General features: G+C 40.9%; 2 protein-coding genes across 2 annotated transcripts; one reads left to right on the plus strand and one right to left on the minus strand.

Moving 5' to 3' along the window:
• The first annotated feature begins 16252 nt into the window (after positions 1 to 16252).
• Positions 16253 to 75678, plus strand: sema3fb (sema domain, immunoglobulin domain (Ig), short basic domain, secreted, (semaphorin) 3Fb). The gene is given in 21 exon segments (XM_051074520.1): positions 16253 to 16691; positions 18805 to 18984; positions 52690 to 52850; positions 53215 to 53277; positions 53794 to 53913; positions 55293 to 55382; positions 57100 to 57193; positions 59849 to 59968; positions 60224 to 60363; positions 61554 to 61668; positions 66907 to 66976; positions 67079 to 67115; positions 67117 to 67224; positions 67471 to 67693; positions 68803 to 68891; positions 69108 to 69149; positions 69849 to 70006; positions 70419 to 70486; positions 70790 to 70923; positions 72831 to 72902; positions 72904 to 75678. Coding segments are annotated over 20 exon segments (2403 nt in total). The 5' UTR covers positions 16253 to 16691; positions 18805 to 18866; the 3' UTR covers positions 73285 to 75678.
• A 6431-nt stretch (positions 75679 to 82109) lies between these two features.
• On the minus strand, positions 82110 to 121561 carry camkvb (CaM kinase-like vesicle-associated b). The gene is made up of 11 exons (XM_018679957.2): positions 121364 to 121561; positions 93186 to 93293; positions 92633 to 92764; positions 90469 to 90543; positions 89667 to 89805; positions 88403 to 88523; positions 88194 to 88269; positions 87929 to 88065; positions 87659 to 87737; positions 85344 to 85431; positions 82110 to 85155 (listed from the first exon to the last, which is right to left on the minus strand). The coding sequence occupies exons 2-11, from the start codon at positions 93278 to 93280 to the stop codon at positions 84793 to 84795; spliced, it is 1305 nt and encodes a 434-aa protein (XP_018535473.1). The 5' UTR covers positions 93281 to 93293; positions 121364 to 121561; the 3' UTR covers positions 82110 to 84792.
• Between the last annotated feature and the right edge of the window lie 9846 nt (positions 121562 to 131407).

Raw genomic sequence — 131407 nt, forward strand, 5'->3', positions numbered from 1 at the left:
ATGTAGGGGTGTTGCAACTTCTGTTAGATGAGTTCAGAAGCATAGAAAAATAAATTATGACTTCAGAGGTGAAATCATGTGAAGCAATGAAATCCTATTTTATTGACACTATTGTGTATCTGTCACACAGTATGTAACAGATGGTGAAAAAATGAAGGAAATTATTTATTTACCACAGAAAAACAAGCTGTGTAAAGCGTTTTCTTTAATTATCTGTTCATTCATTTATATATATATATATGTTCACACATCTGCTCCAGGGTTCTCTTTCTATGGAGTATTTTATCTTAACTCTATTGCAATAACCTTTTCATTTTAGTTCTCATAAATTATTCCGCCTCTTGATATTGAAAATCTTTGCAGAATCCACTGTGTCTATATGCATTATAATATGTCATATTTAAGTATCCTGCATGGTGCCTCTGCATGTTTTGAAACCTCCCTCTTGGACATGTTCGATCATGGTCAGGCTGAATGTTTGGCAGGTTGCTGAGATGACAGGGTGGTGAATAATAACCGTTTATGAGAAAGACAAATCAGCTCTTCAAGACACAAGTGGTAAATTATTATTATTAGGAGGACTATAGTGTGTTGTATAAAGTGATCCACATAATCCACAGATTATGTGTTGAGCTAAGGAGTTAGAAGTGAAGTGTATCGTTTCTTTTTGAATCTGTGATTTCACGTGAGTTACATGTACAGCGCCCTAAGTGTACAGTGTGATTTACAGAGCTGGTCTTTTGCTGTGTATCAGATCAGACATGTGCATGAGGATATTTAGCCTATAAGTACCCATAAACCTATAAATCCTACTCTGATAGCCCCTTATATTTAGAGAGAGGCACCAGCTACCAGCTGTTCTTCTCATCTGTGAAAGTTTGATTTCTCTTTTAAAGATGTATTATTTCTTTACTTCTTTACGTCTTCTCTGCATTAACACATATGTTTCAATCTGGCATTAATAATTCACATTTAGGTGCGGTCTTGTAGAAAGAGCAGCACCTGCAGAAGCCACCATTGGTTAGCTGTAGAATTTGTGAATTGCTGTAGGCTTACATGTGCAACATGCTTGGATTGCTGGTGAGTGAAATAGCTGCTCAAAATGAATAAATTATTTAAAAATCACACATCGCCGCTCCTCACACTCAACCACAAGTATTACAAAGTAAGAGGATAGGTTCCTTGCAAGGTTAATTAGCTGTAGTTTCAGTTCAAGTCAGCGGCTTACCAGTGAGGTCAATATTAGTTGTCAAATAGCAGGAAAACAGTTTCCAAATTTGGTTTTGAAAATCACAAAAAAAAGGCAGCAGATTTAGTGGCCTGCTGATTTTGGCATTGCTCTTCCCAAACAAATAAAAAGCCAGCACTGTTATTCACAATCACCGGTTGCCATGGGCACTTGACAATTAAATGGAGGCTGAGCTGAGTGCCGCTAATACTACTGAAAGTAACATTAGCATGGCTCTGATCTAGCACATGAAAGCGAGACGCGCCAGACTTGCTTCGGCTTCACCCAACTGGAGATACTTACATGGTCTAGACACACAATGCTGGCAGAGAATCCCTCCCTTTAACTATGGGGTGGTCACCATGGATACCACATACTCAACACCAATTTCTATTACTCTCCACATGGCACTGTGTGAAGGCCACACTACCTCAGAAATCCAACTCAAAGCATCAGAAATGAAAGCTTTGGCTCAGGCTCCTCATGCCTGGTGAACTATCACAGGATGGAGGTCATGATCAAACTGACTGTTATTAACTTCATCTTGCCATGCATGGGCCAGGAGTGTGGCTTTGAATAAGGTGAAAAATTGAAGGTGTAACTGGATTATGAGGGAGTTTAATATAACCAGAACAGACACATCGTCAGTGCCACAGCAGAGCTTCCATATCAGAGTCCATGTGTTACTACAACCCTGCATATGTGCATTCATTCATGAGGTCTCTGTGCATAAACACAATCCTGTGCATACACTACAACCTCAGAATGCCTCAATAATTCAGAACCGAAAGTTTCTCTGCCTGTTTCTCCTCTCTGTTTTTATCAGATATTCCTTTTGCTTGGTTGCTCTCCGGGGAGCAACAGTGCAAGGCTGGAGAATTTCAATCTGGTTTATTCATTTCCCCCTCTTCCATCTCCATGTCAGTCTGGATCAAACAGTGGCATCTCGTCTGCTCCAACTCACCTAACCTGCTGTGGCCAAGGTTTTTTTTTATTTCTCTTCTTCTTCTTTTAAGAATTTTTAAGAATTGGCTAGGTTGTTTTTGAAAAAAGCAGATATAACAAGTTACCTGAGCTTTCTGTTACAGTGTGGCATATAAAGGACAAAATGACCATTGCACCTTGTTCCCATACACTGTAAAAAAATAAATGTTTCTGGCCATTTATACACCAATGTCTGAAACTTTGTCACGTCATAGCAAAAGAAAGGGGCAAAAATTAACATCCATCAAAATTCAATCACTGTCAATCAGAGCTGGAATCAATAAATACCAGTGACTGCTGCAGAGTCATTTGATTGTTGATCCTGAAGGGAACATAAATGTACCAAACTTAAAAGTAATCCATACGATATCTCTGAGACTTTTGGTTAAAACCAAAAACATCAACCTTATGGTGGTGCAAAAGGAAAGAACATGTGATCACCAAATGTTAATGTTATGAATGACTGTACAAAATGTGAAATATTTCATTCTGAACCAAATTGGTGGGCCTACAAACCTGTATTGGAATCCCTAGAGCCACGGTACCAGGATGGTTAAAAGTAAAACTAGATGTCCTCAAGTAAATAATACAACAAATAAATATACAAACAAATACATTTGTCCGATGTGTTGAAATTGTTTTAACTCAGTAGTTTGGTAATTGTTTCTTTCATTCTGATTCTGAATAAAGTGTGGTGAAGTCTGCAACCTGGGCAGACTCTGGAAGTTTGCAGAAAACGAGGGTTCTTGCGGAATCCTGGATTTGAACAGCCCCACTGCTAGCTCAGTGAATCTGCAAGTGCAGGGAGGTATGGACATTCTGATTCAGACTACATTTCATAGCTACTTAAACTGACTGCTGCATGTTGTGCACAGAGTCTTGTCATTAGGTTGTTCATGGCTGATAAGAAGAACATCCCACTCCTGGACTAATTTTCACTTCACCTCACTTCACTTTAGTGTCTCTTCAAATGAAACTCACCTTGCAGCAGCAGTAAAAGAGACAAGAGATATGCCATATATTATGTAAAAGCCAGCAAACAAGCCAGACACCTGGAGGGAGGAGACCAGTTGCCAGCGACTCTGCAAGTAAAAGAAAAAACTGTCTTATGCCACAGTTAGCAATTGTTCCTGGAAAGACACTTCAACTGATCTCTGTGTGTTGCTGTAAATAATACACCATTTCCTTATGACAGGCACATTTCCCTGTCAATGGACCACCAGTGTCTTCCAGCTGCTTGTGATGTAAATACCCACAGCAGGAAACCCCAGGGGTGAGGTACAGGTAATGGTCAAAAGAGTGTGTGTGTGCATGTTTGTGTGCATATGCGATGGGAGGTGGTCTGTGTGGGACTGTGAGTGTGTGTTTGCATTAATGTGCATAAGAAAGAGAGCAAAAGAAACACTGAGACAAGAAGTGGGTCAAAGAGACAGAGCAAGACTTCTGTCAAGCACGAGTTGTGTCAGTCACATCAGGCTGGGTCAGAGGTCACTGAGCAGCACGCTCACTGCAACCTCTGGTGATGTTTGAAAGTGTTTGTTTGCTCAGGCTGAAAATGGGATGGATAGGTCTGTTTCTGTAGCAATTCTTCTTTACTGAGAAGTCGGTCAGGTTTTTTACGTAATAGACAACTCATAACTGGGGAATGTTTAAATGTTGTGGCATTCAGTTTGATTTATGTGAGCAACAAGCAAATCAAATGCCTACATCTGACACAACTTGTTAGCAAGATGTTTAAATCTGTGCAAATTAGCAACATTTACAATGATCAGTTCTTTAGCCAAACAAGTGGCTTAATTCAACTCAGAATTTGTTGTTTTCAATTTCAGAGCTGTTCTGCCTCGACATCTTTTGATTTGAAATGATGGGTTAAATAAATGTACTGCTGAGATATAATTGATTTCATCATTAGTTTAAGTAAGAACATGATTTGTTTATTAGTAAGCATCACGACTCTTATGCACTTAGTACACTTCCACTTTAACAAACTGAGTCAAACTCTGTCAAATAAAGAACTAATATGTGAGACTGAGCATCAGTACAACTAAACTGTTCATGATTCAATTTAATAAGTTACGTTTATTGAACTTAACTTAGCTAGTTTTACATTTTCACATCTCATGACCTGACTTTGAACTCAGTAATTAAGTTTAGCGTACTTAATAAAATGCAAATGGGGACTGTCTCATCCACTGTGCGGAGTAGTACCAGAAGGTTCCATAGAGAAGAAGGAAGAGGCTGTGCACTGCTCTTTAATGGAAACAGGGAAGTTAGACATTCCCTGTGCCACAGAAACGTGACATTTAGCACACAGCCACTTCCTAGCGCTTTTACGTGGGAACTTCCAGGTCTGTCTCCCATGCAGTGGATGACACAGTCCTGAACGGGGCTAAGCATCACAGAGCTGCTACTGTGACTGTAGGCTCTTATGTTTTCTATTATCCATTCTTACTGCTCAATGTAATACAGTATTAAACCTGGTTCATATAATTATTTTATTGTCATACACACATTCACAACAGATTGTGGTTGCTTCTCCAGGATGTGACTCAGAAATTGAAAGCTGAACATGCTGAATGACAAACTTACCATGCCCTCTAATACAAATCATGTGAGGAAAAATAAAATAAAACCATAAAGTGATGTGGTCTTGCCATAAACACACCCATCTCTCCCAGCTCTTTTGTTTTGAAATGTTATTTTTAATCCCCTCGTCGCCTATCTCTCCTCTCTCATTGCTGAGCTGTGTGTCACTATCCAGACCTCCATCAGAGAGGTGCTTACAAATACTAGAGTGTGCTGCCGGGGCTGCCTGCTGAGATAAGGGGATTATCTGATCACCTGTTCCACGCTGCATTCTCTCACTCTCTATCCGGGAGAGCTGCAGGTTTTAGTTGCAGGTGGTGTTTTCCTCCTCAGCCCTCCTTCCCTCTGTTATATAATATCTCATCACCTTTTCTCACCTGCTAAGTAGGGACGGTCTTCCAATTACTCACCATTGAGGGTCTATTGGCACCATAAATTTGCATGCATCCCTGCAGGTATTTCTCACGAGAAAATGTGTGATGGTAAGGAGCCCCTCTATGGCCAGAACTGTTACCTTAGAGCCCACTCTCTGTGGCAACAAAAGAACCTTTCATCCTTTCTTATTCGAGAGGGAGATAGTCTCTGTGCCCTGGAGATATTACCAACACGTTCCTGCAGTGGGTCATTTCCCACTGCAGTACCTCCAATAAAGAGAGACCAGTGGTATAAACACTTAAGCCAGATGGCAAACTATTACACTGTAGCTATAACAATAGCACTGTTCTCTATTTATAAGTCAAATATCTAAAAGTAATATTCTGTACATTGAGGTCTAAGCTGGAACTGATCTCTCAAAAGAACATGCAAACAGTGATCCCCCTTCAATGAGAACCAGGCCAACATACTTAGGCAATGACTCCAGTCTGTGATGTTCTGAGCTTCTCATCAATCACATAATGACTTAAATCTGGGATCAGAAAGGTCTCTCTACAGAGTGGATTTATTTTTTCCTTTTTGTTTTACCTTTTATGAAACGTTTATGAGGCATGCTTTCCCTGTCGTCAATATCGACTGGAAAGAACTAATAGCAAAGGATCCACCCTTGCAAATAAGTACTGTTTTTGAGGCCTGTTTTAATGACCTGGCACCTGTCCGACTGGGTGACATGTGTATTGTCTTCCCTTCACTCTGTGTACCATAATTAGACATACTCCTGAGGGAGTTGCACAAATATGTTTTTCCTTATGCGAAACTCACTTCGAAGTTACAAGGAAAGTTTTTTCTAGCTGTGGGTGAAAGGGTGTTTTTTTTTTTTTGTTGTCTTTTTTTTTTTTTTTTTTTTTTTTGAGTGTGAGTCATGCTAACGTGCCAAAAGTCTTAGTAAATTTCGTGCATTAGGCTAATGTTTGATGCCAGGGAGCAGATCGGTGCTGGAAAACCCTCTCGAGGTGACACTGCCAATGGGTCGTATAAGAGCACAAAAGGGTTTCAGGGAAGGCTAGAAATCCAGCCAAGCCTAGAAACCAAAACAGTTTGTGGTTCAAAAGGTTCATGCAGAGTGCTGTTTGATGAAGTCTCCTGCTCTTGTATTGAGAGTAATGAAAGCCAGTGTCATTTCAAACAGCGTGTTAAACAGACAGCGTTGCTGTTTTAATGCTAAATTGAAAACTATTAAAGGACATGACAGATGGTGTTTAGGGGAGTATGGGGGGCCTGTTTGGCACAGGCCGTCATGTAACTGACTCATATATCATCATAGCAAAGGGTGATCCTCTGTGGCAGTCATCACTATCAATAATTAGAAGTGCATAAAACCTAATGACTTTGTCACCTGGAGCCCTGGGTAAAACATCTGTAGCACATGAGCATGAGATGACATCTGATCATGATGCCTTTTCCATCTGTCTGCTGGGTCTTCCACTCACATCTGAACAAACTCTCAGTGGGTGTTCGTTATAAGAATTAAAGTTTCCCTCTGATTGAGAAAGTGCAGTTGGTTGTATATTAAGGGTTAGTTCACCCAGACAAAACAAAACTAAACAAATCTCTGCATGCAGATATTTTTTCTTTAATTTGTTCATATTCTGTAATATCAGTCTTTGAGATTTATGTTGCTACTACCATAGAGGTGAATGGAATTAAGTTTGTGGTACTCACAACCTTGAAAATTACATTTAATTTTTTTTTTTTTTTAATTTAATCTAATTTGTAAAGTGAACAGTGTAATTCTTTAGGTTAAAATGATTGTTGCAGTGACAACATTACAGAACTGTAAAATCCTGTTTAAGAGGACAACCCCCTTTATCCTGTGGTCTAGGGGTTAAGGAGCTGTCTATGAAGCACCATGTCCCCACAGTATCCTGCATCACACTGCATGGCACTCCCTATGTACAGTACAATACCAAGGTGTTGTTGCACCATGGAAGCACTAGTAATTTGGTTACTACTATGATGTTACAGAACAATGGTATGCTGTGCCATCATGATAGTGACCACATTACTATTCCTTTTCTTATGGTATTATCATGAAACTTAACCTTTTCAACTCATAGGTCTATAACTTAAAAGGGCACTTCCTGGACCGTAATCCATCATCTTATTTGAACCTCAAGCAACATTCCCACAACCAATAGATACTCATGTGCTTTTTATGCAGTTTTTGATCTGAACGCCTGGTAATTCCTCTGCACTTGCCACATCACTATTTGCTTTTAGAAGAGCAAGGAAGTGTTACTGAAGACATCCAGGGGCACGCAATGTTCAACCCAGCAGCCACTCCCATGACATCATTCATTCCCACTGGGTGTGCTTCACACCCAAACACAATTGAGGATTAATGTATTAAAAAGGATTGATCATGTTTGTGTAAAGTACGCAGAAGTCTATTGTAGTGATTAAGGATAAATCCTAACTCGAAACTTTTACAGTTTAGCGATGTTGACAGTGTTACTTGGTTCCCAAAGAAATTAATTCAATCCAGGCTTTGGCCTTTAGTGCTGCTGGCGCTGTGTAGTCTACAAACTGAGAAGCAGAGCAGCCCAGACATGCAGGGCCCACAGCCCCTGCAGCACTATGGCAGACAACACGAGTACTTCACAGAGTTTTCACAGTACTTAAAACACAATGTTACTAAGTCTCCTCCTGTCACTGTCAGAACTCCCATGCAGGTATGTATCTAAGCTGTCCTTTACACTTCAGGCAATGTGGGGTTATTGTGCTCAAGATGAAGGACATCAGAGGTATAAACATCCTGCAAGCGCTACAGTTGGAGATGGTTTTAAGATAATTTTGTAAATGGCTGTGGAAATCCTTCCTGCTTGCCACTATTTATTGGAATCCTGCTGAGATATTTATGGGTGATTGTCATGTGCCAATATGTGTGTTTTTGTTATTTCCCCAGGCTCACACCTACTGTATTTCAGTCACAGTAGCGCAGCAACAGAGAGATAACATGAGTCAGCACATGTGGATTTGGCACAGGAGAGAACAATTGGTTTCAGGATGCTATGTCGTAAGAGTTTACCCCCATCGTAAAAAGAAGTGAGTTTCCATCATCATTGGGTGGTGTGCCTGCAAGTATAGTATCATTTACTAAAGTGGGTAAGGCACACCCTTGAATATTGGAACTGTTACCATGGCAGTGGTATCCTGTGAGCTGGTAAAGAGGAAAGAGGCCAATGTCAGCAGGGAGGGGGAAACAAGGAGGTTACTTCAGCATCCTTCTTTTATGGTTTCACAGTGATAAGATAAAACGTCCTCAAAAATTCTTGTTAATAAAACACTCAAATAAAACATGTTTTTATTGAAGAGTAAAACCCATTATGGAATAATTAGCAAATGCAGCCCATCCATAATATGTGATCTGACATTAATATGTTGATTTATGTAATATGTATGTGGACAGATACTAAATACAGTAATATCACTTCAGTAAAGATGAGCCACACAGGCAGTTTAACAGCTGCGGACTCGTGTTTTTAGCCATTCCTTGGTACTTGTTGTGATTTGACCACTCTTTGTGTTACTCCGTAACTTTGCACAGTAGTCTGTGGCGTGAATCACGGACTAGTATATAGAGCACTGAGGTTGCATGACTAGCAGTTGATGTGAGTTTTGTCAGTGGTCATTCACTATGAACACAACTGGAGCCCTGAAGGAGAGACTGACACTATACCTCCTGTCTTGTGTATGGCTCGACAAAAACCTGAAATCTGGTGTTCAAATGATCAGATATTGGAATGGTTTTTAATTTTCACATGTTTAGGTTTACTAACTTTGTCTCTGTGATGAGCTGTTTATTAGTATTTATTCATATTTCTCTCTGGTATTGCATAATACATGTTTTTGTCTGATTTATGAATTTTATTATAGACAATGATGGTCTGAAGTTTAGTTGTTTTTCACTATTTTTCTTTTTTTTTTAATGTTTGAAAATATTCATGCAGAACTCTGGTTCTTGATTATATTAATTTATGGTGTATTGTAAGCCCATGCAGCCTGGGCATAGTTATATGCATGACACAGTAATGACTCCTTATTACAATAATTTAACACAAATGAAAAGTAGTAGAGACTGGTGCTAATCTTAGCAAGCTAGGCTAACTAACCAAGTGGAGGCTATTGAAAGTAAATTTAAATTTCTATTAGACTTTTGTGTAGACCCACACTGTATTACATATCCACAATTTCTATTGTTATACTGCTACATCATCATTGTCAGTCTGTAATGTACACTGTGATGAAATGTTTTTTTTGTGTCCCCACTTCACTTTAAACTGTTTTGTTTATTTCTACTTTAGTTAGAGGTTTCTACTGGCCTTTCACCAAGAGGACATGACTGACCTTTTCTTCCAGCTGGTTGTTGGCTCTTCATTTAGGCGTAGACAGCAATATTAAGAGCAAAAGAGCAAGAGGTTTCCCTCTCATTTGCAAATACAGATGACATCTACAATCAAATCATGACATGCTCAAGAGGTGCAACTGGTGCAGCAGGTTTGAACAGTTATCACAGCATGCCCCCCCCCACCCCACCCCCACCAGTACGAACAAGCCAGGAGCTGAGTCAGGTCAGTAGACTCTTAACATGGGTTTGATTGGAGGTGTTGTGACCTCCGTGTCCTATCAAAAGGCAGGAAGTGACCGAGAGCTCAGAGGAAGTATTGCACTCTTACTCACTATCCTCAGGAAGCATCCATGAAGTGAGGCAGTGCCAAGTCAACAGAGCAGCAGATAACAACCAGAGTGGGAGAGAGTGCACAGATTGCTGTTCATATCACTCGTCTCCACCTTAGTGAGGGCTCATTCACACTCCACTGGACAGCCACCGCGACCGTCATCTTTTAGGTAGGACACAGAAAAGTTTAACTTTTCAGATGAGAGCTTATGACTGCTTTTCTGTGAGCCGGACTGTCAACCTGAGGAGGAGGTACAGCACATGATCTGCTGACAGAGGCAGAAAGACAGGGTAGTTGTTATTAGTGTGGTGGTTGTGTAATGGGTTTCTGGTAAGTGTTTGAGAGTTGTAGTAGCAGCTACTGCAGCTGAGGGAACAAAGTGGGTGTCATGTGGCCTGCTTTTTAATATGATCAGCACAAGATGAGGCAGCAACTTCAGCTGCAGAGACATGGAGTAAACTGACCATGCTCTGAAATAACACAACCCACAAAAAACAAAAGATACAAATATAATATAAAACCAAGGAAAGGCTATTTATTTCAATTATTAATTTACTTATTTATGTCTATGTGGTAAATATGAGGCTGTAGTGTGTGTAAAAATTACATGTTATGGTTTAGGAGGGGTTATGTGAGGGACTATATCTTGGCTGGTCGCTGGTGCCAAGTAACCAGTGAAATCTGGTTATTGGTTATCCATCACATATTATGCCATATCCCATCAAGCTTGGAATGATGTCACTCCTGAGTTGATCATGTTCCAGTACAACATGCCAGAAGCTATTGTTGTTGCTTGATGTCACTATTATTAGAAATAATAATAAATAACAGTGTATAAGTGGTATTTCTGGCATACAAATACTGTGATAACATGTCTGCAGATAGAAATTGGACAGGATGTACGACTGATTTGATGAGACACAAATAATAGAAAAGTACTAGCAGTATATTATCACAGCTTTTACTCTGAGTTGAGAGTTTCAAATCTCACGTTCCAGTTGAAATTTCCAACTGGGAACCAAGAAATTCCAAATTCCCAGTTCAAATGTAATATACTATTAATCTAACAGGTTGCTGTTAGCAACTACATTTTTATCAATCTTCTAATTAAATACTGGTATTTCCAAAACTATTACTTTTACCCACTCTGAAATAGATAGCATCTAATCTGCTTTACAAAAGCCCTTATTAAAGCCCTTTTTCATTTTTTTCCTGCAAATTTTATGTTGATATTGTCCTGAGATGGTAGCAGGACCTCTCAGATAACTATTTTCATAGATTCTAATAATACATCATCAATGTATGTGTGAAAATGATTTCTGCTACATGTCTATCTAAACATTTCTGTGGTTCACTGATGTAATAGTTTTTACCTCTCCTAAGGGTCCAAGCTGCACAACATGAACCCTGTCCAAGTTTGGTACCTCCCAGAAAGTTAGTGTGAAGAGGAAGTATGACGCATACTAAGTATGAATCATATATGACCCACCTACAGGACTTGGTTGTGTTTCTTTTTTATAATCAGACCCAGTCTTCTACTAAATGAAATCACCATTCAAACTTTGGTAGATGGATTATTTGTTCAAATTTTGCCACTCACCTTTACAGTGACAGCCAAAAAACGACCCCAGACAGCCAGCCTCGGAGAACAGAGCTGTATTGAAAATTTCAAAGTGGGTTGGCTGTTTCTCCCTGGGCTGATGTCGCGGTTTGTGATTTTATTCAATTACTGAGTATTTACCTTTCACATAATGTCAACAGTGATGTAGAGCAGTGGTGGGTAGAAATTAACTCACCTGTTCCTCAGCACACACATTATATTGTGTCCAACACACACACACACACACACAATTTAAACGACACAGAAATACATATGCGCAAACACACACGCTGTGGCATGAGTTTGTTTATTCAGCTCGGTCAAGACCAGCGTACGGTTCTCGTTCCTTTCCCTATTTGATGTGTGAAAAGTGGAAGGAAATCAAAGCCATTTCCTTCATTCTGGCCGCTGTGGGTTGTGGTTCCCTGGGGCAGCAGGGGCGAGACTGGCAGTAAAGTATCGTTGAGCCTGGAGAGTTTGGGAAGTGTATGGGGCTCCACATACTGCCAAAAATAACAGAGGAAACTGTTGCTCAAAGGCACCAACCACAGGTAGGGGAAAAGGAAGGTGGTCCAAACACTGAATTGTAATCTCTGCCCTAAGGAGTCACATACTTTCATTCAGTGTGATCACAGAGCCTGAAATCCCCTTCTTCCCTCATCTCTTTCCTAATTTGTTCATATGCTTGTTTAACTGAGTCAATAACTCACTCACATTCAGTCACTCACTCCAGGAGATGAGAAAAGTTAGTTCTAAACACTTTTGAGTTGTTGAACAAGTTTTTTACTGTTGAATTTTCCCGTGATCTAGATATGATGCTTTTCTTTTCTCATTTAAATGCTAATAACTTTGAGGACATCATCTACAGAAAGTGCTGGGAGCAAAGCTTTTCTCCTATCTGGTCGCAGCACAAGGTGAGCACCTGCCTGCTGAATTTGAAATATTACTAAATCTGGTTGTTGGTGCACCAAGGCAGTAGGCAGTTTTAGCTTTGTTTGATTACATTGTGTATGTGTACGTGCGCTCAGATGTGTGGGTGTATTTGTGTGTGAGAGAGATTGTGTTAGCTACAGACATAATACTTTCAGGAATCTGTATTATGTTCAATTGCCTGGCAATGAGGTAGTCAAAGCCAACATGAAACAAAGAGCACATTGTGATTTAAATTCACTATTTTTAAAGTGGCCCAAAGTCTGACCCTGAAACAGCACCTCAGGTTGTGATCAAATAAGTGTTATTTAGTCACACATTAAAATATGATTACTTTCTTTAAGCAACAAGGAATAAAATTAGAAATTCAGTAGTTACGTCACAGTTACTAACCCCAGTAATTAACCATTGCATCAACAGTTTGGAGCTCGACTCGTTTTCTGCCTTAATGGGAGTTTGATGGTGGTTTTATAATGAATTCCTCTCTGTGCATTCAAACTGCTATTTTAGCCAGGTGCAGGGGTTGAAGTGTGGGGAGGTTGTTAAATCAAACAGAAAACAAAAGAAGAAAGATGTGCTTCCAGGTGAGACAAAAATCATTATTTACATGTTGTGTCTTCTTAGCTGCTGGCCACCGTATATTTGGTATGTTAGCCTTAAGTTGAAGACAGGACTTTTCTGGAAGCTACATGCAGTCAGTCACTGGGGTTAAGCTAACATTAGCTTATAATAAATACCTAAGTGTGAGCTAGCTGCTTGTTAAACCATGGTGTCATGTACTGCACAAATGCAGTTCTGAGGCATTTTATTTGAGTATTTCCATTTTATGCTACTTTATACTTGTCCTCCATTACATTCAGAGAGAAATAATTCTGCCCCATTTTACCTGATATCTGTAGTTACTGTGCTGATTTTGAGTTATGGTGAGTAATGCAAGTGAAGTAACAAGTAATGTGGTAATTAGTAGAATGCAATTACTTTTTCAATGAATACATAGTAAGTAATTGATTAAACCTTTCCAGTGACTTGCCCAAAACTGGTTCTGGCACATGTGAGTGAGATGAGAAAGAGGGATGGCCCAGAAATTGTGAAATGGGCAAACTAGAGCAGCAGAGAATTCTCATCTCTACATTTTTCCTCAGATAGAATCTGAGATCTTTCATGGTTCAGCACAAAACAAAACCACAAACCAGTGTTTACAGAGCATGCAGTGTGTCACATCTCTCCACACATTGAAAACTGGGATTGTGTTGCAGAACTTGAACTGCGTAAGAATCACAAATGCTGATACAACACCTGGCATTCATTCATGCCCTGCAGGCAGAGCCCCACAGAAAGTACTGTTCACACCTCAGGTGGAATGCAGGTTCCTCTGCAGAACATTAAAACAACTTCATACACCACTTAGATAGACGTCAACAGCAGCTTGGAGTCATCCGTTGCCAAGATTTTTATCACAAATATTACAGTTCAGGCCCACTTAGGAGCACAAAGTCCTCCTGGATAATGTACACAACTCACCTTGGATTCCCATCAAGCAAAAAAGCATACACACACATGGACTATATACAGTCAGGGATGACAGCTGATTGTCCTGCTCCTTTCAGAGAACTGAACCGAATGAGGAATGTGTAGCAATGTGGCTTTGGAGAAGCTGAAGGCACTGTTTCTCAGAAAATCTGCCGTGTCTTTACTGAATAGATAAGTTGTCCAGAAGAGGAAGAAGTCCACTTAGACTCATCAGACTGATCCTTTTCTATTTGACCTCTGCCAAGTCCCAAGTCACTTTAAAAAAGACCCTTTATGCTGGGTCAGACTGTAGCGTGAAGGCTACAGAGCCAACGTCATGGCTTCATATGGGAGAAAAGTTGAGCGGGACAGCTTCTTTTGACCCCATTGAGCAGACAGCTGAACACCTTATAAACTCTCTCTCCAACTCCCCGATGGGCTTAATCGTGAAACCAGTGCATGCAATTTAAAGCTCCAGATTGAATGAGGGGCAGATAATGCAGGTGTGAAAGGACACTGAATGGAATATGATTAAAAATGGGGAAATGTTTAATTTTCTCAATGAGCTTTAGAAAATCTTCACAGGCGGTAACTCAGTGACTTTGAAGCATCCAATCAGTGTTTGAATAGAGGAGCAAATTAAGCATTTTAATCGTCATTTTCCGTGTACCATCAAATGAATTACATTTCTCACCCTTTTCCAAATCAATGGGTACATAACCAAGATAAGACTTTTAATTTCTGATAAGTTGGAGCCAACAATCATTACATTGTCTGTGCTCTAAGTCACTAAAATTAACTTGGCAGGTCAAATATTCAATAGAATGAAATCAGTGCAATGCTGTAATAAACTTGTAGAGATGAAACTTTTACGCAGTGAATGGTAACGTTAATATAAGTAATTTCACCGTTCGTTAAAAGTATGACTAATGAAGGTAAAAGTGTGTATGTGAAAATATATATCTCAAGTCACTCACTTGTTGATTGAGAGAAGAAGAACACATGTAGGCACCATTTAAGCCAGATCCTGTCGAACATTTTCCCTCCATACCTCATGTGTGGGTGGCAGATGGTGGCTCGCTGGTTGTCACAGCGATATAAGATGAAAATACAGTTGACTGATCCAAAGCAAGCAAACACCTCCTTCGTGAAACACACTCTGCCATACTATAGCAGCTGTAGAAGGAATAGGAGACCTGACCCAGAACTGATACATGCATACATTCACACAGCAGTGTCCTTTTTAAAAAAATCAGTTTTCATTAAAGAATGAGTTGTTAATATACTGATAATTAATGTATACATAAAAACAGCCTTACTACATGCTACCTGCTACTAGCCCATAGGCTACGATGTCTGTCATCATCATCTTTTCACCATATACAGCCTCGCTATTCAGCAATTACAGCTGCTCTAATCAATATTTTCACTTTACAATTGATATTTTTCTATATCAAGGCAAGGAACTTGCACCTGCACTTTTTTTGCAGTATAAATTAGGCAAACCCAAACCATGTTTTGGATAACAGTGGATAACATTATAGCCAGAAACACAACTCCAAATGAATTCTAATGTTGGTCCATATCTTCTCAATGTATAATGAACAACACATTACAGGATTTCAAAATGTCATACAGTTTTAGAAATTAAATCACCACTCTCTTTAATCACCATGTTATTTAAACATTTATGCTTTGCAGATCAGTTATAAGATATTAGTAAGAAACAACTTTTGGGTTGCCAGGTTGTGCAAATTTTTTTGTCTGCTTAGATTATTTGATCATGGATCTCTAAAAATGATCTGCTAATGATTGCGTTTTTCTTACCATGTTTTATGGCCCTATTTCAACATTTATGTTTTTATAATTGCTTGATCTTATGGCTGACACTGAGAAACCCACGAACATCTACAATAGCATCACTAGCAGACAAAAAGCACCATAAAACACCCCAGATTTTATTCTTAGTAATGTCTCATCACTTATAGAGAAAATCAATCATTAACCACCGATAAAGAAATATAAATATACAGCTTATAAATGTATTAGTTACCTTATCAGAAACTTTGTGTAATAAAATCATATGATTGATTTTTTTATTATTATTATTATTTTTAAATATCATGGGAATAAAACTTCACTGTGTGACCATTGGTTTCCCTGTCAGCATACAGTGTCTACTGTGTATAATACGGTAGTAAATCATGCGCCCCCCCCACCCCGGCTGGCTGATGGGCGGCTCGGCTCTGCGCTGCCCGCCCTGTGGGTGTGTTTAAGGCAAATAGGCCTCTGCATCCACCTGCTAGCGCCCTGCCTCCCTACAGTCAGGAGCGCCTAACTTTCCTGAGGAGCACACGCCGCATGCCTGGACCTCTCTACACCACAGGGACTTTGTTTCCAACTGCTTTTTCCCACGAGATGTTGATCGTGGTCGCGCGACTACAACATCTCCTCGCCTCGCGGTCTCGCGCAAGATTGAACTAAGAGGGAGAAACATTTTCTCCCTTTTCAGTTTCTTATTGTAGACACTGTCAACTCCGGGGCCAATAACCGCGCAGTGTGCGCAGGTAGACAGGCTGCTCTCCTGAACAGGGACTGTCCAGAGGCAGCACCGGGATTTTCTATTGTTTGTTATTGATTTCAACTTGGAGGCGAAAGTGATCGATCTGTTGGAATTGTTTTATTAAATGACTTAAAAAGATTGGATCTGAAGTTACATTCGGAGATCTGTAACAACAAGGTAAGCCTGGTTGAATTGTTGTTTTTTCCCCCCTCATCATTTTCTATTTATTTTTTAAATTTCCTATCTTTAACCTGCTTTATTGTTACTGAAACAAATGGTTACCTGTCTGCATCTGCGCCCTTTTTTATTTTATCATTAGCAGCATGCCCCAGTATCTGCTTTATTTCCTTTCATATATATTTAAAGGAAATGTCAAACCATAGATTATATTTCTGACAGAACACAGCCTTAGTTCTTACTCGAATCATTATTGCTATTTCTTAACTGCTGTTCAGTTTACCGTGCGCTCTAATACCACACCAGACTGTTTACAGTTCTGTTATCCATGTGTAGCCAAGGCTGCCAGTCTGTTACACACAGATTTCCGTCTATGTTATGTTTCAGCAACACTGACAGTTTTTTGCATGCATTTTGTATTCTTCACCACGAAGAACAGGGCGATTAAAAAATATATACATTGATAAAAGTTTTATATTTTCCTCATTGTCAGCATTCATTCCAGAGAAAGAGGCTTTTTTTATTTGTCTCAGTTGTTGTGAAATGTAACAGATTATCATAGTGGATCTTTTATTGTCCACTGAATAGAGCAGCAGGATTCAGGAGGAGTGTGATGTTGCAACTTAACACACTGATCCCTGTGACCGACTTGTGGTTTCTGGTTTTTCTTTTTGACTATTTTACTTTTTGCAGTATATTTGTCCAACACGTGAGTTTATAACTGGCAGACAGAAGCAATAAAGAAGCTGAGAGCATAAGAGGTTGTATTATGCTCGTCTTTTTTTCCTGAAGATATAAAGCTATTTGGATCAGTGTAAGATACTCTGATGGTTATGTGTTTCCATAAATTTGAACCTATGTATTAATTTTATGACACAAAATTACTCAAGAGGGGGTCGGTACGTTTATCTTTATAGTATAATGTGAGTGTAAGTCTTTCCCAGTGTCTTGTTTGATTTCATCTGCTTGTGTGAAGGACTTGGCCTCTGTCTCAGAATAAACAGCTGGATGGTTAACAAATTGTCAGTAAACAGCCGGGGTTTAAACAGCTGCTTATGCTCATAAAACCCACTCCAGCCGAGCAGTCTGAGAACTCTTTGGCTCCGCCGACATCTCGGAAAGGTGTGTATGAGATGGAGACCCGGTCCAAATGCCCAGTGTTTGCAGTAGAAACATTGGAGATGGCAAGATTTGTAGAAAGATCCCAGCATCTTTCTACAAATCGTTGAGGTCTTGAAATAGAGTGTGGTGAAAAAAAAAGAAAAGAAAAAAGTTTCATCAGACTGCACAGGGTCTGTCTGTGGAAGTGGCAGCATGGTAGAGATAATTAAGTGGACCAAGAGTGGATTTGATGGAGAGTGGCCAAGGGCAGGAGGTGACCTGTTGGACAAGTGTCTCTGATGATCAGTGATGTCTGGGTGGATCACTGTGGTTGCTCCCTGGTGTCTATTATTCATTAACTCTAAGTCTTAATTGATGGTCACCACTGCATTGTTTGGGAGACTTGTTAAATGGTCCCCGTTAGCATTTGTCATCACCTCTAACCCACTTTCAGCAAGAAGTTAATATTTTACGGTCGATGACACCTATCGTAATTCTTTCTGTAGTGAGCGTGAGGACGTGGTATGACCTGGCATTAGGTGAAGCCATAATTACAGAGCAGCACACACAAGTGTGGTGTCACGAAGTAGGAATGTGTTTTGGGTGTGTGGAGGGGTGCAGAAGAAAAAAGCTCCTCTCACTGGAGTCAGCGTGATGTTTCCATCAGTTTGCCACACTCTGAAAAACAAACCTAATTTTTACCAAATGGGTAGTGTGCATACAACTCTAAAACCTTGGCTCCTCCGCATCGGGACTCATCACTTTTGTGAAGCTTCCAGAGATATGTGTGTGTGAGTGTGTGTGTGTGTGTGTGTGTGTAATCTCCACCCTTCAGTGCTGCGTCACCAAAACTCAAGGTGATGGGGCCCTTGGGAGCTATTCATCTGACATGTCTCATAAATGAATAAATAAAAACACACATATTGTGCTGATTCTTTTTTCTTTCTTTTTTTTTTAAAGCTGTGTTAAGTTGAGAAAGCATCCTCTCATGAGTTTCTTTTTGTTCCTGCAGAGATTTAAAAAAAAAAAAACAGAAGTCCGTCTTTGTGTGCTACTGGAGGTTGGTCGACCATCATGCAGCTGGACGGTCTGTGGACGGTCCACACCCTCCTGGCGCTGTCCAGCTTCACCCTCGGGAACCCAGTGAGCAACGACCCCTTGGCCGCACCTCGTGTCTTCATCTCCTTCAAAGGTAGGAAGCCTGAACCTCATCCTTCTTTCTATGTATTCCCACCTGCCTCTGACTTCTGGTTTCTCAACTTGTGTTGTCATATTTCCAACTCTTCATATTCTGTGCTCTTGTCTTAAAAAAAAAAAAAAAAAAAACTCTCCCGTACATTTGCTGGTTGAATGACTGATGATGTGACATGTGTATAATTGGAGCGATTGTGGCTTTGATAACTATTGAAGGTTTTTACAGAGGAAGAACTTACAGCATCACCAGACTCTCGTGTTACACCGCAGAGCAGACCACAAACAAATCATGTAGTTCTCATTTGCTGGCCCCCCTCCCCACCGCCCTCCTCAGACCTCAAGGCATTGTAATAACCACCAGATGCTTGCACTGGCCTATATTGTACAAACAATTAAAAACACAAACAGTGAGACTGAGCTGGAGATGTATGTCTTGTTCATACGCATTTTGGAACAATATACATGATTATTGTTTTAGTTAATCAAATGCAGCGTCTTTATCCTCAATCATCTTTATTATGGAATCCCTAAATTGGCTCCACAAAGATATGGGATAATAAGGACCATGTAATAACTCTATGGCCATTATGTGATTATTCCCTGGTGAGGCAGACGTGTACTTCAGGGGGCTGTGTTTGTACATTTCAGATTAGGTGAGATGGGTTGCCGGGGTTCTGAGGGGTGCACACAGAGAACACAGAGAGAGAGAGAGAGAGAGAGAGAGAGGGAGGGAGAGAGAGAGAGGGGGTATTATCAAGAGCAAATTGCCAGGATCAGCCAAGCAGAGCGACGTCCCTGAGGCCTGTCCTGCTCGGAGATCAAGCCTTTGATTAGCATCCAGAGAAAAGCCGAGGCAGCGAGCGGCAGTGGCAGCGGCAGCAGCAGCGCCCCTGTTTGCTTTGCTTTCCATTTCCCAGCGCTCCCTCGTACAAGTTGACTTAATTAAGTGGACTGGCACAGTTCATTGTTGAAGGCGTTTTCCTGCTTTAATCAAGTAGGATTTAACACATCAGTGAGCGCACATACAGCGCTCAGCAGTTTTTTCATTTTCCAAATATCATTTTTAGTCCATTCTTAACACAAAGGCTGTGTTGTTTTTAGAGAACTGTGTAAATTGTGAGTGTTTTTTTTTCCTCTTCTAAAGGTTTTACGCAGACAGGGTTTTGTATTGGTGCATCTTTGGATGGCTGAACTCAACCGAAATATATTTGAAAGCAGCAGACTACAGGCACTATTCTTCGGCTGACAAGCATGGTGGAAAAAGCTCGGCTCTCCTGCTTACCTGTGTGTGTTTGCCTCTCCAGTCAATATGAATTTCACAGTCTACTGCTGCTGCCTCTCTCCAAGGAATGCACCCCCCTCTCCATTCAATATTATGACTCTCTCTCCCTTAATTGCTTTTTGAGAGGCCCATGTAGTCCTTACCTTGGCAAGCTGGCGGCACTTCCCCTGATGCATCTTGATGTGTTAAGTTTTTGCTCGAGCTGTTTGGGGAAGGCAGTAAGCCTCTCAGCAGCAACTTTAATGGAACGCAACACCACGACAAGTGTGGACAATATCCAGGTTTTCAGTGTGAGACTGAAGGAAAGAATGTGTTAATTATCAGTTCCTGCTTTATAATTATTGATCATTATGGCATCGTGTCACACTGTGAAGAAAAACTCAAATTGCAGCTATAAAGCTGAACATCTCGCTCAGCGTTGAACTAAACACATGTTTCAAACTGATTAACTCAGTAGCCGAGGAGCGAGGTTAAGAACCATGACCTCCATTTGGGAGGCCCTCACTTCCCTATTAAAGCAGGCAGAGTAAATCATAGGACCTAATTGCTTTGCTTTGGCTTCATGTAGTGTGCACAGCATTTATGACAGGAACAACATCTTATGTGATATTGAAAATAAGAAGGCAACACACTCTCTGCACACAGAGTATGAGCTGTATCCTCTTACACACATTTCACTAAGATTAGAGTTTGTAAAGTCTGGGGGATAAACCTTGGAAGTAGACTTTGTTCAGGCTTATCACGTCTTCTGTGCTAGTAAGCGGAGGAGAAAGGGCAGAGTTAGCAAGAAGAAAGAAGTCTGACTCTGAGTTTAGACAGTAAATAGGTGTAATCAGTGTCAGATGAGCAAAGTGAGTGTTTTGTCGAACGAGGAGAGGGAGTGAAGCAAATCTTCTGTAGATAATCAGCTGATATTTTAAGGTTTTGAGAAAGGACTGCTGTCGCCAAGACAGAAATCATATCAAGTGCTCTTCCAGGAAATGCTGAGAATGTGCAAGTTTAACACACACTCTTCTATTGTGACTGCTGGCATGTGGCATAAGAATACTGTCCACTAATAATGAAGTCAAGAGATTTGATTATACAGTAGTTCACTGTTAGTGGACAGAATAATGAATCAATCATGTTTTTCTTTAAGGTTTTTCAAGTGTTTTTTTAATACATAATTTTGTAATTAAGTATCTGTAAGTGTGTATTAATAACAAAAAAAGCTAAATGTGACAACGTACAATTGGAACAAACTTATGGACCGTGTGACTTTAATATCTACTGAAGCCTCCACTGGAGAAAACAGATCTGTGTGGAGCAATAAGTAGACTGTAACCCTCCACAAATAACTACATGACACAAGCAAGTGCCATATTTTGATCCATCATTTGACATTTTACCTTTGCTTTTTTTAATATCATTTTCTTCTGCAGTGGTTTAATGGCACTAAAATTAGCATCACCAGCTGTTTATCTCAATGTGCTAAACTCCTGTTATTCGTCGTAACGGTAGTGGATAAAAACTCACATTAATTAGCTTTATCTTAACTCAGATAAAAACCAGGCTATTGTAATAATCATGATTTGTTAGCTTTTAAAATTTATTCATTACTGTAAATTCTCAGACTCCTGTAGGTGTGTAATTCAGTGACTATCACTGTTTTTTATTTATGGAAGTACAGCTGTAGTGTAGTGAAGCCATCATTCAAGACTTATTTGAAAGTAGCACGGTCAAATCGGCCCATTTTGTAAAGCTGTCCATCACTGAATTAACATGTGAAAGGATTGTGTGAGAGCGTCGCCTCTCCGTGACACTCCTAAGTCATGCAAGTGCTTTTGTACCGTAAATCCATTAAGTGGTCAACTGATTTATATGTGCAGTTTTTTAGATCACGAGGTGCAGAAAACATCCCATTTTCTGAATGGACAAAGCACTCCAGGGAAAGTTATGCCATGCTGTGTTTTGTAAAGAGTGTAACATTACTTCTGTTGGCCCACATTCCCACTGTGACATATTTGAGTTCATGCATTAAGTAGATCCAAATCTAAATCCATGCTTATGGCTCCGCTATTTCAGGCCTTACACCACACATGAGCCTCATCTAAGCTGCCACGACTTCATTCACTTAAATCAATCACAAAGCATCATTTTGCTATAGTTAATGCAAAATCCAAGCAAGTCACTGTCTGTGATTTTTATGCAGTTGTTTATGTGTGGCTAAGAGCTAGAGAAAGTGGTGACTAAGAGCTATCAGTGATATCCTAGAGATCCTTATAAACAAGAGCATTTCTCAGTCAGCATAGATAAACAGACAACAGGTAAACACTCGTCCAGAATGGACAGAGGCACGAGGTCAAGAATCTCTGTGCTTGTAAATATTCACTTTGAAAAGCCACTCAGACGTCATCTGCAGCTGTGGGTGGAGCCACGGCTTGTGCCACAAGAAGCGTGTGAGAACTAACAGTGCAGCTCACACCTTCTCTCAGCTGGTGTTACTGAAATTTGAAATGGCTGCTCTGGCAACTACAGCCATGGAATTATGTTCAGAGAGTACAAAGGAAAAGTCCTTTAAATGCCATAACATCATAAGGATTACAGCACACCCCCACCTCCCAGAGTACACACAAGGCCAAATCCACCAGGACGAGACCAGAATGTGGGTCAACTTTGCCACAATACACACACTGCACTCACCACTGGCAGTACAGGTGGCAGTAAAACGAAGCCGCTCTGGCTCATCGTTATTCCAAATATTTCTCATCTGCACGCCCTCCTGTGAACGGCTAACAGCAGGCTCCTATTTTTACTCCTCAGCGAAAGTCTTTAGTCTATATCGGGTGTGAGTGTGTGTGTGGCTGAGTGTGTTTGTGTGGGTGGGTGGCAGCGTAGAAGGTTAGAAACTCCCTTATGGGGTTAATTCTGGTATGTGCCAGCCTTTGTTATGCAGTAGTTATGTTTCTGAAGTGTGTTTTGTTTGGCTTTTAATGTCAGGGAATAACAACAGATGAGGATTAAATCTGAAAATATCAAATGTAAAAAGCAGTTTAGGAGTGTATCCATACAGTGAAGTATTTGTTTAGATAAATCAACAGTTTGCTATCATTTCATCTCTGGGCTTGCCCCTTTACAGCACCTTGTCACTAGTAAATGTTTAAGCTGTTATTACTGCTGTTCACACAATACATTCCACTGGTCACTTTCTTCTTTCTGCTCCAGAGGTATACATGAGTGCTCAGAATTATCTTATGCCCTTATCGCTGACCTGATTAACTATGACAGCATGCATTTTGGAGGCCAGAGCCGAGCAGTTTAATCAATATTGACTGTTTGAATCATCAACTATGATGTGGTTTCTTTGGCAAATTTGCACCCAGGCCCCTTTTGGTGCACTATGAAGTAAACGCAATGTGATGTTATCATCACTGATAACTTCCTGCTGGTTGCTGGTTGCTGTTTGCTGATGTAATTTAAAGGAAACCTCAAGTGCACTGGCACACCTTCGACCTGACTGTAATATTGCAGTACTGTTGAACCACACGTAGAAGCCACAAAACCACTACCCCAGTGGTCTGGCACTGCTGCTGATGTTTGTGTGTGATCTCTAATTACTGTTGTGATGGCTGAGTCCATGTATATCCCCACGGCAGCAAAATAATGACTGACAAAGCATTGAAAACCACTATTACTTTGGCCATGTCCCAGACCTCAGCTTGTCTCCACAGCAGCAAAGCCAGGTTATATTTAGTGTAAAACTCTCTTCTCCCTCAGCAGGCACACAGCAGTCATTTGTAGCACTGTGGTTAACCATTGAACACAGTCGGCAGGGTGGTGATGGTGGTTTAAGTGCAAACGCAGCTTGGTCCGGCACAACTTGCACTCTGCTGTGATCTAGCTGTCAAGAGCGTCACTTAATTGTTAGGTCCTGGAAGGCAAAAAGCCATCCTGAACTGTGAAAAACATTTGGAATTTGATTGAGTGGGTGTAGAGAAGACAGCGCATGTTGAAGCAAAATGAGGCTGTGGTGTGAGGTCTAGTCTGAGCCCAGTGTTCCAGAAACAGTATTAATCCTGTGCCACACATGAGTCAAGAGCTGGAGAGTCCCTTTTAGCTAATGTGCAGAGGTGTGTGTGTGTGTTTGTATCTGGGATGTAACCCAACAGCGGCTCCACAAGCAAAAGGAATTTGTGTCACATTTCATCCATACATCACTGTGGAACAATATAAAATTCATGACTTCACGTATTTATTCATTTAATTGACCAGAAAATGTACACCTCCCAATTGTCCATGCAGCTCAATCAAAATAATGCTGCAGCAGTGCTAAAATGAAATGTAATTGCTGGCTGGCCAACACTCAAACCAGAGACATGGATTATTATCTAGTCAGAAGTAATAGCAACACTGTATATGAGTAAAGTAGCCTCAGATTGACAGGTCAGGAATCCGGGATCGATTAGCTGCTAGTCTGTGACCTCAACTCTGCCTCCTGTTTGGCTAGATGACTGATGGAACCATGATTGCATCTTATTTCTGGACCAGTTGCTAAATTGTTTTCATTGGAATGCAACGAAGGTGATATTGACAGCTGGGGGGGTGGTAGGGGGGGAGTAAGTGCATGGTGAATGGGGTATGGTCTAAAGCACAACACTGGTGGGACTCAGTAAATCTGTGTGGATGGTGTCTCAGTGTTTAATATAATTCTGACACAAATTTTGCCTGTATTCCTTTTAAAGCAAAGCTCTGCTCTCTGCTTGATGGTATAAAAATTGATCTATATTTAAGAATTACACCAGGGCTGCAATTAATGACTATTTTCACCGTTGATTAACAGTGACGATTATTTGCTTGTTGGGTCTATGAAACATTTAAAAAAGTGGAAAATAGGGTTAATCATAACACTAACCCCAACCTAACCCATCCATCAGATGTCTTGCTTTGTCTGAACAACTGACTAATACCCAAGGATATCCAATTTACTACAGTGTTAGAGGAGGAAAAGTGGTTAATCCTCATTATTTAGAAGCTGCAACTGTTACATTTTTGGTATTTCTCCTTTACAAATACAGTAACTTCAATGGTTAAATTACTATCAAAATAGGCGCTGAATAATTTTCTGCGAACCAACTAATTGACTACTTGCTGCAGCTCTGTTGTACACACATCAGTAATAAAAAGTAATGTTGCGTGTCAGTTGCATGATTGCACTTAAGTGTGGCCAAATTCATCTCCATAAAGCTTTGCAGTTAACCTAAGCTATTAAATCATCCATGTGTGGCGGTATTACAGAAAACAGCACAGCTCCCATTCTCTTTCTCCTTGTCAGGTATATGTGTGGGATGGACGTGTGATATTCCTCAAAAGGATGAATATGTTGGCACCTTTCAGCACATTGCCCCTGAATCCAACAGTAATCTCATGTGTGTCTCTGACGGTGCCAGTTTCCCTCGTCAAATAAAATCACGGTCACAGTGTCATCTCATAGCTGTGTCAGCCAACCATTAGTACTGTCTGCGCCTCCCACCCGGCGCTGATGCTGCGGCTCCTTGAATATCTTTTATCCTTTCCTTCCCATGGCTGTTAAATGCACACAAGCCATTCTTTATGATGGCCCATGAATCGAGTCATTGTATTTGAGTGTTATAGAATATAGCCACTTGGCACCTTGCTCTACTTGATTCTCATGCCATATGGCTGTGAGGTTGTAAAGTGTATCGCAGGCTACTTGGGTGGTCCTAATGTTTGATTAAAGAGGAAACAGTATCAGCAGTTGGATTCTCTTTCTCCAACATCTGGCCAATAGTTGCTGAATATATGTACTGTGTGTGCAGGTGCACAAGTGTTAGCAGGTAACAAGGCTCTTATACATCTCTAGGGGATTCTTGTGGAGGGGAAACTGAAGGTGACAGAGTGGCGTCTAAATATAGTCGAACTTATCATTGAATGCCTGGTCTCTTGCTACAGTTCTGTCTGTCTTCCCTCTCCTACTCATTTCTCTTCCCCTGGCATGGGAACAGCAGTAAATGTGCAGGGACCAGGGTGTTTGGGATTCCTGGCATGGCAGCACCACTCTCTTTTAGCATCCGCAGAGAAAGGGGTATGTTGTGTTGCGAGCATGGTGTTCCCTCTTAGGTTGGAGTTTCACCTGTGGAGCAGCGTCCTGAGTCGGGTTACGAGCTCTGTCATTGCCTCGCCTCCAGTGAAACCAAGATCGTCTCTCGAAAAGACTGAGGACCCAGTGTTGTCTGTCCGTCTTGTCTTTCATGGGCATGTTGTTGCATCTGTTGCCCCGCCCCCCCCTCCCCGGAATCCCTCCTCACCAGACTGGAAAATACTAGCCAAATTGTCCATATACTGTGAATCACTTTCTCCCCACCGGTGCAGCATCTCCTTCCATGTGTTTTTATTTATGGAACTACAGTTGTTCTTCTTTTCCAGCTTTACATGAAATGGCCAGAACTACAGAATTTGAACAACCATTACGAACAGAGCTGAGCTGATGCAATTATGCCTTTTATGTCAATGCAGAACATGGGTAAACATGTTGAGGCTGTAAATGATTCCACATGTTAAAGCCAAGTAATAAGACAGTGCTTGGTTATTTCCTGTAATCACAAAAGCTGCTGGGGTAAGGTTGTTCTGTCAGTATGGTAGCTGGAGACCATGTCAGTCACATCGTGGGAGCCCTTTCAGGTGTGATTAAACTTTTCAGTGAGACTTTTCAGTGATGTGGAGAAAAATGTCAGTCACCATCTTTTGTTATTGTACTTCCCCTTTGTTAAGGGAACTGATAACAGATAATGATGTAGTGTTCTCAGGCTTGACATATTGTTTGAACCTCGCAGGCAACCAGATTCATCTACGCCTGTGATTGGGTATCTAGCACACCTGCCAAGCGTCAAGGTTGGTCCTTTTTCTAGGTGGCATAATTAAGACTTCCTGTGGGATTTAGTGTCTTTTCTCACCTGTGAAAACAGGGCATTAGTGGAGACTGGATAAACAGGTTGAGGACTTAGACTGGCTTTTGTCTCTCCATCGCCGCTGGGACTGAACTCTGTATATTCTTAGTGCTAGTGTTTCTCTTGTGGCAGATTAAGGTGTCAGGTAGAATAATGGTCCAGACGGATTAAACATGTTCATGGATCCAGCTCAAAGCTGCGCCCAAGTTTCATAAAGGGTTCATGTTTTAGAATGTGATAATAACAATACCTTTCTGAAAGTGCTATGCAAGAGAAACAGAATGAATTAAGACGCAAAGTTGATTTGACCCCAATCATCATTTGGTTAATCACAGACAAAATGTGTAATTGTAGCTCTGAAGACAAGGAATTGCTTTTCATATTAGGCGCATGAAAATGTAGATGACACAGAAGTTTTGGCGTCAGCGGTGCCCTTGTTGTGGGCCCTGTCAAAATTCTCCCTTTAGCTTCTGTACTAGTCACCCTGAACATTGCAAACCGCCTCGTCTTAAACCTCCACAAATTCTCCTGTATCACCTCTCTCTCCTCCACTCCCTCCGCTGGCTGTCTATAGCTGCTCATATCAAATTCAAAGCCCAGCACTGGCATACCACGCTTGGAAGAGATCTGCACCGCTGTGCATCCAGGCCTGTGTCTCCAGCCATGCACACCACACCGTTCCCTCCCTGCTCTGCGTTAAGGTGCAAGAACACTCTCGGCTTGGCTCGCACTTTGCTACAAAAAGCCAAGTCATCACTTGTTTGCTCTTGTTCCTTCCTTCTGGCCTTTTTTGTGGTTGTAGGCTTGAAAGTCATCTTTTCAAGCAGTACCTCGTATCACCCTGAAATCTCTGAATCACATCCGCTCTCATCCCTCTTGCTCAAACTAGTTGCTCTGTCGGTATCCACAAGCACTCAAGTCTGTGGCTACTACATAGACACTGCCTAAGGATGTTGTGCCTCTTAGCCAAAAATGCCAGTAAAGGTTTGCTTAAAGTGTGTCCCCATGCTTGTGTAGCTCCCTGAAGACGTTAAGTGTATGGATGTTTCTCAGAGAGGTCAAGTGGGAGGGCGTGACCCTGACTGGAGAGGTCAAGGCCACCGCCCCCGCCTCTGATCTACAACCTCAACATAATTTCTCACCCTCTGTCAGTGGGGGATCGAGTTTCAGATGCGTCTCGCCGCCTACACTTCTCAAATTTGTAACCAGTGATGTGACCTCTTCTCTTTGAGGCCTACAGGAAATACACCATGGCTGAGACACCGCACTGAACTGTAACTTCAGACATAGGCAGAAAATAATTGTGTGTCATTTACAGATTACGCCCAGTTGATGCATTTTATACTGCAAGTACAACTGAAATGTTGTGTAGAACAATCCCTTTGTTTGTAGCTAAAGCAGAAATATTGCATATATTAATGGCTTATGCATTAGGCCTTGCAAATAAAAAATGCTTTCACATTTTCATCACTTAAAAATTTACTATGACTAATATCTTGGTCAGTGAATTCTGTATTATATAATTTGTAAATTCCATCAGGAGAAGCTGGAGGGCATAAAATGAAAGAAACATAGGTTTTTAGGGAACCAAAGACACGCACCAGATAAACAGAGCTTGTAAATAAATTGTTTGCAATTCACTGCCACTTAATCTTTGTTTCATGACAATCTTGATAGAGCTTGTAAAACTACTGATTACAAAAGTCACGTAAACATTATGTCATGCCAGTGATGGTGAAGTAATTTGCTGACACGGGGATTAAGTAAGTATTAAAACAGCTGAGTGTGTTCAAAACACACAGCTACAAATGCCGAGTGTGCAAGAATGAAAGCCATGCATAAGCTAGATAAATTGTTCAACTGCAACTCATTCTCCATGTCTGATACGTCTGGTTGCCGTCAATCAGCACAGTTTGCTGCATCGATTCGGGTGGATCACATATCAGATCAGGAGGTGAAACAGAGACTGATCGGAGCCAGATCTGATGTAATTTGGCTTTGTATTGCGGTTTCAGAAAATACTAACCTACATGTTAAAATACAGATATAGTGCAGCTCCTCTCCTATTCTATGAGACATATCAACATTCTGAGCCTCTGTGCTCAATATCAACCCATACTCATGTGGTTTTGTTAGTAAGTCAGAGGGAAAGTAATTTGCACAAACCATTCTGATTGTTGTTGTAGAGTTCACTCACGCATGTTAAAAGTAAATTGCAGTCAGCGTTTGACCCAACCCTCCCAATCCTCTCAGCGTGTTTGCTCCCCTCTTCCCGCCTCCTCATCTGGTCGGTGATGAGGTCATTCACTATTCCACTTCGGTGAGGGGAAATGAGGCTGTTTGGAAGACACACTGAAGAGTTTAGTCCACAAGAGCACTCAGGCATTAAACAATGTGTGCACTTTGATGCCTTTGTTGTGGTGTGGTTTTGAAATGCTGATTTGGAGATTTCCCTATTGCTGCCTCCCGCCTGTTGGTGGAGTAGGTGTTAATTGCAATGCGTGGGGATGGACTCTCGTCCGCGTCCATTGAGGTCTGGGCCAGGGCCAGCGGCGACCCCCCGACAGGCTGTTTTTTGTCAACGACCTATCTTTTCAGGCCCCCTCCTGCGGCGGTGCCTCCTCTTGATTGGTGAAGGAGTGTAAAAAGAGGAACCCTGGCATGCAAGTCCCCTTGTTGATGTTGTTGTTTGGCGTCGCCCACATACTCTTACGCCTGTGAAGGTCCTATAGCTGCTGAGGCGTTTGTGTAGGTTTGCTTCTTATTCACAGAAGTTCATTCACATTCTGGGAGACCTGGGGGTGGGCGTCAAACTGGCATCAGGCCTTTTTTGTCAATGAATGCGGCGCGCAGCATCCCGCAGGCCTTTCTCTGCGCTGCCTATAGATTCCTCAGTCCAGGTCCAAGGAGCACCACTGTGGAGTTGCAAAGGGAGGACAGTCGGTTTAGAATGGAGGTGAAAAATGAGGTCCCCGCATGGAGGGAAAATGAAAGTCAAGAGGAGCAGAGGGGACTGTTTATATCCTCCTCTCCTGCCTGGCACTTTGCCAAACCAATAGTGGGCGATGTGTTGCAATATGAAAGCACAGGGGATTATGAGTATCAGGGGAGATGTTTGTGAAACTATTTAGTAATACCCTAATGTTGCTCACTTTGTTCAATCACTCACTCCCCTTCTTTGATTCTCTGATCTCCCTGCTTGTCTGAGCGGGACGTACATGCGCCTGAGCTCTTCGAGTCCTCTCATTGTTTTGTAAATCTTCAGATGAGAGGGGGTGGTGTTACTGTGTGTGCTAAGTCCCTGTTTGACTTCTTAACTCAGTTGCTTGTTTTCCTGCTTAGCTCTTCAGTGGAGGGTTAATGAATACTTTATTACCACTTTAATGTGTGGATCTTAGTGGTCGTATTTAATTTCCCCCCCAGGGACGTCCTGTGGCGTTTCCCAGAGTTTTGGAGCAGCCTACTTTGCATTTCCTTTCTGTGAGAAGACAAACGGGCCTGGAGTCCAAGATGAAGCTCTCTGACAGAGGGAGGGTGAGACAGAGAAAAGAGGACAGAGAGGAGGAAGAGAGGCAGGCAGAGTGTAGGCTAGGATTTCACTCCTACTTCTTTCCCTCTGAGTTCTGAATCAGTCCAAAATCTTTCTCGTGGGCTACAGTGTGGATCAGGTTTTACCCCTACTTGTCTTCTCCCACCTTCCCAGTTTTGACATGCTTATGTTTTATCTTCCAGGGTGGAAATAAAAGACAGACAGCCAGGGTGCACAGTGAGGAGAGGAATGGAGTTGCAGAGAAGTGTGGAGGGAGTTTGTTGGATGAGCTTTCCAGGGCAGAAAGTTGCACACACAGAAAGTCAGTAACTGTAGACTGTTGGACACGTCCATATTCTGTCACTTAGCTTGGAGTTCAGCTCCACTGGTGTGTAATCAGGCAGCCATCCATACATTTGTCACCATTGTGGTTGTGTTTCTGCTGCCTTCACTGCTTTAACAAACTTCCCAACTCCACCTCAGGTGGCTAATGACTGATATCATCACCCACCTTTGCAGTGTTTCTCCTCTTCTGCTCATAACTCTGTCAGACAGAGCTCAGTAATGTCACTCAACTGTAACAAGTGTTTGCTATTTTAAAGCCTGTAATTAAGTCAGTTATACTCCCTTTTTCCAGCATAGTGCATGACCGGAGAGAAGTTCCTGGGGGTCCCCATATCCCCCCTCTGTCACGCGCTGGACCCCGCAGTGAGCGATGGCTTTTTAATAGAGGCCTTCCAGCGGGGAAAAAAAAGAAAAAAAGAAAAAACAAAGCTAATGGAACCAACCCAAGGGAGTATTTAAAAGACCAGCAAAAAGAGCAGTAATGAATAAGCAGCCCTTCCTGTTTTCTTAAACGTGGAAGCATCATTGAGTAAAGGTAATTGATCGGAACTAATTAGCGGTGGAGAGATAAACGATGCTTAGGTGAGATGCGGCACTTTTAATGACACACAGAGGGGATAAAATGCACTGTGGAATTAACTCTTCAGCGGCTGTGCTGTGGCTGCAAGCCCACTCTAATGCTCCGTCACATGTTTGTGTTTGTGGGTTAATCTCCAAGACACCTTAGGACTCAATGGCTGCTGTGGGTGGAAATTGTTAGTAAATTAAGTACATGTTCCGACATCACTCTTAAGTTGTTTTTGAGCCACAGGTTAGCCTTTCATAAAATGAAGTATTGCATTGAAAAATAAGGCTGTTTTTCTTGGGCTTTTGGAAGGACGTGGCAGGTGCTTTCTGTGTGTTAAATCACACACTTGTTGCATGTGACAGATTGTGTGGTCATCAGCTTTGACACAGACACAATGATAGTGTGATGCCCTATGTGTCCATGGCGTCTCACCAGCAAGAGCACACATTTTGTTTTGTTTCATGAGAGAAATGAATACATTGTCTGCATCAAAAACTTACTGTAACTCATAGGTAATTATGTGATGACGCCATTTATTATGATTTGCATGGCTGAAGCAAAGACAGGAGTGTCTTCTGGCTACAGCTAAAGCAACAGTACAAAAAAGCCCAGTGAAATTAAATCAACAAGGGAGTATAAACCATGGGATTCTTAAATTATACACTGTTTGAGTTGCATAATATTGGCTTGCTGTTTCCACCGTGTCAAAACATGGCAGGAAGAACAACGCCTTACAGAATAGAAAAGATCCAAGCTGTGTCAAGTTCTAAAATAGTTTTAACACGCAGACAGCGGAACTGCTGATAGATGCAGCGATGAGTCTTTTCACAGCTGGGGCCGACCTCTGCCTCTTCACCATACTTACTTTAACATGTCCCCAGTTCTCTCTCTTAGCAACGTGCCTCGGCTGCTTGGCAATGGTTGCCACTTGAGATGTCAAGAAATTTCACTTTCATGCATTAATCAGAGGGTAAGTCTGAAGCAGCACTGAAAAGAGCTGTCATGACCGCGGACAATCACCGACACACCTGATAGTTTACCTGTCAAACAGTTTCCTCTCCTTTTTAATTCTCCTTTATAATTATGAGTTTATTGTGATGGATGCTTTCAGGTGATATTAAATGTGTGCTGATACACCTGTGGACATTATCATTCCTTTTGTCTCAATGGTCTGTGTCTCACACGAGGCCTAGAGTGAGTATTCACTTACAGAGTAATAGAACTTAATTGAATGCTATTTGCACAAAATATAAAACTGTGCCAGAATACCTTTATATTCTTCCTCTCTTTAATCTGGCAGCCAATTGATTTCAACAGAAGTAAGGAGTGACATGAGATGAATGTTATGAAGTGAAGAGCAACTGTTAAATGCTGCATTTCAGTGGAACTTGAAGCTGCAGCCTTGATTCCAACTTCATCCCTCACTTGCTTGTTAGGAACAAAAAGGTCTTGAGGTTGATTGTGATAAATATCGTCTGGAAAAAAGGGTCCTTGCCGGCAATACATCATTGTTAACCTCACCGGGCTGTGCAGTGAGTGGGATATTTATGACTTATCTCTCCTCATGTCAGGAAAGCCACTTGGAGAAACTGCTGTTATAAAAGCTATGTATTACCTTATCTTGAGAATATATAGTGAATACATTATAATGTGCACATGTAGAAATGTCTTTTAACTCATTCTTTGCATCATAGTATGACAGTGAGTGTTCCTAGAGCTTTTGCTTTTAACCGCAAACCACTTGTGGTTTACACAAATGGTGACTTGGATAATATACCAAGTCTTTAAGGGATTTTTCCAATATTAATACATGTCCTGCTTCCTTAACTACAAACTGCAAACACTGTGCTGCAGACCATATCCCAAACAATGATGCCATTTTTCAGATTTTACAATGTATCTGTCATGCTGTACCTCACAATCCCCTCAACATCATTGTGGTGTGAAAATCTACTTTGAGAGGCTTGAAAGTTGTTCGAGATCACGACCACTTTAATGTTTGTCAAAATTATTGTGGTATGTAAATGCAGTTGAGAGTTATAAATAAAGGGACGGTCAAATTCACATCTCAGAGTCTGTGTTTCCACGCAGTTTGTCTTGAAGTTGGAGGTTTAGTAAAAATAAACTGAGCCTGATGTTTACTGGAACTGTTTCAACAAGTTTTAAGCCAGTGCAGTTAAATTTTCATTCAGAAAAGAGGAGACGAAAACCTGCTCGGAAGTAGACAAGAAGCATAAAAAACCCGTTCCTGTTGTGTGGTTTGGAAAAATGTTGGCAGTAATTTAACACATGCATGGTTAGTACTAAATGGACTAAAATATGCAAAGGCTCTGGCATGACCCTTTAATGGTGATGCACACCAATTAATCTCCCACTGTTCCCAGTGGTGATACACTGCAGTTAATCACACTTTGTTCCCAAATATTTTCTTTGCATTGAACTCTCTGGCTGAGATACAAGCCATACATCTCTGATGAATACTCCACATTCTCAAGATAAACTTGCCCGGGGAAGCAGATTACTCTCTCCTCACACAGAGGCTCCAGAAGAGCTCTGTTTTGACTTGTCTCGCTTAATTGCTGTGTCAATTAAAATGTTTTTCAGACCTATCATGCGGGCGGGGCAGGGGCCGGGAGACTGGCGAGAGGCTCCGTCTGTTCACAGCTGTGCATTGCCTGCAGTGCTGATGCGCAGAGAGAAAGAGAGAGAGAGAGAAAGAGAGAGAGAGAGAGGGAAGTGAGGTTGGAGAGCTAAAATAGGTGTGTGTTCCTGTCCAGATTAGATTAACATTTTACTCTGAGACAGCAGAAACGGAGACACACCTTTACCTAGATGGAAATGCAAATAAATGATTTAATCAACTGATAATAAAATGAACGGGTGATGTCACTTAAACAGGAAAGGAAAGCCTGTGGCAGTTTTCCTTTTTAATCTAACTTTGAGCATATTTTTTTCTAAATGACGTGGAATAATTTGAACGTTATCTCTGTTGATTCTGTGTATTTACTGTGCCTCAGTGGGGCCAATGATAACATGCCATATGACACGTTGGAGCTGAGTTTTGTTCTGCTTGGCGAAGTGTAACCAATCTATGAATGTGGTCTCCTTTGGGATGAGAAGGACAGACCAAATTTACGGTTAATTGCTGGGTGTTGTAGGGCCACGAAAGAGTGTGAGAACGAGGCAGTTCCCTCCACAGTCGCGTTTGCTTGTTCTCTCGTGCTTAATAGTGACTAACACCAGATCTAAATTTGTTTGTAAAGGGGTTAGCTACAGAGGCATCGCACATAACTACACCACAGGCTTATGTGCCCCTCTTCCAAAATTTAAAAACATATCGGAGATAAAGTGGCGATGTGACACCATGTGCAAGAACTTTGATTGTTTTTTTAGGCTGGTAGAGGAAGACAGCATGAAGAAAGTTTTAAAAAGGCATTTCTCATCCTTTTCAGTGAACATACATTCCTGGCATATTCATTACCTCATGCGAGAACTGAGGAGGATGAAATTAATGTCACCTGATTCTTCTTAATAAACCACTGTCTAGTGTTTTTGCGACTGATAAGCCTTCTAACTCATGGATCACCAATACTGAACTTCTAAAGATCATATTTAACCTTTCTGTGCCTGTAGCAGCATGCCTCCAAATGCAGACCCCTGTGTTTTTTAACACCATGTTATTTTTGGTCTGAACACCCACTAAGGTCTTCGCTCCAAACAAAGGCCCTCAAGGTCCTTCAAAGCCGAATATTGCCTCAAACTGGGATAAAGCTGAGCTAACTGCAATTATCTCAGTTACAGGAGGGCCCCAAAGTGCTTTCCTTCTCTTGTACGTTTTTTTTTTTTTTTCATTTTCCTCTTTTGGCCCTTATTTATCTGTTGTTTGTGTCTCCAAGTAAAGTAATTTTCCAAAAGGTCAGTCTCAGACTTTATGACAGTAAGTGAGTGAGTGCCTTCTCACTGACAAGCATTCTGGGCCTGGGATGTTTCCTCCCCACTGGTTTCTTGTACTTGCCATCTAGGAATTCACTCAGAACAAAAGCGTGTGTTTTAGCCACTTTGCAATCTATACTTCCGACCTCTCCCGTGGCTCATTACCTACTGCCAGAACTGCTCAGGAGGAGAGCTGCAGGGTCACAGAGTAGGATATCCTGCCTGTCAGTCAAATGTCAGGGCTGACAGGTGAGTCTTGCTGTGGCGGATTTAGATCCAAGTGGAGAAAGACTGGCTGGTCATTAAAATCGTGCAGGGAGGCCGAGTTTTGATTTTTTGCCGGAGTTCGGTATATTTCCATAGCTGTCAAGCTGCTCTGTGTGTCTGCTGCCATGTGCGGATGTCACCTCAGGCACGACTGAGTCGAGAGTGACAGGTTTCCTGTGGGTTAATGAGGAAGAGGGATGACGATGTGGGGGGGAGAAGAGATGAGGAGGGGTGGGCGAGACGTGATCAGTTCTTCTTTTGTAGGAGTGTTTTCTTTTTAGTAGACTCTCTCAGGCTTGTGTCCCAGTGCTGACCCAGGGTCATGTGGGATTAATATTGTGACCAGTGGATGGATGCAGAGGAATTTGATTAAATGAACAATTTCCCCCCTCAGAGTAGATTCACCACAGGATTTAGAGTGGTTTTAAAGGAAATGCATGCTGGGGCTACGACACCCTTCCTCTCAGCCCAATGACCCTGAAAGAATATGGTATGGATTTCTCCTCCTACCTTCCCACCTGTAACCTCATTGGCACTGGCCCTCATTGGCACTGGGACATATATTGCAGTACACTGAACTTGTTCACTCCATTCAGACTTTTCATTTGCTCTTCCCCTCCCATAAGCACTCTCCTCCCTCCCCTCTTACTCCCTGCTGCGTCCTGCTGTCATGCCAGCCCCAAAAGTTATAAATGACTGTGGATTTGAGAGCCTTTCATGGGTTTGTGTAGGGGAGTCCTTTTGTAAGCTTCAAATGTTGGGGGTCAAAGCAAGGCTATCATGCACCCAGAAGAATTATGGATCTGTGAAGTGCGAGTTTGTTATTGAAATGATAAAAGGAAGTCCTAGAGGGATAGTATATCACACCACTCCAAAAAAACAACCAAACGGTTGTTAGAGGGAGTGTGGACCTGTCAAATAACACGGGAGAGTGTTCACAAAGATACATGAACTTTTTTTTCCTCCACCTGGTTGTAGTGTAATTCTACTGGAGGGCAACAGCGCTGACCTCTAAGTGCACTCAGTCTCTCTGAGAGATTGCAGTTTGTGACAGACCACGATGCCGCCCCATTAGCTGAGATAAGGCGGGCAGGGATTGAGAAGCACAGATCAATGAGTCATTATGGGGAGTGCAGAGCTCTGGCCGCAAACGCTGCCAGAGTGCGATGCTTATAGTTGTGGCTTAGTGGCAACACTGCCTGGGCAATCCCTCAGCTGCTTCCCACCAACCTGCAGTGAGGCCGTCCTGGTAGAAAAACCCTGCAGGATTTTCTCTGGATTAACGGTTGATTCCATGTCAAATATGCTATCCAGGAATAATGAGAAAGGGCATCAACCTTTTCACCTGACACTTTCAGATTGCCCAAGCCAGCCAGTAGGTTTATTACCTTGATGGGGTTTACTTTAATTCCCATTTATGGATTCTGCTTTTCTGTGGAATGCAGTGGTCACACTTAAAGATTGACTCTCCTCTTTGCACCATGGTTTCGGGTGTTCTTTCATATGAAAGGAGGATTTAGCTTCTACTGAAAAGAAAACTCACTGGTAAAAGATACTTAACGGGTGTTTTCACCACTGTTAAAAGGTTTTGAAAGATTTATCAGAACTTATTTTCATAGTTTTGGCCATGAATCCTGTAAGTCATGATAACATTTTGCCCAAGTAAGTGCTGAAATCTGGGAAATAGATGATTTTTGCTACATCAACATCTGACAGGGCAACAAACTAATGGTCAAACCACTTTATATACTTGACTTATATACTACAAATGTACAGTTTGGGGATAGTTTTACCCCGTGTTTTTTCTCACAAAGAAGAGTAGTTGTAATAAATCAGACTTTAACACTGCAGGGTCATTGTTGGCCTCTTGTGATGGCTCTTAACTGTTTAAAGCTCTTAATGAAAAAAGAAAATTTGATATGTGCTCTAAACAGCGACGTCACCGTATGAAAGATGATGGCCACTTGTTTGTTTACTGTGCGACCAACAACATTATGCTGTCATGCTGGTCTTTTGTGAACCTATGTTGGCAGATGACAGCGAGATAGATGCAGCAATCTCTTAGCATCAACAGTGTCTTTATTCTAGAAATATGTTGGTGCAGTTTGGTGTGTTGTGTATTGAGACCCCTCCCTATTGCCATTCCCTTGCACAGGCTGCCTATTTAAAATGTCCTATCTTCCCTTAGGCTCAATGCTTTCCCTTAATAGCCACTCCTCTGTGCTCCTCTGTGGCTACATTTTGGCTGATATTGATCAAACTTGAAAGGGGAGCCCTTAAGTGAATGTGTAAAAAGTTCTGGTAATCAATGATTGACAGTTGGTATTTCCTTCATCAAGGTCACTTTGCCAATTTCAGTGTATAGGAGAGCTGCAGGGCAATCAAATGAGGAGTGAGAAAGAGAGTTTGTTTTGTCTCTTCAGATTTGGCTTCACCAGAGGGTGGTCGAGCTGAGAGAATGACTTTCAATCACAGCGGTACTTCAGCTCCAAGAGCAGGACAGAGCGCGGCTGAAAGAAGAAACAGGGAAAATCGATCTTTGTGCCACTAGCATATCTGTGTCTGCTATAATGCTGCTGTGGCAAGCTGTTTCAGTCTGCCATTACAACTCACACAGTTCAACTGGGACACATTTGTCGTGCTGTTTTTGTGTAGTTAAATTCAGTCAGAATGAGTAAATCACACTTTTGAGTGTGTTGTCTTAGGCATTTGATTCTTGTAATATATACACATTGATGAAAAGAAGATGTATAGCCCTGTAGTTAGAGCTAAGCCAAGACAACCTGTAGAATTGAATTTCACCTCTAGAAGTTACTACATCCCAGTGTTTAACCTGGTTGCACCCAAAGTTACTAAATACATTTTGACAAGCACATTTCCTTCTAACGTGTTTAAAAGCTGTTTGCTAAATGAGGTCCTGCTGGGCTGTCAGCAAAAGGTAAGACCCATCAAGTTAACCACTTAGCTCTGCATTTGAGATCGCATGTCTGTGTTATTCCCAGTGTAGACAAGCAGCAGTTTAGTTTTTAAAAGGTCCCACCTCCTCAGATTAATTCTGTTTGGCTGGGAATGTGAGAAAAAAAGGAGAAGCCTCCCCTGATTTATAGAGCACATTGCCTGAGTTCAGGAAGAAATTGAGTGTTTAAGGTGGGTAAGAAGAGGCCATACTGAAGGGTTATAGAGGGAATAAAATGAGGATGCCTTGGCCGGGTGTCCCCCTTTTCTCTGCGAGGGCTGAGGTTTTGGTCAGCAATGCCAAACCAAACACCTCCATATTCCACCTCGTAGGAAACAATATGAACCTTTCACATCGCTTCTTGCTTTCTCTCAATCTGTACCTTCCATCTGGAGTTACCTCATTTTTGCTTAGTGTGCTTGCTGGTTTTACATTTGTAGGAACTGCAGTAGGAATACACTTTTTCGGTCTGTATCCATTACAGACTTGCTGCAGTTCCCGATTCCATTGTGTTTGAATTTCTCCAGCTGCTGCATGTCTAAACCATCACCAGTCACACTTGTTGTGTGCGACGTACTTAACTTGCGTGAGTAAATGTGCCTGCTATGCATATTATCTCTACATGTGTGAGAGAGACAGAGGGATGGAGTCCAAGAAGGCATGCACACACACACATTCATCTCTCTCTGTAACCCACTCTGCCTCCTTCTCTCTCTGTCCATCTCCTCCGGTTATCAGGCTGATTTTATCACCCTGTTAGCTGCAGGGAGATTACCAGTGACAAACTGGGATGGCTAAATCGGCTTGGTAAACTCGCTGACCCTGCAAACCCCCACACCCGCCACCCCCCTGAGCCACTATCTCCTTAACACCACCTTACATGGGCATAGAGCATGGTCTGCCAAAATAACAGTCTTAACACAGATAAAGCTCTAAGGATCCATCGAGGTAAAAACTATATTTAAACGATGAATTTACAAAAAAAACCTGAATCAGGCCGTGGCACACATACACTAACCCAGTGCAAATGCTGAATAGAGGAGAAGAAACAGACTTTGTTGCTGCTGAAATTGCTGCTCCTAAACACAGGTACAGATTAGGGTTAGGGTCATGAGAACATGTAGATATTAATGTGAACTTTAAAGCAAGGTTTTTACATCTACTGAAACAGAAGTTCTGAAAAGACCAAGAAACATAAATTGGTCAGTTGGGGACAACCTCTCCCACCAGATAGATTCCTCACGTCTTAAGGGAACCTATTATCTCGTTCTGACTCAGAAAGAGGATAAGAGTGCAGAGCCTTAGAAGGCCCTTTAAAACTACCATGGTTTATGAAAGGCAGGCTTATAGCATCAGAGAGCACAGTGGAATCAGTGACTTTTGGTCTTTGCTGTCTTGTAACCTTTCGATGGGTCTCCCTTAGTGACTGCCCTAAATATGCTGGTTCAGAAGAGGGTTAGGGTCAAGTTATGCTTAAAAAGAACAGAACTAGTTTGTACAATGTGTCAGGTACCTGCCGTCATAGAGTCAAGAATAAAAAATGAGAGCTGGAGAGAGACGTATGAACCCTCCTTTCTCACCTCAACACATCTGGCCAGTTATAGCATAGCATGAGGTGGGCAGTAATGTCGGCTGGTTTTGGAATGTTACCAAAATGGTCAGGAACAGACCCCCGCAATCTGACAATTGAAAGGTGTAGGGAGAAGGAGGTTTCTGGAATTAGACCATATTTGACCATTTAACATATTGGCAGCTTTAGCCCTGTCACCCTCCATTCCCATGGGAGCACGTGTTAGGGGTGCAGTCCATTTGGGGCTTACCCTGGCTGACGGGCTCAGTGAGGCAGCGGCAGCCGAAAACACAAAGCTGTTTATAAAAGCCTAATCACCTTCATTTCAGATGAGCGCCCTTTAAAAAGAGAAAGGAAGTGATGAAGCAAAACGAAATGACGCCGCTGATGTACACGTGGAAAGATGGGATTTGGCTTCTAATCCCTCTTCCTGTGCCCAAGGCCTGGGAATCAGGGGCACATCGGAACTCAAATGATCACCTGCCTCTTTTCAAAGTGGGTATGGACAAGAGGGATGTCCCATAAGCCTCCTGCTTCCATCAACATCATCTGCCTCGTGTCAAGTATGACTGATAATAGGCCAACAAAGCTTATTGTGGCGAATAAAATGGCAAAGGCTTTCCAACCCACAACTTCTCCTCAACTCTCCTGCTGCCCCCCAAGAGACAGGAAGAGAAGTGCTGAGGTGGCATGCACTTACCCACGGTGCAAGAGCAGTGGGAGTCTGGTGGGAGGAAGAGACCTGGAGGAGAGCCACAATGGCTGCTGTCACAATCTGTCCTGCCTTCCTGTCATTCTGAGGAAGGGGATAGAACAACTGGCCTCCCACACTGTGACCCCACACTGGCTTAACAAATAAGGCATTCATAGCCACAGGGCATGATAGTGGGCCACTGGTGTCACATACATGAGGGTGCCTTATCCTGTGTCTGTTCAATTGTAAATCTTCCACCGGCCTGTCAGGATGTACCTGAGAGACACAGAGATGTATTGTCGCATTGAGACATTTCTCAGTGCTGCCTGAAATAGTTCTCTCAGTGGTGGGTTCTGATTGCCAAGAAAGCATTTTCCTTTTAATTCAGTGCTTTCTGGGAGATGGTGCTCCATTGATACAAATAAAACTATGACTTACTTTCCCTCCTTGGATGGAAACTACTTGGAAATTCTCAATGGTAAGACTGCAGAGGATGCAGACTTACTTTTCCAGAGCACAGTGTGGAAAACAGTTGGCAAGGAGTCGATAGCAAAAAAGAGAAAATTGAAAACCTCAGCTTGAAGTCAGCCCATGGCAGCTTAAACTTGACTTTTTGATGTAATTTGTTGTTCTCTGTCATACCAGAAATATCACACAAAGATCATCATTTAATAATATTTATGAGATGCAGTGTCATTCATGATGAAAAGCAAACATTTTTTAATGGCAACCCCTGAGCAGATTCTTCCAAATATGACAGATCCACTGTAGTGCAGCCATTAAAAATCACTTTGTAGCTGACATTTGACAGCAGCTTTCAGTAAGTTTGAACACAACTGAACTCAGCGGCTGACTGTGTGGTATTAAATGCCAAGAGACAGTGGATTAATTCAGATTTAATGGGTTACTGCCCGTTAACAATCTTTCAATCTACCTCACATTCCTATATCTGTCCTAGTTCTGTTCCTGGTTAAGCACAGCAAGGTTTCAGTATATTTTTCAACATTCCCATTGAGCCTGTGTTTAAGACTTCTCCATTTTCACAAGCTTTAACATTTAACAAAGAGAGGGAGAGAGACACTGAGAGAGATCCATCTTCATAACAACAAGGCTATTCTGGTCTCATAGCTGACTGTTCCTCCCAGATGCACACATCCTCTGGAACCAGACAGCAGAACCAGAGACGGCCAGAGTGTGTCTCTACCTCTGAGTGTGTCCAGTTATGTGGGGATTATGGTCTGACACGAAGCTGAGGCATGCCAGGTTAAGATAAGGGAGGCTAAAGGTAACAGGGCTCTTTCAGTCAGAGCTTTATGTTTAGTCTTTGTTGCTGCTGCTCCTCAAAGTTCTTCTGCTAATTCTTCAGCGCTTCGTCTTTCTTCCTCTCATATGAACACTTGAGTGCATGCTTGCCTGCCACCTCCTCTGGCTTCTGTACTAAATCAGCATTAAAATGAATTTACCATGCTAAATGCACTCAGGAAACCAGAGGTATGCACATAACTGTGGCTAGACAGATACCATATACCCGTGATTCATTGGTTCACAGGGTGTAGTAATTTACAATGGTAGTGCATGTGGATCTCCACTGAGCTAGAACTCAGGGCTAGGAAGTGTTAAAGCAATGGCTGAGAGGTTACAACCATGAGACAGTCAATCATGTTCGACATACACTCTCCCTCTCTCTTTCCCCTGTTGATCACAGACTCATTGCGATTCTGGACAGGCCATCCAGTAATGCCACTTTACCTCAGGCAATCCCTGTTTCCTGATTCCACTCAGGCTGAGGAGAGATAACCCTGACCCTGAGCTAATCCCAGATTAAACCAGAACATAAAGAGCTGCCACTGCTGCCCGGCGACCTCTGACCTCCTCGTGTCTCCTGGCTCAAGCTGCAGCAGCCCTGCTGACCAGTACTCACCAGCAAAAGCAGGTTTTAATCAAGCGAAGACCAGTGCAGTTTAGGACATTTATAAAATTTAGAATAATCCAATGAGCTCAGGAGGATGGAAGCAGAAACCAGTAACTTCTTTACTAGAATCTCTTGTGGCTAAAAAAAAAAAAAAAGAGAGAGAAACTGATTCACAACTGCAGTTGGTATGTATGCAGGAGTTGACATGTGGGATGGGAATGAAGCAAGATGTGTCACTGTCGAGCTGGAGACTGTTAATAAAACATATGTCCGTTAAAACTGAGCCATGTTTGTGCAGATGTGTGCGATTAGATCAAGACTCTCTTGGGAGGATCTCCTTCCCTACTAGTTCTCCACATTTCATATCCTCCTCAGCTGGACCTCCACTTTTATATGTTTCTACTGGATTGAGAGAGAAAGGTGTTCACTTGTTTGGAAGGAGGATACAATGCTGGACCAGCAGTACACACTACTGATTTAAAATGTATTTGGGATCCTACTTTGAGGTCTAAACAGCACCTCTTGAAAATGTTGTTGTTCATCCGATTCTGTACCAGAGCACATCTGTCTGCTGTTACAAGAGTTTACATGAAAATGGAGACAAATGTGGACCTCCTCCCCACCTCCTTACCCCCTCTGCCTGTCCATCAGCATGCTGGGCTTGGCAGGCAACAGGAGAGGGGCTTAGGTGATGGGAGCCAGAGGCCCTCTGATAAGGCCATCTCTCTGCATGAGAGCTCATCAGATCTGACAGTGAATACAAATTGGTGCCATTAGCAAGTGGGGAGGTGGATGGAGGAGGGGGCGTGGCACTCGAGCGGCTACTAATTATAGAGCGCTTGAGCCCCCCCCCACCAGGGTCGGCAGGGGTGTGGTGGGGGCACAGGAGGAGATACAGTGGTAACGAGGTGGTGATGGCGATAAACAGTAAGGTGTCACATCTCACATTGACACACAGCATCATGGCGCAACTTCTGGATACCATGAGGTCAGGAACGGTGATTAATGATGTGTGATACAGGAGCCTTTTTAGCGTGTATCCATTATGATGGATCACATTCAACATATGTTGAGACAAGAGAGGGTCACACCTTTTCCCCAGTGAGGGTGCTCACAGCAACAGAATACAAACAACTTGCCACGAATAGCCAAGTAGATTCACTTGACTGTTTTAACGGCCGGTAAAGTCTGCTTTCCCTCTCCAAAACCAACATTCTGAAATTGTGACCTCACACACGCAATTGGCCGGGAATGCGGAGGTAAAAAACATACACAAGATTACTCTCTCAAGCTCTCTTTTATTTTTATTTTATTTTTAGTTTATTTCTTAGCGCAACAACTTGTGCTGCTTTTCATATTTTGAGTGAAATGCTGTGAATGTTTTTGAGAGAGTTGTCAAAAAGTGTGCAGCATTATCCCTATTTAAACAGGAATCACATCTTGCTCACTTCTGTGATGGCATGCTTTTCACACTGCCTTCAAATCTAGCCATTCAGAAGACCACAACACTTTTTCCTTCACATTTGGTTGGACAATATCTCATATGCACTAGTTCGCTTCAAGCATATCTACATCTTAATTGTTGTTACGTTTTCTTTAAAGCAAATATACACTGAAATAATTTTATTGTTCCTAAACTGAGATGGATAAGAATGATTTCGAGTAGTATACAAATTAAATTACAAGTGAGGATTCCAGTAAATTAAACAGTATTTTCTGTTTTGCAATAACTGCAGAGTAGGTTTGTGTCATGGCTTGTTAATTTAAAAGTTTGAAGTAAGATGATAGCGAGTAATGTCGCTTTTGTTGATGCTTTGTATGTATGAGGCAGGTGTGTGCACAGGCATGCTGTTATGTCTGTGTTTTCTCCCCTAGCAGCAAGCTGCAGAGCCTGTCTCTTCACCAAGAGGCAGACACACACAGAGGATGCAGCGAAGCTTGACTGCAGCTCAGAGAGCACATCACAAAAGATTACCTTTCCTCTGTGGGGCCGAGCTCTTTGGCATTAGCAGCGGGTCAGATCATATCTCTGGATCTTGTGCCCTCGCATATTTGTTATCTGCTGAATGACGCGTCCTATCTGATGTGGCATAGTGGCCGAGCCTCTGACCGCTTTTATTATCCTCCGCCCCACGGAGTGACTAAGCCGAGGCGAGCAGCTGCTGCAGCGTTTGCATGCTGTTATCGTTCCTTTTCATTTAGCAGCGCAGCTAACCTCATACCCACTCTACAGTAATCACACAGGCATTCTTTAACAACTGTGTCACTTCTCTACTGGCTTTGAAGCGCGCAGCTTACACAAACCCAAATAACTCATGAAAATGTTTGACATGAAGACAAGTTGTGTTGAAAGAGGCTGATGACGGAGAGTGAAGGAAGGCACTGTGGGCCCTGAGAGTCACTGATTAGAAGAGACTCTGCTTCCAAGATAGCAGTGCAGGTGCCTTGGGTTAGCCTTCCAGCGGCCACACACTTGTCCAAATGCAGGAAAGGGTTCTTTAATCTCCATCTTCATGTTTGTGAGCTCAGTGATTGCCCCTATATTAGGCACTTCCTTATCATGCAGATACAGGAAATCACTGCTAGAAAGTTGTGCTAGATTAAGATAAGAGAGAGAACTGCAGCCGCTCTCAGATATGGGCATCTGGATATAAGCCAACTCCATTCCTACTGTGTAAATTCTAAATCCTCTGACTTTTTTTTACACATCTGAAAAAGCATTGTCACATCTGATGGAATTTGCACACAAAATCTGTGTACAAGAAATACTTGTTTTTTTTTTTTTTTTTTTTTTACAGCTTTGTCTGACACTTTGTAGAAGTGCAAATCATTACACCCAACAGTTAAATACCTCACAGAAAGTCAATATTTAAACATTTAAGTTGCAACTTAGAGAGGTGATTACTGAAAAAATATTAATTTCCTGTAACTAAGTAGTAATTTTCCCAACTTATTTCAATCAGACTAAAGCATTACCCACAGACAAGCCAAGAATATTCTCTCACTGCCAACACTTGGCATGTTTATAATAAATACATAAATAAAAATCTGCTGAAGCAACATTACAGTAGGATGAAGACAGATTGGCACAGATCACACAGCAGATAGCAGCAGCAGTGCGCTTAGTCTCACCCTGCCTTTCAGGTTCATCTCCACTTTCTTGGCAAACACAATAAACAACCAGGGCAACTGTGCCCAAGAGAACAAATACACCTTGCCTGTGTATCTGTAGGTCAAAGACACTTAAGAATATTTCACTGACTAAAACATGTACAGATTAATAAAAAACTTCCATATGGTGATGCTTGTCATGTCAAGTAAATCTCTTAAACCTGTGGCGCTGTCGCCTGTGGTGTCCCAACTCATTACCGCACCTTGTTAAAAGTTGACCCAAGTGCCAACCAGACAGATTTCCCAAAGAAAAGTCTCTCAAGCTATTTTGTGCAGAGCTCCATCATTGCAGTTGAAATGAAGTGTGTCTTCTGAGAACTAATATGACTGTCTTAACTGGAGTTTTCCCCCTCTGCATTGACAGCATTCAAAATATTTGGCCAGGATTCCTGACAAGCACTGCCTTTGATGTGTGAGAGCATGCCACCTCTCCCGCCCCCTCTTAAACACCCTAATTATCACTCCTGCCACTCCAGTGTGTGTGAACTAACACACCTCTCTCTGGCGGGTTAGAAACTGCCTCGGGACACTGCTCAGGTAGCGCAGCTTATTTGTGATGTGCCAGGGGCAAACGAGGTATTTCTGTCACTTTTCTTACACTACTTTAGAAGACTGAGCCAAACCTTATTTAACACCAGTCTTTGCAATTTAGAGTCAAATAGATCTTGTGTGTTGCAGCTCGTATTGCTTCGCTCTCATCTTGCTGTGATCCTCAGATAGAAGAGCGGGTTGATACAGTGGCTGCAGTTTCTAATTATCAGCCACACGTTCAGCAGGGGAAAACCACAGACCCGTGAAGTGAGCAGGTGATTGCTACACACTTCGCTCCACATTGCTCATCGCTCCCTTCCTGTTCAGCGTCAGGGCAACAGACCGCAAACTTTTGTCTCTTCCCATCACCATCCCCCATCCTCCTCTTATACCTTCAGTAATTCTCTACAAGGAGTACTAGTGCAGGCTTCAAGCAGCAACACGCTCTGCACTGTCACTGGCCTGCACTTTTAATTTACCCAATTTGAAACCAGAGAAATATGCAATGGGGTGGAACACCCATATCAGTGTCATGTAGCGAGTGTGCGCTGCGCTGTTGAGTGCCAGGATGTGTATTTACTCTCTCTCGATTCTCTCTCTTCGATGTTTTGTTTAAACACACACTCTGCAGTTTTCCGTGATCCAATCACTTACCCGTTGCTTCTCGTGAATTTGCCAGGAAAGTTATGAGTGGGGTGGGCTGTGTACTGTTAAGTCATGCCGGATGCAGTAATTGCTCCCCTAAATGAGAGGAAGTTCTAACGTTACCGAAGCGCGCGGCAGAATAGGATACATTAACAGCTGAATATGATACATAAAATCCAGTCTCCTCTTTCCCCTGTGTCACAGAATGGTGGGAAATCATTTCATATAAGACAGCATTAGCCGGTGAGGCTTTCTTATTTCTGGAGATCTGATCTTGAGAGTGCACGGCATGCCAGTGAACTTTTCCTGTCCAAACATATTTCCAAAGTAAACTCGGCCCGTTGGCTATTAATTTAAGATGGAGAGATATGCTATAACATGCAGGCCTGCAGCCCCGGAGATCACCGTCAGCAGCCAAGTATTCTCTCAGGAGGAGGAGGGCTGGCTCCATCTGACAGTGAGGCATGTCTCTCCTCTATGTTTCTATACCTCATTTAACCAGGCAAGCTTACAAGAATACATTCTTATTTATAATGGTCTGAGCAAGGGGCTGCAATAGGATGGTGGACCACAGCCAGCACCTCCCAGTTCAACCATTATATTGTACTACAGACCACTGACCAGCTCCACTGCAGCAGCCGAGGGTTTAGCATGAAACCCACTGCAAACACCAATGTATGAAGTTAGTATGTGCACTGGAGAACAGTGCTGCATTTACCAAACTATTCTCATACACTGAATGAAGAACTCTGTCTCAAGAAATGCATCAAATAAATGCAATGAAAGATGTAGGCCAATAAATAAAATAAACCATCTGTGTACTTTTAGCTATTTGGCTCCTTGCTTTACTGTTGGCCCATTTTCAGTGCTACTGGATAGACTAGACTTCCCTGCTTAGACAATCAGTATTTTTTTCATACAAACACCATATTTTTTGTTGAGATTTTGCAGTTCTGCACACAGGTGGAGATATCCAACAACTGACCTCTCAACTTTAAACTGTGAGCATTTAAGGTGCTACAGCCAGGTAGTAATGTTGTATGTAAGACTTTTAGGCATGGTGTCTGTGAGGATTAAGAACTTTTTTTTAAGAGTTTAGGTCCATAGAGAGTCTCATAATTATTCCCTAGAAGGATCTCTACATGTATTGTATGTACATGTATGCTCAAGACTATGAAAAGACCCCCAACCTATTATCTTTTAAGTTGGTGTAGAGAATCAGTGTTTCGAAACTATAAACATTGGCCAGTGAGAGAGTTTTTTGGGCCAGTCAGTCAATTTGACATTGAATCAACTGGGATTGGCTCCAGCCCCCTAATGGCCTTGCAGGGGATATGTAGGTTAATATAATGGATGGGTATAGTGGATGGATATCATTTATCATTAATGACTAAAACTCAGTAACCACCACCATTACAAAATATGCTCATCAGTAGTACAAATGCACTTGGATCTAAACCTCAATGTTGTTGCTTGCGGCTTAATTTGGCTTTGCAAAACCCTGTAGGATTATTGATTTGTTATTGATGAATGGCTCAGCACATTAATCAGAAACATTTTTTTCTGTTCTTTGTAAAATATTGATTAATTTTTACCTCTTTAAGCCTCTGTTAATAATAAAGTAAACATCTCTTTGGGAAAACTGTTAACAACAATTTTACATCTGAAACATGACAAGGGGCCCCAGGTAGCTGATGTTTTTTTTTGCAGGTTAGTTTAAATAACTTGTACAGTACAGTGCTTATTTTACTTTCAACAACTGGTTATTTTATCTTCCCTGCACATCATGTGAGGAGCTGTGCTGGCTTTGTGTCTCACAAACGTGTGCGATCTGTAGCCCTGCACAGCATTGAGCAGTTGGCTCTGATTGCTAACATTAAACTAGAGCGTGTTCAAGACTCATCTTACTCAGCTCCCTGTCTGGCACAAACCTTTCCTGCAGCCAGTGCAGAGTGTTGAGTTGTGGGAACCAGCGGCACCTTGAGATGGTGGGAGAGAGGAGAAGATTGTCTGAGTTCAGCAGACTGAGGAGAATGGACCGTATTGCCTCTTGCTAGTGGACTTAGAGGTCTGAGCTCCAGCTCCTCTGTAATTACATTATTTTCTGCACACTATGACATGCACTAATGTGCACAAGGACAAAGATGGAAAACAAGAAAAAAAAGAGAGATCTCATACACTGACTTATTCTTATTTCCCTGCAAGTGCAGGCGTGCTAGGATAAGAAAGTAAGTGAATGAGTAAAGGGAGAGACATTGAGTGCGAGGATCAGGTTCCCTCACCGGTTTACTTTCACCTCTAATAGAGCCATTGCCATTCCACTGGGGGGGAAGCAGTGCAGTCCCGAAACAAAGCCCCCGCTGTGTGTGCGCAGACCCCCCAGAGTGAACCTAAACCGTGCACGCAGTAATGGGCTACTTTAAGAGTTTATCTGGCTCTAATAGACACACTTGTACACTGCTCCCAGCCTCTAAATCTCCAGGATAAGTCTGTGTGTGCGGAAAATGCTGTCATGCCCTAATGTGGCTGACAAAGAGCACAGTAGTTCAGCCTTTCTGAGCCTTTCCTGTTTGAAATTGTAATCTCCTACTGCGAGTATGTAGCTGTGTCTGGGAAACAGTGGATTTAGTGCACACTTCAATCGTGTCTGAGCTCAATAAAATGTGACTGGTTGAATAGCTCAGTGATGTTTTCCAAATTTAACTACCCTTTGTTTTTGGTTATTTGAAGCGTAGTGCCAGCTCTTCATATGTGTTACTGACAAAAAAACAAAGCCAAAACCTTCTTGTGCTTCCTTTTGGGAATCACCACACGTTTTAACACAACCCCAAAAAGTCCTCTTTAATCTTTTCAGCATAAACAACACAGGAGCCTCTCCTCAGCTTCATCCTTGAGCAGCTCAGTCTCTCTGCATGTCTGTCCAAGCTGATTGTGACTGGGTGTTTGCCTGGCACCAGCCTCAGTCCAGGGACCTGCTGGGCTGGTTTCCGCAGGCGGCTTGACCTCCACAGCAGTGTGGCAGCCGAGCTCAGTCTGCTTCTATTATGCGTCTTCCATCAACATTTCATACGAGCACAATGCCATGTGCCCCTGCCTGAGGCGAAGGCTGACTTTGGGACTGAGCTGAGAAAGGCTGACAGAATAGGGAATGATGTCTACTTGCTTGAACACCTTTTTTTCTCTTTTCTTAATCCACGGTGAGAAGTTTCAACACTTTCATATCAGAAGGCCCAGTGGCATTTAGACTTTGGCAGGAGCTCCAAATGTAAATCCTGTGTAGCCTTAGCCTCTACAGAGCCCTAAAAAGTCTTAAATTGTTGAAAATACTTCAGCACTGTCATAATGACAGAGCAAGGGGAGTGCTGTATGTGTGAATTCTTCAACAACACCATCATCTAACATGCATAGCTCTCTGTGATGTAGGCCACATTACAATTAGATATGGTGGATTAGCTGTGAAGACATTCCATTAGAGTTGATTACAGTGAGCCATGTTTTTACAGTGATGTAGAATTTGGACACATGGGGAGAATACTCAGACAAGACTATCTGTGTATTATCAGATGATTGTGGGATTAGATTACATGTTTTTTTCTTGATGTGCAGCTTTGTATAGGTGTGTGTTGTTGCTACGCATTGTTCGCGTTCCTTCTTCGGCTGACAGATGGTCCCATCCAGCTTCTCTCCGACAACAAACACACACTGAAGAGTCGCTGACAACCTGCTTCAGGAAGGGCTTCGACTGGCCCTCGAAATATTTGTGTGTGTGTGTACAATACGTTCTTATCCGGTCCTGTGTGTTGCCCTCTATCCACACATACACACGCACACACACACATAAACACAGTCCAGAGTGTACTGGGACTCATCATTCAACTTAAGCCTCCAACACAAATAATCACAGGGCCTGACCACATGTTGCAGCTCCTCTGCACTGGGCTCTGACAGCTGTCAATCATTCTGCTGACCTGTAAACATTCCTCTGGTGGGCACAGTTATTAAATCAAACTGTACAAATATAGCAAATCTAATGCTATTAATCTTTGCTTATTGACGTAACCCCGTGTTAAATTTAGATCTGGCTGGAAAGACTGGTAATATCAGATTCCATAGGGAGACTGTTTAAAAAGGTCTCTAGATGGTGTTTATTTTAAGGCCCAATGGTGGACATGTTGATGGCTTTGCATGCTTTAGTGTCCTGGCCTCTTCCTCAGAAAACCACCTAACAACCTCACAGGAATGTTTCTCTGTAACTTCAAACACACACTGAATATGACTGCACGCACAGAGCTCACAAAAGATTAGTGGTTATTTATCAACTGTCTGAAACATTTTCAAATCTCGAGACGATACCTATTTTTAAAAGTCTGTGGTGTTGAATTGAAGGTTTGACACCCCACGTTGACTACATTTCACACTTCCTTCCTTGAGTTATATACTGGCACAACCCCTGTTCTGATATATCAAATGTAAACAGTCAAACAAAGCTAACTGTATTTGACAGTTTATCTTCTGGTTTCTCTCTGCCACATTTTTGGCTGCTAAATCAACACAAAAGAACTCGGGGTAACCTCAAAGTGTGGTTCCCTGTTTCAGCTCTCTGTGGTCTGTTGGCTGTAGAATAAAACTAAACAGTGAAACTGGACTTTCCTGCTGTTTGAGCTGAAACCCTCGGTGTTTGTCCAACAATATGTGAATGCCACCCTCTAATGCCTCTCCCCTATAGATAGTGGGGGAGTGTGTTTGTCTATGGCGTGGCATGGGGCCTTTGCTGTCTTAGCAGTGGCCTCATTGCCCTGCCTGTACATAGCTGCTGAACCAAGAAGAACATATCAAACAAACACTCCAACACAGAGCTGGAGGAAGATTAGGTTACTCTCAACATGAGGGGACGTGTTGACTGCATTGTGCTACCAGAGGCATATACTCCTCTGACCTTCAGAGAGTTGTGTCCAAACGGGGATGGAGGAGTTTAAATCCATCTGAACTCAGTATGTGCACTTTACCGTATATATGGAATGATTTCGTAATAAACATTATATCTAACTGTCATACTGTCTGTTCATCCTGACTTCTGCACGGAAGTAACAGACAGCCGATGATGAGAGACTTTCTAGATCTTCTGATCCACTCAGGAGGTATTAAGCCATCAACACAGTGTGACAGACACTCAGTAGCACTTGTCTCTAATGTGCGGTGTTAAGTTACAGCCGTGTTGGTGGAAAACCATCAGATAACTCCACACGGGTATGCAGGAGTGGCATGAGGAATGTGTCAGTTGTGCATGCATGTGTGGGGGAAAATGTGCATGTGCACCACAGCTGTCATTAATGGATATGTTTCTGTCTCCAAACAGAGCTGAGATCAACCGGTACCGCTCATCACTTCGCCTACCTCCTCAACACGTCCGATTACCGGATCCTACGTATGGATGAAGACCATGACCGCATGTACGTTGGCAGCAAGGACCACATCCTGTCCCTGGATCTCCATGATATCAACAAGGACCCACATATCGTAAGACCATTCCCATTCTCCATCTCCCTTTAACTCTGACTCTAGCCCCTTAAATGGGCTGTTACGCTGGGATGAAGCAAGCGCTTTTACCTCAGTGCTCAAAGCAGCTGCCCCCAGGGCAATATGTTCTGTTCTACTGCCCCAGCAGCAGCCATTTTGGTTAGCTCACATTTAGTTTTTATTGGAGTGATTTTTTGGGGGGGTTATTAAAACACTGTAATTGGGTTATGACAATCCTAAAAGGACTAATATTAGCCTGGGTGGATATCCCTTTTGCAGTTTTAGCCCCAAAATCTCATAAATACCAATGATGTATGACGGGCTGGGCTGTAACCATAAAATGTCCTCTGTTCCCCCCTTGCAGATCCACTGGCCAGTGTCCGAACGAAGAAGGATGGAGTGCCTTGTGAGTGGGAAGGACGCCAATGTAAGTATGCGTGTTGACAGCATGCTCAACCTCGGCAGCGTCGTGCAGCTGCGATGATTTCCATCAACTTGATAGCTTGAAAAAATTAAATATACACATTTTCAAATGCATTGCATTCAAAGCATACAGCTACCTCCACTGTGCCTATATATACTAATTCAAGGAACCTGTTTAAATAGCACTCACCTGTGGGGTTCAGACTTGGCCCAGTAAAAACGCTGGTTCCCTTCTGTCTAGCCAAATAGACAGGAATGGATTGGAGCTGAGAAGCCCAGTCAATCTCACCATCCTCCTCACTGCCAGGCCAGGGTGGGAGCACAACACCACTGGCTGATAGTTTGATATATTGTCTGAGTATATTTAGAGGCACAGTGTTACTGGTATATTTTTAAATGAGAGTCAGTCAGGCTTAGCTTTCGGTAAATCTGTAGGAGGTGTACCAGTAAAATGAGGCTATGAATGTGCCTATTGGACGTTTATTGCAAGTTAATTTACTACAGTCTTTGTGTTTTCCAGGAGGAGTGTGCAAACTTCATCCGTCTGATCGAGCCATGGAATCGGACTCAGCTGTATATCTGTGGGACAGGAGCTTACAATCCAGTCTGCACGTTTGTCAATCGTGGACGCAAACCTCAGGTTAGGATTGAAGACTTGATAAATGCACAGGCCAAGAAGGTGATCTCTCGGCATCTTCCTCCACCTGCATCATGAATAGCAGCATAGCTCGGCCTCTCTTTTTCTTTCCCTCACCCAACCACTCACTCTCCATCCACCTTACATTAGGTTCACCTTGCAGTGGTTTTCCTCCATCATTAAGCCTGCTCATGGTACCATGTCTCTGCATCTGGCAAAGCAGCCAGCACAGCCTCACCAGCACACAGCTGTCGTCCCCAGTGAGCTGTTAAAGCTACTCTGTTCAGTCTCAGCCCTTAATGGGACCTCTTGAATTTCCTAAACCAAGCCAGGCATCACTACCTCGCCATACACCCCTTTAACACCTCACGCTTCTTTAAATATCACACTTGTTCCCTAATGATGACGAGGGGACTTTTAAAAAAGGGATAAATAAAAAGTAAATTTCCCGCCGGACTCTCCCTGGAGATCACAAAACAGCGCAGAGAACGTGCAGCAGCGAGCGTGCAGCAGCGAGCGTGCAGCAGCGAGCGTAGCTTCCATGAGCCCCTTGTTACATACGGTTCCTACATGACCCCTTTCTAACGAAGGGCTTCCATTCATCCAGTCACCTATCCATCTGCCCCCTTCATGCATCCAACCAGGCCACCCGCCAGCCTCTACCATGTGAGATGTTTGGGTAATTGGGAGTGGGAGCTCCCATTATGGGGTGCCGATGGAATGTTCCAGTTCTAGTCCATTAATGAGAGGGCTGTTATTTTCTCCGTCACACTGAACAGACAGGTCTGAGTCGTCCCCCCCATGAGCACCTTTCTCAGCTGGGCCGGGGAGTTAGCCATGATTGCAAAAACATGGAATGATACACTCTGCACAGATGCATGCACACGCATGTCCTGACTCAGGAAGCTTTTTTTTTGTCATTACTGATCCAACATTCAGATAAATTATTGCCATTTAATTAAACCACTGTAGGGTATGATCTCAGGGTAAGCTCTCTAGTGCTTCAAGTATGAGCCTTGTTTCATTTGTAAACTGTAATTGTTAAATGTTTTGCTTTGGCAGCAGCTTTGAAGGGAATATATGTAGCATACTGTGAGAGCTTTTATTGACACAACCACAGGATAGAGAACTATTATTGTTGCCTTTTCCACCATCTGGTTAAATAAAGTGACACACATTCCCTGCACAATCTTGCGCACACATACATTTTCCTCATGCACTTGCATTTTATTAATTTCTGTAGTATTGGTTTGGGGAGTTTTTCACCATGTCTTGAAGTCAAGACAGACTCAAGCAATCCTTCGAGGAGGGTTAGGAAGGTCCTTGCTCCTTCCTCACCAGTGGCGTAACATCCAGACTGTTGTTGCTGTCTCCTGTTTTAGACGTCCATGTATCTACAGATGGCCCAGGCCAGAGGAAGGGCTAGCCGCGCAGCTGAACCCAGCGCGGTGCACGAGACACTCGGACTAAAGGTGCGATGTGGGCCCTGTCTGCACCGCAGCCCTGCAATACTGCCTGGGCTCGTGGTCACCAGCAGCATGCTCCCTCTCTTTGTGTCTGAGCACATTTGTCAACACCATCATTAACTTGGCCATCGTTTGTTTATCTCCGTAACATTTAGCATGCACCTTTTCCAGTCCGTGCACAATCTTTTTTGTGTCATGTGGAAATGCATTTAATTCCATGTTATTTTCTCATGTGTTTCATTCACTTTCTTTATGTAAGCCTCATTGTCTGAGCACCCTTTCTTATCCGTTCATTGTCCTTTTTGTGCTTTGTGTTTGTGCTAAATGCCATATTTTGCATGAGAGCTGGGTTATCAAGTGGAAATGGCTTCTTAAAATTCTGTTGACTTTTGCTAGGCACAGATTTAATTAAAACGGCTCTCATTCCTGCTCAATGCATGACATATTCATTTTAATTTAGCATATATTTCAAGGAACATGAACCACAGATAGCCGAATCATCCATCCCGCTTATCTTAGACAATGCAGGATGTCCCACCCATCAGTGCTTCAACCCACCGAGCCCCTCCACCTTCTGTAGGAATGTGGTGCAGTCTCTCCCACAGAGGCGGCAGGACTAGTCAGCATCTGACCCACTCCCACAGCAGGCTCTGTTAGCCCAGAGCAAACACCAGCCATCTGTAGCCAACTAGCTGTGCAGCAAAGGAAATAAAAGAGCCGCATACTTGAACATGTCTCCACTGTTTGAGCTCTCCAAGCACTTTGAAACACAAAAAGGCACTTTTAAAGGACGTAAGGGCTTTAGGTGAAGTGGGACACTTTGAAAATGTTGCAACTTTTTTTTCTTGTCTGATTTTTTTTTTTAGATATGTTGCAACTTTTCTGAAGGGTCATGTTTTACAGCAGGGTTGTAAAAACATGTGCAGGGCACAGTTTCCCTCTGGTACACATAAATGTTTGTGACCTTTTTTTACACGTCAACATCTGGCATGGCTGGGAGTGAGCTGCCAGCACCTTCTTATTTGTGTAAGTGGTGATTTTAATCAAAGATGAGTAGGGAATTGCGCAGGGGTGCGTGTATGATCCAGTGAAGTGAGTTTGGCATAGTGCCATATTCTCTCCCCTGCTTTAGTGCTGATGGACAGTGACAGGGATGTCTCCATCTCTGTCCCCGTCGGGAGTGAAAAATGGCGATTGTACATGCTCTGGTCTGTGAGGCGGGGCTACAGGACATGTCATCGCATGCCACTGATTCATTTTCCCCTTCTCTCATACGCAAATTCCTGCCAATCACCTATCAGTGCTTGCGTGCAGTGATGCCATGAGCTGTGAGCATCAGTCATCCAGCCTCCATCCCGGGCTTGTTTTCACTGTGCTGGATTACAGGTGTCAGCAGTAGGCCTGCACAGCCATAGGCACCAAGAAGCTGAGAGATATTTGGCATGCAGCTTATTATGCTGGGAGAAGCGGCTCACGATACGCTGTTTTCCGCAGCAGAGTGGCATGGAGATGGATTAGAAATTCCTCGCTTTTCCCGCATGTATTTTTCTGTATGAACGCACGCTCATTATTCTAATACTTCAACCCCCATCAGGCCGTATAGGTCCCACAGGAGTCAGAGGGAGCACATACGCTGCCTCATTTACCCTCCACATGGGAATCACAGTGACAAGATGAAGAGTGCTGAATTTATTGCTATCTCCATATGATTTTTCCATTTCAGGAAGAAATCTTCCATTTGGAGCCGGGCAGAGTGGAATCTGGGAAGGGAAAGTGCTCCTATGACCCGAAGCTCAACAGCGTGTCAGCTTTGATCAGTGAGTATCATCTGCGTTTGGTCACTTGAGGACACAGGCATGGGCACAGTCTAGCCCAGCTCATTTAAGGTCTTCATAGCAGCGGTCATAACGGCAGTCTCATCCCTTATGAATTCTTCATCTTTTATCTCCTGATTCTTTATATGACCTTCACTCTGCTCACAATTTATGTTTTTTTTTTTGTCAAAAAAGGTCAAGCCAAGTGTCCTTTTACATTCTGCGCCCTGTTTCCCACAGTGAGCTGCTTGGTCTAATCAGCCTAATCATTAAATCTGAAGGAATTTTTCCTTGTTAGGGAGGAGATAGGCACAATAGCATGTGTCTATTAATATGTGAATCTTCCACCAGGGAATTATTGGCTTCCAATCAAAATACGTAGGACATGTTGAGAAAACTTTTTAGTGCTGATATTACTGTTTGAAAAGTAAATATGTCTTTTATTCCCACATTTACCAGGGTTCATACAGTCTTATTTCCCATAAAGCCCTTAAAGTGTTTCCATATGTTTTAATGGTGAAATAATACTCCATATACTCACAAATCATCATATTTACAGGTGGCAAATTAAAGACAAAGCCTGAGTACATGTTAGATAGAGCACTCCACCATCATCATGGTATATTCAAGGAAAGTCACTGGACCAAAAATAAATAAGGTGATTGACTGTATCTCAATTTTCATTCACTATCTATCCATCCTGCTTCAGTAAAATAAGATGTGCCATGATTCAGTGTGGGAAATTGTAACTTATCATCTGTTGTAGTACTCATGAAGGCAGTGTCCTCTGTCCCTCTGCCCAAGGTCACTTAGTCAGGTTCAGACCCCACAGTTGCCACCAGTGAAAGGCGATCTCTCTGCGGGGTGAGACAGTGGGTGTAAATCACTGGCACTGCTTTCCCACATTAGCGCAATGCCAGCTGACCAGTATGGAACCAGTGCTGTCATCCAAGATGGATTTACCCCCCACCTCCACCAGTTAGCATCATACAAGGGACACTGTTGTTAGTGTTGATAAGGATTAAGAACCCTGCACCACAACAATAGATTTACCACTGACCACAAACTGCTCAGCTCTCCACCACATTAGACATCCTATCATCCGTGGACATTTTAATGACATACCATCAATCTCCATATAGCGCTGCTTAGGACCATGACATTGAATATAATGCTGGGAGGACAGTGTTTTTTGTTTCCTTTGCTTTACCTCCTGCTGTCTCTTAACGCCATCCCTTAGAGCTCTGACAGTCACACCTGCTCTCCACTGGGGCCCTGACAGCAGCTGGAGGACCAGCACCTTGCCTTCCTGTGGCTTAACAAGGCTGTTGTGTACATTTGTCAGTCTGCACACATGGATGTGCTCATATTTTATGTTGTTGTGGAGTGCGTGTGAGGGCAGCTGGAGGAAGTTTGACCACTGGTTCTTGTGGTGATATATTTTTTATGTGTCCTGTAATGATTTCCTCCAAGGAAAGAACAATATAAGTTAAGACTACAAGTAAAATAAAGGTAGTACAGTAAATATCCGATGTATTTATTTTAGCTTTTATGGAGAGAGCCAGAAAAAGATATAGTGGTTATATAGTTGGCAGAGATTTACTGGCTATTGTTTCCACAGGAAGTTCCTTGAACGAAATGTGAAAATCTTAATGACAGGTGTAACTAATAGAGATCAGTTTTAAGCCCAGAAAATATATATTTCATTGTTGGAAACAAATTTTTTTGTTCAGTTCACCTGCTGTGCACTGACTTTATTAATCACTATTTGGCATAATTGTTTGAATGACATCTTAACAGGAACTAGTTTATTTATAATACTGTACTATAATACCAGGGCTAGCTATAGTTTCTCTACCCTGCAATAAATGTGCAATCCCTCTCCTTATTTTCATGGGTCATTACTATGTATGTTATGTACCCATCTTTAGAACTTTCGTACAGACTTCTCATTTTAAAATGAATTAGATTGAAACATTAACATGTTACCTGGACACTATTGTAATTTGGCACTATATGAATAAAAATTTACTTGACTTGGCTTCTCAACCACTTACATACTTTTGCAATTATTGTCTGTTATGCTAGTTAGCCACAGGTATTAAAATCTGCTAGTGACAGTCAACTATAAAATCCTTGTGTGTGGCATTGGAGACTAATTGTTTCAAAAATTGCATTTGGTATGATACAGATGTGGTAAATTGCCTATTTTCATTGTAAACTGCATCATGTGCCATGGTAGATTGGAAAGTCTGACAAGCACAGTAACATTACTAAGGGGGACAGGGCTTAGCAAATCAAATGAACACTGATTCCATTCTCCCTGAATTTAATAACAAAGTACAAAGTCCTTTCCAGAAACTGTCTTAACAAACTACAGTTTCACTTTATTTCTTTTCTAGGAACTTTAAGGAAACTAAATAAAGTATGAAAATGTCAATTATGAACAAGGAGATGACAATAACATCATCCTGACCACTAATGTGTAGCTGTTTTTTACGCTGAGTGTCTCTATTGTGGAATGAAGAGTCATGTGATATTCAGCTCTAAATATACTTTTTGAAACAAAAGCCTTGGTATTTTGTGCCAAGGGTGGTGCTGGAATAATGTCAGATTCAAGGAATTTCACTAAACTGAACTGTTTTCTCTCTTTCTCAGATGGTGAACTGTACGCTGGGGTCTATGTTGACTTTATGGGAACAGACTCTGCCATTTTCCGTACTTTGGGGACAAAGACTGCCATGCGAACGGATCAGTATAACTCCAGATGGTTGAATGGTAAATGTCCTATTTAGCCTGTAAATGATACGCAGGGCTTTCATCCAGTTTATACAGCTTTCTTGCATGCGTTTTTAATATACAGTCCAAACAGGGTTCCAAATATATGGCTGAAATGGAAAGATTCTGGTGTTTGCTTATGTTTAGAGTCAATCAACAAAACAGGAAGTGCTGACAGTTTCCAAATGATTTCAGTCAGATATTTTCCCATATCCACCCACCACCTAAACATCTCACCATCTCTTCACCCCGCAGATCCCACTTTCATCCGTGTGCACCTCATCCCCGACAGCGCGGAGAGAAATGACGACAAGCTGTATTTCTTCTTCCGGGAGAAGTCCTCCGAGATGGGACAGAGTCCTGTGACCCAGTCCCGTATAGGACGCATCTGTCTGGTGTGTACACAGTGCAGAGCGCGTTTGTTTTGGGGTGTAAACATAATGAAAAGAAAACCTGAATCGATATGAAAAACAGGCTGGAGTCTCCTGAGGTGTGTCACCCGCTGTGTTTGAATGTTTACGGGTGCAGGACTAGTATTTGGCCAACGCTGACGTGCTGGAATCCACATGTGTCTTTAACCTTCCTGTCTACAATGCATCCCTCTGTCTGTGAGATTGCCCTCTGAGCTCTGACCCCCTGATCTCCTGACCTCTTCTCCCTGGAAGTCCTAAAACACTTGAATCTTTAGTGTATAGAGAAGAGAAAATCTCACCGCCCTTTTTTTTTTTTTTTTTTTTTTAAAACAACTCTTAAAGTCTTTCTCAGTCAAACTAGTTTCCTCCACGAAAGCCTGCATGAAAACAAACAATAACAAATGTCTCAGAAAGCTTGTGGGGCATCTTTAGGAGCCCATAGTGTCTATATGATGTAGGTGAGGGTCTGCGTGCATGTGTGAACATTACAGCGGGTATATGAATACGGGTGTGAGTGAGAATATGTGGCGTACGTGTGCTCATCGCCTCAGCTGTTCGCTGTTGTATTTATTTGAGGGGGTCAGCCGCTGACCCGGCACACAAACACTCATCCCCCTCTCAGCGGGCTCTGCCACGGTCTCCAGAGACCCCGATCCTGTCATTCTTACTTCGCCACACATCTGGATACTCTTACTGCCATTCACTGTACCCTGTGCGACACCCAAAACACACTCAGCCCTATACTGTAATTACTCTGGAAAGTATGAAAACATTTCAACTCCCAAACTGGGATTCATCAAAAGTGCACGACCTCCCTTTAAAATGAAATATAAAATATATGTAATTTCTTATTAAAATGTGACATTCTCTAAAGATGGTAGCTCTGGAAGCACATACTGGTCTCAGCTCTTTCTTACTGGGATGGATTCTGGCCTCACTCCACCACAGATGGAAGTGTCTAAATAGGAGGAGACAGTGTTTACCATCTCACCCCCCCACACACACCCTTCTCCTTTTAGCTTCCTGGCTTTGCAAACCAGCATGTACTGTATAGCATGTGTGGGTGGGTGGATCCACATGGGTTTGTTTTCAATAAGAGGACAGAGGAGGATGTGAATGTGAATGAATGATGGAGAAACTCTTCTGTGCCTACTCTACCGTTTCAAATGCAGAATGATGACGGGGGCCACTGCTGTCTGGTCAACAAGTGGAGCACCTTCCTGAAGGCCAGGCTCATCTGCTCGGTGCCCGGGGCTGACGGCATGGAGACGCACTTCGACGAGCTCCGTTAGTACAAAGATCTTTACACCTGCCTTGTCAATCAAACATGCTCCCAATACGGTGATGTCTTTTACTGTAGGATTTTTCTGTAGGTCTTCCTGTGTTTGTCAGTTCAGCCAAGGTGGCTGTCACTGCCATATTACGTCAAACAGCTTAACTGATTGATTAACATTTTCATCTATAAAATGTCAGAAAAAGGTCCAATATGATGTCTTCCAATTTCTGGTTTTGTCTGACCAAGAGTCCAAAACCCAAAGATATATAGTTACTATCATGTATGACAAGGAAAAGCACCAATCCTCTCACTGAAGAAACTAGAACTGGAGAATAATTGGGAATTTTTTTAGAATACCATCAGATAATTGATTAATTGTTTTAGCAATTCTTAGCATCCTTCCTGTGCACAGAGATCTATTTTATGTCATGTTATGACCATTTGTTTATAACAGCAAAAACAAAAGCTTGTGTCAGTCAGTGACATGAAAGATATTTTTAAACAATGAAATAGTACTTTTTTCCCCAAAAAAGATTAGTATTACTAACACATCCTTAGCCAAGAACTTCTGTTACACCCTGTTTTTTGACAGAAACCAAATCTCTTCTTTGTGTAGTTAATCATTTTGACACTAAGTATCGAATGGCGAAGAAAAAGTACAAAAATGACATGACTGGATTTATCTCAGACATATTCATTCTCAGGTTCCTGTCATGTATGATCACATCTGAAATATTAAGTAGAGAACAGTCGACTGCAGGGTCTGTTGTTTCTACTGCAGCACCTGCCAAGAGCCAAGAGTGTACTACAAATACACACACACACACACACACACACACACATATGGCAGCCCACTCCCATCGTATGGCCCATACACTGTACTGTAATGTGATTGACACCCACACAGTTCCACCGCTGTAGTTGCCATTTTCTTTCAAGATGTCTTAAACAAAACTGTCTGTTTTTTGTGTGTGTAAGGGCCACTGGGGGGGGGCAGCCTAATGGTGGGCAGATCAGATCACCATGCAGGAATGTCTGTGACTGTGTGTGAGACTATTAGCCTCTCCAGAGGAATCTCTTTCTGTCTCACTGGTTTAAAATAGAGCCTCAGAGTGATAAGGACCTGATGCGTGAGGCTACTGTTGCTCTTGAACTAATCTCAAGAATGAAAAGTGCCATGCCTGTTCAATCCACTGATACTTGTCTCTTTATCTCACTGACACACCCCTTGCCTGTGGTTCTAAAAGCTGCTTTGTTTTGTCCAACAACAATTGTAAAAGTGATATACACACTCAAAAACTCTGTGGCCTTTTCCTGTGTGCGGCCACTTCACCTAAATGAAGAGGAAATGGTTCTGAGTGGAAATGGGCTCACTTTGCCTTTACAAATGAGGGTTCTGTCTTTACTGGTCAGGTCAGTGTTGACACAGGCATGCACTGCAGAGTGGCTCAGTAAGAGGGTTGGAGAGTCGTCATCAGTTGGCGCTGATGATGATTTTCAGGATATTGCCTGAATAAGGCTGTAAATGTGTGGAACAGACTAGTGAATGAACAAGGACGGGCATGACAACATAGACATGTCCATAGAGAAGGAAAGGCACATGCCAGTTTGCAGAGCAGCCATCCCTGCCAAGGACTCCTAGAGGGGGCAGTAAATTGGAAATGATTGAGTCTCATGCTAATGGCTTCACATTTACTGTCTAGATTGAATGTTTATAAAGCTCTTTCACTGGAGGGTTTGTCTTTACAGAGGAAATTGGAGATTTTAGGATTTCGCAAGGGCAAATGAGTCTCTAACTACTGCACATTTAATGTGGGTCATTAAATGATTTGTTTGACATTTTGGGGAAACATGCTTTTTTGATTTTTTTGCCAAGAGCAAGGTGAGAAGATTGATACCACTCTCATATCTGTCTGTTCAACATGAAGCTATAGCCAGCAGCCAGTTAGCTATTAGCAGCTAGCCTGGCTCTGTCCAAAAAATGAAGCATAAAAATAACAATGTTTGCCTGGCAACCAGCAGGGGAAGTTACTGCACCTGACTAACAAATATTCATATACATATAAAATATAAATAAATAAAATAAATAATTGTGTGTTTTATACCTGTTTCACATTTACAGATTTAACAAACAAGATATATCATGTTAACTCATTTTTTCACCAGTTCTTGTGTTAAACTAAGCTAACCAGTGATACCATGAGAATGGTATCAATCTTCTTATCTAACTTTCAGCAAGAAAACTATTTAACATGTTTCCCAAAATGTGGAACTGCCTTTAAGTTTACATACATAACTATGGCATGTACTAAGGAGGCACTGTACTGTAGATGGACTACACTGCTGTTTCAAGCCAGGACAAATTTGGAAAGTTAGACATGCTCGAGTGAGAAGATTCTTAAATGTTCCCCCTTTCTCTGAGAATGTATTAAAATAACTTTACAAGTCATTACCGAGAAGTTTGTTGAAATGTCCAGACCAGCTGTATTACTGGCAAGGTAGTGTTATGTAGAAAGACATTACGGAAAAGCATGCCTGAGACCTGGGGCATTTTTACAGTTGAAATATGTAACACTTATTGGCTCTATCAACTTGTACCTAAATGACCCATAGTGTTTTAAAAGAGTGTTCTAATGTTTTACTCGGTAATAATTACAAGAATAGAATATACTACTGCATTTTAGAGCAACTCTCTGATCAATAGCAAGGGGAACGAAAAGGCAAAGAGAGAGAAAAGAGTCAAGTAGAGACAGAGAGAGGAACAGACAGTATCTGAAACCCAAAAGCTGATCAAGCAGAAACTATTTTCTTTTTCTTTTCTTTTTTTTTTTGAGGAAATGGGATGTATGGCGACTGAGAGTTTATTGTCATACAAACAAATGAGAGATGGTTGTCGAACCTGAACCTTTTCCTAGCAGTTATGAAGACGCAAGATCCCCAGGAGCCAAGTCGTCACTGCCCTGTCAGGATAGCTTTTATTGCAAATCACATAGCTTTGTTCTGCCCATGTTTTCCTGAAGCCATGATCTGTTTTTAGCAACTATAGCTTGGTCCATGACAAATCTGTCTTGGCCTCAGCTGTATATTGTCTTCATATGCGTGCATGTGCGTGTTCTCACATGCAAATTGCACATTTCTGCTGCGCAACAGCTAAGGATAATCTGTTGTGTGACACCCATGACAGACTGTTGTGCTTGCCATGCTAGCCCATGACTGTTCCACTGCTCCGGCTGTGGCAGCTGTGGAAGATGGCATGATGGTGTGTGTGTGTGTGTGTGTGTGTGTGTGTGTGTGTGTGTGTGTGTGTGTGTATGGGTGTGACTTTGGGGAATATGGTAGCTAAGTTGGAGGAGTACGAACAGTGTGCCGGCTGCTAGCTCTCAGCTTTATCCTTTTCTCCAGGAATGAGCTTGCAGTCGTAGACAGCCTCTAGAGCCACACCAGAACCCAGCAGTTCATATTCAAAGACAATGCTCACGGCCTCCATGTATCATTCTATCTGTATAGCTGCCCGACAGCTAATTTCTCATGCTGGTCTATGGTGGATTTAGAGGGCATAAATCTAAATTTGTATGCTTGCTCTTTTTTTGCACCTGATCAATTCTTCACGCTGAATTTTTTTTTTCTTCCTCCATCTCTCGCTTCTCAACTTTCTCGATTGCGTCTTTACTCCATGGTCATTTCCCTGCACAACTAGGTTGGGAGCACATTCTCTGCTTCCCTTGAAGGCCCTTGTCCTATTGTAGGCAGTGAACATGCCTCCTGGGACTAGTATTTAGGTCAGGTACCGAACAGGAGAGAGACTTATCACCCGTCACGTGTTTAGCTCCTCTTTATTTGTTGCTGTGGACCTTTCCCTCAGTATCAACAAAATTATGATCTAAATCAGGCAGTGTCCGATGTCAGAACCCTGTAGGACAGAGCATGTGAGCATTCATGATTTACAGACCTCCAGAATTGGCTTAAGAGTATATGATGCAGTTCCCCCTTGGGAGAGAAGAGATATTTCCTTTCCCTCAAAGTGGAAGACATAAACTATGGGCGAAGGAAGAAGAGAATCCCTGCACATCATGCTCACATTTTCTTGTCTCTTCAGAAGTCTCAGGTGGTTCAGCAGTCACACTGCTCCAGTCTAGACTGTTTGAATTCACAGCCCAACTGTTAAATATCTTGGCTCTGTGTCTGCCGCTTGGATTGAATTGCTTCGTTTAGGATGGTTAGGTGAAATAGCCTCCCAAGGTTTCCATTTCAATGTGTTATCTTGTCAATAAAGCCGTCACCTTACATGTCCAACCCAAGGCCATCATTCAGTGGACTGCTGTGGTTTTACACCTACTGTTTCCATCAGCAGGATATTGAAATGGTAGGAGGTCTGTCTGGCAGGAGGACATTCCTCTTATTAATTCTATTAGACTGTTGGCTAATGTTTCTTTTCCTTTGAGATTTTTCAGCCATGATTCTAGAGAGACCTGTCAACCTGTCAATGAGTCCAGTCAATTTTTAGTGAAATGTATTCATAACTGTTGATGACTAGTCATCAAATTTAGTACACACTCTCATGTCCCCCCCCAGGATGAAAAGTAATGTTCTTTTTTTTTTTTTTTTTTTTTTTTTTTTTTTTTACATATGCTGTAAATGGCTATGACCTCCAGCTGTATGTGTTAGCATGCTAGCACACTAAACTAAGATTTAACACCTTCCTTCTGTGCACTTCCATCCTTGCTTTTATTATGTTTATCTTACACCTCCCTCTTTATAATGCTGTATATTTTTAATTAAGATGGTTAACATGGCAGACAGTATACCCTCCGGACAGCTGCATGCTAGCATTGTCATTATGAGCGTGTTAGCATGCTGACATTAGCATTCAACTCAAAGTACTAAGCTGTGCTGTGCTTGTTATGAACTATTGCAGCCCAGCTAAAGGCAATTAGTTGACCATTCACACCAACAATTAATAAGCAGCACAAAAATTCTTACATGAACCACTGACCTTTGTTCTTTTGGTGCAATCACAGATTTCAGGGACTATTACGCAAGCATAAAGCCACAACCCAAGAGCCCACTGTCCAAATCCACAAGTTGGCACCATGTGTTCTCAGCAAAGATGAAGGTTCAGCCACTTTGTTAGCACACCATACCTTCCAGGGATGTGTAGCCTAAAGGTTTTTCTGGCGAAGAGTGGTTGGATTGACTGAAAGCTGTGTAAATATTAGTAAAGAACAGCACTTTTCTTTTTTTCCTTACAGGAGATGTTTACATACAGCCAACACAGGACACAAAAAATCCCGTGATATATGGAGTCTTCTCTGTCTCTGGGTTAGTGCACTAAAACAGATACAGTATATGCGCAACAGCAGTAAAAGTGTTTTTGTTACTTGAGATATATTTTCTTGACTTTTCTCTTCTACCGCTTCACAGCTCTGTCTTCAAAGGCTCAGCAGTTTGTGTCTACTCCAATGGCAGACATCCGCATGGTCTTCAATGGACCTTTCGCCCACAAGGAGGGTCCCAATTACCAATGGGTAGCCTACACTGGGAAGATCCCCTACCCTCGCCCTGGCACTGTAAGCCTCACCCGATACTAAAACTACACATGAAAATCCCACAGAAAGCTTGCATAACAGTGATTTCTCTGACTTAGACCTCAAATAGAAACCATCTGAACAAGATGCAGGCATCAGCATAATGAAATTCAAAATACTGCTGCAAGTCAAGCTCTTAAATATGCTTTTTCATATGATTATGTCTAGGATGTTCAAGGATTTTAAATACTCAGAATGTATTCTTATGTAATTCTGTTTCTCCCTCAGTGCCCTGGAGGTACATTCACCCCCAACATGAAGTCCACTAAGGACTATCCAGATGAAGTGATTAACTTTATGAGAAATCACCCGGCCATGTACAATGCCGTGTACCCGGTGCACAAGCGCCCCCTGGTGGTCCGGACCAATGTGGACTATGAGTTCACCACCATCACTGTGGACCAGGTGACAGCTGCAGATGGCAACTACGAAGTGCTCTTCTTAGGAACTGGTTGAGTGTTTTGTAAACTTTATATTTCTCAGAAATGAGAGAAGGAGCCAAATCTCCATCATATTTTTTTAGGGTTATTTTTCAATGACTAAGATGTACATGAAGTCAGTCTGAACCTGTGAACCCTTTGATCAGAGTGAGAATGGTGAATGACAGTGTCAGCGGGAAGTTGACTTATGGAGAAAAAAAAATCCCCCCATGGAGATAAATCCCATGTAAGTGGAGGGCTTGTCTCCTTTGCAATCATTTATCATTAAGAGAAAAGCATTCTTGCCTTTTGTGCTCGAGTGGAAATTTAACCAATCAAAGAGTTTGTACCTCTCTCCTGTTCACATGACGTAAACAACAGGGGATTTGTACCTGGAGGGCAGGGGTGGATCAGCAGCAGGAGGGGGAGAAAGAAGGGGGGGGCAGGAGGTGGGTTACAGTCAGTATATCCATCACCTTAATCTTGCCTACTGGTGTAAGAGAGATTATCTGTTTGTCTGCATGTGCTTCGAACCTTTATTAAGACCCCAGCATGACAGCAGCAGCCACAGCACAGTATGCAGCCCTCACATGTTGCATATGACACGTCTTAACTGGCTTCTTTGTTCATCTGTGCATTATGGGGAGGACACTAATGGGTTTGTGTGCAATGGCGGCCACTGTGCAGGAATGTGTGTCCTTTCAGCCGCTGTCAGAGGCAGCCATTCAGCCCTGTGCCGAGGCTCAATGCAGAAGTCATAATAAATCTCAGGTGTCCTGCTCCCAGGAATGCTGAACTCTTTACAGAAATCAAACAGGCCAGAGAAGGGCCAGGGAATGTCTTATGGCATTCGAATGAATAGGTCAGGGTAAGAATGAAGCTGAGGATGACAGAGGAGGTTTGTCATGGTGGCGGCAGCGAGTACACTAAGTGGAACAGAGCCTCACGTCATTGAGGAAAGGTTAAATTGGAGAGAACCACATGACAGAGCTGAGGAGTACGGTGGAGCCTGTTGATATGAGGATTATCCCTTGTTGGAGGTTGCTGAGAGAATAAAATGGGGATCCAAGGGGCTGTTGACAGGTGGGAGGGGTGTGCGGTTGCAGGTGTGTAGTTGACAGGTGTGTGTTGTGGTCCGCAGACAAGGGGACAGTTCAGAAAGTCATTGTGCTGCCCAGAGACGATCTGCAGACCGAGGAGCTGGTCCTGGAGGAGGTCGAGGTTTTCAAGGTAAGCCTTTTTCTCTATCATTTTCTCCTCTTCTGTCATATTTCACCTTACTTCTTTGCACTCACATCTTTGTTCTCTTTGTTCTTCAACTCCCCCTCCATCATAAATTTGTTGTCCTTTCTCTTCTTCTTTTTCTATCCTGTCTCTGCATATTGCATTTTCATCCACTATAAAGATAACACACTATGCTCACAATAAATTATTTTCTCCATCAAGGTCCCTACTCCAATTACAACAATGAAGATCTCATCTAAAAGGGTAAGCCAGATTTTCTGAATCTTTGCTGACATAAAGAGAAAAGAAGCCACCTTCCAAAGATAGATAATGTATGATACAATTTGGAAAAGGTCATGAGCCCCATACGTACAGCTGTGCCTCCCTGTTGCTTCATAATTCTTATAATACACGCATGACAAGGGAAGACAATGAAAAGAGAAATATGGAAAAGACATTAAAGTTTAGTGTTGTCTTTCAAAGTGATTAAAATACTTGGCCTTTTCTCTATGTTATGACATCAGTCCACAGACAGAGAGTTAGTATTACACACAGTCCTGCCAGACTGATGAATTTCAAACAGCTGATCATAAAATTATGATGGCAACCTGATAGAGATGAGCTCAGTGATCTCCCAGATGATCCAGAGCCTGCTGCTGTTTCAGCACAGTGCAGGACTAAATTTTACACTTATCTCATTACACCCATCTGGGTTTGTCAAGTCTTTGTATGAAAGCAAATAATATCCAAGATTGGAATTTTACAAACCACTGAATACCTAATTGTGAAATTTTATCACAGACTGACTTTATAGGATGCAGATATTTTACTTTGAAAACCAGCAACCTGAATTTATGTGAAAATTGTATACATTTCAATGATGGCCACTATTTGTCTCCATATATATTCAATTTCAGTATCAAAATGTTTAACACCATTCTCCATCCTCTTTTCTCTCAACAGCAACAGCTGTATGTCTCATCTGTGGTTGGGCTGACGCAGCTGGCTCTCCACCGGTGTGACGTGTACGGCGAGGCGTGTGCTGACTGCTGCCTGGCCAGAGATCCTTATTGTGCCTGGGATGGCAAGTCCTGCTCCCGTTACTCCGCCTCGCAGAAGAGGTGAGCACCAACAGCAGTGATGGCATGAGTTACACTAACTTCGTAACTAACTGACTGACTCGACTGGTGCGTTGAATGACGCTTAAATTAAACTGCGTGGATGGCTGAATGGCTGTTTTAACGCCACTCTAATCTGTTTCGGTAATATGTTCATCATCATGGTGTGTGGGTGAACTGTGGTTAACACTACACTAATAATTATAGACTTGTGGTATTATAAGTGTAAACAGTAAATGATGTAAATTCGCATATTGTAGTGACATAACATCATAATGGGGTGGTGGTTTGTGGTCTTTCTATCTGAACTGAATACTGTAATGGCTTCATGTATTGTTGAATGGCTTTGAATGGCTTGCGGTTGCTTTATGATGTTTTCTCTCCTTATTCGGCAATACTGGTCTGACCCCTTTAGACGTAGCCGGAGGCAGGACGTCAAGTACGGGAACCCCATCCGCCAGTGCCGAGGCTTCAACTCCAATGGTAAGGCACACAATCTTCAGCCTCCTGGGTTTTCCTTTCTGCTTTTATTGCTTTTCTTTATTCATTAATGAACTCAGAGGTTTGGAAATAATGACGAGTCTCATTGTTGCTGCCCCAAACGGTTCAAGTGTCCCATTGTTATGTGCTGTAATGACTGCATTCTGGCAGCTTTATGGTAATCCATAAGAGCCATATCGCTAGAATGACTTTGATTTTACCACAACTGAGATTTTGGTCCTAAGGAGCTCATGGTAATGAGTGTTTTGGTTGCCATGGAAATCCCTGTCTCTCTCTGCCCTGCAGCCAATAAGAACACTCTGGAGATGGTGCAGTATGGGGTGGAGGGAAGCAGTACCTTCCTGGAGTGTCAGGCCCGTTCTCCACACGCTGTCATCAAATGGCATCTGCAGAGAGATAATAGCGACCGCAGGAAAGAGGTGAGCCACCATGTAGTGTGTTTCTCTTAAGTTTGTGACTATATGAGCATATTTTATTATGGGGCTAGAGTACACAAATGCAACGCATAATTCCAACTTCTTTAAGTGTTGAATGAGCTCAAACTCTCCTGACCTGGGTTAATAACAGATGAGTATTTCCACAGATGAACATTAATAATTTCTTTTGGACATATCCACCATAGTATTTCATTTCATTTTGTTACTTTGTTGTCATGGAGAGCTGGCAATGTATATGCAGTATGACATGTGAAAAATGAGCCCAGTGTAGTTCTTTTCACATTATCTGTTAACATGATTAAGTGACTCAGGCTCTGATTGATCGATGCCTGAATTTCTCACACAGACCTCCGACTGTCCTAAGGCCCAAGGGAAGGACACATGAAGGGGAGCTGTGAAAAAGCCCTCTGCTATGATATACAACCCTGAGGCACTAGTTAAAGTTTTATTGTGAAACTATGTAGTGTTACTGCCTCTCTTTTATTGACTATTCTGTTGGATGGTCTGTATTCCCACCGGCAGAGCCGACTTTGCTGTTGCCTTGCACATCTGAATTCAGAGCTAAAAAAGCTGTCATCACCTTTTCAGATTTCTGAGTGTAGAAAGAGATGAAATAATGGATTTACACCACTACTTACTGTTTGATTACATTTGAATTGTTTTTGTTTTTTTAATAAAGATGTTAATCCACCATACAGTCCAGGATAGTAGGGCTGCAAACGGATATGAATACATTATTTGGATATGGATAGATAATAGGCTCTGAATGGATACAGCATCCAGGGTTTTCCCCCTCCCTTCACTGACCTATCATCTGATTGACAATTTGCCACAGAGGCATTACACTACATCTTCATAACTCAGTCAAATAAAAAACCCAGAAATATAACCCACACTTTTTGCAGTGGGAGTAAGCTTTCGGAAGTCCATCGAGGACAGATATCCCTAAACCGGTTTAGAAGTCAGAGAAAAAGCTACTCATTATAAACGTCCTACCTAGGCGCAGAATCATCACATTCAGACTTTTTCTTCATAATCAAAGTAATCCAGTTGGCTGTTGTCTACACAGAGTTAACAGAGAGGACTTTCCATGAGATAGATTTGCCAAAATGCCAGAGGCTAGAGACACAAAGGTGTAGATAGTTTTCATGTTGCGAGGTACATCCACAGTAGCTTTTCGTCAGTTTTCAAAAACTTCATTATGTGGTGAAGGACAAAGCTTGAATGATTTAAGGTTTGCCTCAAAAGTGCAAAATGGTCAAAAGAGCCTTTCAGATATTTGTCAATAGCCTTTTAATTTTTATTTTTTCAGACACTTTTTTGATCAACTAACTTTATTTTCATCTGGACTTCCTATGGCATTGCACACCTTCTTTTAAAAACAGAAATATATTTTTATATACTGTTGCCTAATGAGATGTTATGATCTGCTATTTGTCTAGCTTTGTAGTTTCTCATCACACTTTCCATAGATACCACTTTCAGATTTTGAAGAAAAATCATGTAGTGTGGCCCAGTGCAGTTCTGACTGGCGTTCTCCCATTTTTAAAGCTTCCTGCCCTGTTTTGACCTGGACCATAAACAGTTACACAGATTTTTTTTTTCCGCTTTTATTATTTCCTTTATTTCTTAATAGATTTTTGTGGAATGTTTAAAATATTGTTGTGCAAATGTTACTTTGCATATTTTGTGGGCAGCTAAACTTGTACAGTACACACATGTATGAGGAGTATGAATGGCAGAAAATACAGAAAATGAGCATGAGTAGTATCAATGACTCCTAACTTCCAGTGGGAGCAACACGTCTGTTACAATAATGGACACATGTAGACATAGATACGTCACATCTCAGGTGTTTCATCGAGCTGTTTGTCTCTCTGTCTCTGCAGATGCGTTCCGATGGTCGGGTTTTGAAGACGGAGCAGGGTCTCCTCCTGCGGTCTCTGCAGGCCTCTGACTCCTGGCATGTACCAGTGCACAGCCACGGAGAAGAACTTCAAACACACACTGGTGAAGCTGCAGCTGGTGGTGCTGTCAAGCCGTGCCGTCAACAGCGTGCTGGTGGAGGGCGGGGGAGGGCTGGCGCCGTCTTCTCTCCACTCCAGCAGCACCCAGTGGACCCCCAGCGCAGGCCAGTACAAGGACCTGCTGACCATCCTGAGCCAGCCAGAGATGAGCCTGATCAATCAGTACTGCCAGGACTACTGGCAGTTCGGAGATCCACTGCTGGGCGCCCTCAAGGCCAAAGACCTGAAGGAGCTCAAGGACCAGAAGAAGCCCCGCAACCGCCGGCATCATGGAGAGGAGGAGGAGAAAGAGGATCAAGAGGAGGTAGAGACATGAGGAGCCCAGCTTTGTGTCTGAAACACCCTCAACCACCCTTCCCCACCCACCCTGTGAAAACTGGGAGAGACTCATTGAGAGTAGCTACATGAAAAAAATCCACAAACCGGAAAAAAAACAAACTGAGAAAAAAGAGGCTTACAAACAAATCCCACATACATCCTCTCAAACAGTAAGATATATGATACACAGTATTTATTGTAGGTTGTATATAGTATCATTCTGTGGATTTCTTTGTACTTATAGAAAAAAAACATGCTCTTTGTGTATAGGTACCTTTGGGGCAAATATTATTGTTATTATTGATGTTGTTAATTTTATTGTTGCTGTTACTGTCATTACAAAACTCATCTGTCAGCATCATATGACCTTTGGCGACTGTTTGGAATGTGTTATCAGGCATGTAAGCTGTTAGGAACGAGCTACAAGAAGCTCTGTGTGACGGGGAAATGAGTTGTTGATAAAGGGGGTGATGGGATCTCTGTTGTTTCTTGCTTGCTTTGACTCGATGCCACGGCTCTTTTATTTCTGGACACTTCAGGAACACAAGTGATGCAACCTCCTCGTGGCTGCATACAGACAGAGACTTAATATTACAAGGGGACCATCGACACATGGTCCCAATTAATGCGGTGAAACAGTACTTTCTCCATGTGAGCCCATGTTGTAATTGGGCCTTTTAATAGAAAACTGGTTCTTGCTGAGTTTTTTTTTTCTCTCTATTTCCTTCTTGAATGGAGCATTGATTGTAAAATGATGCAGCATCTATGCTACTTGTCAGCCCAGATACTAACTGATTAGGGAGAATTACATTTGCTGAATAAAAGAATGAGAAAGTGCTCATTTGAACAGTGAATAACCTGTAGCTCCTTCTGTCCATGAACTCAAGTTTAAAAATGAGACAAATGAAAGTAGCAAGCATCAGATCCATTTTTAATGAAATCTATCAGGCATTATAACACTTGGGTTCTTTTCAAATGCAAACATCCTTGGAACTGAGAGTGAGGTGAGGTGCAATAAAGGGTCATGGTTTTGCACAAAGGGCATTATTCTTTTACTTTCAAGGGACATTGGCTGGGGCCAAATGCAACAATCACACTCGGGCAAGGTATGGTTGACTTTTGTGTAAAAGCAAAATCCAGTTTAAGATGAAAGAGGTGCCCAGATCAGGCAGCAGTTATTAGCTCTGAGCACACAAGACATCTTTTGTTCTTTCTTCCTTTGACATTCATATGTGGAAAAAAAAAATAATTGCCCATATACACAACAGAGCATTGTAACAATGTTGTGACACTAACCAAAATATTGGGAAGCTGGCTTTCATTGTGTGCATGAACCTGTATTTGTACTGTAATTCTGATAAGATACTGTGTGGTCGTTTTTTTTTTTGTTTTTTTTTTCTGTTCTTCATCTCTAGGGGTGTACAGTATGGTCTGAGGGACGTTGTCAGTACAGCAAAATGGGGAAAACAAAGGCTTTAACGATGCCCTCATGTCAAATATACTCCTGTATAAAGCATGATGCATTTTTTCATTGATATAAATTTAATTCTGTCAAAGTACACAGTGAAATGATTTTTGCTTATGTGTTTGGATAACACATAATGGTATCATTTAAAAAATGCAAACAAGGAGCATATGAAGGCAGGTTGAATTTGATGAGAAGTGAGCAAAGGTTCTATTGATTAGAATTTTTGCACTCACTGCTTTATTAAAATATTAGTTTAACAGTTCCCCAACAAGTAGATTAATGGAGTTTTCATGTATAAGAATATACATACATATATAATTTTGGGGAAAAAAACAAGGAACAAGGTGAATTTTTGTAGCATTCATACATTGACTGGCTTTTAATACCTTGTCTAGCTTCTCTTTAGGCCATATCAAAGTCAGCATGAATGGCCTCTGGGAAGATGCATCCATAATTCATACAGGGGTAACCGTATCTGCTCCTCAATTTGGGATTTGTCTGCATTCCCAGAATCAATCACAGCTCCTGATCATCTCCCCCAAATGAGACCAGGGGTATTACAGCAAAAAATAAAAATAAAAAATAAAAAATGCAAAGAGAGGTTGTACAATTTGTTGGTATTTTTAAAAATGTGTCTTTAGTTTTTGAGTGTTTTTGTTTGTTTTGTATTTTTTGCATCATCAGACTTTATGAAAAAAGGAAAAAAAAAACTAAATGCACAGAGGTGATGTTATTGTAATGACTTGTGTAAATTACTTTATCTTCCCTTTCCATTGTTGTTGCTGACTAATAAATTAAAGCTCTATATTTTATAAGAATGGAATGCTCCCCCCCTTCATTGTGATTGGCTTGATACTGGATGTTTTCCATGTTCTGCCCAGAACCCTCTGGATCCTTGGAATAAAGTTGTACCTGTTAAAGAGATATGTATGCACATTTGTATAAAATATACACATTGCACTGGTATTTGTAATGAGACTAATAGAAGGTAAAACATTGCCAATGAAAGGACACAGGAGGAGATTTGTTCTCTGTCTTTACCTCGGGGTCTAATAGATATGGATTATGTAAAATCCTAATCCCCATCAGTTAATATAGTCAGATGAAGCAATTGGTTGGTACTTACAGGTCCATTAACTCAGATTTTTATTCAGTGGGTAATTAGCACATACCTGTAGGACATCAATAAATCAACACTAATTTCTCAACAAAATGTCCAAAGACATTCTACCTTTGGCAAATGTCAATAAATACTCTTTACCACTCAGTGATGAAGTATTGTCCAACAAACCACTGACAAACAATCTTATCATGTAGCATGGTGTATTCTATCTTCATTAACAGTTATTAACACAATGAACTAGTTTTACTAGTTTTATTATTTTAAAATCTTTCATCTTTATTTCTTTCCTTCACAGGCTAGCATCAGATGAGTCAGTCGATAGCAGCCAAAAGGCCTTTTTCATGCAGGAAATCTTGACATGTCATGGTAGGAAATGCAGTAAACACAGCAGGTGTAAAGAACGTAATGTTGGCCAAATTATATTTAGCTGTGTCTGTGATCCCAGGTGTACCACCCAATGAGAGAAAGGTTCCCAGGCATAATGTGCATCTTTTTTCCTGCAAAATAAATTGAAACCTTTCACTTTTACTTTTCACAAAATAACACCAACATTATGTTGTTATGTTATTTATTTATTTATTTATTTTACAGTGTGTTAGCACGAGAAAGATAGAAGCTAACATTTATGTAGGTTAAGGACTGAGCTGTTAAACTCACACTGTCTTCAACAGAGGTGGTCCTGGCTAGATTTGCGCCCCGGGCGAACCATCCCTTTGTTTTGAGTTTAGTTTTTTTTGTTTGTTTGTTTGTTTTTTTTTGTTTTTTTCACCTAGATTGCGCCCTGGGCGGTCGCCCACATTGCCTATAGCAAAAACGGGCCCTGGTCTTCAAAACATAACATAAAACAACTAATTAGAGGTGAGCATGATAACTGTACTGAAAAACAAATATCATACAACAAATGAACCTTTAATGGCATGTTAGCTGCTCAACATTTAATGAACTTTAATTGTAAATGCTAATGCTATGAAGAGACTATAACTCAAGTTTTATTTTCCCTGCAGGACTAGCACATTTAGCTGTCTCTGTTGCTTTGTTACAGATGGAATCATTTATTTCACTTCTAGTGTGTTTTATGCAAAAGTTCTGTTACTAATACTTTCTCATTCAATTAACTGTAAAAGTAAACTTATTTACTTTGGTACTTCTGAGTCACAAATGAAAGCAACACACCTCACTTCTGGGAGGTGACGCTTGAGGACTGTACTAACTTTTTTTTTTTTTTGGGCAGCCCTGTGTAACTAATTAAAACATGACAGTCAGAAATGCAGTCTAAATGTTGATGTAGAGTCTGAGACATATCTGTTGAGCGCACCTAGAATTTGACACCAAAGTCTCTTAAAGTGATTTTATGCCTTCAAGACGACATTATGGTCTACCATTGCTGTTTTGTGTTCATCTGTTATACGATATTTCATGAAGCTCTGCACTCTCAAGATCCCTTAGTCATCAGTATTGTTTCCATCCTGTAATGACTCACATGCAATGTGTAATGGGAGTTCACGCAAGGCCGCTCTGGCTCACAGCACACAAGGGGAACAGGCTGTTGTCAGGTCAGAGTAGTGTCAGTCAAGCTCATCAGAGGTTTTGCACGTCATAAAAGCCTTGATGGCAGAGCTGACCCCTAATCGGCCCAAGAGTGACTCACTTTCTCCCACAACAATCTAGGTCAGGAGTAAAGTGGCAGAGAAGAGACAAAAGAGGAGAAAATGGGCAGTTGGGGAGGAGCAAAGGAGGGAAAAGCACAGAGTACAAGAATGTTAGAGGATAACCTCATGACAGCACCATATCCTGTACTGAAGGGATCAAGACAAAAAAACATCCTAGCGTGTTGAATGACACGTTATATTTGATGGCAGTAGTTGAGCACAGTTTTTCGAGGTACTCTTCATGTAATCCCAGACTGACCATTATCACAAATTGACATCTGCTGAAGGACTGTCTATGGAAATTGCTCGTTATGACTGTGGCTGTATGTCTGGGGTTGTTGTCCTTGCTGCAGAATGAATTTGGGACCAGTCAGATGCTTTCTTGTTGGTATTGTGTGGTTGATAAGAATCAAAATAACTTAAGTTCCTAAAACTTTTACACAGTAGGCTGCAGTATATAATACATATGAATAATTTACTATTAAAATATAAGAGTATTAAAATACCTGGTGAGATTGAGAGCTCAACAAACAGTTGTAAGATCAATCCAAGAGGTCAGCAGATGTTTAACGGAATAAGAAACATGAGGATCTATGGTAAAAATAATTCTAAATAATAATTGTGGCTTTTCTCTTCTAAAACATTAAGTTTTACCTGTTCAAACCTCCAGTTGTTTGTTTGATTTGACTTTTTCTGAACAGCACACAATTCAGTGACATGGACTCTATGATGATGATTTGCAGCATAATGTTAAATGAGTAATGAATGTGCACTTTTTATTACTCAAAGAGTCAATTGTGCATTAGTTAGGGACTATTTTCAACCTCAAATTTGTTGCTGTAATGAGTATTTTTGGAAGCAGGATGTGGGACTGTTTCAAAATATACTACAGTGTGTATGTTCGTGGTAATGAAAAAACATGTCAGCCAGTACAACAGTATGGCTCAGTGATGGGTTTTTAATAGTTTTTGGAAGACAATGGTTTTGAATATACAGACAATACATGTTAGTAGGAACAATTGTTATTTTGCTCTTTTCAAGGAATTTGCTGACAGTAATAAAAATATAGAATATGACCAGGAGCGGTAGTGTTTGTGTTACTGTTGTGCTACAAACTGTATGAAGAGTTGATTAAACTGAGTGATGTGAACACAATGCCAGTGGATTGACTGATACAGGCCACCAATCCCATGAAGGTTTCAGGTGACTTTGGCCATTTATCAAAACAAATGTTGGCTAATGATTAATTAATACTAAAATGCTACACATGGCACCTCTAAGCATAAATATTTTCCCAGTATAAAATGTCATAACAAACTGGTATGTGAATCAGTAACAAGGAATACATGTTCTCTCAACTCTCAGACCAACTCAGATGGTTCATAATTCATGTAAAACATTTTAAAATAACAATGAGCAAACTAGAAAAGGCAGTGATACAAAAAAACGTTGCATTCTTGTTTTAACTTGCATAAATTATAAAGAAGAACAGATCTGAGTACAGATAACATTTGTTCCTTTGTGGGTGTGTTTTTTGTGTTGTATTTGACTGCGACTTCACAAAGTGCACAGCATACTTATGTTTGGCCCATCAAACTTCTTCTGCTCAGTTTAGCCTCAATGACACATTTTAAACTGCAAAGATGAACATGTCTGGCTGTACCTTTTCAACCCAGCATGGGTTTGTATCAGGACACAAGAGACAATAGGTCAAATGGTTTGGAAAACCATCACAGGGCATTCCAGCCGCCAGATGACATCTGTCATCCCCTTCTTCATTCCTCTCCATAGACAGAGTTCTGTTCGCTCCACTTATCTGATCCCTGCCAGGGAGCAGCAGAGCAGACGAGGAGAGTCAGGGTGGGAGTTTGATAGATCTGAATAGAGGACAGCCAATATTCAGTGTCAGCCTCCCCCACAGTGGCTGTTAAAATTATATCTGCATCATCACCACATCACTTCTAGTCAAGCCACCTCTGTCTCTGATTCAGAAACTGGCTAAAAACCAAGACACTGATCCACACTTTGGAAATTCTAAACTACCCACAACAAAGAATGACCCATCAGAATCTGATCAGACATTTCTGTGCCCCATTCTTTACAACACAACAGAGATGTATTACTGTGGGGAGTTATCTCTACAGTGGCATATCACATGACATAATGCCAAGCAGTGGCATTGCCAACATCATTCTATTGACTTCTCAAAATGTGGAATCCAGCTCTGTCTTATCTTTAAGTCCGATCAGTGGCTCAGAGGCACTGGAGGCATTCTGAGGGTATCTGCTCCGTCTTTCTCACAGTCAGAGCTGTCGGACACTTACTGCATTGTAAGAGCAGAGACTCTGAAGTCGGAGAGTGAGAGGCAGAAGTTTGACATGCCATGAGAATGGGTCTTTGTTCACAGGCATCCCTCTGAAGACCTACAGACTTGGCTACTGTTAAAAACTAAACTCAGTCCACTGAGGAGATGATGAGCTGACGTGAATTTAATGCCTCAACCTGGGATCAGTTGCAAACTGGGTTAAAGATTTAAGTGGGTTAAAGATTTTAGCTCCACCCTATTCTGGCCTTGATGAACTCCCACTCCTCATATTGTCAGACTTTTTCATGCAGTAACCACATGCAGAGGAGACCCTGGGGAAAGTGTGGAATAACCATTGTCGACCACCAGTGCCTTTCAAAAGGAGAGAGCAGAAAATAGGGAGCAACACTGCCCTCTGCTGCTCCCATGCAATCACAAGAAGTGTCCTTTTTACAGCTGCATTACATGCTGCATTACATGTTGTCAACCAGCAGATGGCAGGATACAACAGTGACTTTGACTGTTAATGAACGATCAGCATTGTCAAGCCAGAACAAATCTTCAACACATTCAAAAGATCAATTTTAAAATGTGCAAAATTAACAAGCACATACAGTGTAAATGTGTCACAATTTGTGCTATGATGCATTGTTGCTTGAAGCATGTTTGTCCAACAAAATATGGAGATAGTCAGTGGTGGGGGAGCACTCAGATATTTTACTTAAATAAAAGAATAAACCAATAAATACTGCAAAAACACAAGTAAAAGTCCTGCATTCAAAATCCTAGTAAAATGCACCTGAAATATATAAAGTAGACATTCATATTCTGCAGAAAAATGCCCCCCACAAATGATGTACAGTATATTAGAGGGTTAGATTGTTAGTCCTGGTGCAACAATGTGTTGGTATTTACTGTTGTAGCTAGGTAAGGTGGTGCTAGTTTTAACAACTTTATACTTTAATCTAGTTAAGTGCTTCTTAGTCTAAGGGTTGATTCTCCTCCAAAGGGTTACAAGATGAATCTGAAGGTTCCAGTGGAGTTACTGCGGAAGGAAGGAAGAGAAAAACAATGTGCTACAACACAAATCTATACTCTTTGGACTGCTTGTTTCTTCTGCACTGTCTAAGAATATCAATCCTGACCTTCTAAAATTTAATTTAATCTATCTACAATAAAAAAAACTTAATTACTTTCAGTTGATTTTTATCATGGACACATTTGGATTTTTGACATTTTTCATTATTGGTGAAGCTCTGTTCAACATAGCTGCTGACACTGATTGCAGTTAATTACTGAAGAAAGCGTAGTGTGGTAGATGTGTGTTGTTCTGTGGGATTTCAGAGGTGTGCAGACTGAAAAGTTGTTGTGATTGATTGCATTTTGACCTCAGCATGCTAATAAATCAATGTTTACACACCACATCCATTCATCACTGGCGTAATTCTTCCCTTGGAACATTATGATCATTTTCAATCTGATGCCTGTTAAATCTGGGGGGTGGAAACTCTTCTTATAAGCAGAGCTGTGGAAAGCTCAGTGAGTTGTGAAAGTAGATTTATTCTTGCTTGCTGCTACTTTGGTAGTCCTGTAGTGATTGCACTGCATAACTCATTTCACAACGTGCACTAACTATTTCAGCTCTTTTAGTTTAGTTGGTATGTATGTTTGGTTTTACCCACAGGATGAAATATTTTAGTATTCCTCGTAAAATTCTTTTTTCCTCTTGGCAAGGACAGACTCTGATCAGAGTTCTTTCATCTCATCATTGCTTGAGAGAAACAGGAAACTGACACTTCCCTCACCCTACTACTCTTAATGAAGTCATCCAATGACACAGAGACAGAGTTAGGATCCCCCAGAGCCCCAAAGGCTGTATGGATGGCTGCATACAATTTTACAATGGGCATGAAAAAGAGAAAGGCTCCCAAGAGGCAGCCTATTTAAACCCCAGAGGGCCCAGAGAGAGCACTCTCTGCATTATTATTCCAACGCGATGCAATTCAAGTATCCTGGAAAGTGTCACCAAATGGCACTGCTGGGATTTTTTGAACACGAGTTCACACCCCACCAGGATGGGTGCTAAGCTTGTGCTAATTGAGAGAGTGTAACACAGATGCTCTCCTCCGGGTTAGGGGGAAAGCAAAGAGTGATGACGCAGGCACTTTCCCACATTTTCTCTAAATAATCATCCATGGAACCATCTTTGCTTCGAAAGATGTTATGCACCCTCTGTCCACTGACTGTCTGCTCAGAGAAGAAAAGACAGGATCACATGTGAATAAACAGATGAATTAATTTTTATTACCATCAAAGTCATCAACTCAGTCAAGGAGTACGGTACAGAGCTCACAAATGCAAGACAGGACCTACAGGTGACCACTGGCCCTGGCAAACATCACATCTACAAATACACCTGTAAGTGCGTGGTAAAATGAACAGACGTGGAATACTAAATACAGTGAGAAATGTATTGGAAAAAAGCATTGCTTTAAACTGTGTAACAGTATTTAAACAGTATTTATTTGCCATCTAAACAAAGAGAACGTACTACATGAAATAATCTATTCACATAAAAATCTCTTCTTCTCATTAAGCCTCTTGTTAAAATCTAAATATTTATCTTCAGTGATGTAAGAAATCATATACTGGTATAATCTGAATGACTGGTGTGTATAAACCAATCTACTTTACCAAAAAAATTAAAAGGAGATACATTTACAAAATGAAAGACTCTGCAACAACAAAGTCAAACTTGAGATTCTACAAATAATAAATGCGATCAGCTTTCTCCCCGTTTTATCTGAAATGCACATTTTCATATAAATTCACAGGTGTGCACAGTAAATACTCTTGACAACAGATTGGGTAGAGTCAGACAAAGTGGCCAAGCACGAGCCATGACATGTTACACTTTAATTATATTATCTAATAATTGTATTGACAATGATGCTGCTGTCCTTATGTGACCAGGGAATAAAAACCCATGATTAAGTCTGTGTGTGTGTGTGTGTGTGTGTGTGTGTCGTGTGTATGTGTGTTTGTGTGTGTGTGTGTGTGTGTGTGTGTGTGTGTTGTGTGTGTGTGTGTGTGTGTGTGTGTGTGTGTGTACGCGCACAGCAAATAATGTTGGGACTCACAGGCCAGAGGAGTAATACACACACACACGCGCGCACACACACACTTGTCTGACAGCAGCCACGTGTTAGTTAAGTGGACCTGGTGGGTCTAACAGCTGGCAAGGACTATAGACTTCTACTAACAGGTACATGGACTCTATCAAAAAGACACCAGGAATCACAGTTTCTGCAGCCAGTCGAATATTGCTCAATTTCCTCTAAAATGATTACAAAGAACTCCTTCTGTACCTCATTATTAATGCTCGAGGGGACCGGAAAGACTGGAAAGGACTGGAAAGGATAATTTATTATTATTGTTTATCAAGTATAAGATGAAAAATCTATGGAAATAAAAAATATACCTAAATAAATAAATAAACAAATAAACAAACAAATAAATAAGTTCTGAAATGCAAAACATATGCCTCATACATTTTTTTGTCAGTACAATACAGGTCAACAAAGCTGAGTTGGCAAAGATGACCCTAGAAACCACAGACAAATCAAAATGATGCTTGTCTTCCCTTGAAAGCCGCATGTGGTCTGTTAATGCACATTTTGTTTTATAGTTCCAACTAAATATTAAGACATGTGTGGCATTTGAGTCAGCATCCTAACACAAAGGATGTAATTAAATCAAAGAAGAGACAAGTAAACTGACATCTAGCAAAAACATAACTAAACAACCATCACGTGATGGATAAAGATGATGTCATGAAGAATGCTGTGATGTTTCTAAAAAAGAAAAGCTACAAAGTAATTTGGATGCATAGAACTGCTATGTAATGACTGTTTTTGTTGTTGTTGTTGTTTGTTTGTTTACATTTTCTTTTCATATAACTTACACTGACAGCAGGGGCACTAACTGAGTAATTGACAGCATAACGTATAGTATGCTTTTGAAAAGAACATTAGCCTCGGCATGGCTTGTGGCAAGAGGCGAGAGGGCTGTGGCCTACGATAAGACGAGTATAGCGCATCTTTATCCACCAAGTGGACTGTGAATGTAAAATGAACAGCAAAAAGTGAGAATGCATGCTGTTTTGGCTACTTCTACAAAGGTCTCTATATACAGAATCTTTACACTTACAGCTATGAGGTTCTTTCCTGAGCAGGAAGTTAGCAAAGGAACATAGTGTTTGTGTGTGTGCTTATGTGTGAAGCTGCCTAGTTCAAAATACAGTACCGGGCATAAAAACCCCCAGTCACCAATCTCAGCATTGTTTAACACACAATAACTGATTAGTGTAGACAATAACAGATAGGAGGGAAAAACATATTTCCCATGTGAGAGAAATATATGTTAGGGCTAGCACTTACCGAGTACTATGGTACAATGTCAAAATTTAGGGAAAAGCAAAACTTTTCTACTGATTCTGAGAACAAATACCATAATTTTAAGACTGGCAGAGAGAAGTTTCCCAAGTTGGCTCATTAAAAAGGAATCAAAGCCGTTTTCAGCACAATTACGTCCTCCTATATTATCTTATCACTCTGAGAAGAATCAGAAAGAAGACTTTAGCTGTAAGCCACAGCTTGACAGCAAATCTGTTTTTGCCCCTAAAACCTGAATGTGCGGAGACAGACTTGGTTTATATAATCTGACATAAAACACCAGAGGGTCAGTGAAAAAAAGACACAAATACATGTAAAGAGAAAGCCAACGCAATGCAGCACTCAGGAAAGGTAGCACACAGCCTCCATGAGATGATGCTAATGCTGCAAGTGAGAGAGAGAAGCAGAGTCAGTGTCACCATGCTAGCAGCTAATGTACAGTGTGCAGGAGTTGGTGGGGACTGCAGAGGTCACACAGGGAGGAGCAGGGCAGGGGGGGAGGGGAGTCTAACCCTGCTCGCCCCCAGCCTCGGCAGATGCGTGGTGAGCAGTGGAGGCTTCTCCGTTACAACGCGATGTGGGCTCGGCCTCCTGCGGCGCCGGGTTCTGCTGCTGTGGCTCAGCGACTGGGGCTGCCACCGTGGCTGAAGCCTCTGGCGCTGGTTGGCTTATCTCCACTCCTGCAGGGAGCTCTGTGGCCACAGCAGGGACTCCCTCGGGTGCTGCACCAGTTGAAGGCGCGGAGGGGTCAGCGGCAGCCTGGGGTGCTCCGGGGTCAGCTGGGGCGCCGGCTGCAGGGCTGGTTGCCTTCGAGTCGCTCTGCTCAGGTGCTCTCAGTCTCTTCATGATGGTGGTGACCCGCACTGCTTTCTGTGGGAGGAGGCAGGAAAAAAAGATCTCAGGTAGGTGCTATAACCTGAAAACTCAACTCTCATCGGACTGCCTCAACTCGCTGTTACACAATACTGCGCTACTGTACCACTTTGTTCAAGGACAGCACAACTACTTTTGAACTTTGTGAAGGAGAGCTTCCTGGAGGAGAGAACAAAAAGGCTTACCTTCCATTTAGCTCTGGCAAAGTTCTTCTCTATTTGTGCACACACATTTTCCTTGATGTTCTTATCTGAAGCTGCACCACCAGAGATCCTGTTATACAAAATGGGAAAAACACAACTTCACAACAGAGCTCTATGCTTCCCCTATCTTTGGATGCCACGGGCTGCTGCACACAGTATTACTCAATTTAATGTTTTTTGACTGGCAAACTTTCACAAAGACTGTTTTAACTTTAAGGATTAGTCTGATTATTTTTCTGCTTGTGCCTTTTTCTTCTAGTTTTGCCATTGTGACAATCAATTGTGTTCAAAATTTATCATTTGCTCTTCACATGATTTTTAACACAATAATACACAATTCAGTTCCCTGTATAAGAAAGTAATGGACAACAAAATGTATTCCTCTGCCATTATGACAGAGTGCATTATTGTGGGTTATCCCAAGAGGAAGAAAACAAAACAGAACAACTATACATGTATGTGAGGCTGTACAATGGCACTGTGGTAATGTGTGCTCACTGCACACTATTAATGAAAATGTTAACATGCCGATATTTAGTAGATAATATAATATTTATAAATCAATATTTTTATAATGACGATGTATCAAATGACAATGCAGAAACAGTGTGACTATGTGAGAGGGGCTGCTTGTAGTCATGAACCTACAGAGAATTATCATCCCAATCTGCAGCTCTCCGCGGCTTTATGGAGCTTTCAGCACCCTGATCAGCTGTCCCTCTCATAGCTGTATTGTTTTAGTTCGCTCTCACTGCTCTCAGCAATATTTTTGGCTGCAGCAAGCTGCTGTTTTCAGAAAAAAAAAAAAAAAAACCTGCTGGAACCCCTGCTGTACAGTCTCTGCTCAGCACCAAACAGCAGATCACACAGTTATGAGGTGTAAATAAGCAACCGTTTGCTAACAAGTATTAACAACAAGAAGTATCAACTTAAGAGATGACATATTATTGCTGTGCTCATGACTTTCTTCCACAGCCTCTAAGTTGCCAAAAAAATGGTTACTGCAGGTTTAAGCGAAAAATAATAATAGAAGAGCCCTGCCTGAAGATCAAAGGCTGAACTCTGGCATGTAGAGGAGCAGTAATTTAGTAATGTAAGTAGGAGCCAGCCTATAAAGTGCTATAACTGTAATCAATTAAATCTTCAGATCAACTCTAAAACTGACTGTTTGCCAGTGAAGAGAGGCTAAAACAGGGGTGATATGATCATGTCTCCTTGAATAAAAGTCAAGCGGCTGTACTTTGTTCTAGCTGCAGGCATGAGATTGTTTTTCTGCTTGGCTTGCATACAGCAAGATGCAGTAGTACAGATGTGATGGTATAAAGGCATGTAGGCATGAGACAGACCTGATTTTTATATGCTCCTCAACTGGAGGAAGCATGAATGAATAACTTTTGTGACTGGTTTGTCAAATGAGAGGTCACTATCAAAGACTATGCCAGTGGTTTGACATTAGCTGACCGGGGACCTAGATTCCTCCGCAAAATGGAGATGGACTTTGGAGGACCAAATACATTTTTTGTATTTATGTTCATGTTCAGATTTATGTTCATTTAGCTGAAGAAAGTTCTGGGACTTCCAGCGCTTGATTTGAAAAAAAAAACAAGAAATCAGCTGGTGGAAACTGGTTTGCATTAGAATATATATCTGCATGTCATCCACATAGCAATAATATGTGATGTAGTGGAAACGTATATATCTGTAGAATAGAACAGGGCTGTGGATAAAGCCTTGGGGAACACCACACATTAGAGGAGGAGAGAGGATTATGTTTGACACTACGTACAATTTGAACTGGTTTAAGGTGGTATCCCTGATGCCAATCCATCTAATATTCATCAGGAGATTTCAACAGGAATCAGAAAATGTCAACCTACTGGTGGCACCAAGGTAAAAGTCATTGGATCACCAAAGTCACTAGGATACGTCCTCTGCAAACCATGAATGTCTGTTATTTCAGGTATTTCAGACATTGCCATCTGTACAGCCACATTGCCGTTGTGGTTAAAAGCATCTTTTATACTCATTTTGGCTGATGTGGAAAGCAGCTTTGGTTTTTTGTCAAGAGAAGCAACATTTATGATGCTATGGTGACTTGCTGCCTAACAAATGCTGAGCACGCATTATGAACAGTGATTAGCCTGTTAAAATGAAGTTTCCCAATACAATTTTAATTGACATGTCAAACAAGCAAGAACGTCTGATCTCACACAGCCTTTGTGATCATATTAATACAGACTGATCACACTGTTCTGATTTAAATGGGCTGCACAACATATCAAAGCTCTGCTGCCTACCATTCATGGTTTATAGCCTCCTGGGCTGTCAGTCTCTGGTCTTGATCCACCTCCATCAGACGAGCAACCAGACTCTTAGCTGTCAGAGAGAAATCACACAGAAGAAACTCAACAAAAAAGGGTTTATTCTCCTGATGGATGGGAACATAAATATGACTTGTGTTTGAACACTCCAGAGGTAAGAAGAGGGGAAAACTCTCAAATTTGAAATGTTTACCCAGCAAGCTGTCATTGTGTTCCTTCACAGTGTTAACTTTTTTCTAAAAGTACCTGAATCTGAGATGTCATCCCAGTACGGAGAGTCAAACTCATAATCGCCTGCCAGGATCTTTCGAAACAGGTTCTTGTCGTGGTTTTCATAATCATCATCATCGGTTTCATCGTAGAAAGGAGGGTTGCCTGACAGCCTGAGGTAGCAAAGGAACAAAGAGGACTGTGAGTCAAAAAACACACACATATATATATATCATGTTTTAATCAAGGTCTAGTATGTAATAAAACTCTTTCTCTCTTCATGTTGCCCATCACAACTTACAGTATGTACATGATGACACCTGTAGCCCAGCAGTCCACAGGTCTACCGTATCGCTGTCTGCCAACCACCTCAGGAGCTGCACAAGAGCACAGCAATTTCATAAAGATGTCTGCAGTATGAACACCACAACAGTCTGGCATGTGACATTCTCTACCAATCTGCCTCTATAACCGTGTCTTATTTCCCACATGGTGAATGTATATTCTCACCCAGGTACTCTGGTGTCCCACAGGGGTCTTTGATTAGTCCATTCTCCAGCTTGGCAAGATGGAAGTCACTGATGACTATTTTCGAGTGCTTCAGCCGGTTGTAGTAGACCAAGTTCTCCAACTACGGATAATGACATATTATAATTACAACTGTTAATGCAATGTTCATTCATAAGGTCTTTCATTGTCATAGTTAATCAGCAGTTCAAGGTTGCAGAGTTTTAATTTCAGTGGTGGAGTCGTTTTCTAAGAGAGGTAATGAGGAGACTGAAAACATCTAAAAGTTTAATTATCTAGTGCCAAGAAAAAGACAAATCAAATGAGAGACATCCCGTTTCATTTTGTCATTTTATTGTCATTGGTTAAAGACTAAATGCCTTGACCAAATTTAAAATATTTCCACTTAAGAAATGCACTGATTTCCATTTAAGATGACAGCCCCATACTGGGAGGCATGAAAGGTATGGAGATGGAGAAGCAGGGCTATGTTTTTCTCTGAATAATGGTAAGACATGATTAAAGAGATAGGACACAGAGGTCAACCAAACAGTGTGTAACAGGCTTCACCGTCTGTGTGTCTTTGGCCTAATGTAATGAATTTCAGCTGATATGTGGTATCTCAACAGAAATTCAGTGATGACTTACACACTTTTGGTTTTTGAGCCATTTGTGATCAACTGACAAGATAATATGTAAATAATAACATGGCAGTTATATTTTTTTCTTGTCTTGACACATGCCAATAAATTTTTAGTACGAATCTGCATACTTAAAATTTACAGCTGCATATTGTTATAGTTCCCATAGTTGCTTTGTTAAAAGTAGACCCCTCCCATTATCTCATGTTAGTGGAAATGCTCTTTGGAATGGCACTAGATTTCTTGCAGCAGAATCAGATAAAGTATCTTATTTGATAAAAAAAAAATCTGAGACACATGAAATTGAAAAAGACTTTTTGGTCCAGCTGGCAATAGTATTGTGAGCCTGCAACAGCACACTGCAGGCAGCCAGCTTTACTCTGCTGTATGTACCTTGGGCGGGTTACTCTGTTTAATTAAAGTGAAATTAATTTCATGGAGAAGAGGCGCATGGTTTCTGCTGTCTGTTATTTGTATTTTTTTATTTTTTGTCCACAGTTAAGGTTTATTGTTGGAGCAGCTGATAACAGTGAGATGTTACCACAATCACTGTGTCTTTGCTACCTCTGCCAACAGCATCAGATTAGTCAGTATATTCGAAGTCCTGCACTACTTAAGCATCTTACCTTGAGGTTTCTGTGAACAATACCCAGGGAGTGGAGGTAGGCGACAGCCTCCAACACCTGGCGCACCACGTTACTGGTGTCTCGCTCTGAGTAGTAGCCTTGATCCAGGATCCAGTCAAACACCTCTCTGCCTGTTGCACTGTGGAAACACAAGGTTATTTGTGTTACTTTACAAGGTGTTACTTGTATGCTATTGAAAGTTGTGAATGTGACTTTATTTCAGCATTTGAGGATTTCAGCCATCTTTTTTCAATTCTAGAAAAAAGTGTGCTTTGTGAGATGAAATGTTAAGAGGAGAAAATAATAAGACTATTAGGACAAAGGCAAAAAGAACTGATTATATAGAAAGCTATTTCTGTACTTTTTCATTGCATATTTATCTTGAAATGTTAATTAAATCATTCCCAGAATAAAATCTTTGCATGAGATTATATCATCTACCATACCTGCCTCATCCCTATAGATGTTTCTTTTGTATTTGATCATTTTCTTTCCAAACAGAATTCCTATACAAACAAATCAAGTGTCCTCAAAGGACAGGATGAGCATTCTATGTTTAGCATATCCATGGAAATGCATCAAATTCCCCAAGAACACATGCTGATGAGAATGGAGCAGCTAGCAAGCAATCATATCCGAATACCAAATGAGTGGAGTTCAGTTCTCATATCTACACGGCCTCAGGCTACAACAGCTCATTCCCCACGAGTGTATAATCAACACATACAGTTGAGCAGGCCTGAGCTACAGCAAAGACAAGCAGAGAGCCTTTTCCCCGAGCTCATCAGACATCTGAACTCACAGTTCAAGAAAGAGGAAGTATTCTTTTTTGGTCTCGAAGACGTCCACCAGTTGGAGAATATTGGGATGCTTCACCCTGAGGAGATGTGTCACAAAGCACAAGACAAAGAGAGAAACAGAGAGCGAGAGAGATGTCAGGAATCATATAGGAGATGACGTGAGGACAAGGCAGAGACCTACATGTTCAGCTCCCATCCATAGATAAGCAGATATAAGCAGACAACTATGCCCATGACCATGATCATGCCTTTGAAAACAATAGTACCAGTTGGGAAATCTCATGGTGAATGTAGCCCATAAAGCTACAACAGCTAAAGAGTTATATTCTTGCTTATCAATCCCCCACGAAGTTGAGGAAATTCTCCTGATGCCTCTGTGGTCCATTCTGCCATATTTTAAATTGCACTGACCGAGGAATAGGGTCAAAAGAGACTGAAGCTGTGTCTGAAATCGCTTTCTCATTCATTCAAGACCCAGTTGGTTACTTCCTGAGTGGAAAACTGAGACAATTTATGTGTCATTTTCATTTTGCATCACTGACAGGTGTTGTGTTTCATAATGTAATTTACATGTCTCTTATATTAAGAGCAAAGGGAAAGCACTGCAGTGTGGGATTTTTAGAAAAAAGCAGTTCTATTATAGAAATTTATTATAGAGATTGAAAGCACATATACATTTATTTTGTATTTAAATCAAAAGGCAGACAGTGAATGTACCAGCAAGTAGCTAATGAGGAGAGATTTAGGACACACGACAGCTACGTGTTTCTCTACTACATGATTTTTTCATATTTCTCCTTCATATAGCTCTTCATATTTTGGTAGGTTCATTGCTCAACAAAACATTTAAGTGTGATTTATCTATCTTACAATTGTGTATTCAGTGTCTTATGTTTTCTCTGCAGCCCCAAGTGGTAATTACAGGAATTTCATCAAAGGTGTTAATAAATGAAAGAAAGAATTATCAAGCTAGCTTCGTCTGTGTGTGACTTAGTTATGCAGTTTTTGCAAGCATTAAGCACATCTTGCAGGAGATCATACTTAACCCAAGTTACATAGTGCAAGAACCAGCATTCAGGAATCAATCAAGGTGGTGCCACTCCCCCTATTCCAAGTCAGTCTACCCTCAAAACTGTTTTGGAGCTGTTATTTTAAGGTAAAATAGTTGCATAATGTTGCTTTAATGGTGTCTTCTTCACTATAATTGGCTATAATCCACAGCTCCAAAAAGTTAAAATGCTAGAGACAAGATGTTTCAACTTTCCACATCACACCTGTATACTGGACCACAGCTGAGTTATGATGTCACAAAATCCTGAAAGTGAAAGCAGCCTTCTAGTGTCAAACTCTGCATATACATCCCACTGCACAGTCAATCTCAAACATCCAGGTGAAGTAATAATAATCAAAACATATTTTTGAGTTGAGGTAGACTTTTAGTAAATCACATTAAAAGCAGTGTCAAAATCTCCTTGCTGAAAAGAAACCAAATTGTTGGCACAAGTGACTGACAGTCTGTGGGTTTCATTGTAAGTAATATAAATAAATTAATGAGAATTAGAACTTGAATGAGCACTTTTCTTTTCTAATGCCTATATTCAAGCATTTTTATATTCATTTGATGTTTTGCCAGCAATTATTCACAGCCTTTGAAAATGTCATTCCATTTGATTATTCTCTAACCCCCCCCCGGTGATTGGAGCATGAGAAACAGAAGCAGTGCACATCCCTGTTATTGTGGTGTCTAAAGTGTAATTTTCAGAAGAATGTGAGTCCCTGTTTTGAAAGGCTTCTTAGAAAGAAATCACACCTTCATCTTCATCTCGCTTCACTGCTTCGCCTGCTGTCAGCGACAAATTGTTTGATAAGGCCCAGGTTATGCTAATGCGGGTTTTACTGGAAAGTTAGATAATCACAGAGAAGCTGTGAAAAAATCCTCTGATAAACAAAGCTGAGTGTGATCTGTCAGCAAAATGAGGTTCGCTTGACTGTTTTTTTTTTTTTTTTTTTTTTAGAAATCGATGTTGTCAATTAAGTGTTTAAGAAGACAAAACAGGAAAATGAAAAAAAAAACATAAATAGAAAACTTTTGAAAACACTATCATCACAAAACTAATCAAACACTGTTTGGACTGAAGGGAACATTAATGCCAATTAACAACTCACATCTTTAAGATGAGGATCTCATTTTTCGCAGCCTTGCGGACTTTCCTTCCATCCTTCTTTAGGAACTTTTTACATGTGTACATTTTCATCGTAGTTTTGTCCTTGGCTCTAAATATCTCACAGAACTCCTCCCTGAAAGAGAGTACTTCATGATAGCATTTATTTGCAGAAATATGCAAGGTGTGATCAGAAAGTTCAGAGACTGCACTTATAACAGCAAAAACTGCAACAGACTAAAAATTTGGTTGCAATTTCCTAAAGGGGGTAGTCAACCAGCAACACACCACTCTCAGTGTCTCTGCCATTCTGAATCTCCTCCACTGTGCAAGTGGTCAAAAAAATAGGTATAATACAGGTCCTGTGGAATACTGATTCAAAATTGTTGCATGCACATTACTGTGCCATACTCCATTCATTCGCAACAGGAAGAGTCTCAGAACTTTTTGATTGCACCTTGTAAACACAGATCATAATGGCTTTTTGAGAAAAGATACAAATCATTCAGTATTCTGTATGAATGTTTGGCTCTACAAGCTGCTGCTGAGATACTCACGATTTAACAATCTGACCCAGGTCATATTTATCTGTCACATCTGAAGGATTGTTATAATCCTTCTTTTCCCCGATTGTTAAACAGCCAAATGGCATGGCCACTCCTGACCTGTGGTAAGAGAAACACAAGGAAAGACAGAAGAGTGAGAGAATGAAATTAATAATAGATAACAGTAATGCTGAGAAAGCCTTTCCAAAGTGTAAGACCTAAAGAGCCACCAGAGGTACTATCACTTGATTGTTTGACTTCCTGTAACAGTCTTTCATGATCCTGCATTAATAAAGGCCAGAGCCTTAGAGTATGCTGCACAGAATCAGCTTTATGTTAGGGTCTAATTTATAGAACTAATATCACAGTTGGGGGAACAGTTTTGCGCTGAAGCAGGAGTCTGGACTGAATGTACCAGTGCTTTTCAGTGGGATGAAAGTTACAAACCATAGGGGTCAGGGAGCAGAAGGAGCAGCAGTTAATATGATCCTGGGGCCCAGCGAGGCAACCACAGCAACAAGTGAAGCATTTCCAATCAAGAAAGGGAGCCAGCAATTAAAGGCAGAGCACCCCAGGACTCAGAGAGGAATTAAAGTACTTTACGAGCTCTGCATCTACACTTGAACACCTAATTGCGGTGCAGCCTCTCTGTGCTGATCTCTAACAGCATGGAATGAAATTTGAGACCAGCCTATGCAACTTTATCGTGTTTTTTTGTTTCCTGAATATTAGAGGTTTTAAAGTCAGCTAAGTTAGAGCTGTTGTTTTTGTATTTCAAGGGAGGCAAAAGATTTGTTTTTTTTAGTACTATTTCTGCATTGTGCAGCCAGGAACAGAGATGTCAAACCAAAGGCAAAATTAGCTGTTTGTGGAGTCTGCAACAATAAAACATTCATGCTCCCCTGCAGTTAAGACTGTGTATTTTTGTGTGTGTGTGTGTGTGTATTATAGCTCCCAGCCAGAAAGTGTAACACCTAACTTCCCATGAAACAACAAATTGTCCTTTTTAGACATGGGTTTACTTTTTGTACAGATTTAAAGAAAAATAGATACGACATGTTAATTTGTGAGTTTTAGAGGTGCTAGCAGGAAGTAGTACTCCAGTCTTTGAGCTAAGTTATTGCTACCTCCAACTTCAATTTCAACTCTGTCTCCTGGAAATTTTATTATTATTATTAAACTGCAATGGTAAATATGTTTCATAGGAAATGTAATTGCGATCAACACGTGACTCTCACTGTAAAACTTTGAACACAGTTATCATCAATTTACAATCAGTTTATGCTACAATATCCATATACTGTAAATATGTATACTGGAAGTCATTTTGATTAATTTGGTACATCAAATATCTAACAATTGTATACACTGCATTACACTGATGCAAAAATCCCTATCCAATAATGTCAATAATGCCATAAAGCAGTCCTGCTCATTGCCTACAATGGCCTAATACTGCTGCCACATATTCTCTATCTCTGTCTCTGCAAATCTAAATCTCCTACATCTCTCTTGAGAGCAGAATCGTAATATTGCCCAACCCTAGTCATCATGTGATTTAACACTTAACAAAGAGGTGACTGCTGAATGCTATTACAACAGCCAGTTAAATGTGAGTAAATTGTTTTCAAAGGAAATAACTTGCCAAAAACCAAAAGAAAAAAGAAAAAACTAAAGAAAAAAGCGAATGGAATCAGCTACAACAAGCAAGTGTGTGATTAAATGTTCTCCAGGTTCAAATCCCTGGACAGATTGGAGAAGTCTGGTGGGAGAACAGTTGTTGCCTCTTTCAACAACTACCAGCAATGTGTCCTTGAATAAGGCACTACACTACTCATTACACCAGTAAAACTGCTCTGGGGCCTATAGTAGAACACTACAGACTTACTGACAGGTCCTGAGCTGGTGTGAATGTTCTGTATTTGGGGCTGTTTGGATGCACAGCAGAACAGTGCTGAAAAACTACTGCGCAGCAAAAATTTCCCTAGATGAATAAAGGGCAAGAAATATTTATTTCCTAGCCACACAACATCCATCTGTGCCGACAGTTTGGGTGATGGATGTCCACATGTAAATGAGCACAGCCAGCACGAGAAGTATAGCATTATGTGTAAGAAGGGCAATCTGTTCACTGTGGCTCCGCACACTGACTCGTAATCCAGTTTAAATGAACAAAGTTCAGTACGGAGATGTCTCAAATTGCTGAGGAAAAACTGTGCCCTCTCTGAACTTCCTTTTCTTTGAGGCAGGAGTCTGTTGTGGAGTCGACATAAGAAGCTGACCTTCTCTGGCTCCCTGTCTCTCTCTCACACTTTCAATATACTGTACATGTCTCTCCGTGGTAAAAGCTTTGACTCAGTGAAGTTCTGGTACAAAAGAGGAGACAAAAGTTCTGCAGGACCAGTGGATTTAATGTTGGTGAGCCTGGCAGAGGAAAGGAATTAGGAAATATGTCAGGAAAAATCTATAATATTCTAGAAAACATTTATATTCACATATACATTATAGAAAGGAAAAATAGGAGAGAAAAAGGCTTTTCTGATGATGATGGAATCTAAAGACGTAATCCAGCAAATAAACTGTGCCTTTGTGGTTTTGCAATGTTTTCTGAGCTCAGTCATTGAAGGTTCACAATGAACCTGTAAAATAAACAGAGAGTCTATGGAGACATGAGCATTCATCCATAAATCCAAAGTGTGGCAAAAACCTTAAAGTGCTTCTACAAAGGATCTTGGTCAGCCTCTGCCATTTTTTTTTAAAGTGTAGATTAATGTAATGGATGAAGAATTTGTGAAGCAATTCAAGCAAAAAGAGCAGGATGCTGGCTGTATCACCTAACGGAGGCTGCATAATGGGCCCATTTGGACTGACCACCATCAGCAACATTCAAGCATTATCACCCCATGTTCTGACTGTTATCCATCCCTCAGGAGCACCAATCGATGGCTCACTATGCTTTATGGCTCAGTGTGTGACCTGGGTCTGCCAGTGGGGCTTGCTTGGGCCACGCTGCTGTAACACCAAGGATTTTCTGCAGATGCTGTTAAGATTTACAGTACAGAGGATGGACAGTGATAAAGATCATCAAGTGGGCTCAAGCACAGCGCCTCCTAAGGCCAGGCAAGGAGATGAACAAATGAGGTTTTTCTCTTCATTCTGCCTGTTGAAATTGATGAAATGCTCTTGAAGCACTTGTGTCTGGGCAAAGTTTTGGATTAGGCTAAATGCAGCACATGTGTGCACTCTGTCAAGACTTTTTAAGGCAGCGGAAAGGGGGATTATTTTACCTGCTGCTGTGGTATAATGTGGGGCTATGCCTGCCTGGTACCTGTTTGGTATGGTAAGCCTTTCTGTACGTGAGGGAGCAGCTGTTTGCACTAATCTCACCATGAAATTCCTCTGAGATGAACAAGTGTGTCCTTGTTTTTGTAAATCTTTAATTTGTTGTTTAGTTTTTGACTAAACTGTCCTTCATTCATCCCTATTCTCTTAACTCTCCCTCTGGCTCAGCAGCCTCTAAATGAGGATGCACAGTAAAGATCAGACCCAATGCATCACACCTGACTGTAGGCTATTACAAATTTACTGAAGAGAAACTAAGCATCTGTGTTTCAACAATTATATATAAACTAATTGATAAAACAAATAATTTACTAATTCTAAAATTAAATATGCACTTTTAATGGATGATCAATTTTGCTCCTTATCTTGAAGTACAAATGGATCAGTTTATCACCTGAATGCAGTTTCCCTTTGGCACTATAGAGCATCTTTAGCATCTTTCAGCTTTTCAACATTTTGGTTCACACTCACCAACAACCCAGTTTGGAGCCATATTAGACAGCTATTTTTATTTATTTTTTTTAAATAAATAAAATAAAAATAAAACATGGTGGAACTCTACAGAAACTCTCACTCTTCTCAGGAGTTGGTTTAGACCAAAACAGAGCTAAAAGAAGCATTAGTATTGAACTTAAATTCACAGGGTAGCCAAAAACATGACTCCAAATTAACGCCGACATGTCAAATGTGTGAGTAAGCAATGTGCCGTAATAACAACTATGACTATAGGTCAGTGTTGTGTTTACAGTTTGTCAAACTGCTCCCAGGAGACAGAAAATAGAATTAATAATTGAAAAAAAAAAACTTTCAACATTAAGTTTGAAGTGAGCAGTTTCTCTCAGTAGTGTTGATTCCCCTGAGCACACACTCTTCTTCAGGGTTTCGAACAAACTAGTAATTCTGTTTTGACAAGGTTCAGCTCAGCCATCTAAAATATCATCTTTCCTCTCCTCCGAGGCTCAGTCTTTCTCTCCGTTCCTGGGGATTGGCTGAGGCTTTAGCAACACAGGGACAGACTCTCCAGCTATTAGGAAATAAACATCCTTGACATTCATTTTCTTTTATCCCCTGCTGATCTCCTGGGATTGCCCGAAAGACTGCTATAGCGCTTCGCCTTCAGCTGAGAGGAGAAGATAAGGTCAACACAAATTGGCATGGCGACAATTGTGTAAGTCTTAACAGAGACCAGTGCGAGAAAGATACTCAGACAGTTCCCTCTTGCCATCTCCTCTGGTGAAAAAAGTTGCTATTGCAAGTAAATGGTGCAAGGAAACTATGCTTATTAAGCAAACAGAAAGGCTGGAGGATAATAGAAAACAAGAAAACAACTTCCATTTGGACTTTTACAAATCAGCTCTATCTTGACTTGAAAGCCCTTCACTGATGCAGTCCTGAAAGGAAACAAGGTACACAATGTAAGGAAGTAAAAGAACATTTCAATAATACATGGGCTCCAGTTTCAGTGAAGTTTCAATCACACCAGTATGTAAACAGGTTATATCAGCCATTACACTCAGATCCTAAAAAACAAATACTAAAGTAGCCCAGCTGTGATCAGACAATTCAAACTATGATCAGACAACAGACAAATCTTTCGTGTTTTGTTTTTTTTTTTTTTCAAAAGTCAATCATTGATATTGGTTTGTAGCTTGTCCCCCATGTTTATTTATGATAATGTCAAATACATGTCATTTGTTGAGCAAGTGGCAAACAACACTTAACCCTGATCCCAGAGGTCAAACTGAGCTGCAGTGTCAAAGATAAATAGCAATTTAAAAATACATCATGCGCACAAGTATGCTGTAAATCTCTTCTGACATGACTTGATTCTATGTGATATTTGACATATCAGATTTTGGCTGGAGGTGTGAACTTGGCATTTAGGTGGGACAACACATGCATTTTAAAGACATAACACTGTAAGTGCTAAATAAAACATTTTCAAGTCTGGTGTGGACGCATAACACATTATAGAAGTGCCAAGTATGAGTGGTGTGCAGGTGCAGGGAAGCCACAGTCTTAAGTAAGTCATCTAGACAACAAAGAGGCAGCCCAGCAGCTAATACTAAAAATTTGCTAATGATTGTTTTTGCTTGCTATACAGTAACAATGAAATCCCATTAATATCAAAGCTGTCTGACTCTGAGTGAACTTTTATGGATGAAGGGCCAAGCCACGGGAAGATGGGAGAATCCATTAGTGCTTAGATTTACTATATGTAATTAATCTGTTGATACATGACCCTGGCAGTGTCTCTGTCAGCGGTAGTAAAATTACAGCTCCACAGTTCCCTGAATAGTTCTATCTATCTGTAAGAAATAGGCATTCAAGATTGAGATAAAATCAAAGTACTTTATATTTATATTATTTCACAGTATACAGTGCAAAATCCATTAATTCAGTGGTGAGCCAACATATTTGTGGAATCACTTCTCCAGAAACTCGCTGGGGAGAGAGGAACCAACATTCTGCAACATCGTCACGCTGCCTCATTACTGCACCTCACAAGAATTATGTCTTTTACATTGGACTTTAAGGGGAAATGGCTTCTTGGAAATGTTGACATAAAAGTTTGCATGCACTGTCTCGGGGGCTTTTTACCACACTAATTAAAGTTGCAATGCAGCACATTAGGCTTGCTGTTTCAACCTTTGCAGGGCCAGCAGAGGAGAGTGGAGCCAGGAAGTCTGTAACGAGGGGAGAAGAGCAGGGTAACAACAGCAGATCGGAAATACACGAAGAGCTGGAAAGTTGCACCAATTGGCAGAATGCATGGAGCGGGATCAGAATAAAGATGGTGGCAAAGGTTTTAAAAAGTGGGAGCATACATGGTTGAATTAATTATTCATAGCTGATAGTCTCCTTTTCCACAGTGTGTCTCACTGGGCCTGTGGTTCGTGTCTTTCTTGTATCGAGGAATCGTTGTGTCCCAGGGCGCTTGCTTAACAGTGTGCTAGCAGCCAGAAGCATGGCAGCTGTGGCAGTGCTGTAATAATTACCAGCCTTCTCTGCTCAGCCCTCTTCTAATCCCAGTTCAGTCCGCTGCACTGCTTGTCGGTGTCTGTGTCAGTCTCACACACAGCGAACCTCTCAAGAATCCATTACATCTCTCATTTGTTTGCCAGACATCACCAAGGATTGGAGGCTTTGCAATCTAACTTATATGTGTTTTTTTTCAAGGGCTTATTCAAGGCTGTGAACCCTAATCATTCAGTCCCCTTTAGAAAATGATCACAATCCCACTCTATGTGCTGTCATTCATTCTGAATCTGCCTCATATTGCTGTATTGAATGAGAAAACACTGCAGAGGCTTCTTCAGCTGAGAGGGAGCTTGAGAAAACCCTCACTCTTCTCCACTTCACTTCCTTCCCACTTCCTTCTGGCTTCCTGTGCCATCACTCGGAGCGACTGAACACAGGCTTAGCCTTGCACTTTACAAGAATCACAAGGCAAATTACAGCCCCTTCTTACAACAGCTTCTAAAAGGGGAGGTGAGACTGTAGAATCTTGTCACATTTACTGTAACAGAGTCACAGGTCTATAATCGATATGTCACACACCCCCAGGACTTACACCTGCTGCCTGCCATATCATTACTTTTCTGTTTCAGTGGGGAGACAAAAAGCACAGACTTAATTGGGAAGGAAAGTACACAGGTTTTTTTTAAAAATCAATTATATTTATGTTATCAATAATATTTATTTATTTATTTTTTATTATAAAGCCAGTGAAGAGCTCTCGGAGCCTGTGTGTATTACAGAATTAGGATGCATTGTCTCAGAGCGGACTGAATACTGCAACATGCAGTGGTAGCTTTTTACCTTTTGGCACATATACTTTGAATCTGTACCTACAAACAGCTGACACACCTTTAACACAATTGTCCACAATGTATCTGTAAGTGCATCTGGCTTTAGTGTCTGTAAAGTGTAGATTTAAACAGGCCAAAAAAAAAGAAAAGCTTTTTGCTGCATTTTGTCTGTTTAACCTGCAAGTCATGAAGACATTGTGAATATGAGATGCTGTGGTTTTGTTACATAAATTATTAAACTGATTCAAGCAAGCAGATAAGCTGACTCTGCTACTAGTGCATGAATGGTAATTGTGGGTTTAACTTGGGTTGCCAAGGGGGGGAAGTTTCATTTCCTGCATTCTAAAATTTGCTGTGTGGAGATTTTTGGGATAGGATTTAAGTTATTTTGTTCATAATCTATGTCCATTTACTTACTTAGTATTATCAGCAAAAGTATGTTATCACTTTACTGTACTTCATTACTCACCATCCGTCAGAATACTTTGAAGCTCAAGCTTCACACCACATGTCATCTTTGTATTAGCACAGCAAACAGCATTGTTAACAAGCTACAGTATGGAAGGAGTTACTGACCATGCATCAGCTAATGCTACCTTAGCCTCTGTGACTGCACACAGCTCTCCAGGAAGTCCTCTTTGCCTGGCTAATGTTAGCAAGCCAGCTAAAAACACATAACATGTGAATAAGAAAACTGTAGAATAATCTGGAGTTGCATTTGTTCTCTTTTGGTAGAGGCCAACTGTCTCACCCCATCTCAAGCCCCTGCAGCAAGTTAGCACATCCTGGACCTGTCTATCAACTGAAAACAGAGAGATTAATCTGATATTGACCAATCATCTAATTTCTACTGGGATTTGAAATGCCAAAGTAACAAAGCATAACTGGGAATATGTAAGTCTTGTCTGTCTAACTAGTCAATCTTTCTTCTGACTGAGGTTTGTGCAAGTTAGAATCTATGGCCCTGGCCATGGTTCTGAAATATCTGTAGCCTAACTGTGCTGTGTATTGATAAATCCATGGCACTGTCTGTGGTGCTGAGCCAGCAGACAGATTTGTAATTGCACCTATTTCTCTCAGTGCTGCCTTTCTGTCAGTTTTGATTTGGATCTATATTATTCTCTAAACTACATATATTTTATTCTATACTATATTTTAGTCTATACTCTGCAGAGTAGTGTCACATTCATGATCAAAATAACAAAAAGCAACATATAGTCATGGAAAAGCAAGAGGATCATAGAGACACACTGCTTAGATGTAGTAGTGTAATACAAAATGAAATGCCATGTGCTATGATCATGTGCATAATGTACTGATAGTGTCTTTAGCGCAGTTTTTCCAAAACAATGAGTTGTAGCTTGAGGTGCATGAGTGAAAATTAACCTAGATGGTTGGCTAGCATGCTTATTGGCTAATTTAACAATGTAGCCAATGACCAGAATCATACAGTAACATGCTACTACTATCTGATGCATTTAAATATGCTTACAACTAGTCAGTGACAGTTATGTCACTGACAGTTCTAAATTGAGCAGTTAGATAACAATTAGCTTACAAATAATAAAATGTATTGAATATGTATTAAACGGTTAAGCAACCACAGAAGGAGGACAAAAACATCACTGTGACATCTGAATCCTGCTGTGAGGCCAAATTATATGTTTAGAAATGCAGTCCACCCACGAATGCGTGTCCACTGTTGACCTCCAATATGGCTGCTTGAGGGTGCTTCAGTGTGACCTGGGCAGTCTATATATACTGTATATTACTCTTCAGGTAAGATGACTCAGAAGTGCTTTCTCTGTGGAGAGTTTGTGAAAACAAATGCCAGCTTGTTTTAACAAAACGGCTACAGACAATCCTGAGGGAGAATAGTACATGTGAGTATATAGATGAATTCATGCCTGAATGCACACATGCACAAATGCATTACAGTGTGAATCCATATACTGTACTGTACTATGAACATTTGTGTCCTTTCCTATTTGCAACGGATGTAGCCAGTGTATCTAATTTTAGCCCAAGAAATGTCTCTGCTGTCAAAACTCCTGTACCTTAATGTCATTTTTAGTCCCATGCTGGAGAGTGTTGGTGTGAGTGTGGTGAATCGCAGCATAAGGTGGTAACAGCACATCTTGAATGCCCTAATTACAGATACAGCTCTAATTCTATGGTGAAGAGTTCATCTAATCCAACTGCTTAGAAGCCTGGTGAAGTGTGTCTAATGGTGAACACAACCTTGATATGTCTGCATATGTGCACACATCCACACAAACACATACAGTTTGGACCAGAAATGATTCCTTGCCATGTCATTTACTATGTATGGTGCTTTCATTACTGTCCTGTAAACAATTTTTAAAAAATGTCATACAGAAACACTTTGCAAAGTTTCGACTTGAAAATAAAGCATTACATTTCCTCCACAGAAATCACCAATATTAATCAAGCTGCAGCTCTAATAGTGTGTATGCTGTCACCATGAATAATGCATGAGTTAAATTCTTGGATATTCTTGTATGAAATCTCTTTTATTTTGAAGGGTACAAGTTAACACATTCAGCATTATATAGAGTATATGCTAATTTGTATTTGCTATTTAATTATGTATACATACTAAACATCCTAATTATTGATTATTAGTATTCATAATGTTTACTATAAAAGGGAATGTTCTCTGTTTTAACAGGAAGTATAGTACTTGTTTTATTTTATAATAATAATTATTTTATAATTTTTGAAACCAGCTCTCATTTCTCATTTTTCTTTTCTGTTGTAGATGTAACATTAAGTTCCTTTATTAAAAACAAGTTAACAAAATAATATGTTTTGTTTTGTGCATATGGAGACATGACTGCAGCGGAGCCGCTGTGTAGCTTACCACAGTAAAGTGTACTGTTCTGACCATGGCAATTAGCATGAAACAATGAGTTATCTCGTTCATGGTTTTTCATGGACATAGAGAGCATTCCTGCAAGAGGGGCCCTGTGAAATGCTACAACTCTACATTTTGCAGGGATGTGATATGGGATACCTTGCAATTTATTATAATATAATACATAATATATAATAAAGATATATAATAAGATAATCCCTCTGTGAGATGTGGTCCTTGTCCAATAACTGATTAATTATTTAGTCTAGTTAGAAAATAGTGAATTCCCATCAAGTTTCCAGAGCCCATGGTTATGTCTTCCAAGGTGATTTCAAATTTCAATGACATTAAATCAATAAATGACTTCAAAAATGAATTGAGTATCAAAAATTTGGTGATTAATGTTCTGTCAATTGACTGATCCTTTCAGCAAAAAATAACACAGTTAGCTCCCCTAATATAAATCCTTACTTGTTGATGTACTTTGAAGCCACCACATGTTAAATTACAAAATCTCCACCTTAGGTTCGCCCTAGTAGAAGAATCAAAAAAGACACAGGTGTGGCTCAACACTGACCAATGGATCCAACAAGGAGACACTGAGATGAATGGGCTGAGAGACATAAACTACTTTTTACCAGTACTGTAACATTTTTCTACAAACAAAAACATGCCATCACAATAGTCTGAAATATATTATAATAACCTAAAATTATAAACACAGGGTGTTTAATGGTGCCATATCTGAACATTGGGATTAACAACTATATTATGCCTTAATCATTGGCAGTAACTGTATGTGAATAATACCATATTACTCAGATAATCAAATTAGTTTCACATGTTGTATCTTTAATGCAACCATAATGTAAATGCTTAATAATGTGATGCTGACTCCATAACACTTCTTGTTTACATGAGGAGACCCTGTGGCCCAGCCCCTCCTCCACAACACAGAAGTCTTTTCAGAGCCAATCTCATTAGCTTTCAATTCCTCCATGCTGCTTCAGTGGACAGAAACTTTAATTGCCACACATAAAATCGACATTACATGAAATATTATCATCTAAAGGCAGGAATAAATAAAGTGGGCTCAGTTTTAATGTCAAGCTCATACTAATTGAAAGTCCCTTCAGAGTGCTGACTGTGAAATTGATAGCACAAAAGAGACACAAATTATGAGCGGTAAATTCAAGAAAGCCCATTAATGAAACTGACTGAGACTGTAAATTGATAATCTTTGGAAGCAAACAATATATGCCACAGTGAATGCCTTCCCACTGTGGCATGAACTATTTCCTGTGGCCAACTTGAGGAGAATTGTGTGGCACTGTAGCTGAACCACAGCAGAAGTCTTATTCTATATCATCCAACATACACACACTGGTTCACAACCATGACATTTCTGTATCACATTTGGTATTACATAATTGTCTTGTTAGACACAGCATTAGACTCACTGTACGTCTCCTACATTTTAATGACAACCACCCTGAGTCCCTGGTTAATAGTGTGTGTGTGTGTGTGTGTGTGTGTGTGTGTAAGTGTAAGTATGTTGAGGGAGGGTTAACAGTGCAGATCCATCTTGTAAATTATTAACACAGATAGATCCAGATGACAGTCACATTACATTGCCCCTGCCACCTAACTACCTACAAGAGAAAGAGCATATTGATCTGCTGTGAGAGATATGACATCATCAGCTTTGTGTCTGCAGTAATATTAGCAGTTCTTTTCTTGACTGACTCTTGAACTTGGAAAGATGCAAAATCGTACTAACTGAATGAAGAAACTCCTGCTAGTTCTTTGCCTGTACGCTACATCTCTGTCTTTGTCTCATACTCTCAGCTTCCATCAAGTTGTCACCTGCAGCGACAGCCACCTCTGACTCTAATCTCATCCACCTAAATGTGCTTTCACCAGTCTCTAGGAAGGAGAAAAGCTTAAACCCAGGATGTCAGTCACTTTATGAACTCCAGCGGTTGCACCGTACGGCTAATGTTTTTTTAATTGCCGATTGAAAGATGTTATGCACAAGCTTCAAGCTGATGCATGCAAAGTCAATGGAAGAACATCAAAGACGTGCATTTAGAAGATATATCTATACAAGTTGAAAATGTTACAAATGTTCTTTATGAATCTGCTTGGTAAAATGCACAAGAGGGAGATGGAGAGAGACCAGAGGAAAATAACAACAATTATTTCTGGTTAATTCTGAGATTAGTCGAGGGCTAAGCTTTCAGCTGATGTCCTTTAAATAACATGAGGCAAAAAAAAAATCTTTGGCAGTTCTGTGAGACACAGTGGTGCTTTGAGCTAAATGTTACATGTTGATGCTTAGCTGGCTCACCCTGAACTTAATCTGGCACGTTAGCATGCTAACCTTTGCTAATTACCACTAAACACATATAACCACTGGGGCAGATGGAAACATTATCAGTTTACAGGTATTTGGTCATAAACGAGAGTTTGACTAATTAAAATTTTTGATGTGATGATGGCGCTACATGAAAAGCGCTAGAGGAAAATTCCTCTGGGAATCATGAATGTCTTTGGTGGCAATCCCCTTATAGGTTAGAGATTAACATATTTCATTTGACAAGTGAAAAAGCTGACAAGAGGAAAAGTCCAAAAGGAATTACCAGAGTCATTAGAATTAGAATGACGTGATCATAGAGGTTGTTACCAAATTTCATGGCATTCCATCCTATATTTCTCAAGACACTGAAAACCAAAAGTGTGTGCTAATCCATTCAGTAGATGCTGAGGTATTTTAATTTATAAGTGACCTGCTGGTGGCGCTAGATGTTTAATCAGGATTCTTCTTCTGAAGATCATAAATAGATGTTGTTTCAGTCTGGATCAGAGCAGTGGACCAACTGACAGACCAACAGATATTGCCATCTATATGCAACGAGGTCTCATCACACTCATCTGTGTGAGCTTGATCTCTTTCTGGCAAAGAGATCAAGGTCTCTTCTACAGACTGCAGGCACAAAAGCACAACACATTTTCCGTAACACTAAAATGACAACAATTTTTTCTTCTTGTCCTCTCAACCAGTCTGTTGTTTTCCTCCTCTGTGTAAAGTAAATAGATTGTGTCTAATACTATCATTAGTTTCTGCTGTCTGTGCATAGCATTGCATGCTAGCTCCATCTTTTATTCTCTCTTCTCATTCAGTTTGAACAGCTCTATTCTCCACCGGGGAGAGGGGAGGCTTCTTATATCATCATTTCACTGAACTGAAAATAGGAAGTTCAGAGCATGAAAATGTCTTTGACGGGGTGGGGGGTGGGGGGGCTGAGGCTGCCGCTGCTGCTGCACCAGGAGCCTGATGTTTAAAACAAGGCAGATCTGGAGGGTTTTGTCTGAAGTCCAGCACAACTGAAACTGAATGCGGCATGATGAATACATTGCTCAAAGGCAATGCATGTGTGATGAAGATGTGGGTATCAGCGTGGTTTAGATTCATTCTATGTGATGTCTTTTCACTAATGAAATCGCCTCAATCTATGGGGAGTGGGGCAGTGCAAAGGCTGCACTTTTTAGCAAAATACATCAAAATAAGTTACATAAAAGATCAAGTATGATGCTGAGATTTGCATAAAATATACATAGGGAAAAGCAAGATAACAATAATATAATTGCAGAATAAGCTCAGTAATTTCAAACAAGAAGTAAGTGTTTTAATATAACAGAGCAGTACAGATCTGCTGTCTCGATCTTGTGACTAACTGCCATAACTGGAACTCTGGATGAGTAGGTTTTGGTATTCAGCTGAACCAGTGAGTCAGCAAAAACAGGAATACTGCAGTGGAAGGGTTTAATGTTGTCCAAAGGCAGGGCAAACTCATATGTATGAAACGACCTGGCTCCCTCCACTGTTTTTTCAGCTGGAAACAATGATCAGATCAGCACAACGCAGTTTAACACACGAAAGCCAGTTAGGAAGTAACGATTCAGTCGTGTACACAGGCCTCCTCATTCTTCACAAGATAACCAGTTTTAGATTTTGTTAGCTCTCCATCCAAGTCCAATCTCGAAAGCTATGCGCATGTTCATTTAAATTCTCTTTTATTCGGAGAGAGCAAATAAAACTCAACAGCATGAAGAGACTTCATGGCCAGGGCACCATGCCGCTGCTTGTTAGAAGTGTGTTACGAGGTTCTTGGAGGGGATAGAAACTGATGGGGTTGGACTGCTGCAGAGCTGTTGTTGTCTGAAGGCTTGGTGTGAAATCAAAGAGAAGTTTTCTCTCCAACGCTTGCTGCTTTGGAGAGAAGCCTAGAAAATGGAACAATGATATTGTATCAGTTTGTGTTATTTAATGTGATGGTTGTCTCGTCTCTTTGCAGATTTATTTTGTGCTGCTGCACCGTTAACGATGTTGAAATGAGAACATTAGTACATTACACACGGTCACATCATGTTCTCTATTAATCCTACTTTAAATATTTCCTCTTACTCACCACTTCCAATGAAAAATCTGTGAACTTTATGCACATTTTACAACTGTCTGAGCTGTGAGTGTGTGCATGTGCATGAGTATTCCAGTGTGCTGTATACAGCACAGCTGCTCAAGGTTTTTATTCAGTCATGAACCATTACAATAAATGCTCACATAAAACCTCAGGCAGGCAAAAGCATTATGTGTCTTATGTGTACATATGTATGTGCATACATACATATACCTGGAATTTTAAACATGAACCTTAATTTGCAGTTCAGTTGATAATCACTAACTTAATTTCACCATAGTCACCCATCCTGATCTCTACTGTCTAATCCTAAAAAGCATTTGGTTCTTAAAGAATCAACTAATCCAGATTTGCTTCAAAATCAGTATTTGGGCTCCCACTCAGTCATCAGAGCACACTCTGTTTGCATGAAACTGCTTTCATTTCTGAGACAAAGACAACAGGACAGAGAATGAGATTTTGGCAGTACCGTGGCACTGTTATGATTCAACTGGACTTCAAATTTGAATTGTTGGCCAAACAGAATAAACAATATGGTTTCATTTGCTGGTGATTTTCAATTAAATGCTCCAAACATGACATAATGATAAGCAATAAGGACTCTTGGTTTAAAAGAAGCTCATAGACAACAGTGTGGTTTGTAAGAAGCCATACTGTTGTTACTATTGTGTGCAAGTTACTTTCTTTTTGTCAATTTTTTAAATCTCAAACCAATTTATTATGGATACACATTGTAACCTAAATTAGTGCTTTAGATTCTGATTGAAATATTACTCATTAGTTAGATTCCATTGTTTTATTGCTGCACTTTGCATGTTCTCAGTGCTGAGGCAAACTCCTGTTGATTGAGAGCGGTAATTGTCTGAGACCACATCCAGGGAATTCTGGTGCAGATTTAAAGGAATAATCTGTCATGTTTCAGTGGCTCATTGCACCAAGTGCCAATACACTTGGTGCAATGTGCATCAAACATTGTTTATCAATATCAGTAAATCCATTGCAACCTCAAAGGCTGTAAAGATTTCATACATACAAAAAAATCATTCAAGGACATTGTTTTGGTAGAAATACTTCACATCCTACACATTGCTTGTTTTATTTACAAAAGAATTAATAGAATGCGCTTTAATAGTTGGTGATATTTAAAAATGAGACAAGATTAATTAGTCAAAGAAAATGAGTGGGCGTGTTTTCTTTGGTCCAGCCTGCATTGTGTAATGGGTGTCAATGACAGATCACCCCATCATAAGGTGAGTATACTGTATTATATTTTTTCTCCTTGGTCATCAGTGAATACAAAAACACACAGTGCTGATAGAATTATTTGAATCAGGCATGGTTACAAGATTATGTAGATCAGCTTTATCGCCTTTAAAAGTTACTAAGGGCCTAAAAATCAAAATGCCCACTATACTAGTTCACCCTTTTATGTTTTTGTTTCAAGTAAAAAAAAAAAAAATTTCATAATCAGGAAAAATACAAAAACTTTGGAGAACCACATGTGTTCCGGGGGCAGACAATAAAAATAAGCATTAATACATTTTTTTTTTTACAAGTTAATTTGTTAACATTTAAATAAGCAGACTTAATTACAAAGCAATTCATTATTTGATATTTTAATGGAAAATAAAAAAAATTGAATAATAAAAAGCACAAGCAGTTTACAAAAACAACTTAAAACAGTCAATAAGAAGATAATTTAAAAATGCATGAATGAATTCATAAATAAATGATGGAATTTTAAGAACTATTTGAAAATGTAGTTTAAAAAGAGAAATAAATAACTGGATTCACAAACTGAATTAAGAATTCAGATTTTAATTAAGCATTTAAAGGGCAATTTCCTTTCCCATTTGCATTTCCATTTCCCCACTGCTTTTTCTTTTTCCTATTAGCTATTTGATTAGCTTAATCATTTAGCTTCTCCTTTTAGCTTCCCCATGTAAGGCTTCTGAGACACGTTGGAAATTGCACTTGTAAAACAAAGTAAACCGGTGCAAATTGGGATTGTGCAAGCACACATACTTATGTTCCTAAAAGGTTCTTCTGGGGGCCAGTGTTGGAAAAAGATTGCTCGGGTATGACGCAGGTGCAGCTCTCTAACCAATCAGAGAGCTTGTTACATCCCATGGCTAATTTGCATGAATTAACTATATTGAAAAAGTTGAACTAAAACAACCTTTAACCACTCTGAACCTCTCAGTCATTAGTGCTGGAAGAGATAAAACTATATATAATTTGAAAACAGTACGGCACATGTAGTCAGTCATTAACTGATTTTTTATTTGTTTATTTTTTAGATGTTAATAAAATGAATGCATTTTAAAATGTATTTTTTTAATGTCTCTTTGTTTGACGAAACCTATGAATATAGCTCTACTGTTCAAAAGGAAGCATGGTATTGTGGTAGTTTAGGGCAGAAAGCTGATCAGTATGCATGTGTTTCAAACAGGATTTGTAATAACAGTGTGAAGTATAGTACCCTGATCTGACAGCCACACTCTCTCCTGTAAGCTGAGTAAAAGAAAAGCATCATATTTTGAGTAAAGGCATGTGTATTTGTGTGTGTGCTTTAATGGGTGGGGGGATGTTGTAGATGTACAGTATTTTTGTGCAATGGAGTTTTGTAAGAATAAAATAATCTTTGCAACTCATACATACTAAGCTTGCTTTAACAGAAAGAATAAAACGCAAAGTTGACAAGTTAGCTGTTCCACCTCAACAATCATTACAAAATATGATGTGGCTGGTACAAATGAGTCATTAATTAATGGCTGCAAAGTCATTTTAGATAAAACACAACTTGATAGACACTCTACAGAGAGAAAGCTGTAGCTAAAATCTAAAATCTAAAATCTAAGATCCTTGCAGAAACAGAGGTTAAAACATTGTCATATCCTGATGATTGCAGACATGTGACATAAAAGCAGATTAATTCACTAAGTGTGTCATGTTCAAGGATAATAACTCCCTTTGACTGAAAAAAGCATGTTCCTGTAGGATCAATAATCACACCAGACCTTAAAATGGGGATATTATCATAATTACTGGCTCTTCTTATCTAGAAAAATACTAGGGGTAAATGTGTTCTAATTTCCATCTTGCACAAAAACCTACAGTATTTTAATATATAATGTAAGTCAGTTGTGTAATATTCTCCAAAGCCTGATCATATTTACAAGCTATTCTCTCTGGGGGAGAAAACCCAGCAGGATGAGGCATGCGTAATCTCTCTTGACAGAATGTTCATGAAAATTAGGATCGTGTCACTGCTGTTTGCTTTTGGATCCTTGGCAAGAGAAGGCAGCTTGCACTGAATTTCTAGCTGCTTTACAAATGACACCAGAGTGGAACAGCTGTATGTCTTGCTGTGTGCAGGTAAACAGATGCCGGAGACACTGCTGAATGACTTTCAGCAAATCCAACTCATAATGGTAGACTGAATAGGACCGCAGTGGCTTAAAAGTTTCAAGTGAGTGTAAAGACATGATAACAGCCCTGTCTCCATGGTTACACAGTGGCCACACGGGTGAAACAACCGAAGATGACTGCCTCTGCTGGTATGAGATGACATGCTCTTGGTGGAGAGAGAATTTTGCCTGCTGGGAAGGAGGGGACTCATTCTCACTCCTCAGACCCAGATTGGGGGGGGGGTACATGTGTCACTGCCCATTGTAAGCACAGACCCAGTGAGGGGAGGTGAGGTGTCCTGCATATGGCCTTGATAGTCCCAGTGGAATCACAGCACCGCCTGCCCACCAGCCCTGGCCCACCTGCTCCTCAGCAGAGCCAAAGCAAGAACCCGATCCCCATGCTGGCTACATTTCCTGTTATACGCACGCAAACACTGAGCCGCCCAAAAAACGTCATCAAGTTTGCATTTCAGCCAGTGCTTAAATAGTTCTAGGCATTCATGCATGTTTCACACCCACAGTGTGATCACATTTGTCCTTCTCAAAGGGAAAGAGAGCATGGTCCAACCTTTACAGGTTCTGAATGCTCTCCAACTCTACTTATTGTATTGTATGATATCAAAGCATGTTATCTACTGTAACTCCATGCAGTAAATTTCAATTTTAAAGAACTAAGGACATATTTGTCTGCCTCCCAACTATTTCTTATCCACTCAGTGGAGGCTCAGGCAAGATGTGTAAAACATGTACAGATCATCTGATCCCCAAAAATACCTAAGATGTTCACTACCTCAAATACCTATACAAATAGGTTTCTTACCTCTGTATAGAAAAAAAGTCTGTTTTTGGCATGGCCTGTAATTATGTGCTGTGTAAGAGCATACAATGCTCTACAATACATACATACAATGTTTTGTGTGAACACGGGTTGAGAAAAAAAAATTAATCTCAAGGTCAATTTAGTCACTGTTCTGGAGCTTTTCCTTATGTCACATGATCTTCACCAGCAGATGGGATTTGACCAGTCTTTATGAAATTATGGATTTTTTAAATTTCCATTAGCAGCATGGCTATAGGCATGCCAATACTGGTCTGTCTGTCAGTCCACAATTATATCCAAACTGAAATTACAACTATTTGATGGTTATGGTGCATGAATTCTACTTACTTTTCCTGAATTTTCCTCTAGCGCCACCAGCAAGTCAAAGTTTTCAGTTGTACAGTTAAATATTGCAATTTATTTTTTGGTCAGTTGGTCAGTTTGACACAAGATATTTGACATTCGTGATCCTCAGAGGATGAATGGCTACTGAATTTTCCTGTGGTGCCATCATGAGATTGTTGTTTTTGTTTGTTTTTAGTTAAATATCTCAAACTATTGGACAGTTCTCTGTTGAGCCTCTATATACACAATGTAATCTCATAAGATACATTTCACAACATACAGTATATATTATGTATATTTATTGTTCTTCAAGTCAGAGTATTATTGTTGGAGACAATTAAAAATGTCTGTTTAAAGCCATATGTGACGTGTGGTTCTGTTCTAGTTTTATCCTCATGATGATGAATGACAACATTCCTGGCAAAAATACTGTGCAACTGTGCAGGCACAATAAAGCCAGTCTGACTTGACTGACTCATTTAAAACCATGCTGTATGGCAGCAAACCTGTGTCCACAACACAAATGTGTGTTGGGAAAATTGGAGTCCATAACACTGAAAAGCCCATGGGGTTGGTCCTCTGATGCACGCTTGGCCTTTCTCATACAAGTTAATGTAGCTGGAAGAGCAGGATCACTGCTCTACAAAAACTCACTATCTACCACAAAGCTGGACTCATGCTTCTTTTCCTCCCACGTGAATGAAAAAAGCCTATCTCTGAGGCCTTTCTCCAGTCAATAGTAGCAGTCTGTACCTAAATATACTTTCCTCTGTTTTCTTGCTTTGTCTAGGCAGTGATACAGTTAATCTGCTCTTGGTGTGCTACATGAGGAGAGAGAGAGAAAGAGAAAGAGAGAGATAGAGAGAGAGAGAAGCGCACGCAACATGCTGAGAGAACAAGCAGGGAGGAGTGGCGAGGAGCCAGGTGACTCAGAGCATGTGACAGGGGGTCACTGCAGTGGGAGGTGGCAAGATGAATGACTGAGGTGTGAATCCTTGTCGCTAATGGAGGCATCCACCTCCACCAAGCTCTTTTCCTGAAGTCTGTGATTAGCTTATCTGCAGCCTTGTGTTCAGTTACGTGCCTTCAGCCGTTGAGCTCTGGGTTTAAATATTCCTTTGTGAATTTGTGCTTAGCATAAAATCTATATTCATTCTAAAATATCCAGATCTGGTTGTAGGTAGAAAAAGCTGCTAAGTTTATTTATGCAACTTGACGATGAGGTGTACACAGCACCCCAAAGGCTGCTATGAATAATCTCTTACAAACCTGAAACTGTTTATTTCAGTTTTTAATGGACTGTTTTCATATGAGATAGCTTGGCTGTTTTGCTTCATGTTAAATCTGAAACGCTTCCTCTTCACACTTCACTGGCTAATCTGACCATTCTCTGCGCCTGTTGTTAGTTGCCTTGGTTACAAAGTCCTTCAGCATGGCATCATAGTACAGTAGCGTTCCTACTCAATGCAGAGAAAAGCATCATTTGCTTTGGAGGAGGGTGTATGTTGTATGCTGCATATTGCTAAATTTAGAAGATTTTTTTCTCCTTGTTCATCTTTTGGAGGTCCAGGAGGTTTGTTTATGTCTTCAAACAGCAAGTAGAGCTAAAACATTCATGTACATTACTGCACGGATCAGTGCTACGATTGTGTCTTTCACGCAAGTGGAGCAGGAGCAACTTGTTTTGAATGATTTTTATTGGATCTGCTCATTCATGTCTGCCACCTGCTCCCTCAGCCCAGTTTCCCTCCTCCTCCTATCTGTTGACAAAGATTTTGCAAAGTGGATCTCATTCAGTGAGAAACTGCTGCATCTCATTGAGCAAACTTTAGTTTAATTAGTGAAGCACATGAGAGAGGTGAGAAATAGAAACTTGTTTCTGGCTCATATAAAAAACATCCTCCCCATATATATATTCCCTCTGTCACAATACATACAGAGTCTTCTGCACAGTCTTCTGTACACTTTTATTCTTGGAAGCTCTCCAGGTTACCAGACGAGTCAGGTGTGGGACAGACTGAGACTGATACTTAGCAAGAGTTATCAGCTGAATCTATGGCCGTTTACAGTGAGTTTGCATCTTATTGTTTAGCTGGCCAAACCACAAATTTACTGTACAGCAGGCAGCTATTCAGTGAAAAACCCAGATATCCTGCTGTGCACTACCTGCTCAGCACTAAACTGCAGACAGACACAGTCTGAGACTAGCTGGAGAAAATAGTGGAATATTTGGCATCTAAAGAGCCTGAGGTTTCACTCGGGAGTTGGTGGAGACCAAAAACAGAGCTGACAGAGTTTGAATATTGGACTTATAGTCATCATGTTAACTCCAAATGAATGTTGCTCCTTGACAGCTGGAACTTGCAAATAAACAATTATTTGCTAACAGATTCATATATATCAGCTTAAAAGGCGATGATATATATGTTCACAGTTTGTTTCTGCCACCCCCATGTGCCCAAAACAATCAGCAATTGCAGTTTTAATGCTCCATTTTACTGAGGCAATAAAAATAATGGCAGATGCTAATAAATACTTTTTGCTGTGCTCTTTAAACTGTAATTTAATCTTTCCTCATTTTCAAATCAAAAATTGTCAATATACAACATATTGTAGGCAATCAAGCCTGCTGGGCACACATGATTAACTTTTATTCTTTAGAAAAAAAAAGCATTCCTGTTTGCCTCCTCTGGTGACTCAGACCTCTTTTAACATTTTTGATTTAATTGCAGCACTGTCTACCAAGCCCTTTCCCCCCTCCTTCTCCTCCTCCTTTTTTGCCAGCAGCCAAAAACTGCACTGTTGCACCTTTCAAAACTGCTAACTGACAAAGCTGAGCTTGTCATCATGCTTAAAAATCCAGCTCAAAGAGAGAAAACACACAGACCATAAAGCCTGTTCAACCTCCAACCTGCCTTCTCAATCAAGGTGTCTATAGAAACAGTACAATAATATATCCCTCAGGCTGATGCCAGAGCCTCATTAAGTCCTGATTCAAGGGGTCAACTCAAAGCACATCTGTAACTGCATCACCACGGTGACAAACTACCAGAGCATGAGGGAGCACCATCGATTGTAGTCATGCAACCACCGGTTGTCTTCAGGCTCCGTCATGCAACTTTAATGAAAATAGATTTCCCCTGTCCCTCACCTGTGCAACATGCAGTAGAGACTAGTTCAACATGTAAAGGAAACAATATTGAAAGGAACAGAGAATCTAATAACAGGACTGACACATGAATCATGACAAACATCAACACCTGGGAGCTTTAGTTTTTATTTTTCTGTTCAAAAACAAAAAAACCTAATTTTCTGTTTTACATCTACAGTTGCTGGTATTTTTGTACCGTACTGATGTTGGTTAGTAACAGAAGATGACGTTCGAAATTTCAACACATTTCATCAGTATTTTGTTGCATAGAGCAGAGCCATGCAGCTGTCTTGGGTTGCTGCATAAAATGTCACCTGAGAAATTACCTTGCACATTCAAATGTAATGAAAAATGCCATCTATTTCTTCAGGACGCAGTCAGCAAACACCACAACCCAATAATAATACCTTCCATCACAGCCTTTATCGCTTCAACCCCTGCTATCTCTACCACTGTTGTGAATGAGAAAATGACAGAGCAGGCAGCTGGGCTGACAAACTAAGTGATGATGACAGCAATGCTCCACACAGGAGGCCCATTACTTCTAATGCACAGTGGAAAGGAGAGGATGTGCCAGATCAGGACCACAATAATGTCACTGCATGCCTTTGCATAAGCGACTCACCCGCACATGAAAATGTCTACAGTGGCAGCATGAATCAATGCTGAGGTGAAATATTAATCCATTTCCATTTAAAATTCCCCTTCAAATTTTCTATTTGTGGATGCTAGGCAGGATGGCTCTTTGAAGCTGCATGGTGCCATAAGTAACCCTTTCACTAAAGATGAGGTTTGAGGGCAGAAAACACTCCAGTTTGGTTTCTTTTTATTGGATGCTTCCTCTGTGTTGATCATGATTGATGACGTTGATGAAATCAGTCTTACTCTTTTTTTAAATTGACATTTATTGTTTCCCTCTCATAAACAGAGCAGACAGTGCCACGTGTCATTACAACATAACTGCTGTTCTGTACTCTGTCTGATAAAACCCATAATGACTGATGACGGAGTTTATGTCAGTAATTTGTTCCCAGATGCCTGTGGCCAGAAGAAACCGGCTGGAAGAAACACCACAGATGAAAGCTGACCCTCCTATAGAGGATACACACAGACGTCTTTTTTTTTTTTTTTTTTTTTTTATGTGAAACAACCTCCCTCACTGACACTGAATGACAAACTAACTTGGTACGTCGTGCAATGAATAGGTAGAGCTGAAACATCAGGAGGCTATCGAGCAAAATATCTTTAAAAATTAAAGGCCAGAGTCAACAATGAAACAGTGGGCAGCCAGGGGATTGTAATCAGATTGTAATTTCAAATGTTACTGATTTCTGATTGGTGCACACAAGTGTGTGACATCAGCTTTTTCTAATGGAGGTCTGCCCACTTAAAACCAGAGAAAAGAGCACAGAGAGAAATAAAACATACACTTTAAATATCTCATCTGAAAAAAAAAAATTGTGTGTTCACATGTGGCCTGATTGTCATCATAAGAAGGTGATTGATGAGATTGATGATTTTATACATTTAAGTCACTTTACAAGTCTTGGAGAGTTTCACTGGATTTTGAAAAAATATGTATAAAGCCCTTTGTGGCTCCAAAGGGCTGGACAGAACTGGCAGCACTTGAATTGCATTGAGGGTAATGTAGGTGCCGGGTTTTGGCAATGAAGAAGAATGCACGGAATAAAAAAAGATGATATCTCCGGTTCTGCTGCATTGACTTTGACCTTTATAAAAAAACTGTCCATCGCAACAACAACAGCAGTATGAGTGCAATTGTGCAGTGTAGTCTTATAAAAGACTAACCTGATCAAAATCACAAGGATGTCAGTGGGTGTTCTATTAATCTCCACAAAGATTTGTAAAATAGATTTCTTTACAAATTTCATTCAGAAAATCACAGTTGGTTAGATGACATTACACAGCAACAAGAAATATACAAATGTATTACTTCCCATTGCTACTTTTCCCTTTGGCCTTTTTGTAAAGACTTATACCTGAATTGTCTGCAAGCATTCATGCAGTTAACAGCTCTTTGCCACATTAGCAGTATTTTCCATGTTCTTTTTTTTTTCTATGTGAATGTATAAAGGCAGATGCTGACTGTTGCACGTGGGCTACTCAATACTTCTCCAGGCTGCAGGTAGTGCGTTTGTTTTCATCTCTGTTTCAAACCTGCACCCCCAACAGGAGCTGAATCAACCAAGCAGTTTACTTGATGTGCAGGTCCACATGACGCATTTCTGAGATTTGGGAGGTGTGCACACCGGCCCTTCTGACAGCCACAAAATCTAAACATAATATGAATAATATCTAGAATTTATTACTGCGAGATGTGTTAACAGATAGAAGATGATTTGAATGATGGATGAGGTATTTACTGAGCCAACCAACAGAGAACAAGTCACTATGCGCATGGATGAGCTCTTATAATGAGGATGTTGACAGTCAACCATGTTTAGTGAGTTCATTTTTAAGGCATCCATCATCTTTGTCACAAACGTGAGCATCTCTTTCATGCTGAGATTAGCTACTTAATGTCAGATACTGCTTGGCATGACTGCTTAACGGCTGCTACAGGTACAACTGCAAGATTTATTTGCTGTAGTATCCCCCTCATTTTATTCTCTCTCACAGCAGGATATTGATCCACTGTAAATGAAGTGAGCTTGAGCACGGCTACAAAAAATAACCCATGTGTTGCCGCAGTTATTCTCATGGTGTCACTTATTTTTGCTTGGCTGCTTGAGTCATGTGAGGACAGCAGTAGCTTGGGTTTGATGGGTGGACAGCAGCAGCAGTAAAGCTGAAGAGGCAATCAAATGGAGCCCATTAACTGAAATATCCCACACAGAATCAGAGATGACGGTGGCAGGATTTAATATATGTACAACTCTACAAAGATTTATTTAGTTAGTTTACCGGATATGATTTGCTCTGCAAAAATTGATATTTAAAGCACCATATTCATATTGCATGACACATTTGTGAAATGGAAAACATCTGCAGGCTGTTTGGAGATGTTTTCTAATGAGCAAGCATGTATTACGTTATTTAATTTCCTCTGTGCTGCAGCATAGCTTTTTATAGCTTGGGCTGTTTAATGAGTCTAGAGAAGGTGTAAAAACACATACATACAAATATATATATGCTGTTTATATGGCAAAAACCTGTAATTATGAGCTATACCTTACATGTGGGTTATGTAAAGTCAATACAACAGTCAGCCTCTGCAGTGGCTGAGTATCCACACGCTTTTGATTCCACTCTTCAAAGCGAGCGACTACACTCACAGTCCACACACACTACAGTTCTCATAAAAACAGAGCCAGTCCTATCTTATTACTTCAGATCTAACCCTTCCACACTTGTGGGATGTTGTCTCTGACTTAAGTCATTAAACTCCCTTCTCTTGTATAATCCAGGTCCCTCACTCATACTCAAACTCCTGCTACTCTTCTTCTCTCACAACAATATAATGAAATACCACATTGGGAGCATCTCTGGCCGTTCCAATAATGTCAGTGGCACTACCTCCTCCTCCCAGTGACAGCTCCTGTGCTTTAGTGTCGAAATGTGTGCTTCACTCTCCATAGAGAAAATGACCCTGCTCCCTCCAGGTAGATACATAAAAGTTAAGTAAACAGATAGAAAAATGGACCAACAAAGAAACCTCTATGTTATACATCACCACATCCACAGTCTTCACTTGTACAAACAGAATGTTTTCATAAATGCTAAATAGTTTATCTCAGATATTGGATATCAGACATCTTTCTGGGCCAGCACATGATCTCTACATTGCAGCACATAACAATTTATGCCCTAATATTGCTGCTCAGTGTGTGTTTTGATGTAGTGCAAGTAGTCAGCACAGTACACTCCTTCACTGTGTAAGAGCGTGGTGAAGTTAGTCTGTCATATGGCTCTTGCACAGGAGCATTAGTGGCTGAAGACTCTCGAAGGTCCCATGAAAATTTTAATGAGCACAAATAAAGCCACATGCAAGGCGGAGAGAAATTATATGCATAATATCTTAGAGACAAAGGACACTTACACAGTACAATGTACTGTGCTGTGACAGGAGGATCACACTAAAGGCAGAAATGACAAAAGCACTGCATGTTGGAATGTCTTAGTTCAGTATTTCTAAAGAAAGCATAGATCTGGATAAAATGAAGGCAGATGGAAGAGCAAACTTACAGAAATTGATCATACAGCTATTTTGGAGAAACTACTGTATTCTACTCTCCTGGTTATTTATTTCCATTAATTTACAGTATCATTGTTAAACTCATTATTTTACCACTATTAGCAAACCTGTACATCTGCAGTCACATTTTCAAAGCAATCTTCACACTTCTCTGTCGTGCCAACAGCTCACACACGATCAAGAGCGGAGGCAACCCAAAGTTGGAGCATCTCTCCCCGGAGATCTAATTGTGTACAAATTGTGAGGCTATGTGGTAATCTGCCACGCTTTCCTGTAGCTGCTGCTGCCACGAGGCCACCTGGGGTCCACTGCAGGTCTTTGGACCTCTTCTGGGACTGAACAAATCATTACATCCGGCTCACTGGCGACCCAGTGCGCATCGCTCATCTTAAAGAGCCCCAAGGACGTGACATATGGATGAATAGCATCAACATATAGTGTGAATATTCCCATGGTGATATTTTCTTTCTCTTGTGTAAATCTAAATGTGTGGCTCATCTGGCTTACTGGGCTGCCAAAGGTTTAGATATGAATTTATATCAAAGTAGCAGATTAAGAATAATGAATGTCAAGACATAGATTGAGATTTCATTATTGTGAGTTATAATGAAAGCCTAGAACCAAATGTTAAATCATCTGAAGCACTGAACATGCAAGATTCAGAGAGATTAGTGGCAGTGTCTCACAGGCTGTTACAGTAAAAAGCCTGATCTCTCCACTGCAGGCTGATGTTAGCAGGAGTTATTCTTTATGAACTCATGCTTTTGCAGAATGCAAAACTTTAATTAGAGCACATTTCCAAAACACTAATTAATTTTAATATCTATGAAGGTCATCATTGCATGTGTTTTGAATAACAAAAATTTCATTTTTTGCATGTGGTATTTGGCAACCATCAACCTCAAAAATGACAGTGTACACTTGGGCACAGTAAGAAGGGTGTTCAATCTTCACAAATAAGCCCTAATTAGATTTATTGCATTCATGTCTAGAGGTCTTATATCATAATCCTGTTGAGCAGTGATTACATGCCTGAAGTTTCTCTTTAACCCCACAACAGAGAACACTGCTGACCTTTGACATGCTACTGTCTGCCTGTTTTTTCACATTAAAAGTCTGAGCAGTGGGAGGGGGGGGGGCAGGAGGATCAAATGTTGTTCAGAGTTGCAGCATCAGCACTTAATGTGTGCCTGTGGCATCAGTGAAGACTTAGTGCTGCAATAAACTCCTGCAATATTAAAAGTCAAAGGTTCTTACTGTCTTAAAAATAAGGATTCAGGATGGTGAGGAGGTCTGGTATTTTCTATTCGTGCTTAATTTATATGCACATTAATGGAGTAACCTGCAAAGTATATTCAAATGAAACATCTGGCTGGCTTTACTGTGTTTGGTGTCAATTTAAAAAAAATGTTTTGTGGATGTGCTGACATTAGTTTTGAAACCATGTTTGTGCAAAATGTTCATATATATCTATTAGTTTGTTGTGTTAATTGACGCCGGAGCGTTATTTCATTATTCTAAGTCAATTGTTCTCAATTCTTTAAAATATTTTGTAAAAAAAAACAAAAAAAAACTTCAGTGGTTAAGGTTAGTGTTATAAATAGGCTGAAATACACCGTTAAAGGGAGAAAAACACTGGAAGTCATCGCAGTTTGAGCTTTTTCTGCGCATCTTGCTCTGAGTTCATTGATTCCGAAATGTGAACGGCTATTCAGAAAACATCACAACTTACCTTGACACCAAATTCCGCCTCTAAACGTAGGATCCAGTGACTTTGTCCTCGGCGAACCCCTCTTACTCCTATTATACTAAACGTTCCTGTGAAGTTTAAGCGAAATAAAAGTACTTGTACGTGAAATTCTTGCGCTCCTGCGGTCTGTAGTACTGTACCATCTGTTGTGCCTGTGCGCGTCGAGCTCTGCACGGTGAGGAGGAGCGGGAGGGAGGGAGGGAGGGACGGGGCTCGGTGTACAGAGCGCACAGCGGATAGGATAGCGCGAACAGGGGGAAGAAGGGTCAGAGACTGAACGAGTTCAAATCCCAACCTACTGTTCGTACTGTGTTATATATATGAAAGAGTCAGTATGCGATGCCGTAACTGTTAATGGAGCACACAGTGGAGAATGCACCTGCGCTCACTGTTACTTACCAATTTCATTTGTACAGAAAAATTTACTGCAACCACCTTTAAATAAATATGAATCAAAATCAATTCAGGGGATATTTTTACAGTAAATTAGCTGATAGAAGTTTTTATGGATGATGTAAAGGTGTAGAGATATTTGACGCTTATTGACCTATACCCTCATATTCCTTCATATTCACCATGTTTACCAGCTGTAATTTGTGTCAAGTGTACATATTTATTTGTAAGACTGAAACAGGCAATTAACCCCGCCCTCCTTTCAAAAAAACAAACAAAAAAACAAACAAAAAAACAATAATCGTGTGTGTTTTGTGTGCACGTGTTTCTGTATGTTTTGTGTTTAACATGTAATTTTATGGTGTGTTATTGTTGCTTTACTGAAGCAAAGTATCTCAATACAAAGTATCTCAGTACTTGCAAATTTAAATAATTGTATTAGAGTCCACTCTTATTTTAATGACGCCATGTAATTTGGATCACTTGCATTTGCTGGCAGCCATGGGTTGTCATAATTTCACCAGCCACTCTGTACTTCTGAAAAAAAAAAAAAAAGTCCAGATCATTCTGACCTGCTTATTTTTTCTTCATTTGGTCCCTTTTCACTTGAATCTCATTTAAACTAGCTGGTATCTACAGCAGCCATTCAGAGAGTTTTGGTTATATATGTCAAGATTGCCTGCAGTTTGGGGGAATAATGCTTAAAACATTCATCAGCATTCTCATCTCAGAGAAGGAGACATCAAAACCTGGTTAATTACTAAATGTTTGTGGCTCAATTCCAAGTAGTGAGTGAGGAAATCTGTTTTTTCCCCCCTATAATTTGGTTGAAACAACCCTTTAAACTGCCAAATCTTGATATCAAGTGTCTGCAGCAGGCAGGAGATGTAATTGTGCTCTAACATTCTGCGACTTATCTGAACCCTCGAGGGTCCACATGTCCACACATGATACAAATGATGCGTGAGAGAAAAAATATACATAAAACGAGAAACTGCAAACAGTGAATGCTCATGGATCGAGACGCTGGATACTCATAGAGCAGATGGTTTTCCCTCGATGTGACAGATACTGTACGATGCCCCACATATGTTCACAATGATGAAATCAAAGGTCAAAAGAACCCAGTGACTACTAGGGAAAATCGAGTCACATGGTAATGTTTTCTGATAACAGTTCTGAAAGCATTATAGGGTTGCTAATTCTTCATTTTCAGACTGTTTTCTTGCCAGGCACAAAATAGCACAAAAGTAACAGCTATCTCTGTTCTATCTCCCCCTGCAAACAGAGCTGGATCCCTCCTCCGAACACTGCTGCCTCCTCACCCACATGTGCTGAAATCTGCTGAGGCAGGTGTAGATGGAGCCTCCCACCCAGGATGAGTATTTTTGGCGGGGCACAGACAGAACATTGACCCCGGTGTCGCTCTGTGCCATGTGCAACCACTGAGAGAAGCCAAGCTGCCATACTGGCCATTTACAGCTCCTGCCAACCCAACTGGGATCATGGTTCTTCAGCTGTTCACGATGCACTCGCCAGGCTTGGTCACTCTGGAGTGGTGGAGGAGCATCGCCGCACAGCAGGGTCAGTCATTTTCAAGTGTCAGTGAATTATGTTAAGAAAACTTGTAATCCCCTTAAACTGTTTTTAAAATGATGACTGAGTCTTAATTTGGGGACAGGCTTTTGTTTTGAAAGTTTGATACTGAGTTCACCTGCAATCTGAGATCTTAGTTGGACTTTAGTCAGTTTTTGGTTTGTTTGTGCAAATCTGAACAGTCTGTACTAATCTAAGGAACAAAATGAGTATAGGTGCATTTTTGATGAGGGTTAATGATAACACACTGCAAATAAAACAGTAGGTGTATTTGTTGATACTGCCTGTGAAATATTATCGATTCCTAGGGGCTTGAGAAAATAGTTGAAAAGTGTGTACAGAGCAGCGTCTTATTTGTTTAACAGTCACAGTCACTTTGTCTCCTGTCACGACCGTATCAGTGATGTAATGAAGCAAAGCAGGAGTTATTGCAGAATGTGGACTCAGCTGTCATCTTTCAACAGTAGCACAGAAGAGACAGCTGGAGGTCTGTCACCAGGATGTCATGTTCTTCAGGCCAGACCCACAGTTCTTCTTCTGCACAAGTCTCAAACGTGCCACGGCGAACCTGAGAGTTTGCTGTTCACTTCTTCATCTGTGGTTAATGATGATTAGAGTTAAGTGAGTTAAGTTATTCGTATGAGTTTCGTCTGTAATGTGTGTTAAACCACAGCGTGTGTATAGCTCTCTATTCATTGTCTGGAGTGTGGAGTGCTCACTGCAACCTATCACATGGTTTATACATGATGTTTATTTTTCCACCTGTAAAGTTTGTTTCCTTTTTGTTTTTGTCTCCTCAACCAGCTTCCCAGTGCTTTTTTTTTTTTTTTTTAATAGTGTGCCGAGTACTTTTGGCCACAGACAGACTGTGCTGTTTGACTGCAAACGCCTGATATCACAACAGCATTCATGGCCTTGTAGCATCACAGTGCTCAAGCTGGAGTTGCTATAGCAACGGGTGATCAGAGGGGTTATTTTTCTGTGTTTGTGAACATATTGAGGAGATGATGGGGAAAAGATGATTTTATAATCAGTCACCAGCTAGATAGCATTTTGTTCTCAACAGGCTTTTTAAAAGCCTGCAAGAGTAATAAATGTCAGCCTGTTATTGTTCCTCATGACTGAAACATGCCAGAACACTAAACCTGGTGTAATCACTGTAATATGCCCCTCTTCTTTTGGTGGCTGTCCATGAGTGGATGGCTCCTCTGGCAGCAAACTACTGCATGACAGCATCTCGTGAAACAAGCTTCTCCAGAGTAGTGGAGCCACGAGATGTGAAATCATGAAGGGCACAGCATGACTTGATATCACCCCTACAGAGGGGGTGCTGCCAACATTTTACTGCCACTTTTAAAGGTCAAAGCTGGAAGCATCAGCAGCAATGTAAGGATTATTTTATTATACAGTAATTCTATATAAGTCTTGCAGATGTTTTAACTATTGAAAGCTGCAGAAAAACAATTTCAAAATGGGTTACAGAAGTAAATATTATGTTTTTAATTAGCGTTAGAGTTTTTTTGTGTGTGTGTGTGTGTGTCTTTTTCACAGACATACACATAATCACTGTCTGTCACCTCCCAGCTTTGGCATGTTTTGAGATTTCATACTCACCAGTAGCGGTTCCATCTTCTATCTTCTCTGTCAGCATGCATAATTTTGTATCATTATTCCTAGGGAGAGAAGACTGTATGGATTTCTATGATTCCATGACACAGACACATTGTTACAGCAAGTCACATCTGTCCAGAGGAAGGATGAATGAATGAATATCCCCCATCATGGCACGTAGAGGCATCTTTGCAGCCTGTGGATTTGTCCATTCCCCCTTTCCTGGAGGTTTTTTTTTTTTTTTTTTTTTTAGCATCATAGCCAGTGGTGACATTGAAATTAAAATTAGATCCAACTGAGAGGCTGCAGATACTAGCCTGCGTGTAGGATCTGGCTTCATCAGAAGAGAGTACTTTTGAACAGTTTTGATGGCAAAAAAAAAATCAGCTGCAAAAAAACAATATGCGAACTTGCTGTCCCCATAGAATATATTGAACTTTATTTATTTGTATGTATTTAAATATATTGTCAGCCAGGGTTGTGTGTTTTGCTGCTGGTGTTAAAATGTCAAAAAGCAAATATGTGGACATATTTTTTAATCCTTCAAATGAATTTGACGTGCCAGTTCTTCAACATCCCTGAACACTGAACACATCTCATTGTGCCAGTATTTCTAATATATCTCAGCAAAGACAGGCTAACTTTGGATGACTGATAAATGGATGAAAAAAATTGTGACAAAAGATTGAGTTTTTTAATGCTGAAATGAAATGATGATCAAAGACATTATTACTAGCTATTCCTCTCTTATAAAGCTGATTATCCTGCTGCAGGTGAGTGTGTTTGTATTGAACATTTAAGTGCCAGAGCTCAGAGGAATTTTTCAATGCAGGCATTTAGCCAAGTGGAAGAGCTGTTCAACATTCAAATGTCTTCATGTCTGTTTATTTATGGCAGGTACTGTATATCAGTATTTGCCAAGATTTTCTGTGCTATTTCTGGCTCCCCTGAAATAACACAGTAAGCTCATTTTTGTCAAAGGCTTTGAGGGCTTAGTTTAGATTATATGAATGAATACCCATGGTCACTGTGGTGATAAAGCTCCGCAGATTTACTTCTGCAACTTCTGTAACAGAGAGAAAGGCTGGAAAAGCTCTGAAAATAGCACTAATAACATCACAGATCAATTGTAATACTTAAAGGAATAGTTTGACATATTGGGGAAAAACACTTATTCACTCTCTTGCAAAGAGTTACATGAGAGGATCGAAACCAATTTCATGACTCTAAAGAAAAGAAGAAGCTATCGCTCACAGCTGTTTAATTTATCTTACAGGCTGGGAAACGGGGAAACAGCTGGCCTGGTTCTGTCTGTAGTTAACAGCACATCTAAAGCCCATCACATAACACTTTATATCTTGTTTCTTTAATTTGTATCTACTGTAATAGTATGAAAACAACATGTTGAAGTTTTGCAGCTGGGTCAGAAGCGTGACTATTTTCTAGCCAGAAGAAGTGACGCTGTATCTGTGAAATATGTCATTTTTACACTTTGAGTTTTTGGATGGATAAAACAAACATAGGTTTTAGAGGTTTGGTTGGATTTTGTTAAATTTGGACACTCCCTTTGGTTCCAGCCTTTGTGCTAAGCTAAGCTGACTTCCAGATGGCTGTAGCCTATTTACTACACAGACATGAGAGTGGTATTGATTTTTGGCAATAAAGCAAATAAACAAATTTGCTCTCTGTTAAAAGTACAATGATGGAAATGATCTCAATAATTTTACTATTACAAGATCTACATAAATTATTAATATAGAATATGACTTTTAGCATTGTATGTGTATAGGCAAGCATGCACACAGATCACTTGGATTCTTTGCGTGGTGTTTTTTTTAAATACTTGAATGAGTAATTTTTCTTGTTTGGCTTTTCATCTGTTCAATCCCACTTGACAGCTGGAGTTGGATCAATTCTGACATGCAGTTCCTCACACTTTGTTGAGCTCTGGGAGGTGTGTGTGTGTGTGTGTGTGTGTGTGTGTGTGTTGTCTCCTCTGTGACCCCTGTGAGCCTCTATAACTGTATTACATTTAACCATAACACTTTTCTCTATGTGGGTCAACAGAGATGTTTACATCTATCCTCTTCACATCAAGCCAACCTAGGACACAATACTTACTTTCCCCAGTCCTCATACAAGAATGCTGCAGTCCACAAAGTATGGCAAACAGTTTGTGTGAGGCCATATTTGTATGGACATGGACTCTGCAGCAGTCTCATTGTTTGGTATTCGCTTGTGAACAGGCCTTATCCATGGGCTTCCATCAGAGGCTGTTCAAATACCATCAGAAATGTGGTTAGATGTGACATGAACCAAGTGTATAGCAAAAACAGCTAACACATAGCATGAAGGTGAAATGGAAGTGCAATGTTAAGAAACAGAACTTTTCTATATGGGGTCATACAAAGGAGAGATAATAGTCTTAACTTGGTTTCATCATTTATCAACAACACGACATTGTCATAAGAGATTTGTGCACATCTCCAATTGTGAGTTTGTCTGAGTGACTGTGTGTGTGTGTGTGTGTGTGTGTGTGTGTGTGTGTGTGCCAGAAAGAGAGACAGAATCTAGGAGTAGCCTCAGCTTGTATTAAACATGACAAGTATTACACTTCAGAGCAGTTTTTCCTCAATTGTCTGTAACTACTTGCCAGTGGCTCAATCCAAAATGATTCTTTCTGGGAATAGCACTGTGTTATTTACCAAAACAATGGCTCAAATACATTTGATGCATGGCAATCATTACACTAGATACTTCTCTATTACATTTTTTAGAGGAAAAGAAGGATAGAAGAGCCCTGTTGAGTTTTTGAACAGTCTCCTGTAATTATGCTGAGCTACTGTAAAAGTCACTAGCAGCGTCTGGTGCCAGGCTTTTCAGGTCCATCTGTCAGACTGAGATCATACCATGGGATCGGAAAGGATGCCAACACTGTTGTAATCCTGTCGTGTGCAAGGAAGTAAGTGGACAAAGTCCTCTTGTGCCAAAAGCAAAAGCATCCATTTTATCACCAAAAAGTGCTTGCTTGTGTTTCATGTTACTTTATATTACTTTCCGCTCACTAATCTGGTAAAGGCTTTAGAAGCAATCCGTTCCACCATCCATATTTCCAGGCCACAATTATCAACAGAATGGCCATAGTGGAACAGCTGCTTTACATCTCATGCCTCACTAAGATCACTGACAAACAAGACTAATATTAACTAATGGCCCCAAAAGGGCTAAACACTCTCGAAACGCAAATATGGGCCCTTATTCTACATCGTCTGCTGGTTTGATCAAGTAACAAAGACACAGTTCAACAACTTTCTTAATACTTTGTAGACAGTTTGAACACATTTGCAGAGACACACACATCTTCCATCCTCCTGGTCCTGCTACTCCAACATGAATTTGCAGATTTGTAACAGTGCCATATGGTCTAGAAACATAAACAGGGAGATTCTGTGAAAGGGCTTGTTGGAGGAAGTGGTGCTCATTGCTGAGTGGTGACTATCTGCAGGGCCTATGGCAAAGAACAGGTCAGCCATGTGGTAATGGCTGCTTCTCACTGCCATGCTGCTAAAGTGCTGCTCAAGGCAGAGGAACACATGTGTAGCAGTTACTTCATTGGCGCAACAGTTTTACACATCAGAAGGAGATTTCTTTTTCTAGGGGCAGCTGGGTGCCACAGGGACAAAACATCCAACTACCAAGTTTGATTCTTGGCAAAAGCTTGTGGTTGGGAAGCCAGTGAGGGAACATGTCCTTCTCACTGCATTGGCAGGTATTCATATTGATATCAGCCCTGTGTTGGTGGGAGACAGATCAATAAGGTGAAGGCTTCTCAGATGCCAAAATACTCAGGATTTTACAACTCGAGGATTTTCACACTAGCAACTTTGTTTTTCATCATGACGATGGCAAGGTAAACAATAGAGGTACTGTGTTCACGTTACAAAATAGTCTACTCGGAATTTGCGCTTGCATGTATTTTATTGGTCAACACAGTGTTTTGCTTTAAGGTCTAAGAGATGACACATTTGATTTAATGAAACTAACATAGCCATTGGATATTATTGATTAGTTTGAAGGTGTGGATTAACTTTTAGACATGGCATGGTATAACCAGACTCCTGTGAACTGCAGATTCCGACCATGCGATGACATTACCGAGCAAACAAGCAAAGGTTAGCCAGGTAGCTGTAACTACACTGCAACTACACTGTAGCTGCAGTTTTCTGTTGTTGCATGGAGTTTTTGGTGGACTATTTCTCGTTCTGGGGGCTGGTTGTTTCGTAACAGCGGCGGACTCCATTCCAAAGCTAATGATAGTACACTGCTGGTGATGTAGTGGCACAGAAGAGAGACCTTTACTGTGGCAAGGCTCTCAGGAGCGAGTATCCTGTAAACTCGACCCGAGTCCTTTACATAGAAATCAGTCAGGGTGCATACAGGGTGTTATAGGCAGTGGAGAAAGGGAGTCCAGGAATGGCTCATTTTTTATATCACATTACATCATTATATCTTTTCACACATTGGCAATAAAAAGCAATTATTACATTTAAAGTGCTTCAGATTTTTCCATAAAGCACTTTTAATGGGCCAGTATTAAACTGTGGGTAAAGGCAGCAAGAGTGAGGCTTAGAAAAAGAGCTTTGAGCGTGGGTTATTTGTGGATTCCACATAGGCTAAGGACCGCTTGACATGGAGTATGAAAATGCATGTATCTGAAAGCCATGCTGATACTTGCTGCCACTTGCTGTTTGTACAGCATGTCGTTAGCCCCACCTCCCCCCTAGCATCCACCCGTAGGCTCCGAGTCTTCCTTTCTCAGGGGGAAAATTTTTGTCGTCAAACCCCACTCCTTGCTGTGCTGAGCTCAGTGCTTCCTTGTAGGGAATGATGAGGTCAGAGCCCAGATGTCAAATATTAACAGTGCACATATTCTGCATTCACAAAACAATAGATTTCACATGAGTTAGCTGACTGTATATATATATATATATATATATACACACACATACATATATATATATATATATATATATATGATCAAAGCAGAATCAAACTGATCAGCCTGTTATAAAACCTAACTAAACCCTACATACCTAGAATGCATGTGTTATCACACCCCAGTTCATGCAACTACTGTGTGCAGGGTGACAGTTTGGCTCATACTTGAGGTCGCGTATGAATTTATAGTTAGATGATCGGTTGCCCTGCTGTGAACTAGTTTTGAATCACAGCCGCCTCACCAACAGAGGTGGTTCACAGACAGATGGTTTCCATGACAACATTATTTGATAAGCTCTCTCAAAGCGATCAAAAGGGGGGAATAAAAAGCCACCTACTTAATAAGTCATAGACTTGTGAGAGCAACTCTATCACTTCTTTGTGCAATTTGGACGTCGGCTTTGCACAATGACAGAGGGTTTATTCAGTTGGAGAGCAATTATGTCTTTACGAATCAAAATCCAATTGCATCCGGTGTGCACAGCGCTCATATCAAGGTGCTGCCACTGATGTGCTGCCATCATTGTCACAATAGATCAGGAAGAGTTAGAGTGAATGGCAGTTATGTGACATGAATGATAAGATTAAGAGAGAAAGATGGAAGGTGATGATAAATGATTTTAGCTTGTTGGTCACAAACAACAGTAGTTCCAAAAAGTTAGATAAGTTAGATTATGTACAGGCTGAGGGTAAATTTTAATAAAAACATATAGGTCAGTTTTTTTTGTCCATCAGGTACAATGCTGTTGCCTAAGGTATTTCATAATAAAATTCTTGTCCAGGAAGGTTATCTCTCTCTCTCTCTCTCTCCCCCTTTCATTTAACCAACCTAGACTGTTTACTGACCTTACATAGAGAAAGATTTTACAAGTCTTTGCATTGCATCATTAAGAACTTAACAAGCTTTTTGCATATTTTTGTGACATAGTTCACATGCCAAAACAAAGTATGCAGATACTCTATATACACCAGAGTTAGAAATGATACATTAGCGTCAACAATTAGATGCAATGACCACAGATTGGATGACGCAACTTGATTGATGCAACCATGGCAACCTGGAGAACAGGATCCAGCATCTAGACTGTCGATGCTGCGACTAGGCAGCCTGGTTGCATAATGCTCTCAACCATGACTTTGATGTGTTCCTCTTTATATCTTTGTACCTTTAGTGAATTCTCATGTAATGTGGTGAGACATTACCTGAAAAAAAAAATGGTTGTATTTAATGTGGAGAGTGGTAAAACGGATATAGAAAAAGGCCAAAAATCAGCTGCTCTTTCCACTACCCAGAGGCATTAGTCTGTACATAAGATCTGTATTCTCATGTTATAATAATATTACCCATTGCTCATACAGACTTTAGCACACAGCAAGATAACAGTGAAAACAATTAGCACACAAATTAACAGTCTGTGTCGGCATGTA

Source organism: Lates calcarifer, linkage group LG12 (assembly GCF_001640805.2).
Source record: "Lates calcarifer isolate ASB-BC8 linkage group LG12, TLL_Latcal_v3, whole genome shotgun sequence".
Classification (NCBI taxonomy): domain Eukaryota; kingdom Metazoa; phylum Chordata; class Actinopteri; family Centropomidae; genus Lates; species Lates calcarifer.

Excerpts from the sequence above, each read along its gene's own strand:
- camkvb (XM_018679957.2), bottom strand. The coding sequence starts at position 93,280 with ATGCCATTTGGCTGTTTAACAATCGGGGAAAAGAAGGATTATAACAAT. Across the intron at positions 90,544-92,632 it reads GAGATCCTCATCTTAAAGAT|GGTGAAGCATCCCAATATTC; the intron begins GTGAGTTGTTAA and ends ACATCTCCTCAG. Across the intron at positions 87,738-87,928 it reads GGATGACATCTCAGATTCAG|CTAAGAGTCTGGTTGCTCGT; the intron begins GTACTTTTAGAA and ends TCTCTCTGACAG.